The 143,304-nt window shown below is 40.7% G+C and overlaps 1 protein-coding gene across 2 annotated transcripts; it reads left to right on the forward strand.

The window, feature by feature from the left end:
* Positions 1 to 68,736: 68,736 nt before the first annotated feature.
* On the forward strand, positions 68,737 to 108,187 carry AGTR2 (angiotensin II receptor type 2). 2 transcript variants are annotated; one of them, XM_047081978.1, is made up of 3 exons: positions 68,737 to 68,817; positions 73,563 to 73,625; positions 106,351 to 108,187. In XM_047081978.1, exon 3 carries the CDS (start codon positions 106,386 to 106,388, stop codon positions 107,472 to 107,474), a length of 1,089 nt encoding a protein of 362 aa, XP_046937934.1. In that variant the 5' UTR covers positions 68,737 to 68,817; positions 73,563 to 73,625; positions 106,351 to 106,385; the 3' UTR covers positions 107,475 to 108,187. The 2 variants fall into 2 exon arrangements, with proteins under 2 accessions (XP_046937934.1, XP_046937935.1); XM_047081979.1 differs by lacking the exons at positions 68,737 to 68,817; positions 73,563 to 73,625 and adding an exon at positions 105,062 to 105,094.
* Positions 108,188 to 143,304: the final 35,117 nt, after the last annotated feature.

Genomic DNA, 143,304 nt, shown 5'->3' on the forward strand with positions numbered 1-143,304 from the left:
TTGGATCAGCCTTTTTGCTTTTACCTTCTCTCCCTTGTTCCATTTCATCCATGTTCCCATATTGACAGATCCTCTGACTGAAGAACATGTTTCCTCGCTTTCTCTTGGTTCTTCTGTACACCTGTTGTGTGTCCAGCCGTGCACCTTAAAGACTACCATATTCTGTACTCCAAATGGAGTTTCCGTGGAGCTCCTCTGAAGGTAGTATCAGAATTGGTTACTACGTGTCCACCAAAAGAAAGGAAATATGGTAGAATGGCGGTCTCACAACATCATAGGAAAGCACCCTAAGTTGAAGCAAATCAATGCATTATTTTGGGCCCTGGGAAATAATGATACTTGTTATATGCAAAATATAGAGCCCATAAAAATATTTTACCAAAGGGATAAACCACGGCCATGTGTAAAACAATCTCCATTGTCAAGAGCTCAATTAGAAGGAATGAAACTAACTATAAAAGAATTAGAATAAAAGGAGATAATTTTCAAAAGGTGCTTACCATGTAATACCCTCATACTTCCAATAAAGAAGGAAGTGAAATTTGATAAAGATGGTTGCCCACTATATAGATTTGTACAAGATCTTAAAGAACTAAGAAAAATTTGGTGTTCCATCAATCCATGCAACTACTCTGACTTTGGTAACTTTGTATGCCACGTTTTTCTCTGTGATTGATTTATCCTCTGCATATCTGGTAACGATAGAGATTATAGTGAGGATTACAACGGTGATCATGATGGGAAAGACAGTGAAGATATTGATGCTGCTACCGCGGGTGATAATAGTAGTGACTATGATGAATATTAACGAACAATCTGACGAGGCTGGTGAGGATGACGGGAGTGATAATGGTGCTGATGAAAGTGATGATAATAATGAATATGATAATGATGGAGATCATCACAATGATAGCGTTGACAATGATAATGCTAATTGTGATAAAGGTGGTGATGATGGTGGCAATATGAAGCTGCTGCTGATGACAGTGATGATATACGTGAGGATGATGGGTAGGATAGTGATGGTAATGGTAGAGAGAAGGGTAAAAAAAGGATGATGGTGGTGATGAAGATGAGGATGATGGTCACGACGATGGTAATTTTAATTGTAATTATAATGACAAGAATGGTCATGGTGAGGATAATGATAGCATTGATGATGATGCTAGTAATAATTAAGACGATGGTGATAATCACGGTGATGATGATGGTGAAGATGGCGGTAGTGATGATGATGATGTAGGGAATACTAGAATGATGATAAAGAAGAAGACGATGATGGCAATGGCGGTAAGAATGAAGATAGCGGGACGGTGATGATGATGGTGATGATGAATGCAAAGCTGCTGAAGACAATGGTAGTGATGAAAATGAGGAGAATCAACGATGAGAATGAGGATGATGCTGTGAAGAAGATGATGGCGACGATGGTAGCGTTGGAGATACTGTGGACAATAATTGTAACAATGACTATGATCACGATGGCCGTGAGGTGGTGATGAAGGTGATGATTGTGATGATAATGTAGATAATGATAGTGATGAAGATGATACTGGAGATAAGTTTACCAATGAAGAGTGTAAATGATGATGGTGATATATTCATGATAAAGATGATGATGGATAGTGGTTTTGGCGGTGAAGATAATCTAATGAAGATGATGGCTATGATGGAGAAGGTAAAGATGCTGATGATGATGAAACGAGTTGATGTCCATGATGGCGATGATGATCATGATAATGGTAAAGCTGACGGTAATGAGGACTTTGGAAATGATGGTGGTAATGATAAAAATGGCGATTATAATGATGATTGTGAGGTTGATGATGACAATGATGAGAATCATGACAATTGTGATGATAGCAGCAATGATTGGGATAATCATGGTCATGAGGATAGTGCAAATGATAATTAAGATGATGGTGGTGATGATGAAGATATAAAAGAAGCTGATGATGACGGTGGTGAGATAAAGATAATGATTTTGATTCTACTGATGACGGGGATGAGTGCAAAGGTGATGAAAATGATGGCGATGCTGAATAGGAAGATAATGGTGATGCTAATGGGAGGAATATGAAAATGATTAGAGTGATATGATGGTAACGATGACGATGTTCATCATGCTGGTGATGAGGACAATAATGGTGATGATGAAGATTTCGTGGATGATGATGATGATGGCGATGATAATCGTGATGAGTATGGTGATGATGATGATGACAGTGATGGCGGTAATGTTAATGGTGAGGACGATGGTGATGGTCATACTGATGATTAAGGTGATGGTGATGGTGATGAGGAAGATGATAATGGCAATAATGTTGAAGATGATGATGGCGATGGACCTGGTGATAATCACAGTGACGGAGGGGATGCTGTTGTTGATGATGGTGATTTTGTTGGTGATGGTGGTAAGGATGGTGAAGATAAGTGTGAAGATAATGAAGATGACGAGGATGATGGTAAAGATGATGAAATGATGGCAATGTACACATTGCGGGTGATGATAGCCATGACGGTGAGAAATATGGGGAAAATAATGTTGGTGATGATTATAAAGATCATGGTATTGATGACGATGATGATAAGAATCTGATGATGTTGGATCTTATGATCAGTGTGAAGATGGTGACGTGACGACGATGACAATAATGATGATGATGATTTTGATACTATTGGTGGTAATGGTGATAATTATGGAGGTGAAGATAATGCTGATTGTGATAATGATGACTATGCTGGTAATGGTGAGCATGAGGATGGTGGTGGTGATAAATATGAAGATGATGGCAATTGGTAATAATGATGTGGAAAATGGTAATAACACAGATGACGATGATGGTGAAAATGGTATTAACACAGGCGATAAACATGGTCATGATGCCAGTGATGATGACGCTGGTGATAATGAGGATGATACAAAGGGTGATTGACGATGGTGGTGATTATAATTATGGTGAAGGTAAAAATAGTGACGGTGCTGATGAAAGTGACAACCGTGGTGGTTTAGGTGACAAAGATGGTTGTGACAGTGTATTAGTTTGTTTGGGCTGCCATAACAAAATCCCACAGACTGGGTGGCTTAAACAACAGAAATTTATTTTCTAACAGTTCTGGACACTGGTCGTCTAAAATCCAAGTTCCGGCAGGGTTGGTTTCTGGTGAGATCTCTCTCCTCACCTTGCAGATGGACACTATGTCCTCACATGACTTTTTCTTTGTGCATGAACAGAGGACAGTGAGCCCTTTTGTCTCTTTCTCTTCTTATAAGGACACAAGACCCATAGGAATAGAGAGCCCTACCTTTATGACCTCATTTAAGGCCCTGTCTCCAACTACAGTCACATTTGGGTTTAGGGCTTCAACCTATGAATTTCGGGGGCATAAATTAGTCCATAACAGAAGCTGACAATGATAATGAAGATGATGGTGAGGGGTGATGATGAGGAGGATGACCATGGTTATAATGAAGATGACAATGAAGTTGACGATCATGACAGTGATGGTGAGCATTATGATGTGAATAATGACGGTGAGCTGCTGCTGGTGATAGAGAAGAGGGTTTTGATTATTATGAAGTTTCTTTTGATTATGAAGATGATAGTCATAATTGTGTAGGTGATAGTAATAATGATGAAGATGATGTTAAGGGTGATGATGATGGTGAGGAGGATGATATTGATAGTCATGGTGATAGTGATGATGATGGCAATGGGGAGAGAGAAGGAGGGATGAATAGGTGGAGCACAGGGGACTTTTAGCACAGTGAAACTATTCCGTATGGTCCTGTAATGGTGGATAATATATTTAAATCTATAGAATGTTTAAGACAAGAGTGAACCCTAATGTAAACTATGAACTGTAGTTAATAATGATGTATCCATATTGCCTCATCATTTATTACAAATTTACTGTATATTGTAAGATATTAATAGTAGGGGAAACTGTGTGTGTGTGTGTGGGGGGGTGTGTGTGGGTGTGTGGGTGAGTGGAGGTGTTGGGATATATGAGAACTCTGTACATCCTGCTCAAGTTTTAGACAAACTCACAACTGTTCTAAAAAGTAAAGTGCATTGATTTTTTTTTAAAAAGTCAACCAGCCTAAAAATGAGCCAGCAAGAAAGAACAGATCAACAATAGAAGAGTCAAGGTTCGCTTGATATCCAACTTTTCAATAGTATTCTGGACTCAAGAAAGCAATGGAGCTATTAATTTTTAAATATTGAGAAGGGGTGCCTGGGTGGCTCAGTTGGTTAAGCGTCCAACACTTGATTTCAGCTCAGGTCCTGATCTCACAGTTCTTCAGTATGAGCCCCATGTCGGGCTCTGTGCTGACAGTGTGAAGTCTGCTTGGGATTCTCTCTCTCCCTCTCTCTCTGCCTCTACCCTGCTCTCTTTCGCTCTGTCAAAATAAATCAGTAAACATTAAAGATAAATAAATAAATATTAAGGAAAATAACTTTGAGCCTAGACTTCTTATCTAGCTAAATTGTTGTTATTCATATATGAGGGAATAATAAAAATATTCTTTGGGATACTAGGCCTTAGGGGGTTTGTTACACAAGAACCCACATTGAAAACTGGAACAGAAGAAGTACTCAAATGAAAATAGGCAATCCAAATGATAGTTCTAGAAACGTAGCAAGTTAGGATGATCAAATTTCTTAACTAACTTTTTGATGCTTTAAAAATAAAATAAAAATGGGGCGCCTGGGTGGCTCAGTTGGTTAAGCGTCCGACTTCGGCTCAGGTCATGATCTTTCCGTTTGTGAGTTCAAGCCCCGCGTCGGGCTCTGTGCTGACAGCTCAGAGCCTGGAGCCAGGTCATGATCTTGTGGTTTGTGAGTTCAAGCCCCGTGTCAGGCTCTGTGCTGACAGCTCAGAGCCTGGAGCCTGCTTCGGATTCTGTGTCTTCCTCTCTCTTTGCCCCTCCCCTGTTCACGCTCTGTCTCTCAATAATAAATAAACGTAAAACAATTTTTTTTAAATAAAATAAAAATAATTTCGGGACTAAGTAGAAGAAAAAGTGAACACATATTCATAAAAATCCAGACTCATCCCCATTATGTTACTAGGATCTATGATTTTAGTTATGGATTTTTATGATATTAATATCTTGAAGAAATTAAGAAAAGCAAAATATACATGAGTATGATTCTTAAGGGCAAACACCAGAGAACACTAAAAACATCGTAACTTTTAAAACAATAGAGAGAAGATTAAAAAAATTAGAAAAAATCATATAGAGAAGGAAACACTGTCCAATAGAAAGCACTTAGTAGATACAGGAGAAATGAGAAGGAAATCTGTAGTTTAATCTAATTCCGGCATTTAATAAAAGCTTATTCATCAGTGTAAATTCATTTAGTCCAACCTTAAGAAAGTCAGATTTCCTCTACTTTCAGATACCAGTTACCAAACATGAAGTTTTCAAGTCCCTAAGATTTTAATATTTTATGAGGCTGCTTCTGCTTAGCTATAAGAAATTAGTGCAAATGTAGCTAGTATCCAAATTATGGTATCCATAATTTGTGTTCTGATCCTTGCTCCAAGCACAGTCTTATGCTCTGGTCATAAAGAAGTAAAGATATATACATATGCTCTGTGTGTGTGTGTGTGTGTGTGTGTGTTTAGTTGCTAAGGACAAATACAAATATTTTTTACTTAAAAACAGCCTGTTAAAAAGGAAAACAAAGGAACCCAAGATGGTCTGTTGGCTACTCTCCTTTTGGTCACTAGAGGGAGATCATGATTCATTTTTACTCGATTGAAAATGCATAATTGCAACTCTTAAGAGAAGTGAACCTGTTTTTTCCATTCTTCCTACTCTGAGCCAATATTTTCTTTCCAGGGAATCACTGTCCTTCTACTTGGTCCAGAGGCTCTGGAAGTCTAGATATGTTTAAGAGGATTAATCTGTGCCCCAGGACATAATGGAAGCTAACAAAGTTTACATATGTTGTTTAGTCACCAGAGATGCTAAATTACTTTGCCGTAGCTAGAGTCATGCTAAGCTTGTGGCAACGAAAATGCTAGCTGGCTGGCTAGCTGAGCCGTAGGCCCCTTCTGCCCCCTCAAACCCCACTGTTATTTCTGTAGCCTGGATTTAGTGAGGCAGCCAGTGGTGAAGGAAAATTTGGTTTTTCCAGTTACTGCCCAAAAAATGCTATTTCAGTTCAACATCTGTCAGAGTTTAGTAGCCTCCTAAAGGCAACGGAGAAGCAACGGCTGAATCTTTTTTTTTTAAATAAGGATTTTATAATTGTGATATTAGAGGGTGTTATTTGATTATCTGAATGTAGGCATGCCTAGAAAGTAAAGAGCCTAGGAAGGTCCACAAGGAATATTCACGACCTTCAAATTAAGAATATAAATTACAATTCAGTAGGGGGACAGCATTTTTTATCCATAGAACAGGTCTGAGACTCAGAAGTGCAGGGAGCCTTTGATGTTTTTGCCAACAAGACACCTTGGGACACACAAAACAGAAGTTTAGCTACACTTAGGGGAGGCTAGAACCTGAGATACCAGGAATTGGGCAGATGCTGGAGGGAAGACCCAGCTTCAAGTGATAAAAATAAGGCTGCCTTGTTTCTAACCTGAGAGGTAGGAAGCCAAAAGGTGGGCTTGTATGAGAGTGGGTGTGGTATTGGCTGGTAGGAGAGTAAGCAGGTTTGTTGGTTTTTTTTAAGACAACATTTGTTGTTGACTGCTTTCTCTGTACCTCAAGTACTAAAAAAACAATCATGTCAATATAGCACCTTCAAAATATTGTTGAGGAAGCATCACTTTTTGGAGAATGCTTTTCTCTTGTTCTTTCCTTAACTAAGCTTCTAGGAGTATGGTGTAGGCAGGCTCAGGGGCGCCTGGCTGGCTGCTTCAGCATCTGACTCATGATTTCCATTCCGGTCATGATCCCAGGGTCGTAGGATCCTGTGTCAGGCTCCGCGCTGAGCCTGGAGCCTGCTTGAGATTCTCTCTCTCTCTCCCTCTGCCCCTTTCCCTGACTAGCACAAGTGCTCGCTCTCTCTCTCTCTCTCAAAAAGAATAGACAGTGACAGGTTTATAGTCAAGGCAGGCTGTTGACATAGGAAGCGTGGGTTCAGCAAAAGAGGTCCCAAAGGGTGGACCCAAAAAACCCCAACAGGGAATCTAAGAGCAGCTGTTAATAACTGGGGCACAGAGTCAGAGTTAGGATGACTCAATATTTATTTATTGACGAAATCACCTAGCGCTCTTTTTAGCCTTCTTCACAGAATTAGTTCCAAAACCTGTGGGAGAAGCTGCTGGTTAGGGACCGTGGTGATGATCGAGGATGATGAGAGACAGGACCTTATCAACCCCAAATTTCAGACTGGTGTTACTGCCTGTTCGGCCTACTGTGAACCCTCACAGCAGAATGTGGTTGTTCTCAACCCTGGATATACATTAGAATCGCCTCTGGTATTTTTAAAAATATCACCATTCTGGAAAACTTCTTTTTTTTAATTTGAGAGAGAGAGAGAGAGAGAGAGAGAGAGAGAGAGAGAGACAGCACACAAGCAGGGGAGAGAGAAAGAAAGAGAGAGAGAATCTCGAGCAGGCTCTCCATTGTCAGCACAGGGCCTGACACGGGGCTTGATCCTACGGCCCTGGGATCGTGACCTGAGCCAAAATTGATCCCATGACCCTGGGATCATGTCCCGAGTCAACAGCAAGAGTCAGCCGCTCAACCGACCGAGACGCCCAGGTGCCCCTCTGGAAAAACTCTTTAGCAATCTATATAAAGTTGAATATACACATACACTGCAATCTCACCCCCTAGATATAAAGCAGTGTTTCCCATCCTTTTTCCATGATCACCCCCCAGGAGCCTTTTCAGACGTTTTGTTCCTTATCAGGCCCTCCCCGCCATGGAACTTGAATACTTTCAGAATACTATGTTATTCTTCCCTGCCCCCACTCCTTCTCATGCTCCATCTCATTGCCATCCTGTTTTCTAACGTCCACCCCGTGATGAAAGCAGGAAAGGACTAATACCAAGTACGAATATCAAGCTTGTAAGATATAGGTCAGAAGTACTCATCCGTAGTAGCTCATCTTCTCCTGCTCCTTCAAGTTAGACCAAGCAACCTCTGCCCTCTAGACTCTCTCCGCGGACTCAGAGTACGTAGTCTTGTTTCTTGGAACATTTGGCATTGTTTTAGTTTGCATTTAAACTGTTTTGTTAAACAGCACTCCCATGATCTGATAAGTTGGAACTTATCTTAGTATTATTTCTACTTCTGGGAATGGGATTTCTGTCTTTTCCCAGAGCTAGAGACAATATAATCTCAGACTTGAAATTGTCCTCAAGATCACCTACTCTAACTTCCCCATGTGGTGTCTGAAATCCCACTGCAATATTCCTGCTAAGGAGTTATTGAGTTTCTGCTGGAATGCCTTCGGTGATAGGCAGTTTGCTATCTCCCAGAGGCGGTCCACGCCATTTTTTGTCTGGCTCTGACCGTTGGAAATGATTTGATGGTCTCCGAGGGCCTTCCTGCTCGAGGATTCTGCGGTTACGATAGTTCTATTATTCTCTGAGGCAGTGCTACTTAAAGCGTGGCCTGTGGACCCCCTCCACGTGGAAGGTGGGGCAGATGAAGATTCCTAAGCTTCCCCCTCAAGGTCGAGAGGCTACCGGTCATTACTGCCCTTCTCCATATTTCTATAGGGTATGGATGGTGATACCGCCTTTCCTTTGAATTGGTCTTGGTGTTGAACTGTCCAGTCTCACCTGGATGTACGTGAAAGCAGGAATGCAGGGGACACGGTGTGATTTGCTCTAAGCTCAGAGCCTCTAAGGTGGCCATGCCCCTTCCTTTGTTCTAGGAGTGATATACTGCCCTACATCATTTGGTGACTGTGTTCAATGCCAAGCCCCAATTTTCTTTGCTCTGGCCCTACTCATCTCAGAGTGCTTCTAGCCTTCCTCCCCGAGATATTAGGAAGGCAGCATAAGCTCTCAGTGCCTCTGTGGAAATTCTTGATTTAATAACTGACTAGGGAGACATGGCTCTTTTAACTAAGGATTTATATGATTATTCAAGCTCTGCGTGTTTTGTAGCACAAAAATGAACCAAGGGTTAAATTATATAACCATTCGCTTTGGCTCCATTCAAATATATGCTGTTCCAGGTAATCTATGCTGTGAGATACCAGTGACTCTTGGGAGCCAACATTTATTTATTTTTTTTTTAATTTTTTTTTAACGTTTATTTATTTTTGAGACAGAGAGAGACAGAGCATGAACGGGGGAGGGTCAGAGAGAGGGAGACACAGAATCCGAAACAGGCTCCAGGCTCTGAGCTGTCAGCCCAGAGCCCGACGCGGGGCTCGAACTCACAGACCGCGAGATCGTGACCTGAGCCTAAGTCGGCCGCTCAACCAACTGAGCCACCCAGGCGCCCCGGGAGCCAACATTTATAAAGAGTTACTAACTTACTCATAGATAGTTTTCCAATAGTTTAAGTTTCCTTACCCAACAGAGCATCTTATTATCAAAATAAAACACTGGTGAGGACTGGGTATTTTCCCAGGGACTTCTTAAAGGAATATAGAAATGATAAAATATTTGTTCCTCAACTGAAATTGGTCATCTGCATGTAGGAGATAGCTTGTCACGTCGCAGCCCCAATGCCACATGTGCCCGGTGACGGCATTAATAAATAATCTGTCAGCAGCAGCGGGTAGAATAGATGCCATGGCTGTGTGGCCGTCGTCCTATTCATGTTAATTTGCCGGTTGGAAAGGCAGGAAGGTGCTGATAAAGTCCCGAACCAGACCTAGTGGTTGACATGAAACAGCTCAGGACAATCCCTTTCCTATGCCTTTCCTCCACTGACACAGCCCGGCCAGTATACAGACATAGTTACAGGAACTGGGTCTTTGAGAAGCACTTCTCTCTGCTTAGGTAAACTTGGGGGTGAGATGATTTGGGCAGCCACTTTAGTTACTGCAGCCTAAAGGGAGACATGTGATTTTTATTACATGGAAAAACATAAAATGGAAGATTTTCAGAACGGATTTTTCTGTTCAGATTTAAATTTCTCACATCAATCAAATTGTTAAACAGGGAACACATTCTGAGAATTTAGTTAGTATTAAGATTTGAGCTCTCTAGCTTGAGCAAATCACAGAAAATCTAATTAGCAAGCTGGGTGATTTGGTCGTGGCCTAAATTTAATGTGAAAAGCATCGAGCTTTAATAGACAGCATGTTTCAGTTTGAATGATCTAGATCTATATATTTTCAGGAACATCTGAGAGGATATTTACAGATACTTGTAAAAAAAAAAGAGTTTATTTCCCTATGGCTTCGATGTAATTGATTGACTTTGTGAAGAGATGGGCGATACTTGAGAGTTTTGAAGACTTGTGTCATATCTCAGCAGAGATTAATTCAAAAGTTTTGAGAAAGAGATTTGCAAACGCAAAAAGAGATTTCATGATTACTAGAGTAATTAATCTGATCTGTTTAACAAGATCATTTAGGGGCACTTGGCTGACTCAGTTGAGCATCTGGCTATTGATTTCTGCTCAGGGTATGATCCCAGGGTCATGGGATCGAGCCCCTGCTTAAGATTCTCTCTCTCTCTCTCTCTCTGCCCCTCTCTCCTGCTGGAACTCTCATTCTCTCTCTAAGAAAAAAAATAAATAAATAAAATCATTTAAACTATTAATGCAAAGATATGCCAGCCAAGATTTTTTGCTCAGATGCAACCCTTAAAATCTTGAGGGCATTAAGTAATCCGGAGTAAAAGAACATCAATATCGTGTGGTCCTAACCAAAGGTTGTAAAGTGGAGTTAAGTGGAAGAACATACTGGCTCTAAAAAGTACTGGCAAAAGTGTTAATGAGATTTATGGAAATAGTAGATGTGACTATTTGCGCAACAGGATTCCTAACTTCTTGTGTTTGTTGCTGCTGCTGTTGTTGTTGGTGTTGGTGGTGGTGGTGGTGGTGTTTATTTTATTTTATTTTTTTTTTTTACCAGAGAGCAACACCTTCTAAAAATACTTGTGTTGCACTTAAAACCATATACATAAGTGGAGGGAGGGACCACATCCAAGGTGATGCAGAAATGATAGGCCAAAATACTTTGAAGGGTTGGGTCACTAGACTGGTGATGCGTACCTTGCGTCCACCGTGGGCTGACGAGGCTCACTTGTGTTACGAGAGATAGCTCAGAGGAATAGTCCAGGGCCCTTTTATAACGGCCCCGTACTGGCTGCCTGATAGCGCTAAGATCCCTCCCTAGACGGACACCACAGTCTCGTCCTCTGGAGGGCCTGTAGCATAATTGGACGGGACACTCCAGCCTTGGAACAGGAAGGAAGGGAGCAGAGTGTACTGTCTGATCCATTCATTGAGAAAGAACGAGAGGGCTGAATTAGGCTATTCATTGGCAAGAAGGTGTTGATGTTGGAGTTGGTGTCGGGGGTGGGGGGGGCGTGCTTATAGTAAAGGGAGCAAAAGCACAACTCTTTAAATTTGTTCTGGGCGCAAAAGGAGGCTTTGAGTGAGGTTAGAAGCAATTCTGATCCACAAAGCCTGTGATTTAACAATTATTTTGCTCCGCTGGGAAAATGTTCTCCCCTTGCGCATGGGGAGCCTGGTTGGCTCATTCTATTCAAGCAGCGGGTTGTGAACAGCAGTGAATATGAGTGAGATGAGGCCAGGCAGGCAGAGCTGTGGCCAAAGAGTCCCAGAGGCCTAGTGGCTGGGGTACAGTTTGCACAGATGTTCTTTGTAAGACAGTAGAGGTTTGGGAAGTAAACAGAGAACTCCTCCTCAGTGACATAATGTAGCCCTACTCACCCTACAGGACGTACCAGCATCTAACCAGGCAGCATCTCAATTATGCAAAGTACAGTCTAACTTACTCATGAAAAAGTAACACACAGGTGACCGGAGGTATGAGTTCTTTTTTTTTCTTTTTCTCTTTTTTATTAACGTTTATTTATTTTTGAGGCAGACAGAGACAGAGCATGAACGGGGGAGGATCGGAGAGAGAGGGAGACACAGAATCCGAAACAGGCTCCAGCCTCCGAGCTGTCAGCACAAAGCCGGGCACGGGGCTCGAACTCAGGGACCTCGAGATCGTGATCCGAGCCGAAGTCGGACGCTTAACCGACTGAGCCACCCACGCGCCCCTAGAGGTATGAATTCTTACAAATCCTTGATTACTTCCCACAAATACATAACTGAAATAAAAGCCTCTAATTAAAATATAAATTGGGGGATGCCTGGGTGGCTCAGTTGGTTAAGCGTCCAGCTCATGATTTCAGCTCAGGTCGCGATCTCATGGTTTGTGGGTTTGAGGCCCGCATCGGGCTCTGTGCTGACAGTGTGGAGCCTGCTTGGGATTCTTTCTCTCCCACTCTCTCTGACTGTCACCTGCTCATGCTCTCTCTTTCTCAAAAAACAAAACAAAACAAAACAAAACAAAAAACTAGGGGTGCTTGCGTGGCTCAGCCCGTTGAGTATCCAACTTCAGCCCAGGTCAGGATCTAGTGGTTTGTGGGTTTGAGCCCCACATCGAGCTCTGTGCTGACCGCTCAGAGCCTGGAGCCTGCTTCAGATTCTGTGTCTCCCTCTCTCTCTGCCCCTCCCCTGCTTGCGCTCTCTATCAAAAAATAAATAAACATTAAAAAAAACCCACTTAAAAACAGACAAATTGTAAGTTAGTGTAAAAAGGAAATCATAGCAACATGGATTTTTTTAATCTCTCTCTTCTATTCCCTAATTAACTTTCTATTCGTCTGCTCCTTCATGTTTTTAATTTATCAAATATTAATTTAGCATGTACTATGTACTAAATAATATGCCAGGCAATAGAGATACAGAAATAATAAATAAATAAATAAATAAATAAATAAATAAATAAATAAATAGAAATAATCAATCAATCCCTGCTTTGGGGACTTTACTGCCTTATAGAAAAACCATATGAGTAAATAGATATGCATAAGTCAATGGGATGAGGTGCTATGATAACGATACACATTGAATACTGGGGGTGCAGAAAAGGAGTATGCAGGGGAGGAAAAGTAATTTTCCTTTTCCCTTTCTAGGTTCTTGGCTGAGACCCTTCTGTAATAAAAAGATTAACAGGAAAAAACCAAACAAGTTCAATGACATGTGTACCTCTTGTGTACATGGGACATACCCAGGAAAACTGAGTCACTCCCCCAAATGGCCCAAGCCCTCACCTTATACACCATTTCCAGCTAAAGACAATTGAAAGTGATTGGGGGGCGGGGAGCCAGTTATGAGAGGTTTCCAGGAAAAGCACAGTAAACAAGGGTATACTTGTTATGCAGATTTAGATTGTCGTCTTCTCCATTGATGAGTTTCTAGGGATGTAGAGTCATCCTTTCCTTTCTGCTACAGTCAGGAAGACACCCTTACAAATGGAAATCTCCCTTGCAAATGTTAATTTCTCTTACAAAATGGTAACTTCTACTCAGTTTTCAGAGCTTTTGCTGTGTCTGCTGTGGCTTAGAAGTAATCAGCCTCAAATAATCCTCATGCCAAAGAGACATTTTGGGGTGTCAAATTCTCCTGTTCAAGAGTCAGGAAAAGCTTCCCTGGGAAATTTATGTGCGAGTTAAGTCTTGTAGGCAGAGGAAACAGCAGGGATAAAAGTACAGATATGAAACAGTGTAATATGGTCAGGAAAGTGCAAGCAGTTCAGTGAGGCCCATGCCTAGAGGGTACAATGGAGGAGAGGCCGGAAATGAGACTAGCAAGGTTGATAAGGATTGGTTCAGGCAGGGCCTGTGCTCTAAGTTAGTGCTTTCCCTTTATTCTGAAATCTATGGGGAGTCATTGAAGGGAAGTGAGTTGATCAGATTTATATTTCAGCCATTTCGAATAGGAGCTCTGTGGGAGAACGGATTCCCCAGGGCCAAACTATGATCCAGTGTCACAGGGTGATCTTGTTTTTCTTATTGCCAGGGTAGTGTCTTCAGTGTTTCTCTTTTGCACTGCTTACATTCAAAATCTGTAATTTTAGGGGGCGCCTGGGTGGCTTAGTCGGTTAAGCGTCTGGCTCTTGGTTCCGGCTCAGGACACGATCTTATGGTTCATGGGTTCTTGCCCCACGTCGGGCTCTGCGCTGGGAGTGCAGAGCCTGCTTGGGATTTTCTCTCTCTCCCTCTCTCTCTGGCCCTCCCCTGCTTGTGCTCTCTCCCTCTCTCTGTCTCTCTGCCCCTCCCCCGCTCGCATGCTCTGTCTCTCTCTCTCTCTCTCCCAAAATAAATAAACTTAAAAAATATTAAAATCTGTAATTATAGGATTTGGGTGAGGAAGAGAGGGATGGGCCTTCCAAAAGACTCCTAAATCTCTGGCTTGAGAGACTGGGTAGATACTGATGGCACGAATGGAGAGGGAAAGCAGGAGCGAGAGGGTTTCGAGCTTGAGAGAAATGGCTGGACTGGATGCCACAGGTGACAGGTACTAGTTGAGTTGAAGTTTTATGTAAGTGCATGGGATCGCAAGGGAGAGTCTATACTATGGGGAGAACATAGAGCTGAGGTCCGAGTCCTGGGTAAAGACAACATTTAGTTGATAAGCAAAAGCTGTGCTTTCAAAAGCGTTATAGGACACAGCCGTACAGGTAGGAGCAAAACCATGGATGCCAAGGGGAGAGAGTTTGGAGACAGAGGGAATAGTCTATGCTGAGCAAATGCTGCAGACATCAAACAAAATAAGGGCAAAAAAAAAAAATACTGGATTTGGGGGCACTTGGGTGGCTCACTCAGGTAAGCATCTGACTGTTGATTTCGGCTCAGGTCACCGCCTCACGGTTCGTGGTTCGTGCCCCACATCGGGCTCTTGGTGTGGAGCCTCCTTGGGATTCTCTCTCTCTCTCTCTGTCTCCGTCTGCTCCCCTCAAAAGATAGAAATAAATGTAAAAAAATTCTTCCTGGATTTGGAAGTATGGAGGTTATTGGTGACCTTTTAAAAAGTTTCAATGAAGAGGTAATGATATAAGCCCAAATATCAGTAGATGGAGGAGTAAATGAATGGAAGGCAAGGAAGTAGAGACTGCCCTTTAAGAAATTTGGTGGGAAAAGAATGGCAGTAAATAGGATTGCAGCCAGAAAAGTGGTTGAGACGAAGGGAAAATTGTTTTTAGATGGAAAACACGTGAGCACATTCTTATTTTGAGAGAAAAGAATAAGTAGGCACAGAGAATTATCAAAGATAAAAGAGAGGGGTACATGGGTGTCTCAGTCAGTTGAGTGTCCGACTTCAGCTCAGGTCATGATCTCCTGGTTCTGAGTTTGAGCCCCATATTGGGCTCACTGCTGTCAGTGCAGAGCCTGCTTTGGATCCTCTGCCCCCTGGCCCCCCTCCCGGCCTCTCTCCCACTCATGCTCTCTGTCTTAAAAATAAAACATTTAAAAACAGACCAGAGAGAGAAGGGGTACAGCGACGGAATAAAGTCAGGCCTCAGCAATAGGGGAACGGCTAATGTCAAGGAGACGGGCATTCAGGTGGGAAAAACCAGTCTCAAATGGAAGAGGAACATTTGTCCCACTGAGGCATGAGGTCAGAGTGCACAGAAATTCAAGCAATTTTGTAGGTGACGGAGGAGCGAGCTGAGGAACCTCTCATCTGACGGCGTTGATTTTCTCAGAGTGGAAAGCAAAAGTTGCTTCTGAAAGTGAGGCAAGAGGAAGTAGACTTTATGGTTTGAGGATGGATTTGGGGATGTGGCCTGATGAGCAAGGTTGAGGGACTGACAAAGGAACAAAATAACTATGAAAATAAGTTCAAGAGAGGCAGTGGCACCGATGGGCCATGAGAACAAAATAGACCAGAAAGGGACCGATAGATTGGGGATATACGGGAAAAGGAAAGGGACGAAACATTTGGTTGGGAAGTAATGGGAGATTTATGGGAAGTAATGTAGGTTTCTTATGGAAGTAATGGTAGATTTCACATTTTTTTTTAAATATTTATTTATTTTTGAGAGAGACAGAGACAGAATGTGAGTGGGTTAGGGGCAGAGAGAGAGGGAGACACAGAATCCGAAGCAGGCTCCAGGCTCTGAGCCGTCAGCCCAGAGCCTGATGCGGGGCTCGAACTCACGAGCTGTGAGATCATGACCTGAGCCGAAGTCGGCCGCTCAACCGACTGAGCCACCCAGGCGCCCCAGTAATGGTAGATTTCTTGGAAGCAAAGGTAGAAACATCTGTACTAGTATGAGGTTATGGTAAAACAAAACGAAACACAAAAACAAAAAACTAGACTATTGGCATTGAAATCTTACTGTATTTTTTAAAATGTAATCTCTACCCCTAATGCGGGGCTCAAACTCACAACCCCTGGGTCAAGAGTTGCAGTGCTCTCCCTGAGCATGTGGCTGAGCCAGTGAGGCGCCCCCCCCCCCAGTTTCTGAAGGTAGAATATTTCTGTTGCTGAAGAGTGGGTGGCCGAAGTAGAGGTGAGGCGTCTTGCCGCTGAGCAAGTCCAGCAGCTGTGAGGCCAAGGAGTTAAAGTCATTCTGGTTTGATGACAGAATTGAAGTCGAAAAGGAAACCCTGAACCTTAAAGTCCTCATTAACATGGAGGAGCTTGATCAAGCAAAGGTAATACAGAGGAACAGGTAAGGGGTCACAAACACTGATCCTTCGGAGGCCAGATCGGCAACGCCCACCAGTGAAAGAAAGCAAATTTAAGAGAGGGCATCTCATCTGTAAGGAACAGCCCCTCCTCGGCTCCGGTGACAGTTGCCATTTGGAAAGATAGGCCTAAAATTGCTAGAAAGGTCCATTTTGCAAAGACACCTCAAATGCTTCTATGAAAAACGTGAAACCTCTCATTTTCCGATATTGGCAAACTAGTTTTTTAAAAAATACCGTGAGGGGCCAAAGCATATCTTCAGCGTGAACCCAGCCTAAGAAGAGCTGGCAGCACGTACCTCTAGGGTAGAAAATAGTCTGCCCGGAGGACCAGAGACTCAAAGCAGAGCAGACTTGGAAACAATGGTGAATATCTCCTCCCCTCTCCCTAGGCCGGGGTGGGGGATGGGGGGTGGGGTGGGGCGGCTATTACTAATTTGATCGGGTATACGACAGGGTTTCAGGAAGCAGCTCCGAATCTGTTGTATTTGGCCTGCAAGATAAGACCTAATTAGCCATCACATTTGTATCATTTTCAAGAAAGTTTCTGGGTCTTTGAAGTTGCTTTGGTCTTTGTGAACAGAACGGGCATGCTGGAATGTTCCCATCCCGTCCTGCCCTCCCAGGATTTTCAGGTGGACTTTCTTGTTGAATGTACGCTTTGTATGTTTTCAGAAACCTCTTCACACCAGTAACTGTGTTTTCAAAATTTCCAGTAATGCGCTCAGAGGTCCTGAGTGGGAACCAGTGTCATGTTGAAGGTGAACAAACGAAACCTTTCATCTGATCCCAGGTATGTCTGGCTTCTGGGAGCTTTGCCATTAATAGTCGAGAGCCTGTTTGCGGCCTGGAACACTGAAGGGCTGTTAAACAGCCCTCTGCCCTTTAAAAAGAGTAGGGAGATGAGGCATGAATCGAAAATGCCACGCGTGTTTAGCTATACGGTTTATTAACTCATTTACTGAAGTGTGTGCTTGTGTCCGGCGAAATCTTGGTGAGCTTAGGCATTCGTGCCATTGCGTGAGTTTCTTTTGGGCATTTAAATACCCAAATACCTCATTTCATATTCAAATGCCTCCGGTGGCACATTTCTGATTTCCTTTATAAGCAAAACAGACGCTCTCTTTGCAGGAACTGTTTGCGGCCCCTCACCCCGCACTCTTCACTCAGCCAGCAGTTTCCATTGCCTGCGCTGCAAACCCCCAGGCCAGATTCACGTGGCAGGAGGGGAAGGAGAAAGCTGGAGCTGGAACAGCGTGCTGCCTTGGCTGCCAAAGTCCACTCGATTCTGACGCAATGCGACTGCATTCTCCATTTGTAATTTGTTCCTGTTCTGCTTTTGGTTTTCAGCAGTCACCCCGGTCCCCTCCGCCCCTCCCCCAGCGCCCCTCCTTTCTCAGGTTCCTGAAGCGGACTACTTGCTTGACCCCGCAGGGCTCCCGATTTGCCTATTTTGCCGTGACTCACTGCTTGTCCTGATCGTGCTCACACTTGCTCCCAAGAGGCCGCCTGGTCTGCTCGTGACCTGCCCTCCACCCATTCCTGTCTCTGCCTCTGGATCCTGTTGTCTGTCTCTGGCTGCCGGCCCGACACAAACTGCCTTAGTGCCTGGCGTGTCGTGCATTTGCCGATTTTCTGTGGCACCCGAGACAATATAAGCGGAAACATCCTCCCCACTTTTCCCTGTTAGATGTTACGTGTCAAAAATCTCTAACTAAACTCGCCGTGTACGCAGCAAACGGTACTTTCGTTCAATGCCAGGGTCAGGGTTAAGATCGGTGAACGAATACCGCAACACTTGCCTAGACCTGGTGGGCATTCTTGTTTATACGACGATTCGTGGGTGACGAGGGGTCATCTTCTGAGGGGGATGTATGCATGTGCGTGACTTGTTGTAGACGACATTTTGCATCCTAGTCCTCTCGTTGATCAGGCTTTTCTAGTCCTTGGGGATAAGGACGTTCCTTCAAGGAATGAAGGCTCCTTAACCAATCAATCGGCTTTGGTTACACATGCTTAATTCTCATCTGCCACTTTTTTTGTTTGTTTTCAGAAGCAGCACATACTGTCTATGTACTTAAGCATTAAAATAGATTTCCATCCTCATTAGATCATCCTGATTAGTTTGCTTTTTTGTCTTCCTTGAGGTTGAATTAATTTTCATTTGGTCTGAATTTTAGGGTGCGTCAACGTCACGCCAAATCTGATAGGTATCTTGAAATGTCAACATAATTTGCCGTTGCCATTTTCTCGTACAGTTGGGCAATTAGAATATTAATGATAATGACAATAATAACAATATAATAATTGCTAACATGTCTGCGTTCTTGCATTATGGGCTTTATTTGTGTTATCTAATCTTCTCAACTGCCATTTAATGTGGGTTCCAGTGTTACCCACATTTTTACAGTCAGGGAAACAGAAACGCAGAGAGATGTGCCAACTTGCTCAAGGTTGCAAAGCTAATTTAGGACCAGAGCTGGAATTGGAACCCAAGCTTGTAAGGATCCCAAAGCCTGAACCCCTGAACATCATTGAATACCATTTCTCATAGGAATAACTTTAGGTTTAAACATTTTTCTTTGCCTCTCCGTTTCTCCTCAAATGTAAGTACCTCTTTCACCCTATCACGTGGTCATATTTAGATATCCTACCACCTCTTGCTAAAATAATACACTCTTGCAAATAGATTATGCACTAGAAGGGGTTGAACTAGAGAGTAAGAAATGAAGATGTGTAGTCAAAACGCCTGGGATCATAAGCTGGTTCTGCCACTTACCGTCTGTGTGACTTTGAGAAAATGACTCTATCTTTCTGAGCCTCGGTTGCCTTAGCTATGCGACGAGCACCAGCATTGAGTTCATTTGGTAGTTGTAAGGAGTAAATGAGATAATACATATAGAGTACTTATAGTAGCTCCTGCAGATTGTGTGTGCTCAAAAATAACCTGAGATGCAATTTAGAGATAACGGAAACATTTCAGGCTATAGTTGTAGCCTAATTATTTTTCCTTCTTTCCACTCATCTATCCGTCCCTCCATACATGTGTTCGTTCACCCCTTGTAGTCACTGATTCATTTTGCAAACCTATGTTGAGTTCTCTGAGCAAGGTTTTCTCATCTTTGGAGAGTAAAACTCTGTAGAATCTTCAGGGGTTCGCTTCTGTTGTACACGAGTGTTTTGATTAATTCCTGGAAGAAGATTGGGACCCTGGCACACGCCATCTCATTTTACGGAGGCTCCCAAAAGTGCCGTACAGGAGGTAAGAGATCATCTGGAGTGCTAGCATTCTCAAATGATAACTTCATTATAATCTAGATGATACTGGACGAAAATGACCTTCCTATGGCATGGCAACGGTTCTTATGAACAGTTGGTATCTCTGCACTAGTGAAGGACCTTGACCACGAACCTAGTCCTATGGAATAGCCCCATTTGGCAAATGTGTGGGCTCTACTCTCAGAATGATATTGTGGTCATGCATGCGACTTAGGGAAACCGTCCGACCTTCACATGTGAGAACACATCACCAAGATCCCAGGAGCCCTGGCCTAAAGATGGCAAGAATGTCGGTGTCTGCTGTGAGATCTTGTTTGTACTGGAAACAGATTTCCGACATGAATGGAAGGTGTGGGGTTCTCGGGAAGTGATTGTGAGTCTCTGGCCAAAAGAGGCTGGGACTAAGAAGGAGGAGAGGCAATTTGTGATGGATAGCTTCAGCTTCCTTGAAGTCCTACTGAGTCCCGCTCTATTGAAGTGTTCTCAGGGGACGGGACACCACTGGCATTGTTAGTAAGTGTCTAAGACGTTATTTTCTAAGTAATCTCTACATTCAACGTGGGGCTCACACTCATGACCCTGAGATCGAGAGTCCCATGCTCCACCTACTGAGCCAGCCAGGCCCTCCGAGTGTTTAATACTTCTAGCTGGATTGATTCAAGTGTGCTAGATTAGGGCCTGCTTCGCAAAGCTGCCAGATATCACTACGGCTATTATCATCTCGATTTCAAGAAACTCTATTAGGACACATATCATAATTGCCTGTCGCCAAACATTACTTTGCCCTAGTAGACGGCTACGCTGGTGAAGAGTCACCCCGAACTTGTTGCTGCACATTCTGTTTCCCCGGCCTGTAGTGCTCTTCCCCCACCCTTTTCTTGGCCAACTCCCATCCATCTTTCTTTTTTTTTTTTTCCAAATGTATTTAAAATTTATTTATTTATTTATTTATTTATTAAAAAATTTAAATACTTGTTTTGAGAGAGAGAGAGAGAGAGAGAGAGAAAGAGAGAAAGTGCGCACAGGCGTGCACAAGCAGGGGAGGGGCAGAGAGAGAGGGAGAGAGAGAGAATCCCAAGCAGGCTCTGGGCACACAGCCGATGCGGGGCTCAAACTCCACGAACCGTGAGATCGTGACCTGAGCCGACATCAAGAGTCGGGGGCTTAACCAACTGAGCCGCCCAGGCGCCCCGCTCCCACTCATCTTTCAGATCTCAGCTCAAAGAGTTCTTCGGAGAAGTCATCCCTGACACTCATTTAACGCTGACTTAGGAACTAGGAACTATGCTAAACTATTCATACGCATTGCCTAATTATTTTACCTACATTAAATAGGAGAAATTTGAATAACTTGAATAACACCTACACTAAGTAGGAATTAAATAACTTGCCAAAAATCACATAGAAAATAAACAGTAGAGTTTGGTCTCTTTCACAGGTTTGTCCTCTGGTACAGCCTACTTTTTTTTTTTTTTTTTTTTTTTTAACCACAATGCTATAATGCGCCTGAGTTAATTATGCTTCTGAGGTACTACAGCCTGTGGCTGGAATTATTTGGGTCAGTAGCGGAGTGATAGGAATGAGCAAAAGATCCTATGAACCGGGTGATCAGAGAATTGCGGCTACAGGTCTCGCCTTCTTCCAGAGAAGCATAAACCGAGGGGGTTGATTTAGGCTAGCATGCAGCTAGTTTTGAGTTTCTAGGCTGGGTGGTGGTGAGACAGGACTCATCCACGTGCAGTTACAAAAGAAAGCACCTTACGCCTTCCGAGAGTGACTAAAATGGAAAAGCAGGCAGATCAACGAATGTGTGCATCAATGCCTAGAAGTGAGACAGAGGGGATGCAGGTGTTCATTCCTTTCTTCATTCAGCAAGGACTTATCGCACTATTCCAGTTGTGGAGGGTGCAGAGGTATACAATACAGGTGTATTACTTGCCTCGTGGAACTTACATTTTCGTGAGGCAGTGGGACAGTAGCGGTGGAAATCATGAAAAATTCCAAGTATGAGGGTTGCCTGGGCGGCTCAGTCGGTTGAGCCGCCGATTTCGGCCCCCGGTCATGATCTCCCGGGAACCCCACGACAGCTGGCGGCTGTCAGCTCAGAGCCTGCTTCGGATCCTCTGTCCCCCTCTTTCTCTGCCCCCGCCCCCCCGCTCGTGCACACGCGCGCTCCTCTCTCTCACGCTCTGTCTCAAAAATAAATAAAAAACATTAAAAAAAACCCTGAAGTTTGAAAACTGTAGAGGAAGTCAAGGGATGAAGGAATAGAGAGCAAATCCCTGAGCTACAACACCATGACTGTGTCCTGAGAAGGAAAACTGGTAAGGGTTCTGAACCGGTTTCAATAATAGTAATAATCATAATGACCATTTATTAAGATCTACTGTATAAAAGTGCCTGTCCTAGGCACCTCACATACATTATCTACCTGTGCGATAGCATGATCCCCATTTTACAGATAAATTGACCGTGACTCAGACTGGTTGAATAAAGGTCCAAGATCAAAGAATTGCAAGTAGCAGATCTGGAATTCAAACATGGATTTTTTATTCCCAAATCAAATTTTTTCAGGGCTGATGCGCTGCCTCCCCAAACATGTAAAGAAATACATTCCAGTGCAGACGAAAAGATGGTGAACATTGTTAGTCATCAAGGGCAATTAAAACCACAATGAGATAACACCCTTCATACTAACTAGAATAGCAAAAATGAAAAATCTGACCATACCAAGTATTGTCTCCGATATAAAGCCCTCATCCTCCGCTGGTGGAAACGTACAACGAAACACACACTTTGTAAAATAGTTTGGCAGTTCTTATAAAATTAAACACATATTGGGGCGGCTGGGTGGCTCAGTCGGTTGAGCGTCCGACTTCGGCTCAGGTCACGCTCTGCACCGTTGCTGGGTTCGAGCCCCGCGTCGGGCTCTGTGCTGCCAGCTCGGAGCCTGGAGCCTGCTTTGGATTCTGGGTCTCCCTCTCTCTCTGCCCCTCCCCCAAGCATGCTCTGTTTCTCTCTGTCTTAAAAATAAACATAAAAAAATTAAATTAAACATATATCTACCATATGATACAGGAATTCTATTCATAGTTATTTATTCTAGAGAGACGAAAACATGTATCTATACAAAGATTTGTGTGCAAATGTTGATAGTACTTTTTTATGATAGCCCCAAATGGGGAACCGTCCAAATTTCCATCAATAAGTAAATGGATAAATAAAACATGGTATATCCCTGAGGGAATATGAAGGAATGAACCGTCAATTATGCAACAATATGGATATCTTAAAAACATCTTGCTTAACAAAAGAAGCCAACCTCAACTAAAGCACAAACTATGTGATTTCACTTACACTAAGTTCTAGAGCAGTAAAAACTAATTATGTTTATAGAAATAAGATTAGTGTCTGCCCATGTGGGCGGAATTGACTGCAAAGGGACATGAACATGAGAGAATTTTCTTTGCTGATGGAGATGCTTTATGTCTGGATCAAAGTGTCAATTACACAGACATATACGCTTGTTGAAACTCATCAAACTCTATATTTAAAAAGTGTATTTTATTTTCTGTAAATAATACCTCAGTGGGGTTGGTTAAAAAATGCTGATGCCGTGGGGCCCCCAGGTGGCTCAGATGGTTAAGCGTCCAATTTCAGTTTAGCTCTCAATCTCTTGGTTGGTGAGTTCAAGCCCTTTCTGGGTTCTCTACTGTCAGCGCAGAGCCCTCTTCAGATCCTCGGTCTCCCTCGCTCTCAGCTCCTCCCCCACTCAACACTCTCTCTCTCAAAAAAATAAACATTAAAAAATGTGAAAACAATAGGACACACACCATAGAGCACATGGGGATACAAGATAGAGGTACCCAACTCAAGGCTAGGAGGGGAGGAAGAGGGAGTGAGAGAGAGAGAGAGAGAGAGAGATTTCCAAGGAGGCCTTGACCGACTTTTAATAAAACAAGTATAGATTAGGCAGTTGAAGATCTTTTAATAAAACAAGTATAGATTAGGCAGTTGAAGATCTGGGGAAAGAACATTTGTGGTTGAGAAAATAGTTTGTTTAAAGTTGGAGGCATGAGGGGCGCCTGGGTGGCGCAGTCGGTTAAGCGTCCGACTTCAGCCAGGTCACGATCTCGCGGTCCGTGAGTTCGAGCCCCGCGTCGGGCTCTGGGCTGATGGCTCAGAGCCTGGAGCCTGTTTCCGATTCTGTGTCTCCCTCTCTCTCTGCCCCTCCCCCGTTCATGCTCTGTCTCTCTCTGTCCCAAAAATAAATAAAACGTTGAAAAAAAATAAAATAAAGTTGGAGGCATGAGAGATAATATATTTGTGGAGCTTTAAGTAGCTTCCTTTGGCAGGGACATAACATGTAGTACAGGATGAGGAAGGTCAGGACTAGATAGTTATATGAATATGAACATTTTATGTCATGCATAAAAAAAATATTAAAGTCATTAGAGAGTGACCACTTTGGAAAGGATAGATACAGGAAATGTAAAGGACTGAGGGCTAATTTGTATCCTTAATGATATAATCTGTATATAATCGTTTGCAGGGTTGACGCTAAACGTTGTTAACTAAAGATTAAAGAGTTATCCTTTTTTTCATATAAAGAAAGTCTATCGGTCCAAATCTTAGCATTCGATGAGAAATAGTAAAATTAACAGCAGAAGTAGAAAGGCCGTGATAAAAGGAATAAAGTCATCTCTGATGGGACTTTCAATCATTGTAACCCAGAATTTAAGAATGCAGATGAAAGTTATAATTATTATAAGCACATTGATTTTAAGAAACATCTGCATTTATACAAAAGCAACATCTGCTTTACCCCTAAAATGTGTTTATAATTCCTTTGGATGGAAATATGGAGCCCTCTGACAGAGAAGCATCCAGTTGGCTTAAGAGGAAATAAATGACCGTGGGAGAAACATACTCAGGATGACCCTCTCTTCTTTAGAAAGGGGACCCAGGGCTCTGCAAAAGACAACCTTCTGGCTTGCCAAAGTAAAATTCCAGGCAAAGGTTGGCTTACAAGATGGGACAATTCAACCTTGTCAGAGCCTGACTTTTATTTGTTTGACCTCTAGTGAAAAAATGAGACTAAGCATATTTAAAAACACAAATGATTTCAAACCTCTAAAACAGGTTGACAATTGTATTTACTCTTTTGGATAGGCCTTGGGTTCAAAAAGATTGGAAAATCATAAAAACGACACAAAACACATCTTTCTGATTTTAATATCTTGCGAATTCACCGGTTTTGTAGATTTATAGATGTGATACCTTATATTTTAGAGTTCTGAATTTTTATTTTGTATTACCAAATAGTTGTGCTGTCCTTATTTCAGTGGCCCAATTGTAGCCTAAATTCAAGTGAACTTCTGTAGTCAAAGACAAGAGTTGACCACTCTTGCTTTGAAATTCTTCTTCCTTGTCCTTTGTGACACTATCTTTTCTTATACATCTTCCCATGTTCCTATGAGGATCTCACCCGCAGTCTCTTTTTCAAATGTCCCAGTTTCTACAGTTCCACTAGGTCTCAAGTGAGATCTCATATGTGGTAAGGTTGCCATTAAATTCATCATTTCATGAAGCTAGCCATCCCTGCTTGCCGCTTAACCTTGAGGAAAACCCAGAACTTTGCAACATTTCATTTGAGTGCTGTTCATCTAAAAAAAATTTTTTTAATGTTTATTTATTTATTTTGAGAGAGAGAGAGAGTGTGTGAGCAGGGGAGAGAGAGAGAGAGAGAGAGAGAGAGAGAGAGAGAGAGAGAATCCCAAGCAGGCTCCACACTGCCCGCGCAGAGCTGACATGGGGCTCAAACTTTTGAACCAAGAATCAAGATGCTTAACTGAGTGAGCCACCCAGGCACCCCCAACACCCCCATTTGATTGCTGTTCAAAGATGACAATATACCTACCTCATTAGGTTTTTGACTGCTGTCATCCTGTTGAAACTTACAACTTAAATCAGTCAGTCCCACCCTGTGTGAGTTTCATTCCTATCTTCCACCATTGTTCCAAATGCAAATATCCAGCTTTCTTTTCACTATGCTGTACTTTTTATCCTACGCTTTACTTTCTATTGCTGACCTCACTCCAGTCTTCTCTAATTTGCCCTCTGAAATCCTTACTCCATGATAAATGAGTTCCTTACATGTTAAACCTCTTTGCGGAGTGCTGCCCCCAACTCGGCCCTTAAATCCTCTGAAAAAAAAATAGACGAGAAACACCCAACAATGGATATCTGTAAGGAGTAGCATATGGGGATGAGGGGGACAAGAGTGGAAAAGATTCTAATTTGACAAATATTACGGAGTGTTTATTATGTGCCAGGCAGATCTGGAAGTAAGGCTGTATTTTTCCTATATTATCAATCCAGTGTGGTTTTAGCTTGAAAACATTCACATTTATATGTAGTTGGCAACCTAACTTTATTGAATGTGACCTTTTTTTTTTACATTAATGGTTTTGCTCTCTACATATTGTTCAACATTTATTTATTTTTGAGAGGTAGAGCACAAGCAGGAGAGGGGCAGAAAGAGACACACACACACACACACACACACACACACACACACAGAATCCAAAGCAGGCTCCAGGCTCAGGACTGTCAGCACAGAGCCTGACATGAGGCTTGAGCTCACGGAGATGCGAGATCATGACCTGAGCCGAAGTCGGACACTTAACCGACTGAGCCACCCAGGCGCCCCTCTACATATTGTTCAGAACCTAATTTTTCACTTAATAATATGAGGGGAATATTTTTCAATGGCATTAAATATTTTCCACAACATGGCTTGTAAAGATTCCTTGGCATTTATAAAGAAGATAATATAGAATTAATTGAACCAATACTGTATTGTTAGACCTTAAATTTAGAACTTAAGTTGTTAGGCCTTTAACTGTTACACCTAATTTCCATTATAAACTATGCTCTAACAATCAACTTTGTACATAAATCATTGCAGTCATATCTGATTAGATAAACAGATCCTAAATTCTGACTGGGGCATATTCTTCGATGTTGAACTGTTGGGTCAGTTGGGTCAAAGTGTATGAACATTTTCAAGACTTTTTGTTTTTGTTCTTCCAGGTGAACTTGTTTTTTAAAACTAACATGTTTGTTGTCATTGGAAAGTTTATACGTGTTCATTAGAGACAATTTGGAAAGCATAGATGAGCAAACAGAATAAAATACAATTAATATATAATTCTAAAGGTAATCAGTATTAGCACTCCAGTTTCTTTCTCCTCTCTCTTTTGTAAATAGAATTGGGATAATATACATCCTATTTTGTAATCCAAGTTTTCACTAAATACATCATGAATATTTTACATGTCATTAAAAAGTTTTCAGAAACATTATTTTCTTTTTTCACATTGTCAGCACAAAGCCGGATGTGGGGCTTGAACTCCTAGACCTTGAGATCATGACCTGACTTTCTGACTGAGCCACCCAGGCTCCCCAGAAACATTATTTTCTTTCTTTCTTTTTTTTTTTTTCAACGTTTATCCATTTCTGGGACAGAGAGAGACAGAGCATGAACGGGGGAGGGGCAGAGAGAGAGGGAGACACAGAATCGGAAACAGGCTCCAGGCTCTGAGCCGTCAGCCCAGAGCCTGACGCGGGGCTCGAACTCACGGACCGGACCGCGAGATCGTGACCTGGCTGAAGTCGGACGCCCAACCGACTGCGCCACCCAGGCGTCCCAGAAACATTATTTTCTTATCGCTCTATATAGGTACGTTACATTAGTGTACTATATTTTATTTATCTACAGTTTTAGGTATTTGGTGGTTTCTTAATTTATTATTATAAATAAAACTGTGATGAATATCTAAATCTTTACACATGTCTATAATTGTTCCCTTAGGGTAATTCTAAAAATGGAATTGATGGGTCAAACTGTGTGATTATTTTAACTGACATAATTAGAAAAGAAAGATTGTACTGATTTCCATTCCTGCAGCAAGATATTAATGTGCCTGTACATCCCTTACTCCTAAAAACATTGGACTTTGAAATCATGTTAATCTTATCAGCAAAAATATTGGTGTTAATTTGAATTTATTTGACTGTTTTCAGTCTTTCACCTTTAAGTATACCACTAGCTGTGGTTTTTCATAAATGCCCCTTATCAGGTTGAGGAAAGCTCTTCTATTTTTAGTTTTGTGAGCTCTTATCATGAAAGGGTTGGATTTTTGTCAAAATTTTAATTATTTATTGACCATAATCTATAAAAATGGGGGCAAGACTATACAATGGAGAAAAAAAAAAACCAGTCTTTTCAATGAATGGTGTTGGGAAAACTGGACAGCTACAGACAAAACAATGAAACTGGGCACCTTTTTTACACCATACACAAAAATAAACTCAAAATAGATTAAAGACCTAAATGTAAGACCTGAAACCATAAAACCCCTAAAAAAAAAACATAGGCAGTAAACTCTTATACATTGGTCTTAGTAATAGTTTTTTGGATCTGTCTCCTCAGGCAAGGGTAACAAAAACAAAATTAAATGATTGGGACCACACTAAACTAAAAAGCGTCTGCACAGCCACGGAAACCATCGACAAAATGAAAAGGCAACCTACTAAATGAGAGAAGATGTTTGCAAATCATATATCCAACAAGGGGTTAATGTCCAAAATATATAAAGAGGTCATACAACTCAACACACACCAAAAAAACCCAAACAGATTAAAAAATGGTCATTTTTCCATCGAATAGATGCTTTTCCAAAGAAGATACAGATGGCCAACAGACACATGAAAAGATGTTCAACATCACTAATCATCAGAGAAATGCAAACTAACACCACAATGAGATGTCACCTCACACCAGTGAGAATGGCTAGTACCAAACAAACAAGAAGTAAAAAGTGTTCACCGTTGGTGGGAATGTAAATTGGTGCAGCCACTCTGGAAAATGGTATGGAGTATCCTCAAAAATTTAAAAATGGAACTACCATACAATACGGTATTTCTACTTCTGGGTAATTACCCAAAGAAAACAAAACTACGTGTTTGAAAAAACATACGAACCCCTATGTTTACTGCAGCATTATTTACAACAGCAAAGATATGGAAGCAACCTAAGTATCTATCAACAGATGAATGAATAAAGATGTGGACAATGGAATATCACTCAGCCATAAAAAAAAACATCTTGCCATTTGCAACAACGTGGATGGGCCTAGAGGGCATTATGCTAAGGGAAATAAGTTAGAGAAAGAAAAATACCACATGATTTCACATATATGTGAAATGCATAAAACAAAACAAATGCACAAAGAAACAGAAATAGAAATGGACTCTTACGTACAGAGGCAAATTGGTGATTGCCAGAGGGAAGGGGGTGAGGGAAGGGGCAAAATAGGTGAAGGAATTTAACAGGTACAAAATCCCAGTTATAAAACAAATAAGTCATGGTGTGAAAAGTACAGCATAGTGAATATAGTTAATAATACTGTAATAACTTTGTACGGTGGTAGGCGATAATTACACTCTCATGCTGAGCATTTCATAATGTAGACACTTGTTGAAGCACTATGTGGTACGCCTGAAACTAATGTAATATTGGGTGACCACTATACTTCAATTAAAAGTAAAAAGTAAAAATATTTATTGATAATGTATTATTTAACGTTAGAAATTAATTTTAATTATGCAAGCGAGGTAAAACTCAAACATTAAAGGCTAACGTCCTTTTGACGTTGCCCTAAAATCTGAGGCCACTCTCTCTCCCTAGAGGTGACTACATTTGTCAATTTGGTGATTATCCTTACAAATATTTTTATGTATCTCCATAGAAAATCTGCAGTATTGTGTTTATATGTATACACATAAATGGTATCATAATATATATACACACACATATATATATAATAAGGCAAATTACTCTTTTTCTCTTAATTAGGTCATATATATTTTGATGTTAGTACACAAAAATCTACCTTATTCTTCATAAGCCCTATGTTGTATATATGCTGGAGCGTGTTTAGTTTGTCAATATGGAAATGCTGTGGTTTATTTAAGCAGGCGATTTGAATGTAGCATATTTAGCCATTTCCCCTACTCGTGGCACTTAGGTTATTTCCAGCATTTTGCTGTGTAAACAAATGCTTGGGGCGCCGGGGTGGCTCAGCCGGTTAAGTGTCCAACTTCGGCTCGGGTCATGATCTTGCCGTTCATGGGTTCCAGCCCCACGTCGGGCTCTGTGCTGACAGCTCAGAGCCTGGAGCCTGCTTTGGATTCTGTGTCTCCCCCTCTCTCTCTGTCCCTCCCCTGCTCACACTGTCTCTATTTCTCAAGAATAAATGAGCATTACAAAATTATAAAAAAAACAAATGCTGCAGTAACCATATTTATACACATCTTCTTGTACCTATGTGGTTTTGATTACTAACTACATGCTGATGGCCAACAATGTTTCTATTCCTAGCCATCCAGCCCAGATCCACATTGAAGAGAATAAAATAAAATATAAATAAAGAAGTTCTGATTAATATACATAATGTGCCATATTATAATTAATATGCTACATGGACTAAATCTAATTTTTTAATTCTTTAAATTCTTTAAAAAAAACCTTTTTTAACGTTTATTCATTTTTGAGAGACACAGAGAGACAGAGCATGAATGGGGGAGGGGCAGGGAGAGAGGGAGACACAGAATCCGAAACAGGCTCCAGGCTCTGGGCTGTCAGCACAGAGCCCAACATGGGGCTTGAACTCACAAACCGTGAGGTCGGGCCTGAGCTGAAGTTGGACGCTCAACCAACTGAGCCACCCAGGCACTCCGGACTAAATCTAATTTTTAAATGTCTATGGGACATTTACAAAGTTAGATGCTACAGTAGGTTTCATTCTTTCTTCTTTTTAAAAAATTTATGTTATTTTTAATTTTTTTTCTTTTTCAAATTTTTATTTAAATTCTAGTTAGTTAACATATAGTGCAATATTCATTTCAGGAACAGAATTTAGTGATTCATCACTTACAGATGACACCCAGTGCTCATCCCAAGTGTCCTCCTTAATACCTGTCACCCATTAAGCCCATTCCCCCCCTCCCCGCCCCGCCCCGGCCCATCTCCCTCCATCAACACTCAGTTTGTTCTCTATAGACAAGAGTCTCTTATGGTTTATTTCCCTCTTTATTTCCCCTTCCCCTATGTTCATCTGTTTTGTTTCTTAAATTCCACATATGAGTAAAATCATATGGTATTTGTCTTTCTCTGACTTATTTCATTTAGCATTATACTCTCTAGCTCCATCCATGTCATTGCAAATGGTGAGATTTCATCCTTTTTGATAGCTGAGTAATAGAGTAGTATTCCATCATATATATATGTATATATATATATACACACACATATATATGTATATATATATATACACACACATATATATGTATATATATATACACATATATATTTCATATCTTCTTTATCCATTTATCAGTCGATGGACACTTGGGCTCTTTCCATAGTTTGGCTATTGGTGATAATGCTGCCATAAACATCAGGGTGCACGTGTCCCTTCAAATCAGTATTTTTGTATCCTTCGGGTAAATACCTAGTAGTGCAATTGCTAGGTTCCATTTTTAACTTTTTGAGGACCCTCCACACTGTTTTCCAGAGCGGCTGCACCAGTTTGCATTCCCACCAATGGTGTAAGAGGTTCCCCTTTCTCCACATCCCCGCCAACACCAGTGGTTTCCTGTGTTAATTTTAGCCATTCTGACAGGTGTGAGGTGATATCTCATTGTGGTTTTGATTTATATTTCCCTGATGATGAGTGATGTTAGGCATCTTTTTATGTGCGTGTTAGCTGTCAGTACAGTAGGTGTTGAATAAAAACCTCTGCAGAGTCTAAAAAAGCATATTTTACGTACCCCGCCTTCTCTGTTTACTATGCAAAAAATTATATAACCCGCATCTTCCTTTTTACTCTTCCATTGCCCAATAAATTAGACATGAAAACTACCCATTTATATACAAACCTGAAATTGCAGAGAAGATTGTCACTGCAATTACAGATTACAGTGATTAGAAAATATCAGTAATGAGAACTCAGCATATCACAACTTACGCGAAACATGAAAGCCAAACTCAAATTCATAAGCATAAATGATTCTATCAGAGGAGGAAAGAAAGTAAATGAATAAAGCACCCAACTCATGAAGTTAGAAGAACAACAACACAAATGTATGGAATGTAGGAGAAAGAAGGTCAATAAGATAAACTTGGAAGTTACAAATTAGAAAGATTTGATTGATTAGAAAGATTAAGATTGATTAAGAAAAATCCAAAAGTCATTTGCATGGAAACACATGCACATACATTCATAAAAAGTTTCAGCAGATCAAGAAAAAAAGAAAGAAACTTTTAAGATTAGAAATTACCATCGGGACATAAACATAGGTAAGTGTTTCTATACAGCTTTTAAAATGTGAAAATCTTGGTGTAATTAAAAATGTAAGAAAATACAAATGCTCGATGCTGTCTCAATAACTGGGAAAACATGAACAAACCTGTAATCCACAGACAATACTGAAAAGCTGTCAAATTACCATGTTCGTACAAGACGGAGACAGGTTTATAGCTTTCCCCCAACCCTCCTAAACTTCCATGGGACAAATAATTCTTGCCTTAAGCAATTTCAGGGTTAAGAGTAAGATTCAAAGTTTCTTAATTCATGCTTACAAAGTTAGCGTAACCCTGTTAGTGAAATCTGACAGTGAAATCTGACTCATAAATAACTCATGTTATTTATGAGTATATATGGAAAAATCCCAAATGCTTTATCAGCAAATGGTTTCCAGTGTTACTTTAAAAGCATAACACATGTGACTGAGGAGATTGTGTTCATGAAGGGCACTGGCATTTCAGAGTTAGGATATCTATTAATTACATTTATCCCAATTATATCAAAGTGTATGTAATACACTGACATAAGTCAGTCGATGAAAAATTTAAATTTGTTCCTGAATTTAAAGAAGCAAAAAGCCCCTAAGATCTAGGCTAGGAATGCAGGTATATTTACATGATATTGTAAAATTTTCTCTAGCAATGATCTCATGGTTCATGAGTTCGAGCCCCGCATTTGGCTCTCTGCCATCAGCACAGGGCCTGCTTTGGATCCTCTGTCTCCCTTTCTTTGCCTCTCCCCTGATTGCTCTCTCTCTCTCTCTCTCTCTCTCTCTCTCAATAAATAAATAAAGGAAAGAAGAACACAAAGTTATCATTATTTACAATTGTAAAATTGCTCCCTCGTAAAACCGAGAGAATCATCTGAAAAATTATTTGTAAAACAAAGAGACCTCAGTAACATTTCCAGCTGCGAAACACAGGGCAAAATTTAAGTTTGATTATCTACCTACAGTAATAAATTAGCCCCTATAATGGGAAGAATTGTATTCACAAGAGCAAGAACTGTAGCAAAAAAATGTGCAGTTTTATAACGAAAGCTATTAGATTTTATGAACGTACACGAGAAGAAACGTGAGTAAATGTAGATTCTATGTTTTGGGGGGAAGACAATATTGCGCTGAGGCCCATTCGCTCCCAAAAGATATAGATGTGTTTATTTCATACAATTCCAATCAAAATTCCCAAAGCTACCGTGATGGTGTGGTGCTGGTGTTAAAATAAATAGCCATAAAAATGATAAGGAGTGGAAACCCTCCACATAACCCAAACACATTTAATACTTATTATATGACAAAGCTTTCATGTGGCTTGTTTGAATATTTCTTTACTTATTCTCGTGTATGGGTATAATTGTAGATAGATATAGATTTATTTTATTTTTTTTATTTTTTTAATGTTGTTTTATTTTGACAGAGAGAGAGAGAGAGAGAGAGAGAGAGAGAGAGACAGAGCATGAGCGGGACAGGGTCAGAGAGAGAGGGAGACACAGAATCCGAAGCAGGCTCCAGGCTCCGAGCTGTCAGCACAGAGCCCGACGCGGGGCTTGAACTCACAGACCATGAGATCATGACCTGAGCCGAAGTCGGACGCTCAACCGACTGAGCCACCCAGGCGCCCCAAATAGATATAGATTTAGATGCAATTGCCAATAAAGATGTAGATATAGAAACAGGTAACGGTTTTTACCCAATTCCCTTTATTTAATGTGTATCTCTTTTGTGAATCCTTTTATTGGGTTTATGGTTTTGATCCAATCTGTGTTTCTTTGACTTTTTTAAAAAAAATGTTTATGTATTTTGAGAGAGAGAGAGCGGGGGAGGGGCGGAAAGGGGGAGAGAAAGAGAGAGAGAGAGAGAGAGAGAGAGAGAGACAATCCCAATCAGGCTCCGTGCTGATCAGCCTGGAGCCCCATGCAGGGCTCAGTCTCCTGAACTGCAAGATCATGACCTGAACTGAAATCAAGAGTTGGACGCTTAACCAGCTGAGGTAGCCACCCAGGAGCCCCTAGGGATGATTGTGTCTTTTTAAAGTTAGCCTGGGGCTGCCTGGGTGGCTCTGTCAGTTAAGCGTCTGACTCTTGATTTCAGCTCAGGTCGTGGGTTCAAGCCCTGCGTTGGGCTCTGCCTTGGGGTCTGCGCTGGATGTGAAGCCTACTTAAAAAAAAGTCTGAAATATGGTGCAATAAATTGATTTATTTTTGAATATCAAATTAGCTTTACATTGCCAGAACAAACCCCACTATTTGCTAGTATCTTGCTATTTTTTGTGTGCCTGTTCATGAGGACTATTGGTTTCTGGTTTTTTTTCCTCGTGATGTGTTTGTCTGGTTTTGATATCTTAGTTAATCTGTGCTTATACAATGATTTGCTAAGACTTCTTCCCTCTTCTGTTCTATGAAAGAGTTTGTGTAGAATTAGTATTATTTCTTCCTTAAAGGTTTGCTGGAAGTCACATGCGAAGGCATGTTGGCCTGAAATTCTATTTGTTGAAATGTTTTAAAATATAAACTCAATTTTCTTAATAGATACAGAAATGTCCCATTCATCTATTTCTGAATGAGCTTTGGTAGTAGGTCTCTTCCGGGGAATTTGTCAATTTTATCTATGGTGTTCAGTTTATGGCTTTAGTCTTGCTGACAATATTCTTTTGTTACCTTTTTAATGTTCGTCAGACCTAGAGTGACATCCTCTCTCTCATTCCTGTTATTGGCAATTTGTGTTTCATCTCTTTTTGTCTTGGTCAGGAGACACATTTACCAATTTCATTGATCTTTTCAAAGAGCCACTTTCACTTTTATTGATTTTTTATTTGTTTTTCCATTTTTATTTTTTTATATTTATTTTTTTTAACGTTTATTTATTTTTGAGACAGAGAGAGACAGAGCTTGAGTGGGGATGGGGCAGAGAGAGAGGGAGACACAGAATCTGAAACAGGCTCCAGGCTCCGAGCGGTCAGCACAGAGCCCGACGCGGGGCTCGAACTCACCGACCGCGAGATCATGACCTGAGCCGAAGTCGGACGCTTAACTGACCGAGCCACCCAGGTGCCCCTGTTTTTCCATTTTTAACTTCATGTATTTTTGTTTTTAGCTCTACAATTTTCTGACATCTCCTTGCTTTGGGTCGAATTTGCTTTTCTTTTTATAGATTACTGTTTTGAGACTCTTCCTCTTTTCTAATACAAGCTAATATAAGCATTTAATGCTATACATTTCAGTCTAGTCACTGCTTCAGAATTCCAAAAATTTTGGTATCTAATTTCCTGCCCATTCAGCTAAAAATGTTTTATTTTTGAAACTTTTGTTAAAATTATTATTATTTTTTTTAGAGAGAGAGAGCACAAGTGGGGGAGAGGGACGGGGGGAGAGAGAGAGAGAGAGAGAGAGAGAGAATATCTTAAGCAGGCCCCATGCTCAGTGCAGAGCCTGACGTGGGGCTCGATCCCACGACCCTGGGATCATGACCTGAGCCGAAATCAAGAATCGGAGGCTCAACTGACTCAGCTCTCCAAGCACTCCTAAAAACTTTTTCTATTTTTCCTTGAGGTGTTTTTACTGATGCATGATTTATTTAGAAGTGTTTAGAAATGTTTGAAGTTTTTCTGTTAGTACTTCTTAAAATTTATTTCTAATGAAAGAACTTCCTTCATATGCTTTTGATTCCTTTCCATTTTTAAGGATTTGAAAAATCCTTATACTTTTAATACCATTCAATTTTTAAAGCTTTGATGGCCCAGAGTATGGTCTACCTTAGTGAATGATCCATTTGTATTTGAAAATACTGCTTACTCTTAGGTCTGGTTCCAAGTGTTCGATGAACGTCAATTGTGCCAAATTGGTTGACAGCGTTTGTCAGATCTTCTACGTTCTATGATTTTCTTTCCGCATGTTTCATAAATTAATGATATAACAGCATGATGTCTCCAAGTATATTTGTGGATTTTTCTCTTTTCCTTTCCATTTTGTCAGTTTTTGCTTTATGTATTTTGAAGATCGGTTTTGAGATGCTCTATATATTTAGGATAGTTTTTGCAAGGTACATGTGTTTCTTTCCTATTCCTTTTAATTTATCTTTATCATAATATTTAAAGTGAGTCTTATAGATAGTATAGTGTAAAATCTTTTTTCTTTTATTTTTCTTTATTTTTAAAAATTTTTTATGTTTATTTATTTTTGAGAGAGAGAGAGAGAGAGAGCGTGAGCAGGGGAGGGGCAGAGAGAGAGGGACACACAGAATCCCAAGCAGGCTCCAGGCGAGCTGTCAGCACAGAGCCCGACGCGGGGCTCGAACCCATAGACCGCGAGATCGTGACCTGAGCTGAAGGACACTTCACCCACTGAGCCACCAAGGCACCCCAAATCTCTTTTGTTTTAAAACCTAGTGTGACTGGGGCACCTGGGTAGCTCTGTCTGTTGAGAATCTGTCCTCAGCTCAGGTTATAATCTCACGGCTCATGAGTTCGAGGCCAGCGTCGGGCTATTTGCTGGCAGCTTGGAGCCTGGAGCCTGCTTCGGATTCTGTGGCTCCCTCTCTCTCTGCCCCAACCCACTCACACTCTGTCTCTCTCCCTGTCTCAAAAGTAAACATTAAAAAAAAAATTTTAAATCTAGTGTGACTATCTTTGTCTTTCGATTGCTGTCTATAAATCATTTATATTTAATGGTATTATGGGTATATTTGTATTTAGGTCTATCATTTTAGTATTTGTTTTCTGTTTATCTCTTTTGTTTTTTGTTCCTTTGTTAAATTTTTCCCGATTTCTTTTGGATTATTAGAATATTTATTGGTCTTCTACATTAATTTATTAATTGGCTTTTGGCCATATTTTTGTACTTTTTTTAGTCATTGCTCACAGTGTACTTAGAATATTTTATCTCTTCATGTGAAATGTAGAAATCGTACTATCTAGGGTCACTCACCCATTCCCATTTGTTATAATTTTAAGATGGTATATTCAAATACATTGAAAACCAAAGTGCACAATTTTATATATTTCCTTTTAACTCTCATACATATTGTAAAGAACTCAAGAAGAAAATATAGGCTACAGTATTAAACAAGATATTAACCATATTTCTTGTTCTTTCTTCATTCCTGAAGTTACAAATTTCCTTCTGGTATCATTTTCTTTCGGCCTTAAAATTCTGTTAGCTTTTCTTTCAGAGTGTCTTCTGGAAATAAATTCTTAGTTTTCCATTATTTGAGAATGTTTTCATTTTACATTCACTTCTGAATGTTATTTTACTGGATATAGAATCCTGGGTTGACATTTTGGCACTTTACAAGTGTTTTTCTTTTTTTTTTTTTTTAATTTAATTTTAAATTTTTGTTTATTTTTAAAATTGAAGTATAATTGACATACAATGTTGTATTTCAGTTTTTTGTTTGTTTGTTTTTTTACTGTCCTCCTGTCTCTGTGGTCGCTGGTGAGAATTCCATAGTAATTTGAATCCTTTTTCCATATACACAATGCTTAATTTTTATCTGGCTGCTTTCGGTGATTTTTTTTAATAAATATTTTAATGTTTTATTTATTTTTGAGAGAGAGAGAGAGAGAGAGAATGAGCAGGGGAGGGGCAGAGAGAGAGGAAGACACAGAATCTGAAGAAGTCTCCAGGCTCTTAGCTGTCAGCCCAGAGTCTGATGTGGGGCTCGAATTTGTGAACTGGGAGACCATGACCTGAGCTGAAGTTGGACGCTTAACCGACTGAGCCACCCAGGCGCCCCACTGGTGATTTTTTTAAAAATAATTTTTAGTTTCTAGCAATTTATGATATGTAAGGAAATTCTTTCTTTGGAGCTTATCATCTTTGTGTTTCACTGAGCTTCTCACATCTGTAATTTATGTCTTCAACCAAATGTGAGAAGTTTTCAAGCCATGATGTTTTTGAAATATTTACTCTATAGCATTCTTTTTCTCCTCTGTTTCTGGGAATCCAATGACATGAATGTTGGACATTTTGATATCTCCCATAGGTCTGAAGCTTTCTCCATTTTTTCAATTGCCTTTCACTGTGTTTTTCAGATAAGATACATTTTATTGCTATACGTTCGTCTACTTTTTCCTTTGTCATCTCCATTATGTTATCAAACTCAAGCAGCAAACTTTATTTCAGACTGTATTTTACTATTCCAAAATTCCAATTTATTTTCATAGTTTTTTTATTTCTCTGCCGAGAAGTCCTGTGATTTTTTTTTTACTCAAGAATGTTCACATTTATATCATAGAGAATGGGCATAATAGCTATTTGAAGTCTTTGTCAACCCCATCATGAGTAATTCAGTGTTGGCTTTTTTACATACTTTTTTCTCTTGAGAATTGATTGCATCCTTGACTACCCTTTCATTGTCTACCACACGATTTTGGATTGCATTCTGGAAATTTTTAACATTATGTTTTGAGATTATATTGACCTATTAAAATTATTATACGTACTATGTATAATATGTGTATGTATACACATGCCTATTAAAGAATATTGGTTTTGTTCGTTTTGGCAGGCATGTTAAGACCAAAAGCTTTGCCTTGCATTCTATGGATGGTGGTTTCAATGTCAACTCAAAAAAAAAAATGTCTTTTTTTTTAGTTTGTTTACTACTTTATTCATTAAACATTTATTTATTTATTTATTTATTTATGTATTTATTTTTAATTTATATCCAAGTTAGTTAGCCTATAGTGCAACAATGATTTCAGTAGATTCCTTAATGCCCTTTACCCATTTAGCCCATCCCCCCCCCACAACCCCTCCAGCAACACTCAGTTTGTTCTCTGTGTTTAAGAATTTCTAATGTTTTGTCCCCCTCCCTGTTTTTATATTATTTTTCCTTCCCTTTCCTTATGTTCATCTGTTTTGTATCTTAAATTCCTCATATGAGTGAAATCATATGATATGTGTCTTTCTCTGACTGACAAATTTCGCTTAGCATAATCCCCTCTAGTTCCATCCATGTAGTTGCAAATGGCAAGATTTCATTCTTTTTGATTGCTGAGTAATACTCCTTTGTATCTATATACCACATCTTCTTTATCCATTCATCCATTGATGGACATTTGGGCTCTTTCCATACTTTGGTTATTGTCGATAGTGCTGCTACCAACATTGGGGTGCATGTGCCCCTTCAAAACAGCACACCTGTATCCCTTGGATAAATACCTAGTAGTGCAATTGCTGGGTTGTAGGGTAGTTCTATTTTTAATTTTTTGAGGAGCCTCCATACTGTTTTCCAGAGTGGCCGCACCAGTCTGCATTCCCACCAGCAGTGCGAAAGAGTATTTCCCTGATGTTGAGCATTTTTTCATGTGTCAGTTGGCCATCTGGATGTCTTCTTTGGAGAAGTGTCTATTCATGTCTTTTGCCCATTTCTTCACTGGATTATTTGTTTTTTTGGGTGTTGAGTTTGATAAGTCCTGTATAGATTTTGGATACTAACCCTTTATCTGATATGTTGTTTGCAAATATCTTCTCCCATTCTGTTTGTTGCCTTTTAGTTTTTCTGATTGTTTCCTTCAATGTGCAGAAGCTTTTTATTTTGATGAGGTCCCAATCCTTCATTTTTGCTTTTGTTTCCCTTGTCTCCAGAGATGTGTTGAGTACGAAGCTGCTGTGGCCAAGGTCAAAGAGGTTTTTGCCTGCTTTCCCCTCTAGGATTTTGATGGCTTCCTGTCTTACATTGAGGTCTTTCATCCATTTTGAGTTTATTTTTGTGTCTGGAGTAAGAAAGTGGTCCAGGTTCATTCTTCTCCAAGTCGCTGTCCAGTTTTCCCAACACCATTTGCTGAAGAGACTGTCTTTATTCCATTGGATATTCTTTCCTGCTTTGTCAAAGATTAGTTGGCCATACGTTTGTGAGTCCATTTCTGGGTTCTCTATTCTGTTCCATTGATCTCTGTGTCTGTTTTTGTGCCAGTACCGTACTGTCTTGATGATTGCAGCTTTGTAATACAGCTTGAAGTCAGGGATTGTGATGCCTCCAGCTTTGGTTTTCTGTTTTCAAGATTCTTTGGTTATTTGGGGTCTTTTCTGTTACCATAAAAATTTTAGGATTGTTTGTTCTAACTCTGTGAAGAATGTTGGTATTATTTTGATAGGGATTGCAAAAAAAAAATTTTTTTTAGAAAGGGTTCAAAATAGCAACATGGGAAGACCCTGAATTCACACTCTTTCATAGACACACCAAATCCACAGCTACATATGGATTATTTCTGAAAAAGATCTAAAAACCAGATGAACTGCACTCTACAACAACAGAGAAGGGGACTGTATTGAGGTGAGTAGGAAAGTCAGAGACATGGTCTCATTAAAAACCCCACCCTCAATGTAGAGACACACAAAAGGGAAGAAACTCAACAGACAGGCACTTCTCCCAGAGGAGTGAGGGCTTTATGCCCCACCTCAGGCACCCTGATGCCTGGGATCTGTAACACAGAGATGAGCCTTGGAACATCTTCTTGGAAAACCATCAGGACTGACATCTTGGGATCCCAAAGTGTTATAGGAAACTGAGATTCCCCTCTTGTAGGGCTTGCACTCGGTCTTTACCTGCCTGAGACCCAGGGGGGACAAAACCCCAGCAGCTCGAGAAGTGCCTATTAGTGACCCAAAGGTAGGAGGAATATCACAGGTGCAAAGGTCATCCCTGAAGAACAAGAGGTCCAAACTCCATGCTGGGCACCACCATCCTGGGAATGTATGACTTAGAAATCCACTGGGGCTTAACTCCTGGAGATCTAGAGGGCTACAGGAAACTGAGACTCTACTCTTAAAGGGCCAGCAGCAAACAATACCACTCACTGTGAGCTCCAGCCCAGAGGCAGCAGTTTTAAAAGCACCTGGGCTGGGGCGCCTGGGTGGCTCAGTCAGTTGAGCGTCTGACTGCGGCTCAGGTCATGATCTCACTGTTCGTGGGTTCGAGCCCCGCATCGGGCTCTGTGCTGACAGCTCAGAGCCTGGAGCCTGTTTCGGATTCTGTGTCTCCCTCTCTCTCTGCCCCGCCCTCCCTCGCTTGCGTTATCTCTCTCTGTCTCAAAAATAAATAAACATTAAAAAAAAATAAAATAAAATAAAAGCACCTGGGCTATATGTGAAAAAGATTTATTGACTAATTTTATGGCATGTGTTGCAAGGGCAGGGATCTGTAGAAACTGTTTCTAGGAATGGAGATGTTGGTAGGCACCATTTGTCTTGCCTGCCTTCAATATAGCTGGCCTGATGTTGGTGGGCCGTAGTTCTGACATTCTCCGTTCACCTTGCTAGCACTGCTCCCCCAAGCCACAGCATTCCCCTGCAGACCAGCTCCACCAAAGCAGTCCACCCTCCAGGTGTCCCTCCAAAGTGGTGGCTGCCTTGCCACACCTGGCGGGTAGCCTTGGTTAGGATTGGCATCCCCCCCTAAGGTGACGATTGCCTCACCACACTCAGTGGGCTGTCCTGGCTGGGATAGACACCCTTCTAAAGTGACTACTGCTCCGGAGAAGAGGAGGAGCCAGCCCTAGTCAGCAGTGCACCCGCACCAACCACAGTGGGGCCTCTCAGGCAGCCACGCGGTGGTGGGGGTCTATACTGTAGCAGCTGTCGCCAGGCCTCTTAGCCAGCTGCATTGGGGGCCAGCCCCCCCAGCTGGCATGCCTGTAGTAGTTGTGGCTCAGTCACAACAGAAGAGTGCCTTCATCCCGTTCGGGGGACATACCTGGAGCACCTGATTCTGGTGACCATTGGGGATTGTGCTGCTGAGCCCCACAGAATTCCTTCGACATAAGGCCACTAGCTTCAAGACCAGGAGATGTAGCTGACCTACCTAACACATAGAAACAAACACAGAGAGTCAGACAAAGGGCAGGCACAGAGGAATATTTTCCAAACAAAACAACAAGAGAAAACCTAAGAAGTAAATGAAACAACAAGCAATTTACTTAATAAAGAGTTGAAAGTAGGGGCGCCTGGGTGGCTCAGTCAGTTGAGCGACCGACTTCGGCTCAGGTCATGATCTCACGGTTTGTGGGTTCGAGCCCCGCGTCGGGCTCTGTGCTGACAGCTGGGAGCCTGGAGCCTGCTTCTGATTCTGTGTCTCCCTCTCTCTCTGCCTCTCCCCCACTCATGCTCTGTCTCTCTCTCTCTCAGAAATAAATAAACGTTAAAAAAAAAAGATTTAAGAGTTGAAAGTAATGGTCATAAAGATGCTCACCAGACATGAGAGAAGAGTGGATGAACTTGTGAGAACTTCAACAAAGAGAAAATATTAAAAAAGAAACAACCTGAGCCAAAAGATACAATAACTGAATTGAAAAAACACTTAGAAATTAAAAATAGAACTACCCCATGATCCAGCAATTGCACTACTAGGCATTTATCCAAGGGATACAGATGTGCTGTTTCGAAGGGGCACATGCACCCCCATGTTTATAGCAGCACTATCAACAATAGCCAAAGTATGGAAAGAGCCCAAATGTCCATCGATGGATGAATGGATAAAGAAGATGTGGTACATATATACAATGGACTATTACTCGGCAATCAAAAAGAACGAAATCTTGCCATTTTGCAACTACGTGGATGGAACTAGAGGGGATTATGCTAAGCGAAATTAGTCAGAGAAAGACAAATATCACATAACTTCACTCATATGAGGACTTTAAGACACAGAACAGATGAACACAAGGGAAGGGAAGCAAAAATAATATAAAAACAGGGAGGGGGACAAAACAGAAGAGACTCTTAAATATGAAGAACAAACAGGTTTACTGGAGGGGTTGTGGGAGGGGAGATGGGCTAAATGGGTAAGGGGCATTAAGGAATCTACTCCTGAAATCATTGTTGCACTATATGCTAACTAACTTGGATGCAAATTAAAAAAAACACTTAGAAGGACTCAACAATAGATTAGAGGATGCAGTAGAGGAGATCAGTGACTTGGAAGACAGGGTAGTATAAATCATCCAAGCTGAACAGCAAAAAGAAAAAATGAATTTAAAAAATGAGGATAAGGCCACCCGGCTAGCTCAGTCGGTAGAGCATGAGACTCTTAAAAAATGAGGATAGGCTAAAGGGACCTCTGGGGCAACAACAAGCATATTGACCTTCACATTATAGAGGTACTAGAAAGAGGAGAGAGAAAAAAGGGCAGAAAACTTATTTGAAGTGATCATAGTTGTAAGCTTCTCTAACCTGGAGAAGGAAACAGATAGCCAGGTCCAGGAAATAAAGACAGCTCCAAACAGAATGAATCCAAAGAGGCCCACATCAAGACACATAATAATGAAAATGTCAAAAATTAAAGATAAAGAGGGAATCTTAAAAGTGGCAGAAAGAAAAAAAAAAACAGTTACATACAAGAGAAACCCCATAAGACTATCAGCTGATTTTTCAGCAGAAACTTTACAGGTCAAGGGAGTGGCATAATATATTCAAAGTGCTGAAAAGAGAAAACCTATAACCCAAAGATACTGTACATGGGGAAATTATCTTTCAGAATTGAAGTAGAGGGAATGTATTTTCCAGACAAACAAAAATGAAGAGTTCATTACCACTAAACCAGCTTTAGAAGAAATGTTGAGGGGACTTTTTTAAGCAGAAAAGGCCATACATCGAAGCAAGAATATTGTGAAAAAAATTTGCTAGTAAAGGCATACCTATAGTAAAGTTAGAACATCAATCACTTATAAACTTGGTGTGAAGGTTAAAAGACAAAAGTAGTCAAATCAATTATACCTACAATGATTAGTTAAGGGATGCGCAAAATGAAAAGATGTAAACCATTTCATCAAATATATAACATGTGGAGAGGGGAGTAAAGGTGTAGTCTTTTACGATGTATTTAAACATAAGCAACCACTGACTTAACATAGACTGCTATATACATAAGGTGTTATTTGTGAACCCTATGGTGCCCACAGACCAAAAATCTATGCTAGAAAAAGAAAAAAATAAAGAGAAAGGAATCCAAGCATAACACCTAAAGCAAGTCATCAAATCACAAGGGAAGAGAACAAGAGAAGAAGAAAGGAACAGAGAAGAACTACACAAACATCCAGAAAACAGTGAAAAAAATGGTAATAAGTACATACTTATCAATAATTACTTTAATTCTTTTCCATGTTTATTTATCTTTGAGAGAGAGACAGAGCGTGAGTGGGGTGGGGCAGAGAGAGGGGGAGACACAGAATCTGAAGCAGGCTCCAGGCTCTGAGCTATCTGCACAGAGCCTGATGTGGGGCTCAAACCCACGAACCATGAAATCATAGCCTGAGCTGAAGTCAGATGCTTAACTGACTGAGCCACCCAGGCACCCCTGTCAATAATTACCTTAAATGTAAATGGACTAAATGCCCCTATCAAAAGACAGAGGATAACCGAACGTATTTTTAAAAAGACCCATTCATATGCTGCCTTCAAGAGACTCAATTCAGACCTAAAAACACATACACTGAAAGTCAAGGAATCAATGAAGATATTGCATACAAATCGAAGTACAAAATAACTGGGGTAACAATACTTATATCAGACAAAATGGGCTTTAAAACAAAGACTATAGCAAAAGACAAAGAAGGATATTACATAATGATAAAGGGATCAATCCAACAAGAGGATATAACAACTATAAATATCTATGCACACAACATAGGGCACCCAAATGTACAAAGCAAATAGTAACAGACATAAAGGGAGAAGTTGACAGTAATGTTATAATAATAGGGAACTTTACACCCTACTTATATCAATGAATAGATCATCCAGATAGAAAATCAATAAGGAAACAGTGGCTTTGAATAACATATTAGACCAGATGGTCTTAACAGATATATAACAGAACATTCCATCTAAAAACAGCAGAATACACATTTTTCTCAAGTGCACATGGAAAATTCTCCAGGATAGATCATGTTAGGCCACAAAACAAGTCTCAGTAAATTTAAGAAGATTGAAATCATATCAAGCATCTTTTCTGACCACAACACTATGAAACTAGAAATCAATTGCAAGGAAAAAAGCAAGCTGGAAAAAATACAAACACATTGAGGCTTAAACAACATTCTACTCCACAACCAATGGGTCAACAAAGAAATCAAATGGAAATTAAAAAACACCTTGAGACAAATGAAAATAGAAACACAGCATTCCAAAACCTTTGGGATGCAGAAAAAGCAGTTCTAAGTGAGAAGTTTAATAAATTACTAAAAATACACTTTTCCAAGACTGAGTCAGGATGAAACAGAAAATTTGAACCGATCGATTACTAGCAATGAAATTGAATCAGTAATAAAAAAAATTCCCAACAAGGTCCAGAACCAAATGGCTTCACAGATTAACTCCATCAAACATTTAAAGAGAAGTTAATACCTATCTTTCTCAAACTATTCTAAAATTTGAAGACAAAGGAACACTTCCAAATTCATTCTACAAGGCCAGTGTTACCGTGGTACTAAGACCAGAAAAAGACAGTACTAAATAATAAAATTACAGGCCAATATCCCTGATGAATATAGATGAAAAAAATCCTCAACAAAATATTAGCAAACTGCACCCAACAATGCATTAAACGGATAATTCATCATAATCATGTGAGATTTATTTCAAGGATTCAAGAATGATTCAATATCCACAAATCAATCAAGGTAATACACCGCAATAACAAAATGTGGTATAAAATCATATAATCATCTCAATAGATGCTGAAAAAGCATTTCATAAAATTCAACATTCATTCCTGATAAGAACTCTTAGCAAAGTGAGCATAGCAGGAACATACCTCAACATAATAAAGGCCATTTATGACAAACCCACAGCTAACATCATGTTCAGTGACGAAAAGCTAAAAGAACATCATATTCAGTGATGAAAAGTTAAAGTTCCTCCTCTAAGATCAGGAACAAGACAACGATGGCCACTCTTTCCACTTTTATTGAACATATTATTAGCCACAGCAATCTGACAAGAAAAAGAAGTAGAAAGACATCCAAATTGGTAAGGAAGAAGTAAAACTGTCACTATTTGTAGATGATATGATACTATATACAGAAAACCCTAAAGGCTGCACAAAAAAACTATTCAAACTAAGAAATGAATTAAGTAAAAGTGTAAGATACAAAATTAATATACAGAAATCTGCTGTTTCTATATACCAATGGTATACTAGAAGGAAGATAAATTAAGGAAACCATCTTACAATTGCATCAAACAGAATAAGATACCCAGGAATAAATATAACTAAGGAGGTAAAAGGCCTGTGTTCTGAAAACTAAGACATTGATGAAAGAAATGGAAGATGACACAAATAAATGGGAAGATGTACCATTAGACCCGTGGTTTGGAAGAATTAATGTCATTAAAATGTCCATACTACGCAAAACGATCTATGGATTGAATGCAATCTGTATCAAAATACCAGTAGCATTTTTCACAGAACTTGAACAAATAATCCTCAAACTTACATGGAACCACAAAAGACCCTGACCAGTCAAAGCAATCTTGAAAAAGAAGAACAAAGCTTGGAGGTATCACAACCCTAGATGTCAAACTCTACTACAAAGCTATAGTAATCAAAAGCATACGCTGCTGGCACAAAAATAGACAAGTAGATCAGAGAATAGCATGTAGAACCCAGAAATAAACCCGTGCTTACATGGCCAATTGATCTGTGACAGAGGAGGCAAGGATATACCATGGGGAACAGATAGTCGCTTCGGTATATGGTCTTGGGAAATTTGGACAGCTACATGCAAAAGAATGAAACTGGACCGTTTTTTTTTTTACACCATATAAAAAATAAACTCAAAACGGTAATGCTTGACAAAGAGCATATGAAATTGTGTGATAATGAACTTATTTTCATTGTGAGGGGTGCATTAGAATCATTGGAGTTTTCAAAAATATTATTGCTACTAACTTAGAATCCCTGGGCGTGTACATTCTAAAAAGTTATCACGGTTAATTGTGACATGTATATCATATTAAGAAATATTGCTGCAAATCATATCCAGAGAAAGCAGAATTGGACACTATTCAGGGAAACCTGAGGATCTAAGCCTTTATCAGAGCATTATTAATAATGACTGTGACCTACAATTTGCAAAGCCTTATGGCACAGAACTAGTGACTTCCATTTGGGCTAATATCCAATAATCCACTCTCTTCAGTATGGCTATATAATCAACAATGAGTCAATGGATTGGACCATCCACGTGTGTAGTTTCAAAAGCACTCCGGGTGATCTGGGCATGCATTTGGTTAGTAACTTCTGTTGAATGGACAAGCCCCTTTGGATCATAATATTAAGGCTTATTCCACCATTTTGGAAGCATTTTTGACTCACAGTATTGTGTATGTCATCTGAAGGCTTCCTTTCTTCTAGATTTGCTATGTTTCCTGCACAAGAGAGAGCCTCATCCATAGGCCTTGCAGTCTGGTGCCTAAGGAGTGTGATTTGAGGGGTCCATTACGGTATCTTTATCTGTGCTCCAAAGATTCATTCCTTTAAGCTAAGCATTGCCCCTTCCCCATCCTTGGCCTTCTTTGAAAATGGTAAAAAAAAAAAAAAAAAAGTCCATCACTAAATCTTAGCCTGAATAAACACATCAGGCATATTTTAACATGTAGACCTTGGATTCTTAGAGGAGATGTTTCAAGGCACTGACTGGAGAGATGAACATTCTATAAATAAATCATCCTTCCTCAGGACCTCTACCTTTGCAGATAAAAAAGGAGAACCTCCTAAAAATCTTTCTGAGCTTTTCAGTTCCCCCTTGACATCTCTCACTGATCATTGCTGCCGCCATCATGTGGGCAGTGAGATCCTACTCCCCTTTCAAAGATCTGATTCAACCTGGTTTGGCAGAACAAAGCACACCTTCACTTATGGCCCTGAAGTTACAAAGGAGAAATAAAAATAGAGTGTCCTGAAGCCAGAAAACCTGAGTGTCATGGAATAGCTTGCTTTACTCAAATAAGTACAGCGTCATGGTGGACCATCACAATGTCTAAGGTCCATCTGTCTGGATTCTATTCCCAACTCTAATCTTTATGAGCTTTGTGAGTTGGGACAGTTAATTTAATCTCCTCATGAATCCTTTCTACTAGGCGTATGAAGGTAATGGTAGTTCTTATCTCATAGGTTTGTTGCAACCTACATTACTTGGATCGGCACATAGCAAGTACATCGGTTTCAATACACGTTATTGCCATCATTATTCATTTCAACTGTATATCCTTTCTTCCAGGGAGCCCTGAAAAGAAGAGATCTGAGTTACTTCTTACCTAGCTCCAGAACTTTTTCCAAATGTCAGGTAGTATCTTGGATACTTCTTGCCTGAAAATACAATAAAAATTCAGATGAGGAGAAGAAAAGTTATTTTCTTTACTCGCCCAGAGCCTATACTAGCCTTTACTCTAAGGAATATTTTCTTTTCATTGCAGGCCAGAACAGGATAACGGTTCCAAGGGAGTACCAGCATTCATATTCCCAAATGTCATCCCCAATTTTGCCAAGGCCGGGTTATTCTTTCCGATAATAGTTTGGCTCTCAATAATTGCTCATTTGACACTGAATGATGCCATAACAATCATGCTAGGCTATGATGAGTTTTCCACTTCTATGGAGTGGCCCTTGCTCAATGATGCAGAGGACTGTTCTGATTTATATGTTCGGCTAGGTACACAATGTGTACCTTTCAAATTAACTGTTTCTTGTCGACCGATTAGAGTGAGGAAGAAGTACATTCCAGAACTGATGACAGTTTGCCGTCTTAATCAGTTTGGGCCGCTATAACCAAAACACCATACGCTGGGTGGCTTAAACAACATTTATTTTTCACAGTTCTACAGTCCAAAATCCAGGTGTTGGCAGATCCAGTGTTTGGTGAGGGCCCACTTCCTGGTTTGTAGATGGCTGTCTTCTGATATCTTCACATGGCAAGGAGCAGGAGAGGAAGCAAGCTCTCTTCTGTCTCTTCTTACAAGCACTAATTCCATTCATGAGGACTCCACCCTCACGACCTAGTTACTTCCCAAATGGCTCCATCTCCAAACCTTTATTCTGGGGATTAGGCCTCACCATATGAATTTTTGAGGGACACAAACATTCAGTCCATAGCACTGTATCTTATTGGGAATTACCCTTTCAGGCCAAGGTCACCTACGGGTGCCAGGCTAGAATGGACCTAAGCTGCCAACAGGGATAATCTGTTATGGAGACTGAATTTTGGCTTGGTGATACGGATTTTAATGAAGTCTGCCTTATGTATGTCTTTTCTTCCCATTTTACAGAATTCCTTTATTTGTCCAGCTTTGGTGAAGTATGATTAACAAATAAAAATTGTATATATTGAAGGTGCACAATGTGATATTTTGGTATGTGCGTCCCTGTGAAATAATCACCACAATCAAGCTCATGAATATGTCCATCATCTCACCTCACATAGCTATCATTATTTTTGTGCTAAGGGCACTTCAGATCTACTCCTTAGCAAATTTCAAGTGTATTATCACTCGGCTTACTGTATTACTATTGGCTGTATTCACCATAACGTACATTAGATCCCCAGAACCTATTCATCGTCTCCTACAACCACTATTCTACTCTCTCTTACTATGAATTCAACTTTTTAAAAAGTTTAAGAGAGACAGAAAGAGAGAAGAGAGAGAGAGAGAGAGCACACAAGCAGGGGAGAGGGGCAGAGAGAGAGAGAGAGAGAGACAGAATCTTAAGCAGGTTCCACACTCAGCGCAGAGCATGATGCGGGGCTCGATCCCAAGACTCTGGGATCATGACCTGAGCTGAAATCAAGAGTCGGATGCTCAACTAACTGAGGTATCCCACTGTGAGTTCAACTCTTAAAAAATATTTCATATGTAAGCGAGATCATGTGATATTTGTTTTTCTGTCTCTAGCTTATCCTTGAGGTTAATCCACGTTGCTGCAAATAGCAGAATTTCCTTCTGATTTAAGGCTGAATTATATATATGTATATACATATATGCATGAGTTTATTTCTGGGCTCTCTGTTTTGTTCCACTGGTCCATATGTCTATTGCTATGCCAGTATCATACTGTCTGATTACTGTAGCTTTGTAATATAATTTGAAATCCACAAGTGTGTTACCTCCCGTTTTGTTCTTTCTCAGGATTGCTTTGGTGACTTGGGGTCTTTGTGGTTCCATATGAATTCTAGGATTGCATTTTCTATCTCTGTGAAAAATACCATTGGCATTTTGACAGGGATTGTATTAAATCTACAGATCAGTTGGGAGTAGAATGGACATTTTAACAATATTAATTCTTCCGATCCATGAACATAGAATGCCTTTTCTCTTTATTTGTGCTTTCTTCAATTTCGTTCATTAATGTTTTGTAGTTTCAGTGTACAAATCTTTCTACTTGGTTAAATGTATTCCTAAGTATTTTATTCTTTTTGGCATTATTATAAATGGAATTTTCTTAATTTATTTTTCAGATAGTTTGTTGTTAGTGTATAGAACTGCTATTAATTTTTGTGTTTTGATTTTGTAACCTGAAACTTTACTGAATTCATATATTAGTTTTAAAATTTTTGGAGTGCCTGGGAGGCTCAGTCGGTTACGAGCCCGACTTCGGCTCAGGTCATGATCTCACGTTTCGTGGGTTCGAGCCCCGCGTGGGGCTCTGTGCCGACAGCTCGGAGCCCGGAGCCTGCTTCGGATTCTGTGTCTCCCTCTCTCTCTGCCCCTCCCCTACTCATGCTCTGTCTCTGTCTCAGAAATAAATAAACATTAAAAAAAAAATAAAGTCTTTTAGGGGACTATTAAAGTTTCTGTATAGACGATCATGTCATCTGCAGATAGAGATAATTTTACTTCTTCCTTTCTGATTTGGATGTGTATTTTTCCTTGTCTAATTGCTCTGGCTAGGACTTCCAGTACTATGCTGGGTAGAAGTGGTGAAAAAGGGCACTCTAATCTTGTTCTTGACCTTATAGGACACGCTTTCAGCTCTTGAGTGTGATGTTGTCTGTGAGCTTGTCATATGTGGCCTTTATTTTGTTGAGGTACGTTCCTTCTATACCTAATCTGTGGGTTTTTCTTTTTTTTATCATGAATAGATGTTGAATTTTGTCAAACAATTTTTCTGTGTCTTTTGAGACGATCATATAACTTTTGTCCTTCATTCTGTTACTATGATACATCACATTTACTGATTTGTATATGTCGAACCATTCCTGCGTCCCTGGGATAAATTTCACTTGATCATGGTGTATGATCCTTTTAATGTGCTAATGAATTCAGTTTGCTAGTATTTGTTTGTGGAGAAGTTTTGCATCAATGTTCATCGGGTATATTGGTCTATGATTTCCTCTCCTTGTGGCGTACTTGTCTGGCTTCCGGCATGAGGGGAATTCTGGCCTTTAAAATAAGTTTGGAAGTGTTCCTTAATCCTCAGAGTTTGAGAAGGACTGACATACATTCTTTTTTAAATCTGAGGTAGAAATCATCACAAGGAATCTAGTCTTGTATTTTTCTTTGCTGGGAAATTTTGATTAATGATTCAATCTCTTTACTCATTATTGTTCCGTTTAGGTTTTTTTATGCCTTCGTAATTCAGTCTTGATGCATTGTATTTTTCCAGAAGTTTATCCATTTCTTCTAGGTTGCCCAATTTGTTGGTGTATGATTATTCACAGTAGTGTCTTATGATCCTTTTTATTTCTGTGGTATCAGTTGTAATTATTTGACCTGTCTGGAAGATCTCTGAAAACACCCAGTCACGGAGTTTATTTTTATTTGACCTGACTCAGAACTTGGTCACTGAGAGCAGCTCTGATGCCAGGGATATTTATTAAAGCAACCAAAGATAAATTTTTAATATTGAAAGCTAGCCAGATGTCCATCAACTGATAAGTAGATCAATAAAATGTGGCACATCCATAAATCAAATATTGGTCGGTAATAAGAAGGAATGAAGCAAAGATACATGCTACAGTATGTATTAGCATTGAATACATTTTGCTATGTGAAAAAGTCAGATACAGAAGGCTACTTAATGTGTAATTATATTTACATGAAATGTCCAGAATAGGCAAATTCATACAGATAGAAAGAGTTTGGTGATTGCCATGGACCGAGGGGGCAGCAAGATATGGAGCGACTACTAACGGGTGTGGGATTTCTTTTGGGGGGGGGGCTAAAATAGTCTTTTAAAAAACTTTTTTTAGTACCTATTTAGTTTAGACAGAGAGAGAGACAGACAGACAGAGCATGAGCAGGGGAGGGACAGAGAGAGAGACGGAGACACAGAATCCAAAGCAGGCTCCAGGCTCCGAGCCGTCAGCACGGAGCCCGACACACAGAGCCCGACGTGGGGCTCGAACCCACGGACGGTGAGATCATGACCTGAGCCGAAGTCAGACACTCAACCGACTGAGCCACCCAGGCGCCCCGGGGTGCTAAAATATTCTGAAATTAGATAGTGATGAAATTAGATAGTGATGATAGGCATGTTTCATGAACTATGTTGTATTTCCCCGGTAGTGAGTTTGAACATCTTTTCATGTGTTTGTTTTATTTTTTTTTAAAAACCAACTTTTTATTTATTTATTTAATTTTTAAGTAGGCTTCACACCCAGCGTGGAGCCTAATGCGGGGCTTGAACTCATGACCCTGAGGTTGAGACCTGAGCTTAGATCACGAATCAGATGATTAACTGACTGAGCCACCCAGGCACCCTATTTTATTTTTAATATTTTTCCTCATTTGAATTGCCTGCCTGTAATTGTTGACTGCCTTTCCTTTGGTTGTTTGACTTTTTCTGATTCATTTGTACCTGCTCTTCATATATTCTGTATATGAATTTTTTAGGCACATATATTGCAAATACCCTTTCTCAGTCTATTGATTGTTTTTCTGCATTTCTAGGGGTTTTTTTTTTTTTTGAAGTACATTCCTTTAAATGTCACATTTGATCAATCTTCTGGTTTGTGCTTTAAGAAACTCTTCCTTACCCTTAGGTCATGTTGGTATCTGTCCTGTATTCTTTATTTGTTTTTCAAGGTCCACATATATATTGAAATTAGTTTTTTTCTGTAATTAAAAATCCCTCTGTGACAGGGTGTCCCTATAAACAGAGCCCTTGAGGAGTGCCTGGGTGGCTCAGTATGTTAAGCATCTGACTTTGGCTCAGGTCATGATCGCACAGTTTGTGAGTTCGAGTCCCCCATTGGGTGAGTTCAAGCCCTGCTTTGAGTGATCACGAGCCTGGGTGAGCCCTGCTTCTCTCTGCCCCTCACTCGCTTGTGCCACCTCTCTCTCTTTCAAAAAAAAAAGAAAAGAAAAGAGAAAAGAAAAGAAAAGAAAAGAAAAGAAAAGAAAAGAAAAGAAAAGAAAACAGAGCACTTGAGGCACCACCTTCTTCTCTCTGCCAAGTTAGATCATTGATCCTAAATTGGAAAGTCCACATTAACACTTTTAGGTCGAAAACCATACACAGAGGGCAGTTGTAAAATATGAGAAGACTTTTCTAGGCAGAAAGAATGGATGCACTTGGGTCCTTCTTCCTCTTTAGCTCCTCTTAAGGTAATCCTTCAGGCCGACTCACTTAGAACTTGAAAATGTAATGATATCAAGTCCTGCAGCTTTGTTCTTCTTTTTCAAGATATTTTTGGCTACTCTGAGGCCTATAATTCCCATGTGAATTTTAGGATCAGCTTTTTAATTTCTGCAAGGAAGGCAGGTAGGATTTTGATAGGGATTTTAGCAACACTGGGGATGAATTTCGGTAGTATTGCCATCTTAACCATATTACGGCTTTCCAGTCTGTTAATATAGAATATCTTTTTACTCATCTAGGTCTTTTAAAATTCCTTTCAAAAGTGTTTGTATTTTCAAGGTTCATCCATATTAATTTTTTTAACGTGTTTATTTTATTTTTGTGAGAGACAGAGCGCGAGTGGGGGAGGGGCAGAGAGAGAGGGAGACACAGGATCCGAAGTAGGCTCCAGGCTCTGAGCTGTCGGCCTGATGTGGGGCTTGAACTCACAGACCGTGAGATCATGACCTGAGCTGAAGTCAGACGCTTAACCGACTGAGGCACCCAGGTGCTCCAAGGCTCATCCATATTAAAACATCTATCAGAACCTTATTCTTTCTGGGGCGCCTGGGTGGCTCAGTCAGTTAAGCATCTGACTTCAGCTCAGGTCATGATCTCGCGGTCCGTGAGTTCAGGCCCTGCATCGGGTTCTGTGTCGACAGCTCAGAGCCCGGAGCCTGCTTTAGATCCTGTGTCTCCCTCTCTCTGTGCCCCTCCCCCACTCATACTCTGTCTTTCAAATTGAATAAATGTTAAAAAAATTTTAAAAAACAACTTTATTCTTCCTTTTACGGGTGAGTAATATTTTATTGTTGGACTAGAATACCACATTTTGTTTATCTATTCATCTGTTGATGGACACTCAGGTTGTTTCCATCTTTTGGTTATCGTGAATATGACTGCTATGAACACTGACGTACAATTGTTTGTTTGAGTCCCTGATTTCAGTTCTCTTGGGTATATACCTAGTAGTGGCATTGCTAAGTCATATAAAAATTCTTTGTTTAGATTTTGAGGAACCACCAAACTGCTTTCCACAGTGGCTATACCATTTTACATTCCTACCAGAAATGTATAAAGTTTCCTATTTCCCCATATCCATGCCATTACTCGTTATTTTCTGTATTTTTCACGGTACCCATCCTAATAGGTGTGAAATGGGAATCTCAGTGTGATTTTGGTTTGCATTTCTCTAATGACTAAAGCTACTGAGCATCTTTTCTTAGCCGTTTGAATATCTTCTCTGGAGAAATATCTATTTAAGTTGTTTTTTTTTTTTTCCATTTTTTATTTGGGTTTGGGTTTTTGTTGTTGAGTTGAAGTTTGTTATGGATTCTGATAATCCTTTGTCAGGTATATGATTTGCATATATTTTCCCATTGTGTACATTTGTCTTCTCACTTTTTTTATAATATCATTTGATGATAGAAGAGTTTTAAATTTTGATGAAGCCCACTCTATTTCTCTTCTTTTGTTGCTTGTGTTTTTGGGGTCATATGTAAACATTCCTTGCCCAATCCAAGGTCACAGAGTTTTACCCCCATGTTTGCTTCTAAGACTTTTATGGTTTCAGTTTTGCATTTACATTTGAGTTAACGTTTGTATATGGTGTGTGGTAGGGGTCTAACATCATTCTTTTGCATGTGGACATCCAGTTGTAAAACCTTTTCTTTTTTTTTTAATTTTTTTTTAACGTTTATTTATTTTTGAGACAGGGAGAAACAGCATGAACGGGAGAGGGTCAGAGAGAGAGGGAGACACAGAATCTGAAACAGGCTCCAGGCTCCGAGCTGTCAGCACAGAGCCCGATGCAGGGCTCGAACCGTCAAACTGTGAGATCATGACCTGAGCCGAAATCGGACACCCAAGCGACTGAGCCACCCAGGTGCCCCATTGAAGTGAGTTTTTAATTTGAGAAGTGTAAGTTCTGTGACTTTATTCTTTTTTTAATTTCAACATTTATGATAAAGCTATAGTAATCAAGAGAATGTGGTATTAGTGCAGGAATAAATAGGTTAATGGAAGAGAATACAATCCAGTAATAGGCCCACATATATAAAGACAACTGATTTTCAACCAAGGCGCCAAGGCAATTCAATGGGGGAAAAGAAAGTTTTTCGATAAACGGAGCTGAAACAGCCGGAAAAACATGCAGAAAAAAAAAAGAATCTTGGCCTCTGTTGCACACCACGCACAAAAATTAATTTGCAATGGATTGGTTCTTTTTCAACATTGTTTTGGCTTTTCAGAGCCCCTTGGAATCCCATATGAATTTGAGGATCATCTTTTCCATTTTCACAAAAAGGCTATCGGGGTTTCGATAGGGACCGTGTTGAACCCGCGGTTAGTTCCCTTTGGGCAGTATGGATATGTCAACAATATTATGTCTTCCTACCCTAATCCTGTATTATTGGCCTGCTGTGCCTGGGTTAGAGTTTCTGCCCAGGAGTGGGAGCTGCTTGGAGTGTGGGAGCCCGCAACCCCTCAGTTACACTTACCAGATTTAGCCACTTCAACTTAGAGTTGGAGACGGTGAGAAATGCTGGTGGCCTGGGGGTGCGCTGTAACCCCTTGACTGGGAACTGTGAGGAGAAGAGCCCCATCTTCTTGGCCTCACCTTTTCTGCGTGAGGCAGGTCGGGGAGGGGAGTGAGTCGTGGCTTGAGACTCTCACTGTTCTCATGGATATCTGATAGCTTCTCTTGAACATCCATGCTTCTGGATGGATGGATACCTGTTGAACAATTTCCAGAGACTAAATGATTGGTTTTCAAAAGAATATATATATATATATATATATATATATATATATATATATATATATATATATTTTTTTTTTTTTTACCAGTTATGTGTTTTTCCCCCACATGTTGGAATTCTGGAAGTACAAGTGTCCTCTTAGACTTTTAATGTTTGATTGCTGTGTTAGTTTCTCCCATTCTTTTCCTGACATTGGTAACTTGTTGTTTCTGTCTTCCCCACACCCCTTGGGTCAGTCTTAGTAACGTATATAAATGTATTATTCCTTTAAAGATTGAACTTCAGATTTTGTTGATTTCCTCTATCACATATACTTTTTCTATTTTATTCACCCCTCTTCTTATCTTTATTATTTATTTCCTTCTTTTTTTCTTTTATGGTTGATTTAGTGCTTTTTCTACTATCTTTAGATGGTTACTTAGATTACTGAAGTTCAATCTTTCTTCTTTTCTAATGTACACATTTAAAGCTATATATTTCTTTCTATTTTTGAGTAATCTCTACTCCCATCATGGGGCTTGAACTCACAACCCCGAGATCAAGAGTCACACGCTCTCCTGACTGAGTCAGCCAGGTGCCCCTAAAGCTATATATTTCTTTCTAAACACTGCTTTAGCTGCATACCTCAAACTTTTTTCTCATATTTTTTATCCTTCCGCTTTAAATATTTTCTAATTTCCATTCTGATTCTTTTTTGACCCATGAGATATTTAGAAGTAGATTTCTTAATTTCCAAACACTTGGTAGTAAACTAGAATATTAGAAATTATTGTTTTTACTTTAATTCCACTGTGTTCGAAGAATATATTCAGAATGATTTCAAACAGTTCCTATCTGCTGAGGTTCATTTTACAATCACATCTGTTCGACTTTGGAAAATAGTCCGTCTGTACTTAAGAACAATGTACATTTGACCCTTAGCAGTCTGCCAACCCCCTACGCAATCAGAAATCTACGTACAACTTTTGACTTTCCAGTTAACTACTGATAAACTACTGTTGACTGGAAGCCTTACCAATAACATAAACAGTTGATGAACACATATTTTATATGTCATATGTATTATATACTGTATTCTTACAATAAAGAAAGCTAGAGAAAAAAGATGTTATTAAGGCAATTATAAGGAAGAGAAAATACATTTACAGTACTGGGCTGTAGAAAAATCCATGTATCAGTGGGCCCGTGCATTTCAAACCCATGTTGCTCAAGGGTCAACTGTATATTCTATTGTACTTTGCATGTAGTGTAAATTAAATTAATTTCTTTTTCACATAAAATCTATATACTAGGTCAAATTTGTTACTTGTGTTTTTTAGGTTTTCTCTATCTTTATAGATTTTTTCCTCCTGCTTGTTCCATTCAGCTATTTTGAGAGATCTATTATAGTATTCAAGATATCCAACAATGATGTTTGTGAATTTGTCAGCTTTTCTTCTTTATTTTGTCAATGTTTGCTTCTTGCATTTTGAAACTATTACAGGGTGTGTGAAGAGTAAGCAGGTCTGCACCGTCTGAGGGAACAGTGCCCACGGATTGCCCTGACTTCAGACACTAGCCACAAGTTTAAGAATCCTGAGGCCTACAAATTTTGGGGTTCCCATGATCGTTCTCAGCTTTAATAATTCACTAGAATAACCCACAGGAGTCATTATGATTACAGTTTTCTTAAAGCAAAAGGATACAAGTTAGAACCAGTCAAAGGGAGAGAGGGATACGGCAAAGCCCGGAAGGGTTCCAGTCGGGAAGTTTCCATCTTCCTCAGGAGCATGTTACCCTCCTGGCACCAGTGTGTGACAATATTGAAAGAATACTGCCCGCCAGGGAAGCTGACTTGAACTTTTGGTGTCCGGGGTTCTCACTGGGGCTTGATCCCATCCTACCTGCCAAGAGTATTGTATCCTAGGAAATCTTTTGTTCATGGGTGAACTGGGAGGGCTGGTTATCCTCCTCAGACTTGAACCCAGTATATCTGTAGCTTGAACTCAGGTTCTTTTTTTTTTTTAAGTTTATTTATTTTGAGAGAGAGAGTACAAGTGGAGGAGGGGAAGAGAGAGAGAGAGAGAGAGAGGGAGAGAGAGAATCCTGAGCAGGCTCCATACTGTCAGTGCAGAGCCCGATGCGGGGCCCGATCCCATGAACCGTATGATCATGACCTGAGCCGAGATCAAGAGTCAGACGCTTAACCCACTGAGCCACCCATACTTACTGCATTATATTGCTTCCCTGAGATAATATACTCAGATATTTGATGTCACTCAGTCTGATTTGCCGAGTCTTGCCAAGTCATTTGGTGTTTTCCTGTGTGCTTGGGTAGAAAACGCCAAGACCATGAGATAAAAGTTACAAGATGTGGTGTCATTTCGATACAAGGAGGAACTTTCTAACAGCCAGTTCTGTCCAAACATAGGGCGAGTTGACTCAAAGTGTTATACTCTGCCTTGTGCTCTGGTTAAAGCCGAGTGCAAGGTACTCGGTTAAATTTTTATCTTATTGGCTTCAGCATATTGCTGAAATCTTTAAATGTTGTTTTCAGTTCAGATTCTGTGATACAGCATTTTAGATACACCTTCTAAATTCATGTGATTCATAATAATCCTTGTATGCCTTCCACCCAAGCCATTGACATATGAGCCGTGTGTCTGGTTATTGATTTAGAACTCTGCCTCAAACATTTTGAAGCATCTTGCAATGAAAAAAACATGAAACAGTTTGTTAGTACAGAAATATGGAATCTTTAAATACTACAGTGAAGATAATTCTGCAAAGGACTCAAATAACAGGCTAAATAGTAAGCCTTCATCTGGATTCACTTAATTGAAGGCTATAACAATATCCAGAAGAATGGATCTTGCTTCAATCTTCTAAAATGTAACTTTTCTGTGGTGTTTTAAAAATAGGAACTCTATAGCGCTTGGCTTGAGACTCTATTAAAGAGTGAGGGCCGGATGCTGCTTTAGACACTACATATGTAGACACGACATAACTCGGTTGTATTATCATGTTGACAAATAGGAATTTTTCTCAGCAGACGTTATTTTCTGTACATTTCACTTCCAACCAAACAAATCGATATTATGTAGGGGCTACTAAAGCAACATTTATGATTGGCACTTCAAAGGTTGAAAAAAATTGTGTGAATCTGTGGTTTTTCATTTGGGTGGCAATAATATGATAATAGCATAATAGAGTCCCACTGCCTGGATTCAAATCCCAGTTCTGACACTTAGAAGCTCTTGAACTTCATATTAAATGAACTTCATATTAAATTTTTTTTAATATCATTTTTTTTTAACGTTTTTATTTTTGAGACAGAGAGAGACAGAGCATGAAGGGGGGAGGGGCAGGGAGAGAAGGAGACACAGAATCGGAAGCAGGCTCCAGGCTCTGAGCTATGAGCCCAGAGCCCGACGCGGGGCTCGAACTCACGGACCGCGAGATCGTGACCTGAGCTGAAGTCGGACGCTTAACCGACTGCACGACCCAGGCGCCCTTAAATTTTTTTTAAATGTTTATTTTATTTTTTGAGAGAGAGAGAGTGAGCGAGGGAATGAGTGGGGGAGGGGCAGAGAGAGAGGGGGGGCAGAGGATCCAAAGCGGGCTCTGTGCTGACAGCAGAGAGCCCTGTGCGGGGCTCGAACTCATGAACCGTGAGATCATGACCTGAGCTGAAGCTGGACACTTAACCGACTGACCCAGCCAAGTACCCCCACATTTTTCTGTCAAGTTTTCTCACATGTCGCTGACATGGTGATGGTGACAGTGACGATAAGAAAAAGCACCCCACATCAAGGGGCTGTTGTAGAGATTAAATGACTTGATGTATCCGAAACAATAGCTCTCAGCCTCAGTTGCCTACTGCGGTCACCTGGTGACTACGAAATGCTTGGACTGACATCACTCCCAAATATTCTAATTCAATTGGCTTCCATCGAGGCCTGGTCATCTGGAATTTTCTAGCTCGCCAGATGATTCTAATTTGTAGTCAAGGTTAAAAACCCCAGATCTAAAGTAACTGTAAGAGCACCTGGAAAATATTAAGTCTTTGGTAGGTGTTATTACCAGTCTTCAGAAGTTGGGGTGATAGTTTTCTTAAAGTTTTATAAGCAATATCGGGAAGTTGTCTGTGAAGGAAAACTACCTTTCACTTATTCTTGTTAACATAACTTCCCTTTCTCAATAGCATAATAGATTTAAGATTTTGTTTTGTTTGGTTTTGTTTACACAATTTATTCCCACTGTGGTCTATTTTTCTTTACCCTGGCAGGGAAAAGCAAGCTGTAATCCAATAATACTGACCTGATGCATACAGATAAGTGTGCAATTTGTTCCAGATTTATTCCATAAACTGCCTTTTAAAAAGTATTAAATTGAGAAGTTCTTCTTTTTTCTTGTCCCGTTCTGATTTACACAGCTAGCCCTAGACGATGGGTTTATAGGGAAATCAACCTTCGGGTCCATAGAGAGTCCATGTGCAAGGTCTTGATAACCTCCCGCCCACCACAACATTGAAGTCATCTGACTATTTTAAAATTTGCAAAGAGTTCATAGAGATTAAAGGACTTTAAAACTGTAGTCACATTCTCTTTAAAGAGTATGTAGTCACATACTCTTTAAAAACAGTATGGTCCTTACGAGAAGACAAGAACCCTAAATTATATTTCTTATTGACGAGACAAATCATGACACAGAAGGAAAAGATTCTTCCTACATGAGTCCGTGATGTTCCTCCTTGGTGTTCTCCAGACATTAAGTGTCTGTACCTCAATTAATATATTTTCATCTCTTATGTAGAAAGTAAATTGCCCAAAAGCCTTGAAAATGGGGATTCTTGTTATAAAATATAGGTCTCTTTCAAACATCTGAAACTAAAACTCAGAGGAAGAGCTTACACATTGTAAGTTTTATGTTTTGAGTCTTGATTTAGCCACATTCCAGGAGTAAAATCTTAGCCATTAAAAGATATTTTTAAAAAAGGGCCTCTACCCTGTCTAGAAGGTACAACTATGAATTTGAGCCTTAAAATTTTTTTTAATGTTCATTTTTGAGAGAGAGACAGAGACAGAGAAAGACAGAGAGAGAGAGAGAGAGAGAGAGAAAGATAGAGCTTGACTGGGGGGAGAGGCAAAGAGAGAGGGAGGCACAGAATCCGAAGCAGGCTCCAGGCTCTGAGCTGTCAGCACAGAGCCCGATGTGGGGCTTGAACTCAGGGACCGTGAGATCATGACCTGAGCCAAAGCAGGACGCTTAACCGACAGAGCCACCCAGGTGCCCCTGAATTTTTTTAAGTCTTAATTGAAACCGTAAATGCAGGTTGAATAGCACCTGAAATTGGCAAATCTGTTTCATTCAGGTTTGGAAGTACTCTAGGCTCAGGCAATTTTTTTTTTTTTTGTAGCGGAAATGTCTGAAGGTTTTTAGATCTAAATGATCTGCGGTGAGGTAGGGGCAGATAGAGATTTAATTAAGTCAGGATCTCTGGGGGTGGACAAGAATAAATATATTTAAAAAAAAATCTTAACTGTGACTTGTATAAACTACAGCTGGAAAGAGCTGAACTAGACATTATCCAGGGATAAACTCGCACAAGGAGATAAAATATTTACTTCAACTGCAGTCAGTGGAGAGCCTTCTAGTACCGCACTAGCGCACTAGCGACCTGCCTCCAGGGTGAAACTGATCCATTAATCAACACGCTTTAGTATGTTGATTTAACTAACTGTGAACTCGCTTGGTCACATCATTAGACTCATACCCTTCCATTTAATTCATGAAGCTATTAAGGAGCATTTTGCAAAAGCAGAAACAACAACGACAACAACAAAAAACACCTTCAAAACAATAAAAGAGGAAACATTTTGCCAATGCTTTCGAAAGCCCAGATACGTTATATTTGTTAAGACCAGTTTAGCAACCTTATTTTGGGAGGAAGTGATGATATCGGAAACTTTCACATGGTTCTGAAAAAAGGAGAAAACTGTACACATACATAAAGTATATTTGTATATATATACATTTGTGTATGCACAGTAGTCTCCCCCTTATCTGTGGGGGATACATTCCAAGACCCCAGTGGATGCCTGAAACCGCAACTGGTACCGAACCATTTTTCTGCTATGTGGGTTTTTTAAAATATGTTTTATACTATGTTTATTACGTTACTGTGGTTTATATACCTATGATAAAGTTTAATTTATAACTTGGGCACAGTGATAGATAAACAACAGTAACTGAGAGTAAAATAGAACAACGATAACAATAAAGTGTAGCAAAGGTTATGTGAATGTGATCTCTTTCTCAAAATATCTTATTGTACTGTACTCACTTTTCTCCTTCCGGTGGTGATGTGAGATGATAAAATGCCTACGTGATGAGAAGGGAGGGGAATGACGTAGACCTTGTTATGGAGCCTTAGGGTAGTCATTCCCCTCCCTTCTCATCACGTAGGCATTTTATCATCTCATATCATCGCAGGAAGGAGAAAAGTGAGTACAGTACAATAAGAGAGAGCGAGGGGGAGGGGGAAGGACGAACTGGGGGGAGGGGGGAGAGAGAGGGCTAGTGTAAATATGGCAGAATATTAACATTTGGAGAATCTAAGTGCAGTATGAAATGTGTTCACTGAATTATTCTTTCCGCTTTTCTATAGTTGTAATTTTTCAAAATAAAAAAGCTGGGAAATAAAAGAAGTGAGGTGGGCGCTTGGGTGGCTCAGTTGGTGAAGAGTCCAGTCCGACTTTGGCTCAGGGCATGAACTCACGGTTTGTGGGTTCGAGCCCCGCGTCGGGCTCTGTGCTGACAGCTCGGAGCCTGGAGCCTGCTTCGGATTCTGTGTCTCCCTCTCTCTCTCGGCCCCTCCCCTAGTCGCGCGCTCTCTCTCACAAAAATAAAATAAACATTAAAAAAAAAAAAAGAAGTGAGGAAACTCTAGTGGGCTTAGCTACTGATAAATCCATGCCGGTTCCTCAGGAATACTACTTTTAAGTGTTTGCAAATCAGTCTGTTACAACTGTCCTGTGATCCAACTTTTCTCCAGTGTTGAAAATTAAGGCAACATTTGTCTATATTCAAATTCACATTTCTCTTCCTTTGTTTTATGTAGTGGGTACTAATCTTTATCAGGCACCATGCTGGATACGCAGTGCTAAATAACAGACCGATCCCTATTTAACTATCTTAGTGACCCGTATAAATCTCTGTCACGTATCTCAATTTCTCCCAAACTGCACCCTTTACAGTCCCAAAATAAACCCCGCACTCCTGCACCCCAATACTCCGACGATGTGACTGGCACACTCTTATCGGCTTATGGTATCCTTCCATCCCGTTTCTCCCCGTGGAAGTCTTATTCATTTTGAAAGTGCGTATTAAATAAGACATTCATTATAAGCCCTCTTGAGATTTTACAGGAGGAATTAATTTCTCTCTCCCCTAACTCAAAACTAGCAATTTTTCCCTGCTATAGGTTACAAATTGCTTTGTAGTTTTGAAAATATCTCAATCAGGTAATGAGCCTTGGAGGGAAGAGACTCTGTTTTATTCAGCGTGTGTACTGCCAGACTTCAGTAGAGAAGCCCAAGCAGGCTCCTGGCTGTCAGTGCAGAGCCTGACGTGGGGCTTGATCCCACCAACTGAACCATGAGATCATGACCTGACCTGAAATTAAGAGTCAGACGCTCAGTCCACTGAGCCACCCAGGTGCCCCAGAGATGGAATTGTTTGGGATCCGTAAGTCTTACCTCACTTAAAGTAGCACGGAGTTCTATTACTATTTCTCTGTCTTAGAATGCCCTTTCAACCACATTTCTGTCTTTCAAGTTGAAGGTTGTTCTCTTGGCTGGAAAAGGAAGAAGAAAAGTTGAGTCACGTTGCTTACGTTTTGTCATTTGGTAATATTATAGCATTTGATCCACGTAGTTACCTCATCGGCTTTTGTTCTTTTCATCTCAAAGGTAGCTAAACAGATTAAAGAGATTCTTTTTTGGTCTTTACCGTGGTCTTTAGCTTTAGCTCACACCGTGGTTTTTAGCTTTGTGGATACTGCTTGTGTATGTTTGGGCCATGCTTTTGTTTTTTTGTCGTTGGCTGTGTGATGTTCTTTGTCTCTTTTGTGCAGATCCTTTGAAAGACAGGCAAGCAACAAAGTGATTTTATCCCCTTCCCCTCCCCTTGCTAACAGCCATAAACACATGTCGAAAGATGAAGTACAGTGGTTAGGAACAAGTACTTAGAGGTCATGCACATTTGGCTTTAATTTTGATCTTGTCTTCCACTAGAATTTCTTTCTCTGTGACATTGGGATAAGAAAGTTTATCTCCTCAAGAAATAGGATTATAAGATAGAATGGATGTAGGGATGCCCTGGGTGGCTCAGTTGGTTAAGCCTCTGACTTCAGCTCAGGTCATGATCTCATGGTTCATGAGTTCGAGCCCTGCATCAGGCTCTGTGCTGACAGTGCTAAGCCTGCTTCGGATTCTCTGTTTCCCTCTCTCTGCCTCTCCTCTGCTCATGCTCTCTCTCTCTCTCTCTCTCTCTCTCTCAAAAATAAATAAACAAACATTAAAAAAAGATAGAATGAATGTAAAGTATTTAAAATAATGACGATAAAGGACGCCTGGATGGCTCAGTCGGTTGAGCATCCGACTTCAGCTCAGGTCACGATCTCCTGGTTTGTGAGTTTGAGCCTTGTGTCGGGCTTTGTGCTGACAGCTCAGAGCCTGGAGCCTGCTTTGGATTCTGTGTCTCCCTCTCTCTCTGCCCCTCCCCTGCTCACACTCTGTCTTTCTCCCTGTCAAAAATAAATAAACGTTAAAAAAATAATAAAAAAATAAAATAATGACTGGCATGTAATAAACTTGTATTATTAGAAATAGTCACAAGTATTGGGATGAGATTTTCAAGACTAGAGATCCTGCAAAGGTGAGTGGTAATGTGTCAGAATATTATAGTCAAATATTGGCTATTATTATTTTTGTTGTTAAAAAGGAAACATTCATGAAAGAGACTTGCACTTTTGAGGCTTTGGAGATTCAAATGCTAAAACCTTAAAGCAGTAATTTATTTTAGACAAGAAATTAAAGCAGGATTGTTGCGTCTCTTCCACAATTAACGCCACTCAGTTATGTAATCACAGAATCGTTCCTTCCTTCTTGGATGTTGTTTTAATAAATAGTCTCCTGATTCACACGTAAAATCTCTGTGATTATATCACTTCCTTTTTAGAATATTTCAGGGTCCCAAATATTCACATTCAGTGATGAAAGTAGACAAATCATCTGAACTGACGCATATTGAAAAATACATTTGCACTTCAGTAGTACGTTAACATAAGAGTTGTATTCTGAGCTGATTGCCCAAAGGATAAAGGAGGGGACGTATCCCCTTTGTGTTTCTATTATGTGTCAGAAACGGTATTAGGCGCTTTATGTACATTATGTTGCTTTATTCTCACAAGATTGGTATTTTTTTTTTAATTTTTTTTAACGTTTATTTATTTTTTGGGGGACAGAGAGAGACAGAGCATGAACGGGGGAGGGGCAGAGAGAGAGGGAGACACAGAATCGGAAACAGGCTCCAGGCTCCGAGCCATCAGCCCAGAGCCCGACACGGGGCTCGAACTCACGGACCGCGAGATCGTGACCTGGCTGAAGTCGGACGCTTAACCGACTGCGCCACCCAGGCGCCCCAAGATTGGTATTTTTTAATGGAGGAGGTAACTAAGGCTCAAGAAGATTTGGCAAGTGGTCTAAATTTGCATAGCTGGAGAGTGACAGAGTATGGATTTGAACACCCTTCACTCTGACACAGGAACTCCAAGTCTACCGTTCTCCCTGCCCCAACATCCAGCTGTTGCCTTTGCTGCACTGGTACTTTCTATAAGGTATTTCGATGTTCACGCTTCCAAAGAAGATGCTACTTCGGAACAATAGTCAGGAGACTGTTGAATGTGATCCCAGATAGATCTGCCTGTTACTACCTAGAAGACAGCATTAAAGCGAAGTTACACAGTCTATTACCTATGGCTACATAACTGTATTGTATTTGGGGTATGTGTTGGGTGGCGAGACACAAAATATCATCATGATGCAAATATGAGTGTCGAATAAGCGATCACATGCCTGGCATCTGTTTCATTTCATTAGGAATAAAGAGTAAGTGACAACTACAGCATCACAGTTGACTCCCCAAAACAAAATGTCACACTTCATAGATGACACCCATTCAAAGAGACAGTTTGTGAAAACACGACTGGTGCCTAAAAAGAGACTCATTTCAGGGGTCTAATTTTGTCTCAGTACCTTGGATTTCAGCACCGATTAGAAACAGAGCAAAAATCCATTCTATTTTGGTTTCCCAAAGACAGCTTCTATTTTTCTACCTGTAGGTTTTAATGTTCCCAGGTCGCGGATGTGGAGCCCACCCTGGATGATCACGAACACCCCATCTGTTCACCTTCAATAATCGGGACATGTGCTGTTGGCCTGTCATTCAGCCAGCCAGCAACGGCCCTCAAAGATTTTGTCTTCTCCTCCCATTTCGGCTATAGGAGGCAGATAGAAGACAAAACAAAGCCATGAAACATTCTAGTTGTGCTCAGAGAGGCAATTATTTATATGGAAACAAACAATTCCCCCTAGTTCTTTCTGTCTTTTATCCACATTTGATTACTATACCCTTCAAAGCTGAGTGTGGGGGCTAGAGGAGCTCTCTTTGAAACATACATTGTTTATTTCAGAGAAGACGAGAAATAGATGTCATGTGTGGAATGCTTGAGAATCTGAGTCATTGTAAACTGAAGCTAAAAGGCCATGGCCCTTCCAGGCTAGGGCTCTGGTTGGGGAGTTCTCTCCTGGCTTGCTCTCCTCTCCATCGCAAATAGTGTCTCGAGACTGACAAACATTTCAAGTGTTGCATTATGTGCTGAGATTAATAATAATAGCAGTAGTGGTGATGATAACGATACTCCACTAGGAAGCAAATGGAAATTCACCTTGGTATAGTTGAGAGGATGGCATTACTCTGTGTTAGCTGAACATTCAGGGATTACCTTAGCAGAGGAAGGCAGAGCTGAATGGGAAATAATTTTGTTTTATTTTTTATTTTGTTTTATTTTTTTTTAATTTTTTTTCAACGTTTATTTATTTTTTTGGGGACAGAGAGAGACAGGGCATGAACGGGGGAGGGGCAGAGAGAGAGGGAGACACAGAATCGGAAACAGGCTCCAGGCTCTGAGCCGTCAGCCCAGAGCCCGACGCGGGGCTCGAACTCACGGACCGCGACATCGTGACCTGGCTGAAGTCGGACGCTTAACCGACTGCGCCACCCAGGCGCCCCTTGTTTTATTTTTTTAATTAAATATAATTTCTTGTCAAATCGGTTTCCATGCAACACCCAGTGCTCATCCCAACAGGTGCCCCCCTCAGTGCCCATCGCCCACTTTCCCCTCTCCTCCACCCCCTCATCAACCCTCAGTTTGTTCTCAGGACCCAAGAGTCTTTTATGGTTTGCCTCCCTCCCTCTCTGTTTGTAACTATTTTTTCCCCTTCCCCTCCCCCATGGTCTTCTGTTAAGTTTCTCAAGATCCACGCATGAGTGAAAACATATGGTATCTGTCTTTCTCTGCCTGACTTATTTCACTTAGCATAATACCCTCCAGTTCCATCCACGTTGCTGCAAATGGCCAGATTTCATTCTTTCTCGTTGCCAAGTAGTATTCCATTGTGTATATAAACCACATCTTCTTTATCCATTCGTCAGTTGATGGACATTTAGGCTCTTTCCATGATTTGGCTATTGTTGAGAGCGCTGCTATAAACATTGGGGTACAAGTGCCCCTATGCATCAGCACTCCTGTATCCCTTGGGTAACTTCCTAGCAGTGCTATTGCTGGGTCGTAGGGTAGTTCTATTTTTAATTTTTTGAGGAACCTCCGCACTGTTTACAGGAAATAATTTTAAAAAGACAAGACGTCTCCTGAATAGCTACCAAAAATGATGCGTGCCTTCTCAAAACAAAGGTTTTATTCTAGGTTCGAGTCTAAGAGGGCCAGAACGAGGCATAAGGCAAAGCACAAGTTTTCTTAGCGAGCAACAGGAAAAGACAACGTGCTCTTCTATACGTGACACATGTAACAAGGTAGGTCATGATTCTGATTCCTATAATATCTCAAAAAGGAAACCAAATCTCAAGCCTTTGGAATAATGTAGTATGTGAACAAGAAACTTATTAAAGAAAATTGAGGGTGTTTTCAGTAGGATGTGTTTCTGGGAGACATGAGCCTCCAAGAGGGCACGACAAAGCCACTGAGAATTACACGTAACCTTTTGGAAATTCTGATTTCCCATAATCGATGCATGTGTCGATCCATGAATCCCGATCACAAATGTATACACTGCTGCAGTAATAAATTCACTACAGAAGCATATCGTGTTTGGAAGTATTTTAGGGTAGAAAAAATGGTGAGAATCACCAGTGCGAGAGAGTAAACTATCAAAAGTAACAGGGAAATGGAAGAAGTTTATAAACTGTTAATCATTCAACAAGTATTTATTGAGCACTGCACTAGTAAGCGGGGAAGTCCTCAATTTCAGAGCAATCAGAGGACATTGTGATACCATGCTTACCTAATACCAATTAAAAACAATTTTTTTTAAGTTTACTTATTTATTTTGAGAGAGAGCACAAGCAGGGGAGGGGCAGAGAGAGAGAGAGGGAGAGACGAAATCCCAAGCAGGCTCCACGCTGTCAGTACAGAGCCTGATGTGGGGCTCGAGCTCACGAACCGTGAGACCATGCCCTGAGCCGAGATCGTGAGTTGGACGCTTAACTGACTATGCCACCCAGGGGCCCCACCCAACACCGATTTTAGATGAAAAGGATCTAAAGACAAAAGAAAAGTAGTGCCTTGAAATAGTATTCTGGAGAGTTGGTTCTGATTTCTATTGAAGAAAATATTGACGCGCTGTTAACTGAAAGGAAAATTTGGGATCTTTGTAATACGGCTCCTGTACCTCATACTCAGGAACAAGCAAAATCTGTAATCTCTAAGCTAAGATTTATCAAGTTTTATTTTGAAAGTATTTTAGTTTCATACAAAGGTGTGGTATTTCAGCTACCTAGCTTTCATAAATATAAGTCTTTTTTTCTATGTTTATTTATTTATTTTGAGAGAGACAGAGACAGTGCGAGCTGGGGAGGGGCAGAGAGAGGGAGAGAAAAAGAATCCCAAGCAGGGGCGCCTGGGTGGCTCAGTCGGTTAAGCGTCCGACTTCGGCTCAGGTCATGATCTCGCGGTCTGTGGGTTCGAGCCCTGCGTCGGGCTCTGTGCTGATGGCTCAGAGCCTGGAGCCTGTTTCAGATTCTGTGTCTCCCTCTTTCTCTGACCCTCCCCTGTTCATGCTCTCTCTCTCTCTCTGTCTCAAAAATAAATAAACGTTAAAAATTTTTTTTAAGAATCCCAAGCAGGCTCTGCACAGTCAGGGCAGAGCCTGATATGGGGCTTAATCCCATGGACCATGAGATCATGACCTGAGCCGCAACCAAGAGTCAGATACTTACTGACTGAGCCACCCAGGTGCCCCATAAATATCAGTCTTACAAGCTTCATGGTTTCTCATGAGAATTTGATGAAAACTATGGACTTTCTTCTGAGAAAACTATACACTATCTACACATATTTTAATTTTTTAAGTTATTCCAGGAATTCCAAGACTCTTTCAATTTACTCATGGAACTTCTAAAGGTACCTGAGCTTCCTAAGAGAGGATCCACTTTATCAGAGGATATTCCAGAGCTCATGGTGTACAGATATTAGTTCTGGGGTTCGGGGAACTGCCTACTTGGAAGTCCTTGCCTGGGTAGAGAGATCTTTTAATCTTGTTGGGAGGGTATAACTTGCTGATTTCCAAGCAGTCTTAGGCTCAGAAGGGTAGAATAACTTTGACTAGTGAGTCATGTTTTCCAAGATGGCGAGCACAGGCTCACAACTGGCTCCAACTAGATTTCAACTCATGTTTAAGAGTTTTGATGTACTGAGAGATCGTTTTTTTTAGTCTTTTTTTTTTTTTTGGAAGATAGAGAGACCGAGAGAGCAGCAGGGGCAGGGGGAGAGGGAAAGCGAATCTTAAGCAGGCTCCGCGCACAGAGTGGAGCCCAATGCGGGGCTTGATCTCATGACCGTGAGATCATGACCTGGGCCAAAATCGAGAGTCAGATGCTCAACCGACTGAGCCACCCCCAGGCACCCCCTGAGAATGTTTTTTTGTAGGAAGTTCTGTGATGACTATAAGGTAACATGGATCTGTGTTGGACAGTCACCAGGAGAGGGAGACTTCTTCCAAGAGGTATCTAGGACCTAGGACTTCCTAGAACAATCAGAACCTGTAGCCTCTTATTCCAGGAAAGAATGGCCCCCAGAGACTTAAGACACTAGAGTATACACAGGACCCTTGAAGGAATAGAATATTCCCTATTTGGATGAAGTCGGTTGGTTACGTAAGTAGGATGAAGATAATGCCTTTAATATGTAGGACCCCTGAAGGAATTGACTATTCCCCTGTGTGGATGAGGTTGGCTTCTAACATGCTACACTGCTTGTAGGTTATCAGAAGGACAGTTGAAAATATGACTCTGGACTTGGAATACAGGTTGGGGTTGCCCACATAGTTTTGGGAGTCGCTCATTATTTACTTATCTTTTCCCACTTAGTCATTTCTCCTTTATTTCCTTTTCTTGTTAATGATATCACTATCTGGCTATTGGTTCAAACTGAAGACCTGGAAATATTTTAACACTTTCTCTTCCATCATCTTTTACTTTTACCACATGTGAAGAATCGCCCAGTTGCTCTATCCTTGTGTCATTACTTAAGTTCAGGCCATGATTGGTCCAGGCGGTTATGATCACCCCCTCACTGATCTACAAATCAAACTCTCTGTGCTACCAGTCACCCTCACCATGATAGAGCTATCTTCTTAAAATTAACCTCTGTCATTCCCTTACATAAAAGGTCTGTTGTTCTGATGAGGGACAGTACTGCATAATATACCTAAAGCAAAGAATCTCGAGGTCAAGTAACTTTAGAAATTCTGCATGTTATGTTTTCTTCTTCTTTTTAAAAATTTTTTTTATTAAAAATATTTTTTTAATGTTTATTTATTTTTGAGACAGAGAGAGACAGAGCATGAATGGGGGAGGGTCAGAGAGAGAGGGAGACACAGAATCCGAAACAGCCTCGGCTCGAAAACGCGGGGCTTGAACTCACGGACCGCGAGATCATGACCTGAGCTGAAGTCGGACGCTTAACCGACTGAGCCACGCAGGCGCCCCTGTTATGTTTTCTTCTAAGAGATTCATAAATATTATATTCAAGGCTCTGATAAGTCCCTCTCTTGCCATATGATCCAGCATTTTCCCTCATGTATCTGCTCATGGAATTTTTTTTTGCAGAATGTTTATTAAAACCCTCTCAAGTTAGTGTTAGCCGAAACACATTTGGGGGGAATGTGCTGCTATTGGCTAAAACGCAAAATAGCTTGGAATAGCAAACCACTTGAAATTTCATTCCTTATATTGCTATAGACATTTTATTTTTTTTCAATATATGAAATTTATTGTCAAATTGGTTTCCATACAACACCCAGTGCTCATCCCAAAAGGTGCCCTCAATACCCATCACCCACCCTCCCTTCCCTCCCACCCCCCATCAACCCTCAGTTTGTTCTCAGTTTTTAAGAGTCTATTATGCTTTGGCTCTCTCCCACTCTAACCTCTTTTTTTTTTTTTTTTTTTGCTATAGACATTTTAAAGCCACTTATGGCTTTTGTTTATTTTCATCTCACTGAATACATTACAAGTAGCAATTGTGAAAATAAACGAAATCATGAGTGCCGATTTAGTTTACTCATCCCTTATTCACCTACTTAAAGTTGAAGGTGCAAAGAAAGGAAGATGAGGCACCGAAAAAGTCGAAATCGTGGGGAAAAAAGAATGAGGACCACACAGTGGAATTTATGTTTACTTGTTCTTAAAGAAAGATGGAAAAAAAGATACAAGAAAAATGGACTTTTTGGAGGTTCTTCGGTGCTCAGTTGGTTGAGTGTCAGACTCTTGATTTCTGCTCAGGTCATGATCTCGGGGCTCGTGAGTTCCAGCCCTATGATGGGCTGTGTGCCAATGGTGCAGAGCTTGCTTGAGGTTCTCTCTCTCTCCCTCTCTATCCCTCCTCCAGTTGTGCTGTCTCTCTCTCTCAAAAACATAAACAAATAAACACAAAAAAAGGAAAAAGAAAAATTGACTTTTTTGGGGAGGAAATTTACGTATAAAATGAATGCCTACTATGTCATGAGCCTCGTGCAAACATCTTATAATGCATGTTTTAATCCCATTTTGAAGCTCAGTGAGAGAAAGCAAATACCAAATCCAACTTCAAATGCAGATCTGTTTGACTTTTTCCATAGCATGGCACAAAAGTGAATTGGAAATAAAAATAAAGAATAAGGGAAACATTATGGATTAGCATACTACTAGTCATAATAAAAAAAAAACCAGTTTGAAAAAAAAAAACAACAGTTTGAGGGGCCCCTGGGTGGCTCAGTCGGTTAAGTGTCTAACTCTTGATTTCAGCTCAGGTCATGATCTCATGGTTCATGAGATCGAGCCCTGCATTAGGCTCTGTGCTGACAGGACAGAGCCTGTGTGGGATCCTCTCTCTTCCTCTCTCTCTGCCCCTTCCTGTTCTCTCTCTCTCTCTCAAAATAAGTAAACTTAAAAAATGCAGTTTGATAACATTTATTGAGTCCTTACTATGAACTAAGCCATGTTCTAAGGAATGAAGCTAAGTTATTTCCTTTCTATTTGTTATTTCTGGTTTCCACCCGCAGAGTGCATATTATTATCAATGCCACCATTTATTAAGGACTCCATTGAGACTTTATAAGCAGAAGGTAAGTGAAGTACTTACCCATTGGAAAAGGGGGCTTAGAAACGATAAACACATACTTTTTTTTACTTTACTTGGTGAACAAGTCGAAAATGAGTGTCTCAGAATAAGAGACATCAGCAAGTGATGTGGGATTTCAGATGAGAAAACATTCTGTAAAAGAAGATGTCTTGACAAAAAGCAGTCGACAACCTATGCGTCAAGAAATATTTCATGCGAAGATTAGGAATAACTGAAAGTTCACAATTATAAACTATGATGAAATGTATAGCAAATTATCCGTTGAAACCAAAATAGAAGTTATGAGAGTTGAATCGCTCACTGCAGATAAAAAGTAAGGCAAAGGGGAAAAGAAGAGACACCTGATGTCTAATCGTACAGCCGCAGAAAACTCTTACACCATACATATGAATGCATTGGGAAACTGTATTTATGTACAAAAGTGGGAAAATAACTCTAAGGGGGATCGGGTGAGGAAGGAGGAGGCAAGGGGATACCAGTGAAATTACTTGGTTATCATACAAAGACCCCATGGACTAATGGAAATTCTGGAACGTACAGAAGATTAAAGTTGTAGCTGACCCTCTTTACCTCGCAGATGAGGTGGTGATAGAGAAAAGGGATAAAAAACAAACATATACTTCGGGCGATGATACAGACTCTGGTACTGCTCTGACTAATTAGCAAGGCAGAGTGCTGGAGAAGAGGGAACCATACGGAAAACAAACTCTCCAGACCTTCATTGGTGGTCTCCTGGAGTCTTTGGCTGAATACTTGTATTCAGAATATACAAAGAACTTTCAAAATTCACTAATAAGAAAATGAGCAATCTTATTAGAAAAAATTTTTTTAATGTTTATTTTTGAGAGAGAGAGAGAGAAAGAGTGTGAGTGGGGAAGGGGCAGACAGAGTGAGAAGCACAGAATCGGGAGCAGGCGCCGGGCTCCGAGCTGTCAGCACAGAGTCCGATGCGGGGCTCGAACTCACCAACTGGGAGATCATGACCTGAGCCGAAGTTGGAGGCTTAACCGCCCGAGGCACCCACGTGCGCCATGAGCGATATAATTTTAAAAAAGAATCAAATATTTGAATAGACACATCACTAAGGAAGAGAAACAGATGGCAAGCACATGAAAAGCACTCAATATCATTATTCACTGGGGAAATGCAAATTAAAACCCAAATGCGTGATCACTGCACGTGCCTTAGCGTGGTGGACCAACCATACCAAGTGGTGGAAGAGGTAGAGAAACTGACATTCTCGAATACTGCCTGTGGAAATGTAAAATGAGGCAACCACTTTGGAGAATTGTTTGGCAGTTTGTTTAAAAGTAATCGTACACATACCTATTATCTAGCTATTCCAACCCAAGAGAAACAAACATGTATCCACACAAAAACACGTACACTGATGTTCAAGACATTGTTATTTTTAACAGTCAGAAGCTGGAAACAGTGCAATTGTCCGTGAACATGGAATGGACATACAGCTTGTGCTGTATCAATACAATTGAATATTATTTGGCTCTAAAAAGAAATATATTATCAATGCCTGCAATAATAGGGAGGAAGAAATACGCATATTGAGTAAAAGCAGCCACACAAAAAGTACACATTTTACGAATTTATGTGACATTATGAAGGATATATTTTATGAATTCATATGACATTATAAAAAATGCAAACAAGGGGCGCCTGGGTGGCGCAGTCGGTTAAGCGTCCGACTTCAGCCAGGTCACGATCTCGCGGTCCGTGAGTTCGAGCCCCGCGTCGGGCTCTGGGCTGATGGCTCAGAGCCTGGAGCCTGTTTCCGATTCTGTGTCTCCCTCTCTCTGCCCCTCCCCCGTTCATGCTCTGTCTCTCTCTGTCCCAAAAATAAATAAACGTTGAAAAAAAAAATTTAAAAAAATGCAAACTAATCTACAGTAAGAGAAAACAGATCAGTTGTAGCTTGAGGATGAGAGGGACCAGGGAAAGGCAAAAGGTGGGACCACAGAAGTAAACATGGACGCATTTGCAGGTAATAGACATAGTCATGGCCATGATTGTGGTGATGGTTTCACAAATATATACATATATCAAAATGTACCATTTTTAAGAATTCAGATATGTACACTTATTGTATGTCAATTATACCTCGATTGAAAAAAACAATCGGCTTGGTCGGTTAAGTGTCCAACTTCAGCTCAGGTCATGACCTCACGGTCCGTGAGTTTGAGCCCCACGTTGGGCTCTGTGCTGACAGCTAGGAGCCTGGAGCCTGCTTCAGATTCTGTGTCTCCCTCTCTCTTTGTATTTCCCCCACTCACGCTCTGTGTCTCTCTCTCTCTCTCAAAAATAATTAAACATTAAAAAAATTTAAAAAAGGAAACAAAACCATAGAAGTAACAAAGAAAAAACCCCCGAGAAACATTATAATAAGGGAAGCCCCATAACAATATAGGTACAAAAATTCTTGTAAGATATTATCAAATAGAATCTAGCTATATATAAAGATAATGTATCATAGCCAACTGGAATTTACCCCAGGAATTCTAGGTTAGTTTTTCATTGGAAAAAGAATCAATTTAACTTTTAAACTACCAATGGGTCCAAGAAGAAATCACAAGTTAAATTAGAAAATATATTGAGAACAATGAAAGTGAGAACACAACATACCCAAACTCATGAGATGTAGTGAAAACAGTTTCCAGAAAAAAAAAATTATAACTGTAAATGCTAACGTTACAAAGAAGAAAGTTCTCAAATCAGTAGCCTAACTTCGTACTTCAAGGAACTAGGAAAAGGACAACTAAGGAAGGAAATAATGAAATTTAGAGCAGCGATACAGAAAATAGTAAATAGAGAAACAACAAAAATAAAACCAATAGTTCGTTCTTTGAAAAGACCAACAATATTGACAAACTTCTAGCTAAAATGACACAGAACAAAGGAGAGAAGACTCAAATTAACTAAAATCAGAGAGTGAGAAAATTACTATTGATTTTACAGAAATAAAAAGGATTATAAGAGAGTATTATAAGCAAATGTATGCCGACAAATTGGATGACGTAGATGAAATGGACACATTTCTAGAAGCATGCAACCCACTGAGACCAAGTCATAAAGAAATAAAAAATATGAATTGGTCTATAACTAGTAAAGACATGAATCAGTGCATTCTACCAAATATTTAAAGAAGAATTAACACCAAAATCCTCTCAAAAGTTTCCAAAAATTTCAATATCAGCCTTATGCTGATATTAAACCCAGATAAGTACACCATAAAAAAAAAAAACCAGAGACCAATATCCCTTCTGAATATTGATGCAAAAATCCTTAACGAAATACTAGCAAACCAAATTCAACAGCACATTTAAAGGATTATACAACATGACCAAGTGGTATTTATTTCTGGAATGTGAGTATGGTTCAGCATATAAAAATCAATCAATGTGATACGCCACATTAACAGAATGAAGGGGGGAAACCCCCCCCCCAAGGTGATCATCGCAATCAATGCAGAAAAAGCATTTGACAAAATTCAACATCCTTTTATAATGAAAAAACTCAACAAGCTAGGAATAGATGAAAAAAAAAACCCTCAACATAATAAAGGCCATATATAAAAAACACTAAAAGCTTCTCCTCTAAGATCAGGAACGACCCCGGGATGCTTGCTCCCACAACTTCTTGTCAACACTGCGTTAGAAGTTCTACCCAGAGGGGCGCCTGGGTGGCGCAGTCGGTTAAGCGTCTGACTTCAGCCAGGTCACGATCTCGCGGTCCGGGAGTTCGAGCCCCGCGTCGGGCTCTGGGCTGATGGCTCGGAGCCTGGAGCCTGTTTCCGATTCTGTGTCTCTCTCTCTCTCTGCCCCTCCCCCGTTCATGCTCTGTCTCTCTCTGTCCCAAAAATAAATAAACGTTGAAAAAAAAAATTAAAAAAAAAAAAAGAAGTTCTAGCCAGAGCAAAAGAAAGAAATAAAAGGTATCTAAATTGGAAATGAAGAAGTCAAATGATCTCTGTTCACAGGTGACACTATCTTCTATGAAGAAAACCCTAATGATTCCACATAGAAAAACCCTTAGAACTAATAAACAATTTCAGAAAAACCGAGGATAAAATGTAGAAAACAAACAACAACCAAAAAACTCCTAAACCGGTGGCATTTCTATGTGCTATCAACGAGTAACCTGAAAAGGAAATTGAAAAGCAGTTTCACTTAAAATAGCATCAAAAAAATATACTACACGGTCACAATAGTCAAAACAATGTATACAGGCCACGGGTATAAAAGGAAGAGCCCAGAAATATTCTGACAAAAATTTCAAGACCACTCAGTGGGGAAAGGACAATTGTTTCAACAAATCCTGATGGGGAAATTGGTTATCCATATGAAAAAGGTGAATTTGGACCCTTACTTTAAATCATATACAAAAATTAACTCACAACGGACTGAAGAACTAAATTTTTAACAGCTAAAACTATAGAACTCTTTGAAGGGGCGCCTGGGTGGCTCAGTCGGCTGAGCGCCTGGCTTGGGCTCAGGTCATGATCTCACAGTCCGTGGGTTCGAGCCCCGCGTCGGGCTCTGTGCTGACAGCTCGGAGCCTGGAGCCTGTTTCGGATTCTGTGTCTCTCTCTCTGCTCCTCCCCTGCTCATGCTCTGTCTCTCTCTCTCAAAATAAATAAATAAACATTAAAAAAAATTTAAAAAAAAAGAACTCTTTGAAGAAAATATAAGGAAATGCTTTATGACATTGGATTTGGCAATGATTTCTTGGATAGGACACCAAAAGGATAGGTAACAGAACAAAACATAGATAAATTGGACTTCATCAAAATGAAAACGTTTGTGAAACCAAGGACATTATCAACAGAGTGAAAAGACAACTTGTGGAATAAAAGAAAGTATTCACAAATCGTATGTCCGATAAGGGATTAAGGTCAATATAAAGAAGTCTTACAATTAAACAGCAAAAAGCCAAAGAACCCAATTTATAAGTGGGCAAAGGACTTGAGCAGTCATTTCTCCAAAGAAAATATGCAGATGGCCAAAAAGTCCATGAAGAAATGCTAATCACCAGGGAAATGCAAATCAAAGCTATGAGATACCACTTCTCACCCATTAGGATGGCTATTATCATACAAATAGGAAGGAAACCAAGTGTTGGTGGGGATGTGGTGACATTAGAATCCTTGTGCACTGTTGATGGTATTGAAAATACCAATACCAATGTTGATGGTATTAAAAATGGAATTACCATATGATCAAGCAATTTCCCTTCTGGGTATACACCCAAAAGATCTGAAAGCAAGGATGTGAACAGATATGTGTGCACGCATGTTCAGAGTAACGTTATTCACAACAGCCAGAGGTGTAAACAATGCAAATGTTTATCAGTGGATGAATGGATAAACAAAATATGGCATTTACATACAATGGAATATTAGTTGGCTTTAAAAAGGGAAGGGAGTTTTGACACATGCCACAAAATGGATTGAACTTTGAAGACCTTATGCTACGTGAAACGAGCCAGGCACAAAGGATAATTGTTTTATGAATCTACGTATGAGGTGCCTACAACAGTTGAAGTCATAGAGACAGGAAGTAGAATAGTGGTTGCTAGGGATTAGGTAGAGGAAGAGTGGGGAGTTAATGCTTAATGGGCACAGAATTCTGGCTCGTGAAGATGAAAAAGCTCGGAATGTGAATGATTGTGATGGTTGAACAGCAATGTGAATATACTCAATGTCACTAAATTGTACATTAAAAATATTCAAACTGGGGGGCGCCGGGGTGGCTCTTGATTTCAGCTCAGGTCTTGATCTCAGGGTTGTGAGTTTGGGCCCCATGTTGGGCTCCGCCCTGGGTGAGAAGCCTATTTTTAAAAAATGTTCAAAATGGTAAATTCTATGTTACATGTATTTTACCAGAATAAAAAAATCAATGCAGTCTACCATATGAAACTAATCAAAGAGTAAAAACTCATTATGTTCAGAAAAGGCGCAGAAAAAGCATTTCACAAAGTTCAGCACACATTCATGATAAATACTCTCAGTTATGTAGGAAGAGAAAGAATGTTCCTCAACAAGATAAAAAGCATATAAAACAAAATAAGATAAAACACAAAACGCCCCACCCCAACTCCTTTATTTTTAAAAATAATTTTTTAAATATTTATTTTTGGAGAGAGAGAGAGAGACAGAGTGTGAGCAGGGGAGGGGCAGAGGCAGAGGGAGACACAGAATCTGAAGCAGGCTCCAGGCTCTGAGCTGTCAGCACAGAGCCCGATGCGGGGATTGAACTCATGAACTGTGGGATCCTGACCTGAGCTGAAGTCAGATGCTTAACCAACTGAACCACCCAGGTGCCCCTAACCCTGACCCTTTAGCTAACATCTTGCCTAATCTTGAAAGACTGAATGCTTTCCCTCATTCTATGGGAATATGTGTACCCTCACTATTTCTACCGGATATTGCACTTATGTCCTAAGCAGTGCAATAAGGCAAGAAAAACAAAAGACATGAAGTTAAAAACAAAAAGTATACTAATTATTTACAGAAAACAGGATAGTATACATAGAAACTCTGATAGACTATATATATATATTTAAAAAAATTTTTTTTATGTTTATTCATTTTTGAAAGGCAGAGAGACAGCACAAGCAGGGGTGGGGCGGAGAGAGAGGGGGACACAGAATCCGAAGCAGGCTCCAAGCTCCGAGCTGTCAGCACAGAGCCCAATGCAACTCACGAACCATGAGATCATGACCTGAGCCGAAGTCGGATGCTCGACTGACTGAGCCACCCAGGGGCCCCATAGAATATATATATTTTAAAACCCTACTGCAAATCCTAAGTAAATGTAACAAGAATGTTGGATACAAGGCCAACACACAAAAATGAATTGTATTTCTATATACTAGAAAAAGACAATTGAAAAATGAAATTTCAAATAACCATTTACGATAGCACAAAAACCCATGATATATGGAGGATGAATTCAGTAGAATGTGTTCCAGATCTGTACACTGAAAACTACAAAACATGAGAAATTATTTGTAAAAACCCTAAATGGGAATATATACTGTATTTGTATACAGCAGAGTCAATTTTGTTGAGGTGCCAACTCTCCTAAAATTGACCTATAGATTCAACACAAACAAAAATCACAGGAGACATTTTTTGTAGGAATTAAGAAGATGATTATAAATCTTATATAGAAATGCCAAGGCCCCATGATACCCGAAACAATTTTGAGTCTACGGCCATACCACCCTGAACGCGCCCAATCTCATCTGATCTCGGAAGCTAAGCAGGGTCGGGCCTGGTTAGTACTTGGATGGGAGACCGAAACAATTTTGAAAAAGAGGAGCACGGGAGAACTTTCATCTCCAAGCTACAACACTTACTGTAAAAATACCTTGTAGAGACTTTAGAAATAGAACAATAGGTATAGTCCAATTGATTGTATACAAATGTGCTAAGTAATCGATGAGAAATGGACAGATTTCGTAACAAATTGTGTTGTACTAACTGGCTATCTGCTAGGAAGAAATTCACCGCTATCTTCATCACTCAACACACATCAGAACTAACATAAAATGGAACATCGACCTAAACATAAAAGATGAAATTATAACATTGTTATAAGAAAACATCTTTGTTATAAGAAAAGATCTTTGTAACCATGGATTAGACAAATGTATCTTAAAATATAAAAACCTTTAGTCAGCACAGGGGGAGCGAGGTGAGTTGCACTCCCACTGTAGTTTCAACACAATAACAAGAATGCGTAAGGAAAAGTGCTATATAAATACAGTGGAATATTACGCAGCCATGAAAAAGATGATACTGTGACATTTGAGATGACGTGGATGGACCTAGAGGGTATTCTGCTAAGTGACATTAGTCAGACTGAGAAAGAGGAATATCATATGATTCCACTCATAAGTGGAATCTAAAAAACAAAATCAAATAAAACAAATAGATCAACGAACAAAAAGTGGGATCAGACCTATAAATACAGAGCACAAACTGATGGTTGCCAGAGGGGAGGGTGTTGGGGATTTGGGCAATATGGGTGAAGGGGAATGGGGGAAACAGGCTTCCAGTTATGGAACGACTGAATCATGGGACTAGTCGGCCCAGGATAAGGAATGGAAACCAATGATACTGTCATAGCCATGTAATGGAAACATTGTAGCTACATTTGTGGTGAACAAAGCATAAAGTATAAACTTGTCAAGTCACTGTGTTGTCCACCTGAAACTAATGTAACATTGTGTGTCAACTATACTCAAATTAAAAAAAAAAAAAAGCTGCTGTAAACATTAAAAAAAAAAAAAAGACGTAGTCTGTCAACAGTCAGTTACAGACCAGGAACAGAATATTTGCAACATACATATCCTAAAATGCAATTTACTCAGGACATATTTAAACATTTTCTAGCTACGGATTATCCGACTTACTTGGAGGGTTTTTTTTTTTTTAACATTTATTTATTTTGGGGAGAGCGCAAGCAGGGGAGGGGCAGAGAGAGAAGGGGACAGAGGATCCAGAAGCGGGCTCTGTGCTGATAGGCTGACAGCAGTGAGCCTGATGTGGGGCTCACAGTCCTGAACTGTGAAATCATGACCTGAGCCGATGTCAGACGCTCAACCAACCGAGCCACCCAGGCGCCCCGGGCTTACTTGGAGTTTTAAGTATGGCTGATGTTATCTGTCACCCTGAGAACTAGAATAGAATCTCCCCACCAGCTTTCCAGCGTTCTCTTTATAAAGCAATGGCAGAGTCACAAAGAGAGAAGTGTAGTTGTCAGGTAGTTTCTGCATCATGTTCCTTTTTTAAATCGTGTCATTTTTATGCTTACTTCTAAAAATAGGGTTCTGCTGAACTCAACTGATTTCTACGATGTGTACAGAGATTCCTTGAAGAGGGCAAGATTTAAAAATTTTTTTTTTTCAACGTTTATTTATTTTTGGGACAGAGAGAGACAGAGCATGAACGGGGGAGGGGCAGAGAGAGAGGGAGACACAGAATCGGAAACAGGCTCCAGGCTCTGAGCCATCAGCCCAGAGCCCGACGCGGGGCTCGAACTCACGGACCGCGAGATCGTGACCTGGCTGAAGTCGGACGCTTAACCGACTGCGCCACCCAGGCGCCCCAAAGAGGGCAAGATTTTAGAGGAGGGTAGTTTTCTCCTCTGGGTGAAACTTGCACTTGGGAAGCTCACCACTTATTACATCCTTCCAACTTTCCAAAACCGAAGTCTGCAATTCCAAATAAAACTGTAGAATTCAGGTTTATAAATACCTCTTTTGCCACAAAAGATTTGATGCTGGAGGAAAGGCAGATGTTTTCTCACACACACTTTGTAAGTTTTAATCTTTGTTCTAGGCATCAGATCTGACTGAGTCATTAGGATACATGCCCTCTCCATTCGTAGGTTTCTTCTATAAATGTTTGTGTTCTGATAAATTTTTACATTGCTTAGGGACCGGCGATCATAATAGTGATTGAAAAGAAAATAACAAACTACACTGGAATTAAAATTAAAAAATAAGATAACAGGGGCGCCCGGGTGGCTCAGTCGGTTATGCGTCCGACTTCGGCTAGGGTCATGATCTCGCGGTCCGTGGGTTCGAGCCCCGCGTTGGGCTCTGTGCTGACAGCTCCGAGCCTGTTTCAGATTCTGTGTCTCCTTCTCTCTCTGACCCTCCCCCGTTCATGCTCTCTCTCTGTCTCAAAAATAAATAAACAGGACGGGGCGGGGGAAGTGAGAGGGGGATTGAGAGGGAAGGAGGGAAGGAGGGAGGAAGGGAGGGGGAGAGGGATGGAGGGCAGGGAGAGAAAGAGAGAGAGAGAAGAGAGTCTTGAGTGGAATTCAAGACTTCATAAGGTAGGGCAAAATATGTGATCTAGAGTCTAGAAGGAGACATTGATTGTTATAATAGCTACTACTTCCTGAGTGCCTATTGTGTTGCAAGAACATTAATCTTAAGAATGAGGTATTATTGGGGCACCTGGGTGGCTCAGTCGGTCGAGCATCCGACTCTTGGTTTCGGCTCAGGTCATGATCTTGAGGTTCGTGAGTTTGAGCCCCGAGTTGGGCTCCATGCTGATAGTGCGGAGCCTGCTTGAGATTGTCTCTCTCTCTCTGCCCTTCCCATGTTCTCTCTCTCTCGCTCAAAATAAATGAATAAACTGAAAAAATTCTTTAACAAAAGAATGAGTTATTATTATCCCCAGTGAATTAATAAGGAAATTGAAACATAGAGAGGTTAGATACCTTACCCAGGACGATACACCTCATAAGTAGTAGATCAGGACGCTGAACTTCATCTTTCTTCCTTTAAAGCTATTTTATTGCTTCCCTTAATCAAAAAGATTTGTGAATTTTGATCCCATTAGACAAACTATTTATTCTCTGTATTATTTTATATTACTTTCTGGGTGTAGGTGGTCCTGGGATGGCTGGTATTGATCGGACTCTCAAGGGTGCCAAAGGTTTCTGGGTCATTCCTGATCTGGATGAGGCAGGATAGAAATTTTCCGATGGTCTTATGGCCAAGCTCTGCTTTTACTAGGAACGTGTGGACACATTACTGTCAGCAGACGGCTTCCGTGTTTACCACCGGTTAATATAAATACCTTACATTTCTTTTCACGTTTTGTTGAATAGGGCAAGGGCTGAAGTGTTTAGTTCCAATGAGTTGTTCGTTTTCAGTGTTCTAAAAAAATGCAGATATATTCGTTTACACAGCGGACACCTGAGGTACCAATAAAATCTTGGAGTTGAAAGAGACCCCAGGAAATGAACGTTAATTGTTAATGGGGGTTGAATCTTGCTCGCCTATTTTGTGAAAAAGTTATTTATGTTTGAACAATTTTTAGTAGTTAGGAATGTCTGAACTAGATAGGATCAAAAGAGATTGCCCAATGAAATGATTTCATTTTACAGACGAGGAAACTAAGGCCACACCTGTTGTCGAATTATGCTATGGGCCTTTTGCTTCTGGGTATAATACTGGCAGTTTAGATTAAAATCACACCCAGAAAATGTTAACTCTAGCCCACGAAGTCTGAGAAGAGTGTCCCTGTCTGCTTCTCCTAAAGGGAAGACGGGGTTAGAACAAAACGGGGTGCGCGTGGGTGTGCCCCGGACATAGGCACGTGCACGCCGGAGATTGCAAAACTGTAACTTGCTACTGGCCTCGATAAAGAAATGCCACGGACTTGGCTAGTGGCAAATGTAAGAATCATTCTCGCTCCAGAGTCACCAACAAAGCATCTGGATCCCACACCGTGAGATGTTGCAGCATTGTTAGATAACCTGCCAGGATATGTTGAAATGGTACATAGTTTGGAATATTCCACATATGGGGAAGTATATAAGTCCTTAAGTGCTGTTTTTCTGGTCTTTAATCTGGCCAAGAAGCGTAAACATACAATCAGAAACTGTAGCAACATGGCTCATATTTAGCATATTTATTCATCTTTGTTTTAATTACATTTTTTCTGGGAAAGGACTATTTAAAAGATACATTGTTTAATGTAATAGCCAAGTTGCCTGGAAAATCTTGTAGAGAGAGAGATCTCGAATGCAACATGTTTTCAGTGTGTACATCTCTTTATATAATTGCCATATTTTTCATTGGGGCTTGCTCTGGTTCAGTAGTAGTGAAGTCCTGAAACACTGTTGAGAAGGATTCCGAAGTTTCATCAGGGTTCTCAGTGGGAAAAAATACCTTTAGTGATAAGTGATTAGGGCCTTAGGGTAAAAAGCGAAAACAGTGGGGAAAACATGCCAATTATGTAACACACTGGACACGTTTATGCTTTTCTAACCTTTTGTTTTTGTGAAGAGGTAATATATGAACACGATAAACCATGAAAACAGCACAGGAAAACACATACAAAATTATTTTCCCTTCCATTCTTCTCACTCTATCCCCCAGTGCCACTTCTTATAGGCAACTGTTGCAATTTCTTTCTGAAACATTCTTTTTATTTTTGTTGCTTATTTACTTATTCTGAGAGAGAGCACAAGCAGGGAAAGGTCAGAGAGAGAGAGAGAGAGAGAGAGAGAGAGAGGATCCCAAGCAGGCCCTATGCTGTCAGCACAGATCCCAATGCAGGGCTCGAACTCAGAAACCATGAGATCGTGACCTCAGCCGAAAACAAGAGTTGGACGCTTAACAGACTGAGCCACCCAGGTGCCCCTCTTTCTGAGACATTCTACACTTACAAAGCATTTTTGTATAAATATCTACCTTTTGTTTAATTTTTAATGTTTAAAATATCTACCTTTTATGCTAATTGCAGCATGATACATGTATTTGTTAAATGTCAATATTTATTACATCTATTTTACCAAAATAAAAAAAAATATACCCCAAAGCATTGAATTGTGCACTTAAATGCATAAAATACATGGTGTGTAATCTATTAATATGGTTGGATTAATATCTGCCATATTCGTTATTGTTTCTATTAGTTGCCTTTGTTCCTTGTTTCTATTTCTGCCTCTACTCTTTTTCTCCCTGTGTGGCTCTAATTAAGCATTTTGTATGACTCCATTTTCTCTCCTTTCTTAGCGTATCAGCTATAATTCTTTCTTTCTTTTTTTTTTTTTTACTTTTTTTTAGTGGTTATCCTAGAGTTTGTCACACACACTTACACCTAATCCGAGTCAACTTTCAAATAATATTATGCCACTTCCTATGTAGTGCATGCACCTTGTAATAACAAAATACTTCCAATTCCTCCCTCCTGTCCCTTAATGTCACTTCTGTCATTTATTTTACATGTACAGAAGCATATATAATCTAATACACTGTTGCTATTATTATCTTGAACAAGCTATTATCTGTTAGATCAATTAAGAATAAAAAATTTATTTTACCAGCAATTATTCCTTCTTCAATGCTTTTATTTTTTTTAAAAAAAATTATTTTGAGAGAGAGAAAGAGAGAGAGAGTATGTGTGTGAACAGGGGAGGTGGAGAGAGAGAGAGAGAATCCCAAACAAGCTCTGTGCTGACAGTGCAGAATGTGGGGTTCGTCTCATGAGTTTGAACTCACAAACTGTGAGATCATGACCAGAGCTGAAATCAAGAGTCATAGGCTTAACTGATTGAGCCACCGAGGGGGTCCCTGCTTTTCCTTTTTTATGTAGATTTGAATTTCTGACATATCATTTTCCTTCTCAATGAAGAACTTTTGACGTTTTTGGCAAGGCAAGACTTCTGGCAAGACATTCCTTCAGTTTTGTCTGAGAAAGTCCTTCTTTCTCCTTCATTTTTGAAGGATAATTTTGCAGGGTACAGAATTCTAGGTTGGTGGGCCTTTTCTCTCAACACTTTATTTTTTATTTTTATTTTTATTTTACAAAGAGAGAGCGAGCAAGTGGGGGGAGGGGCAGAGGAAGAGAGAGAGGGAATCTCAAGCAGGCTCCACGCTGAGATGAAATCAAGAATTGGACACTCTTGACCCACCTAGACATCCCTCTCTCAACATTTTAAATATTTCACTACACTCTCTTTGTTTGTATGGCTCTGAGAAATCAGATATAATACTTATCTTTGTTTTTCTATGGTGAAAGGGTTTTCCCTCTAATTTCTTTCAAGATTTTGTCTTTATCTTTGATTTTCTTAAATTTGAATAAGATATGACCCACTATAGTGTTTTCTTTGGTGTTTGTTTGTTTTTGCATTTATCCTGCGTGGTGTTTTCTGAGCTTCCTGGATCTGTGATTTGGTGTGAAGCATCAACTTGGGGGAAATTCTCAGTCATATTTCTTCAAATATTTCTTTTGTTCCTTTCTCCTCCTTCTGATATTTCCAGTATGCATAAATTATATTTTTTATTTGTTCCACTCTTCTTGGATATTATGTTCTGGTTTTTTTTTTCCAGTCTTTTTTCTCTTTGCTTTTCAGTTTTGGACGGTTTCTATTGATATAGCCTCGAGGTCAGAAAGTATTTCCTCAGCTGTATCCACTCTACTAATGAGCCCATCAGAAGCATTCTTCATTTTTGTTACAGTGTTTTTGATCTCTTGCACTTCTTTTTTTTTTTTTTTTTTTTTTTTAGAATTTCCATCTTTCTGCTTACATTGCCCATCTATTCTTACATGTTGCCTACATTTTGAATTTGAGCTGTTAGCATATTAATCATAGTTATTTTAAATTTTCAGTCTGATAATTCCAACATTCCTGCCATATCTGAGTCTAGTTCTGGTACTTGCTCTGTTTCTTCAAACTGTGTGTTTTGCTTTTTAGTATGCCTTGTAATTTTTTGTTGAAAGCTGGACATAATATACCGTGCAAAAGAAACTCTGATAAATAGATCTTTAGTGATGTGGTGGTAAGGTGTGGGGGGGAAGAGGAAGCATTCTTTAGTTCTATGATTAGGTTCCAGCCAGTGCTCCTGGGCTGTGAACATTGTAAGCGTTTCTCAGTTTTATCCTTCTCAGATGGCACAGGAGGGCTAGAGGGGACTGGAGTTGACTATTTCCTTTCTTCCAGGTCAGTTATGTTCTGATAAAATAGTTTCTTTGGAGGCCAGGCCTTGTTGTATTTCATTTTCCTTCCCACTGAGGGAAGCACAAGGGGTTCTTTCTTTGATATTCACTGTGAGAACCTGGTAGAACTCCTAGTGGTAAAGCTCACAAAAATGTGGAGACCTCCCTACCACTTGGTTCTCCCTGGAGAACCATACCAGCCTCCAGCAATTTGTCAATTACAGTTCAAATTTTTGTGTCCTGGGTACTGGTTCCCTTGGGGATTTCTGCTTGTGGGTATTTGCTCCAGCGAGTTGTGATTCTCTGTATCTGCCTGTCTGCTGCTGCAAATTTGGGGCACAGTGTTTTGCCCTCACTTCTCTGACAGAACTAAGAAAAGTTGTTAATTTTTCAGTTTATTCAGCTTTTATCTTGTTAGGATAAAGCAAAAATTTCTAAGCTCCTTGCATGCCAGACCAGAGACCAGAAGTATCTGTACCATGTATTTTTCTATTAGTAATTTATCTTGGAAATTGTTTCATATTATAACATAACACCTCTTCTTCTTTTTTTTTTAAGTTTATTTATTTCGAGAGGGAAAGAGAGAGAGAGAGAGAGAGCCAGGGAGAGGCAGAGAGAGAGGGAGAGAGAATCTGAAGCAGGCTTCGTGCTGTCAGTGCAGAGTTTGATGTGGGGCTCAATCCCATGAACCGTGAGATCATGACCTGAGCCAAGAAACCAAGAGCTGACACTTAACCAACTGAGCCACCCAGGAGCCCCTCTTTGCTTTTTTTTTTAACAGGTGCATAACATTTCATTATAAGAATATCTTATTATTTAACATTCCCCTACAGATGAGTATTTAGGTTCTTTCAATGTTTTTGTTATAAATAATGCTGTAATAAATAGCGTTGCACTTCTTTGCACATATGTGCAAATGAATTCATAGGATAAGTTTTTGGAGCAAAGGATGTAGACATCATTGTTATGTCTTTCTTTGTAGAAATTGGACCAATTTAGACTGTCACTAATAATGTATGTGAGTGCCCAGTTAGGTATAGTCTCACTAATGTAGTATATTATCAATGATTTTAAAAACCTCAAACAGTATTTATGAGAAATGGTATCTCACTGTAGTTTTGATTTGGGATTCTTTAATAATGACTGAATTTGACCATTTTTTCATTTGCCATTTATTTTTCTCTTTTCTGTGAACTCTTGGGCCATGTCTTTGCCTCATGTTTCTAAGGGTTTGTTTATATTTTTTATTGATTTGTAGGAACTCTTTGTATATTAAGGAAATTAGCCATTTGTCATGTGTATTGCATATATACATTTTCACAGTGTGTAATTTTCTTTTGACTTCTTAACTATTTTCTTCCTATGCAGAATTTAATTTAATTTATTTATTTTAAAAATTCTTTCAAAAATTAATTAATTTATTTTTTACAGTATTATATTAGTTTCAGGTGCACAATATAGTGATTCAGCAACTCCCTACAACACCCAGTGCTTTGCAGAACTTTAAAACCATTTAGGTGGTTAAATTTATTGCTTTTTCATTTGGTGGCTTCTGGGTTTTGCATTATGCTTAGAAATGCCTTTCCTTACTGTTTTTATATTTTTGCTTCTTGTGTTTAAATTTTTGATTCATCTGGAATTTATTTTGGTATAAATTGAGAATTAGAGATCCAACTTGATTTAGTATTATTTTTTCAGGTGGCTACCCAGTAGACCCAATTTCGGGTTATGCTATTTTAACTAAATACTTAAACATTTTTCTATTTCCTACATAGCTTCTCAGTAATCACATTTCAGTATATCGATACTGCTGTAGTAATACCATATTGAAAAACTGTTAGCAGTTTCCAATTTTTGTTATTGCATATTATGCTATAATGGCCTTCTCCATGTATCTTCTTGTTTCTGATGAATTGTTTTTCCGGGATACATGATTAAGAGTGGACTAATTGAGTTTTGCTAAGTATATCATATTGCTTTCCAAAAGTGTGGCGGGTTATTAATCCCACCATTGATTAGTAAAAATCTCATCAGTTTGAAGTTATTTTCTTTGACTATTTTATTAAAGTGAGAAAAATGGAAATCCAAGGTTGCTTTAATTGGAATTTATTTGATTTTGGAGGTATGAATGCTTTTTTGGTGTTCGTTTACTCTTTTCACCTAGCTTTGGTACTGCAGCTGGAAAATGAGTACAATAATACCTGCTGTGTAAGGTTTTTTTGACAGTCATATGTGCGGCATGTAAAAAGCCTAACCATCTATTATTATTATTTCCTTTTGTGTGACTTGTCTGTCATATTCTTTGTGAAAAATTACAGTGTGCAGAAACACTAAAGAGGCTGCATGAAAACTGGAATAAGGGCAGGAGCCTTACCAGCCGTGTAAGACCTTGACTGAATCACTTAACTGCTCTTGGGTATTAATTTCCATGTAACAATCGAGATAATAACCCACTTTGTTTTTGTGAGAGTTGAATAGGATAACAGATGTGACAGAACTTGGAAAACATTAGTGTGAAGTATTATTGGCTATTACTGTTATGATGAGGAGAAGTGGGTGCTCAAAACCCCTATCGCTAAGACTGTCTTCCAGAATGTACTATCCTTTTCCCTAATGTTCTGAATCTGAGATGCTGTCAGTGTGGACTATGGTTCCCTTAGAGAACTCTCCATGTTATCAGCAATTTAAAGGGAGGAGAGGAGCAGACTTTCACTTTTGACACATGGTATCCCTAGAAAAAGAACACATACATGAAACAATTTCAGGCACTTATAGGAAATTGACATTTGCATAGATTTATGGAGAATAACTCATAATAAGCTAAAACAGTCTCCAGGAAAACCCCTAATCGCTGAACCTTTGTAAGTCAGGATCACAGGACCTTTTGACGTCTTAGAACAACGGAACAGAGTTGAACAGAGTTTGATGTCTTAGAACAACGGAACATAGCAGCAGTAATAAATCCTAAAGAAAACTAGATATAGTTATCCTGAGCCAACAGGGTACAGCAAGGGAGTGAAGAAATATCATTTTTTTTTGAGGCAAGCAGACACGAATGCCAATCTTGAGTTTGTCACACATCAGCGCCGTTGACCAAATTGTCCCAGCTTCCTGTAAAGTGGGACTTATAACAGTTCCTACCTCCAAGTGTGGTTATGAGAGATAATGGTGCTTGTAAAGGCTTACTTAGTACAGTTTCTACCACACGGTAAGTACTGAGGTAGCTCTTATTAACACAGTTATTCGCAGTGGTGTTAATGTCTCGATTAATTATCATAATAAAATATGTGCACGTTTGTGTGAATAGAAGTAACCACTAAGGTTACCTCTTGTATTGAGTGACGTTGCCCTGAACACCACACAGAGGTACCTTCCTGCCGATAGAAAATGTGAAGCTTCAGAAATTCAGGAGGAATGAAAATTAGTTACAAATGGACATTTGGTTAGAAATATGGTAAGCTTGGGAATGCAAGCTGGTGCAGCCACTCTGGAAAACAGTATGGAGGTTCCTCAAAAAACTAAAAATAGAACTACCCTATGACCCAGCAATGGCCCTACTAGGCATTTACCCAAGGGGTACAGGTATGCTGTTTCGAAGGGACACATGCACTATCGACAACAGCCAAAGTATGGAAAGAGCCCAAATGTCCATCGATGGATGAACGGATAAAGAAGATGTGATACACACACACACACACACACACACACACACAATGGAGTATTAGTCGGCAATCAAAAAGAATGAAATCTTGCCATCTGCAACTACGTGGATGGGTGTGGGAGGGGGGATGGGCTAAATGGGTAAGGGGTACTAAGTAATCTACTCCTGAAATCATTGTTGCACTATATGCCAACTAATTTGGATGTAAATTTAAAAAAACAAAAAATAAAACAAGTTAAAATTAAAAACAGAAAGAAATGTGGTAAGCTTGAGGTAATTCGGAAAAATTACCAAGAGATTTGAAAGTTAAAAGGATTACTCTTAAAGAGTAATCCATAGAAAATATAAATCAGGGGCGCCTGGGTGGCTCAGTCAATTAAGCATCCAACTTTTGATATCGGCTCAAGTCATGGTCTCATGTCATGGGATCGAGTCCCTCATTGAGCTCCAAGCTCCCTCACTCCGTGCCCCCCCCCCACCGCTTGCTCGCGCACACCCGTGCTCTCTTTCTCTCAAAATAAATAAATAAACTTAAAAAAGAGAAAAGAAAAAAAAAAGAAAATATAAATCAGAAGTTACTTCTGATCAACTGTGCTTGCAGAACAATTTCAGATGCAAATGAAAAGCAGTTTATTTGCACATATCAACACTGCTTTTCTACAGATTGCATCATAATAGGGGAAAATGTCAGACGTTTTTAGGAAATGGTAGCCTTTCCTTCAAACCAAACAACAAACACTTCTTTTATGATGAATTTCGAGTCATATTTAAGGTTGGTGAGGAACGTAGAGTGTGGACTTCGACACAAACATCCTAATAGGTCTGATAGCCTTAACGTCTTTCCCTCCTCCTACAAATGTTTGTTGTCCAAACATTTCTTTTTGAAAAGGACCTAATTATGCTAGTTTTCTGCCTAAAACTTCCTCATTATAAGCAGATTAGATCTAAACTCCAAAGCTCTGTACCCTTACTTTCCATTCTCTCCTCTAAGTACCACCCCTGCCATACACCTGGTTCTGCTATTTAAATTTATTTTTTCATGTTTATGTTTGAGAGAGACAGAGTGTGAGCGGGGGAGGGGCAGGGAGAGAGGGAGACACAGAATCCGAAGCCGGCGCCGGGCTCCAAGCGGTCAGCACCGAGCCCGATGCGGGGCTCGAACTCACGAAACCGGGAGATCAGGACCGGAGCCGAAGTTGGATGCTTAACCGACTGAGCCACCCAGGCGCCCCTGGTTCTTCTATTTAGGGTGCATCACAATCAGGCCAGAAGCTCATTAAAGACTACAGGTGCTCGGGCCATATCTTGAAGTCTGGCAGTGGCCTCTAGGAATTGGAGTTTTGAACAGGCCATGCACTTGATAATCAGATCTCAGTTTGACAAGCAAAGTCCCTCAGTTGGTGAGGTTTCCTCACAAAGTCCACCTCGGTTGGCACCTCCCCGCCGTTGCGTCCTTCTGTTTCAATTCTTTTCTTCCCTTTTTTTCTGCCCGATTGACCTACCAACCCTTCATGACCTGCCTCATTGTTACCCCCCTCTTTGAATCTTTGGCCTAAACAGACTTAGTGTTCCTTCCACATTTTGTATGCATGGTGAATGCTCATATTTGTATTAATCTCCCTCAATCAATTCAATTCAGACTTTCTTCTAAGGGCTACAATCTTATTGGCCGTATTTGTATCACACTCTAGGGCTTGGCATAGAGTCTAACATGTAACAATAGATGTCTGAGAAATGCTTTTTTTGTTTCTTTTGTTTTTTTGAGAGAGATAGAAACAGACAGATGGAGAGAGAGAATGCACGTGAGGGAAGGGCAGAGCGAGAGGGTGGAACAGAACCGCAAGAAAGCTCCATGGCTCAGCGTGGAGCCCACACAGGCTCGATCTCACAACTGTGAGATCATGACCTGAGTCGAAATCAAGAGTCTGATGCTTAACTGACTGAGACACCCAGGTGCCCCAAGACATGGTGTTTTTAAATAAATGAATAAGTGAGTTGATGGAGGAACTTGGGTTTATATTCATGATCAGATGAAATATATATTGTAGGCTAGAAATGGTTTGGTTGAATTTTGCCCTGGGGCATAAATAGTGATTTTCCTTAGTCAGTAAGAACAATTCGGAATTTTGCTAAACAGTTCATAGTATTAGGTTTCATTTCTTTTACTGGTAGTTAAATAGTAAAAATCCAGTTCGAATATTGTACTCCGTATGAAATTTTCTAAAATTTGAAGAGCCCAAATAAAGCTCTGTGCCCTATAGCTGATGATTGCATTTCAATTACATGACTTTAAACAGACTTTGAAATGTTAATGTATCAAATCCCAGTGACGACAAATGTTTCTCATAACAGGTGGTATTGTTTTGAACCTAGGAACAACCACAACGATAACAAAAAGGAAAGAACCCTTTACATCCGTACCAGTTTCGGAAAATCCATAGTCGGGTTACATTTTTGAATCGAGAGCTGTCAGAAATCTAGGTGTAAATAACATGAGGACCAGATGGAAAATCCAATCCGGTGATAAGGGCTATGATGCAAGATAAAGCAGGACATGGGGGGTATTTTCGGTACAAGGGGATGGGAAAAGCGTCTTTACTAAGATGCCATTTGAGCAGAGATCTAATAAGAAGCGAGAGAGTAAGTCACGTGGCTATCTGGGGAAAGAGAATTCCTCAGTCGGGGATAGTGTTTGTGAAGGCCTTGAGGGCCCGAGGTGCTTGGGGAGTCGGAAGCACACCAAGGAGGCCAGTGTGATGGGAGTGGTGTATGTGGGTCAGGGGAGGGATGTTGTTTATACCACGCAAGGCCTTGTGAGCCTTGTTCAGAGAGGAGAAGACACTGGGGGCTTTAAAAAAAGTCTTTTTTTTTTTTTAAGTGTCTATTTATTTTTGAGATGCAGAGAGACAGAGCACAAGGGGGCGAGGGGCAGAGAGAGAGGGAGACACAGAATCCGAAGCAGGCTCTGGGCTCTGAGCCGTCAGCACAGAGCCCGACGCGGGGCTCGAACCCACGAACCGTGAGATCGTGATCTGAGCTGGAGTCGGACGCTTCACTGACTGAGCTACCCAGGCGTCCTGACACTGGGGACTCTTGAACAGGCTAATGATATTCTGTGACATTTATATATTGTCTACGTAAGCTGTGTCTTTTATTCTGAAATCTTTAGTCATTGCTAAGCCACGCTTTCACTCACTACTTTGTTTAGAGGTCAAATAGTGGGATTAAAACAGTTTAATTATCGATAATAATGATTATGCTTAATTAACAATACTTATTATTATTAACTTAGGCATATATACATTATTTCCTGCAATCCTTGCAATTACCCGCGAGGAGGTACTGCTATTATTCCGATTTCCCATTTGGAGAAATGTGAACACGAATCACTTAATCTCCAGAAAATATTTTATTTGTGCTGGCATGTATCTTGTGTGAAACCACATTTATCTTGCTTTGGTATAAAGCAACAACAGAATAATCTAGATTTATGTGGCTGACTTGCTTTTGACAAGTCATAGCAGTGGTTTAATCCAAAAGCAAGTAAGCCACGTAAATCTAGATTATTCTATATATATATATATATATATATATATGCTATATTCCAGGTACCATACTAAATGCTTTATATGCCTTGTCTCGTTTAATCCTTGCAATAACCCGGACAAAGACACTGGAACTCACACATGTGAAGTAACTTATTCAAGGCCTACCATTTGAATAGGGACCAAACGTAGGTGCATCTGACTCTAGGGCTTGCATTAAAATAATTTTTTTAAATGTTCATTTATTTTGAGAGAGAGAGAGAGAGAGCAGGGGACGGGCAGAGAGATGGGGAGAGAATCCCAAGCAGGACCCACACTGTCAGTGCAGAGCCAGATGTGGGGCTCCAACCAATGAACTGTGAGATCATGACCTGAGGCGAAGTCGAGAGTTGGACGCTCGACCAACTGAGCCACCCAGGCGCCCCGGCTTGTATTTTTAGCAACTGTGCTCTATGATTAAATACGGGCGAAACCAGACTGATGCATTCAAGATCTTGAAAAGTATATTTGGTGTGGCATGTTTCGAAACCTTCTTTATTTTATTTTTCATCTGTGAACACAGAGCCATCAGCGGTTGGATGCTTAAGACCACTGGCGTGGTAGTATGACCTAAGTCCCTATAAACCCGCACCACAACTGTATTGTTCCTTTTAGGCCAGTCTCTGTGACAGCCAGTCACATTATTACCTTGATCTGTCCACATGATCCCTGTGTTGTTTATCTAATCATCTGAACTGTCTGGTCCTTGAGACCAATGATGGCCATGGCATGCCCGTTACTTTGAATATGTAACGTGGAAAAATATATTTTTCATTTCAGTCTGTCCAACGCCAAGTTACAAAAACAGTAACAAGGACACAATGCAAAGACGAGTTGCTGAAAGAGAAGTGAGAGAGAGGGGAGAGGAAGGGCAGTGAGAGAGAGAGAGAAAGAGAGAGAGAGAGAGAGAACTCTGTTTGACAAATAAGCAATAGATTACCAGTATGAGTCTTCCAATAGTCACCAGTCTACAGTGGATTCTGAAAGATTCTGTTTTCACTTCCCTGTCCTAGTAGAAAACATTCCAGTGGATGAGTGAACCTCACTTTTCATGTGTCCTCATTCATTTCCTTATCCTAAGAACTCCCCCTAAGGCTTGCTCATAGTCACAAAGTCAAAAAAATAAAGAAATTGTTATAAAAAATTTACTCTTTAGGGGCACCTGAGTGACTCAGTCCGTTGGGCGTCAGACTGGTGATTTCAGCTCAAGTCATGATCTCAGGGTTCGTGAGATCAAGCCCCTCTAACCCCGCCGTGTCAGGCTCTGTGCTGACATCATGGAACCTGCTTGGGATTCTCTCTCCCTTCCCCTCTCTGCTCCTCCCCAGCTCGTGCACGCGCATACTCTGAATCTAAAAATAAATAAAATAATCTTTAAAAAAGTTTATTCTTTGAAATAAATTAGACTGGAAGTTCCTGGAAAGGAAACTGGCAGGCAAATTTTATTTATCTCTGTATTTCCAGCACGTGGCCCGAGGCATGGTTCATGGTAGGCCTTGAGAAAATGTTGATTGAGAAAATGAGTGCCTCAACGAAGCTCAGGCCATAAGGATAGTTTGGATAATGTCAACAGTATCCTACATAGCACCCAGAGGGCTAGCGTTAAAAAACGTTGAATCCAACTTTGCTAGTAGTGACCATATTTGACCCAAATGGCTGGTAAAGGGGATAATCCTTCCATTCTTCCATTTTCCACGTCCTTCTTTCCCAGAGACAGGAGGACCATTCTCCTCTCTAGCTTCCATGCTTGAACCTCCAAATAAGCACAACACTGCCATAATTAACCTATTGGCCCAAATCAATTAATTTTTCTCCAAGATTCACTTTTTTTTTTTTTTTTAACAACCGAAACACTGAAGTTTGCCGTCTTGCACGGTGGGAAGGTATGTCTGGAGCTTCTCCAGAGTTTTTGGCAAAATTTCAAGGGGAAAAACAGAAATTTGCAATCTGCTGGAAAAAATAAGTTTCTTTTGAAAGTATAGGACGGGTTATGTATTCGTTATTATTTTATTTTATGCAGGCGTACAGGTCTCGATTTCTTTGAAACGCTTTCCCAGGACTCCAAAAAGATTTTTACAGTTAATTTAATTATATAAACAAAGATCTAAACTGTTGCCCTTCGAGTTCTTTTCACCTTATTGAGTCTTAGCTACAGGCATTTACTTTTGAGTCAAGAGTCAGTAAAGAAAAATCTTCTCTTTACAACATTTTACCTGCGAGATTTGCTCTGAGTATATTCTATTTATCAATTATCCTCATTTCCTGAGTTATCCTGCGAGTTTTTTAAAAGTTTATTCATTTTGAAAGAGAGAGCATGCGCACTCACGCACACGCATGCACAAGCAGGGGAGGGGCCGAGAGAGGGAGAGCGAGAATTCCAAGCAGGCTCCGTGCCTCATAGCATAGAACCCCACACGGGGCTTGATCTCACAAACTGTGAGATCATGACCTGGATCGAAATCAAGAGTCGGACCCTTAACCGACTGAGCCACCCAGGTGCCCCTCTCCTCCTAAATTTTAAGTATTTTTCTGATTGACTCTAACCCGGGAATTCCCAGGATGCTTAGAAGTCCCTCCCGAACTGGGGAAATGAATTCATCTTGTCCCCCATATTTACCAGAATGACGTAGTGAAAATAATGGCCGGGGTTTGAGCCTTAGTTCCATAGTTTACTAGGCGGTTTGATCTTGGGCAAGTTCTGTAACCTCTCTGTGCTTCAGTCTCCTAATTTCTCCTTACTTCTAAACTGAGGATGACAACTGTCTCTCAGGATCGTTGAGAGGTTTATATGAAATGTTCGTTGAGTGCCCAGCATGGTGCCCGATATCCCCTCCCTACTGTATTCACAGTCTTTGATGTTAGCACCTCCCTAACAAACCCTGGGGACTTCATGTCTGGGGAAATAAAAAGTGGCTTCTCTTCACAAAGAGGTTGGGGACCTTTAGATAGAATCAACCCTAGAGGCTATTTACATGACATTTATTTTTTGCATTAATGCCAAAGAAACCTGACTGGGAGTTCAGGACAAATAACCCAACAAGAATGTATACAGTTAGGGGGAAGTAGACTTACACTAACAGTACTCAGTGTTCACTGAAGGAGTGTTTGGTTTACTGCAATCTGTGGGGCGACCAATTCATGCCATCGAAAATAACTAACGCACAATGAAAACAGCATGCAATGTTGTTCTTAAAGTTCATTCATTTACGTTTTGATTTGCTATCTTTTTCTCTAGACAATGTCTTTTGGAATTTCTAGGCTGCAGTTCATCTTTTAAGCTTCAAATAAAAGGAGAAGAGAGGCTGGGAGAAGGGGGAAAGAAGAGTGACTGCCGATGGGTATTAGGTTTCTTTTAGAGGTAATGAAAATGTTCTGGACTTACATAGTGGTGATAGTTGCACAACTTTGGGAATGTACTGAGGACCACTGAATGGTACATTTTATTCGTGAGAGAGAGTCAGAGACAGAGTGCAAGCGGGGGAGGGGCAGACAGAGAGACAGGGAGAGACAGGGAGAGACAGAATCTGAAGCAGGCTTCAGGCTCTGAGCCGTTAGCACAGAGCCCAACGCGGGGCTCGAACTCACGAACTGTGAGATCATGACCCGAACCGAAGCCAGACGCTTAACCGACTGAGCCATCCAGGCGCCCCTGAATGGTACATTTCAAATGGAGAGGTTTTATGGTATGTGAATTACATCTTAATTTAAAAAAAAAGATGAATAATTTTAATTATGTGACCGATATAAAATAGGACCAGTATGAAACAGGAGTGTTCCTAGTGAAATCATGTGCAACATAATTGTATGGAATTGTATCAACTTCTCGATATCTGAACATGAACTATTTTCTTTGGGGATACATTGTAAATTATTTACAGTAAAACTTCTCCTTTTGGTTGCAGATCTTACAAATCTGTATTGAACACCACGAATCCAAATATTCGTAGGGTAAATACTTAAAATCTCAAGCAGTCTCAGAATTCCCAGGGACAAGTGTCCTGTTTTTTATTTCCTTGGAGTAAAGACCCCATAATCCTCCAAGAATCCCACCACCAAACTTCCTGTCATTTTGCTCTATCTTTTCATCTTAAATTGTTTTATACCTCCAAAGCAAAATATATTCAAAGCTGTGCAACGTGTTATTTTTCTGTCTTTTTTAGGGGCTGCAGGAAGAGGTTGAACAGATGAATCCCTCAAACAAAGCCAAATAACCATTTGTTTTTATTATTTTCTCTGAACTTACGGCTAGTTTTGGAGAGATGTTTATTTGCCCCCTTTCCTCTCTCTTTGTTGTAGACACACATAATGAGGCATTGCTTTTCCCCAACCCCATTCTCCAACTTGGAGATTTTGAGAGTCTTGTTTGAATTAACCGAACAAAAACTTCCAGGCTTCCTGGAGCACGGATTTGACTATCGCTTCATCAGTAAAATACAGTATCAATAGAATTTGGTGGCAACTAAAAATTAGGATTCAGGGAGGCAAAACTAGTGGAGAGAACAGTTGGGGGGATTCATCAATCTGGCTTCTAGAATGATTATCTCTGCTATAGAATTTCTCAGAGCGGAAGTAAAATATGCTCCAGTTAGTAATTTTTCCTGGTCCAATTGCATAGTCACCAAGCCAGGTTTCCTCTCTTTATTGATATTGGGAAGGAGATACCGTGGATGCTGTAAACAAGGAACAGAGACTTTATGGTCATTGAAAAGTAGCATATCCCTATTGTAAAATAATACAGTACCAATCACAATGGTATATTAGATTTGTGAGAATTTTGTTGGCGTGAGTCCATTGCTGAAAGCCTGGGCTATGTGAGAAAGTTCAGGTTTGGGACCTCAAGCCTAAGGACCAAACCCTAAACTTAATAATTCATTGGCCCACTGCCTCATGAGAGATTCAATCTGACAACATTTCTCCCCAAACATCCTCGTCACCTAACAGTGGTGTTCAAATATTGCTAAGACAACTGGTTGGTTTGGTGTATTTAATTAATTGCCTATTTTGGATAATTTAGTCAAGCTAATTGTAAGAGAGGAGAAAATTCCTCAACCCTCTTAGGTTCAGGGTCTGGCGGTGTGAAATTAACTGACAAAAGACATTTTAAATAGAGCCAGAATTTATTAACATGTATATTATGCATACACATGGGAAAACTCAGTGATGCGTAACTCAAAGCGGTGGTCAGAACTTGGGCTTATATAACATCTTAACAAAAGAACAGTAAAATTATAAAGAAGTGACAAAACAAAAGAGCTTCAGGCTTTTAGAGGGGCAAACTGTAAGAAGGTAAATATGTGGAGAAAACTAATAGAAAACAGGAATTATTTAGTAAGGTTTGTTATGTAGATTCCTCTTGGTCCCCATCTCTGGGCTGATAAGAGTTTAGAGCTGTCTCCTGTTCATTAAGAGCCGGTTGGGCATCCGACTTCGGCTCAGGTCATGATCTCACACTCCGTGAGTTCGAGCCCTGTGTTGGGCTCGGTGCTGACAGCTTGGAGCCTGGAGCCAGCTTCGGATTCTGTGTCTCCCCCTCTCTCTGCCCCTCCCCAGATCATGCTCTGTCTCTCTCTGTCTCAAAAATAAATAAAAACATTAAAAAAAAAAAAGAGCTCTGTCCTTCCTGGTAAAGGAAAGAAAGATACAGTTAACAACTTACATCCTGCTTTCAGGCAAATGGGGGGGGCAGAGAGTTTTTCTTATATCTATTCTCAATTGTCTCTAGCTCAAAATAATCCTATGCCGAAGTGGCATATAATACCCTACCTAATCAATTGAGTCAGATAAGTAGGGGGGAAAACCCATCAGATCAGTTAAATGAATGCAAACCAAAAATAAAGACAATTTTCAAATTTTTTTTATTTTTCCACCAGTTGGGTCACAAAGCACTGAGATGCTATTTGGTAGAAGTCGGGTGCTTTCTGTGAGATCCTAGTCTGAACATGATGCTCAGGCCTGCAGATGCCTTTAGGGCAAAGGAACTTGGAACTCTTCCTTCTCCTTATATTCTTGGGACCAGATTCAGCTGGAAACAACAGGTCTCAGGAATGTACTGAGTCAGACATCTACTCATTTCACCACATGGATTCCACCTTGTTAACTGATTTCATATCCCTCTCAGTTACTCTCTATTTGATGCCTAAGCAGACAGTCAATTTGATGCAAATAATGGCTCATGTTGGCCATTTTACTGAATTTTTAGGCTGGTTTCTGCAAAATGATGAATCTGTTAGCTCTTTTTCCCTTGCTTTCATCTAGATGTTCTTGTTCTCATTATATTGGAAACTACAGAGATGCACAAAGGAATCTGAAAAGATGTATCAATAATAAGTAATCTTAATTATCCTCCTTTCAGGGATACCCACGTTGGGAAAAATACAGTGGCAATTAAATTAAGGCTTCCCTATATGTAAGTGAATTGAAAAAGATTGGTGTTAAGTGTGTGTGTGTGTGTGTGTTTATGTTTATTGAACTTGGGAGAAGTGAAAATGCCGTTGGTCTGGATAGGGACTCAGGTGGCCTGGGTGGGGGAAAATGAAAATGACCCGGAAAATTTTAAACTAAAAAAGATGGCCCATATACATTTAATTATTCCTTGATCTGTGCCTCTAATCCTCACCTTCATCACTAGGGCATGCATATCCAGACTTCTGCATTTCATAATTCCTGTTCTCCTTCAAAGCCTCATCTGTGTGTGTGAGTGGGGGTGAGAGGGACAAAGATGATTTTCTTTTTCTGAACCCTGTATCCTTCTAGCAGAGGAGAAAATCCTCTGCAGAACATGGGTTTTTTTTTTTTTGTTTGTTTTTGTTTTTCAAAGTGGTCATTTAAATTTACTGTTAAGTAATCTCATGATAAATAATAGGTGTTCACTAGAAAAAAATTAAAGTGATTTACCATTGTTTAATTCTGCTAGCCAAGCTGCACTTGCCCTGAAGAGCTGCATAATTTATTCAAATGACCCGAGGCTTTTAAAGTCAATCTTCCAACAGAAAAATTATCCCCTCTCCCCGGGAGAGTGAATTTTTTAGTGTACCGCTTCCTATGGCTGACATGTATTTGACTCCCAAGTGTATTTACACTGTTGGCTTGACTTGGAGTTCCTTGCTAAATTAATAATATGCTGTATTTCTTGCTTTAAGTGGTGTCAATATTGTTGTTCCTTAATTTTTTTTTTAATATTTAGTCATTTTTGAGACAGAGAGAGAGAGAGAAAGAGAGACAGAGCTCGAGCTGGGGAGGTTCAGAGACAGGAGGAGACAGAATCTGAAGCAGGCTCCAGGCTCCCAGCTGTCAGCACAGGGCCCGATGCAGGACTTGAACTCACGAACTGTGAGATCACGACCAGAGCCGAAGTTGGATGCCTAACCGACTGAGCCACCCAGGCACCCTGATTGCTATTCCTTAAAAAAAAAAAAAAAAACAAAAACAAAAACAAAAAGCAAAACAAAACAAAACCCAAAAAACCTTTTTCCTTAATTTCCTGCAGTTACAGAGTTTTTCTTTGAGTTGTGAAAATTTTTGCTTCTAAAATTATGAAGAGGCAGAGTAAACGTTCTTTTAATCTTCTGGGAAATGTGTGCCGCTTTAAACCTTATTTACGTCAGAACTTACTGTAACGAAGGACAAAAGCTCTAGACAAGGTCCCCTGCTCCTCGGGGGTGTTCAAGGCTAAGGTCTCCCAGAGGCGAGCCTGCAGTCTGTTCTCAAAAGTTTATAGCTTACCTCCCGGCTGTTCCTTTGCACCCGGTACGAGAGGGGGGCTAGAAATAGAGCAGGGTGGGAATCTGACCCATCGTGACCACTCAGGAGGCTCTGGTTTGGAAAATTCCCCTGTATGCGGCAAAAGCAAACATTTGAAATGGCCGGAGAAGCTAGGCTGAGACGAAGAGTAAAACCGGTTCCTATTTCACCTCTCCGGCTGATAACCATTTGTGCCTGCTCATTCGTTTCCCAGACATCGGTTCTCCATCATGTGCACGGAGCCTCCACCTGAATCTGCCCAGAGCATAGGAAACAAATATTGTGACATAGAATACAGTGGTGTGTATGTGTATCAGGCGCATTTTCTCAGTGTTCGAACTCAGTCTACCCAAAAGTATCACCAAACCGTGGTGTGCACACCTTTGATTCCTGCTATGTTTTTCAGGCAACGGTGCCCTCTTGTTTCTGGTCCCGTCTGCTACAGGATTGACTGCAATACGGGGAATAAAATTGAGAAAAATATCTTCTCCCACGTAACAATCCTCCAAACCCCTTTCCCCTTCTTTACTGTTTCTGTAACAGCTTTTGAATGGTCAGCAGCGACTTTTTGTAAATGTCACGTTTCTTTCCGCCAGGACAAAGAATGAGCTTCAAGGGCCAGTTCGCGCTCCCTCCCGGGACGTGGAGGTTAAGAGCACAGACTCAGTCATTAGATCGCCTCGGTTAAAATTCAGATGGCCTCATTTAGTAGCTATGTGACCTCAGAAAAGTTACTTAAACTCTGTGAGCCCCAGCTTCCCGATTTGTCAACTGGAGGCGATGGTAATATTTATAATTGCATCCACCATATGCAAAATGTGGTTTTAAGCACTTTAAAAATACTAGCTCATTTAATTTTCGTTAACTCTGTGATGTAGGTGATTAACATCATCCCCATTTCTCAGCTGAGAAAACTGAGACAGGAAGAAGGAAAGTAACTTGGCCAAGGTCAAAACCAAAGTAAGTGGCCCAGCTGGGCTTGTGGAGTTGGTCATTGTGTCTTAGAGGCCATGTACATACCAGAACATTCTATCGCTTCTCTATTAAGTTATTGGGCACTCAGCCGTGTTTGGCACTTAGAGTTTACTGTCGGTGTTGTCACTGTCGTCATCTGTTCTTATCTTTTTTCTTTTGTCACTCTTGCTGCTGTGGGACTGATTGTAAGGCTGGTCAACCCCCCCACTCCCAACAAAAAGAAAAAACATGCTATCCCTCCTATCAGCACCTCTCCAGCAAACAGCCAACAAAAATTGCTTAAAGCAAGGGAGAAATGTTCTCAAGTTTAGGCTCGAGTAAAGGTGTTACCGTTCTTTACTGAACAGAGGTAAAAATCTTTTACAACCTTCACTGCTTTCCCTCTTCTCCACTCCTCAACTCGTCCTAGAATGCCAGTATCAGGGAGAAAGAAAGAGAAAATTCTGCAAATCATTATATTCTTCTTTTCAAGTGAGCCCCTGATTTCAAAATTCTCTAACACATTTGTGGAAACTTCATTTTTTTTATTTGAGATTTATTTGAATGAGCTGTTATGATTGGAGACAGTGAGAATTTCAGATTAATGTTTTGCAGCCAAAAAAAAAAAAAAACCCTCTCTGGAAAGCTGGCAAGTGTTCATAAGTCAGCCCTAGAATTATGTAGGTTGAAGGCTCCCAGTGGACAGACCGAACATATAAGAAGGAAACCAGAGATCTGGTGCTATTACGTCCCCGAGTCTAAGGGAACGAAAAAGCACAGAATTCAAAGCATTCTTCAGCCTGAATTTTTAAGGTAGGTCTGCACAATTTCTATATACTGTACTTGGAAAGTAGAACATACATTAAACGAAAATATTTTTTTGTGGATGAACTTTCCCTTTTTCCTGTATTTTAACACTGTATTTTGCAAAACTCTTAAGTTATTAAACTACTGTTTCTCTTACAGGGGTGCACTTAGGAACTAGGCAAGCTGATTTATGATAACTAAATTTTAAACTCCAACAACCAGTAAGTCTTCAAGTGGGCTTATTTTAGATTCTTTCACGTTACTTTGTTAGGTCCAGATGATGAGAGAATGAGCTTTAGACAAAAATGAGAACTTTTGCTGTTTACTAGGAGATTCTTTGGTGATTACGTTTTTCTTTGAGTAGTTTATATGTATTTTGGAACTATCAAAAGTAATAGTCTTTCCTTTACTGTGTTTATCTTCAGCTAATTTTCTTTTGTTTTAAAGCAACGTTGCTCCTAAAAAAAAAAATAAACCAACCCGGTACCACAGAGCGTTGATTATAACATTTGAGAGCCATGTAGCATTGTCATTATTTTGTTGTGTTAAAACTGAATGGTAGCAAAGGAAAAATGATACAATTATCTCATGATTCATCATTGATATTCAATTCCTATTTCATTGAGCAATCAAAAGTGTTTCTACTTGACCCTAAATCAGGTTTGGCTATTTTTTTTTTTTCTCGTTCTTTTCCTGATTGAAAAAGAAAATGGATTTCCTTTCAAACAGATGAAATATCTATATGAAAAATGAATAGTCTCTATTAAAATGTGAATGGGGGCTGTTAGAAATAGGGGCACATTCCATAAGTTCCTCTTAATGATACTATTATTGTGAAAACAATGGAAAAGTGGGAGCAAAGGAATTATTTTTCATTAGGAAAAACCAACCACAACCCCCCATCTCAGTATGTTCCTTTTGCATACTCTCGTTTTCAGTCTTTTGTACACTTACTTATTTTTTCCATAGCTTATGTTACTTACATTTTCCATAGCTGTAATGATTTGTACATAATTAGTTACTTGAATAAGGCATTTCTCTATGCAATAGCGGGCAGCTGTGTGGTTTCTAGAAAGTATACAGACTGAGATATGTGCTCAAGTGTTTTTGAAATATTAACTTTTCTTATTTCTTGAGGCCTTCTTTATTCGCTTCCCATATTTCATATTGATTTCCCTTAAGCCTCTTAAAAATATGATAGAAAGGATGGGCAAAATAGAGTTTTGTTCAGAATTTTCGGTCCCTGATGCTGAAATGTCTTAACTGCTTGGTACTGTTGAGGAAATTCTCTTTTCTTCTTCAAGAAGCAAAATCCATTCTTATTTCCCAAGGTGTGGTTGTGGTTCCCAATGTTTTCTGTAATCGCCCACCTTCTTTTTTGCTTTCAAGAAACTTTCAAAACGCTAAAGATTTAAGGACGTCCTAAACTCTGTATGTGTTCTGAGAGTTCCATTTTTTTTTTTTTTTATCTTCACAGGAGGCATAAGAATTAGGAGCTGCTGACCTTTCAGTATGAAGGGCAACTTCACCCTCGCCGCCATCAGCAAAAACATCACCAACAGTCTTCACTTCGGACTCGTGAACATCGTTGGCAACCAGTCTACCTTCAACTGCTCGCATAAACCGTCAGATAAGCATTTAGACGCAATCCCTGTTCTCTACTATATCATTTTTGCGATTGGATTTCTTGTCAATACTATTGTGGTTACACTGTTTTGTTGTCAAAAGGGCCCTAAAAAGGTGTCCAGCATTTACATCTTCAACCTGGCTGTGGCTGACTTAATGCTCTTGGCTACTCTGCCTCTCTGGGCAACCTATTACTCTTACAGATATGACTGGCTCTTTGGCCCTGTCATGTGCAAAGTTTTTGGCTCCTTCCTGACCCTGAACATGTTTGCGAGCATTTTTTTCATCACCTGCATGAGTGTCGATAGGTACCAATCTGTTATCTATCCCTTTCTGTCTCAAAGAAGGAATCCCTGGCAAGCGTCTTACATAGTTCCCTTGGTCTGGTGTATGGCCTGTGTGTCCTCGCTGCCAACATTTTATTTCCGAGACGTCCGAACCATTGAGTATTTAGGAGTGAATGCTTGCATTATGGCTTTCCCACCCGAGAAATATGCCCAATGGTCAGCTGGCATTGCCTTAATGAAAAATATCCTCGGTTTTATTATCCCTTTGATATTCATAGCAACGTGCTATTTCGGAATCCGAAAACACTTACTGAAGGCCAACAGCTATGGGAAGAACAGAATAACGCGTGACCAAGTCCTAAAGATGGCGGCTGCTGTGGTTCTGGCATTCATCATCTGTTGGCTTCCCTTCCATGTTCTGACCTTCCTGGACGCTCTGGCCTGGATGGGTGTCATTAATAGCTGTGAAGTGATAGCCGTCATTGACCTGGTACTTCCTTTTGCCATCCTCCTGGGATTCACCAACAGCTGCATTAATCCCTTTTTGTATTGTTTTGTTGGTAACCGGTTCCAGCAGAAGCTCCGCCGGGTGTTTAGGGTTCCAATTACTTGCCTCCAAGGCAAGCGAGAGAGCGTGTCGTGCCGAAAAAGCAGTTCCCTTAGAGAAATGGAGACCTTTGTGTCCTAAGCGTGCGAGTGGAACGCAGGGTAACAGCACGGCCACTTGCTTTGAGGTTCCCTGGAATTCTCTTTTGGATGGCTTGAGTGACATGATAAGTTTTGCCCTTGATGGAATCTGGTCTCACTGTTCCAGAACAGGAAACCAAACGTAGCTGGAAGTTTGATCCAGCGACTTTCAGGAATTGCCCCTTTCCTGCAGTCTATCGGCACAAGGCTGTCATTGGGAAGACAGATCCGTAACCTAGCAGTAACTGAGGATTTATCTCAAGTTATCATTAATAACAAATTGTGAATGGTGATTTGGGGTTTCAGATTTCTCCTGGACGAATGATGAAGTTTTTTTTTTTTTTTATTGGTTTTTTTATGTCCACTTTTCATCAGGCTTCCCTCTTGAACCAAGGGCAGTTTTTTAACTCCTTGCATTATTTACATTTCTAAGTGAAGTATACTGCAGTAGATTGGTACTGAATTATTCAGGCTCTAGGCAAATGCCTTCAACTTTAAAATATATTATAAGTAATCACCTTTTACATTTTACTTGAGCGTAGGTTTATATTTAAGATATAGCTACATATTGAGTAGGGCTAGGAATATAGATTAGATCACCTGTACTACATTTATCTTATTTTTACAGTTATAGGAAACAAAATGTATAATAACATAGAAATAATCTAGATTTGAGATTAGATTGAGATCTAATATTTGAGTGTGCACTAACCTCTGAATAAACACTTTTTAAAAAACTTTCTATCCATTTTAACTATTGTTTGAAGATTTCTATGTTCTCTGATAATTTTTTGAAAACAATAACTAAACACCGTGTAGTGTTGTAAAATGTAAAGGTCACTTTTTACATCCTTGACCTTTTGGTGCTTTGATATATAGGAAGTTGACTTGACTTTTATTATTGATGCTCTCGTTCTGGGTTGCTTCCCAAAATATCTGCGTGGCTTCTTTAACTCTTTAATTTGTAATAAACCTTTAACTGGCTAGGAAAAATTTACGCCAGGATGGAGTTTTGATACCCAAGGAGACAAAGAGGTCCAGCAAATGACAACTTTGGTGTCACATAAAAACCCCTACCTGTCAGGGCAGTGTAACATGTCTTTGAAAGTAGAGACCACGGGCAGTCTTAACTTGTACGGGTGGATTCTGTTTCTTCCAGATTTTATAGGATTCTGCGGCACTCTCTTAAATCAATCGCTGGTCCATAGACCTCTTTTTCCACACTATTAGCACTCCTGTCAGGAGTACCTAGAGTTTACGTAGAGTATGAGTCCTAATTTTAGAAGTTAGACATTTCATTCTGCACCAGCCCCATATTATACCAGGTTACCTAGGACCTTCCTAGACCAATGCTGACCTCTGAGGTAGAAATAAAAGTTTCAAGGACTTAGTGTTTCTGCCTCATTCCAGGGCTATAGATTAAAGAATTCTCTCACCCCACTTTCTGGGAAATTCCTAATTTCATGTACTCTATTATTATCAATGAAACAAATAGCTAAATGTGTAACCAACTCTGACTTCATATCCTAAATAATTTTGTAAAACATTGCATATAAATAAAATCTTGAATTGGGAGATCATGTGTACCTACTTTTTTTTTTAATTTTTAATTTTTTAATTTATTTACTTTTTAAAGTTTATTTCTTTGGGGGGGGGGCGGGGCAGAGAGAGGGAAGGAGGGAGAGAAAAATCCCAAGCAGGCTCCCATGCTGTCAGCGTGGAGCCCAACATGGGGCTCGAACTCACGAACTGTGAGATGGTGACCTGAGCCAAAATCAAGAGTCAGACGCTTAACCAACTGAGCCACCCAGGTGTCCCACTTTTTTTATTTTGACTACTTCCAAGTGTGGAATCTTAACCTTCTGTTGTACCCGTATCCTCCTTGCAATCCCTACTGATACTTTATAGTTTCAGTCCTCACCAGTCCTTCTTCATGCACTCTTCTAAGTCTTTCTCTCTCTCTCTTGACTCTTCAACCATAATTTCTTATTAATTAGGAAAAGAAAGTCCAGATTGTCTGTAGTCAAGACCATAAGGGATCTGGTCCTTCCCAGCCTCTCTTGGCTTTTTCTGTCTCTGCCCTCTCTCTCTCACATTCTATGTTCAAGCATCACAAAGGGACTTCCTGCTCTTTTAAAGCCTAATGTTGTTTCCTGCCTCTCTGCTTTTGTTCACACAACTCTGTGGTCCTGAACACCCCTCCAATCATTCCCACCCCCAGGGTCTCTCATTCAATTGATGAACACCCACTCAGCTTTGATCATTCAGCTCATGTCAATTCCTTTACCACAATAACATTTATTACACTAATGACAATGCACTCCCCCACCCCCGAGAGCTCCGTTAATGAAGAGAATTGTTTCTCTTGTTCTTGGGATTTTAATTCTGGCTTCCACTGCCATAGGAGGCCAGTATTGAGCTGTAAGTAGTTCTCTGAGGCTTGGACTACAGTGCTCTTTCCTGAGACTAAGAACAAATGTCAGCTGAAAAGGTGGTGCATGAACATGCGATCTCTGACTGCAGCAATGTACAAAGCTGTAAATATCCTCTTTTCCCTTTGAAAATGTAAATTTCAGGTAAGCTTCTCAGCGAATGAAGCTATTCCTCTCATTTTGGCCATATTTCCAGGCATTACCTAATCTCCTTCCTTTTTCTACGGCCCCTCCTTGATTCACATCACCCACGCAATGTCCAACAGCCACGTAATTATATCAACAATAGCTACTATTAGGTGAATATTATATGCGGTATACTATTACACGTATTTTATATGAATTATCCCATTTTATTTCCACAATGACTTACTTATTCTCATTTTACAAATGAGGACACTGAGGGGCGCCTGGGTGGCTGAGGTGGTTAAGCATCCGACTCTTGATTTCATCTCAGGTCATGATCTCATGGTCGTGGGATCAAGCTCCGCATTGGGTTCTGGGCTGAGCATGGAACCTGCTTGGGACTCTGTCTGTGCCTCTCCCTCGACCCCTCTCCTGCTCCCATATTTGTTTTCTCTCTTCCTCCTCCCAAAAAAAAAATACGCACACACGCACAGGGGCATCTGGGTGGCTCTGTCGGTTGAGCATCCGTCTTTGGCTCAGGTCATGATCTCAAGGTTCGTGGGTTCGGGCCCCGCATCGGGCTCTGTGTCGACAGTGCGGTGCCTGCTTGGGATTCTCTCTCTCTGCCACACCCCCACCCCCCTCAAGGTGAATAAATAAACTTTAAACACATACACACAAACCTCCCCCAAACCCCAAATGAGGACACTGAGGCACAAATCTTTAAATTTGGCCCTGACAGATGATCTGAGACATCCTGACAGCAGTATTTAGTAGTTTAAATATGCATCCTAAGCTATTGAGCTGATATTCCAGAGATGGTCTTGCACCGTCCTTGAACCTTCCCTCCATACCTCATTGCTTGCACATCTCTGACCATAGCAATACAAGGTGCATATTTGCGCCTATGGAGAAAAGGAGAGCAGGCAGATGAATGAGGCTTTCTCCTTTTTTCTCCACTGCCCTTTTCTTGGGCTCCATGCTGTACAGAATTACCCTGAAGTAACCACTACCCTTGCTGTCCCCTCTACCCCATACACAAAACAAGACAGACACCGCAAAAGTTTGTTTTGAGCAGCAAAACAACTTTAGCTCGGTGAAATGTGATTATATGGGGTTACCAGGGAAATTTCTAGAAGGAATATGCATTTTTATCATTGAAAGGGCAGTATTAATTATTTCTGCATCTTATATTGCCAAATTAGATCTCCCAAATCAAATGTCTTGGAAAAAAATCCCCTTTTTTTCTGATCGTTTGAGGTGTGTATCTAAATGAGAGACATTCTGAAGGAAAGCACATTCTATTTTGATTTGTCTTCTTCCCCCTCCCGCCCCGGGACCTGAGAGCAGGAAACTGTTTGGTGGCCTCACACATCAACAAGGGAAAAATCCAAACTTGACAAGCTGAATTAACCACATGTGTTAACTGAAGTCAGAAAAGGCTGAGATAATGAAGGAAATGTGGCACTTAATTATTTGTTAATTCCTAGATAAACTATATCAGCAATAATGACTCACATAAAATAACAGAAATTCGTATGCTGTCACTAAAACTAATCGCTTGCCCGGACAAAGACCAGGCATATACCTGAGTTGACTAGCCTTCTGGACATTCAGGTTCTCTTGCATAAACATACTTATAAAGAGTTAACATCCTCAGAAAGAGCATTCTTCTGGGATGAGAGAATTCTTTAAAAAAATTTTTTTTAAATTTTTTTATTATTTTAATTTTTGAGAGAGAGACAGAGTGCAAGCAGGGGAGGGGCAGAGAGAAGGAGACCCAGAATCTGAAGCAGGCTCCAGGCTCTGAGCTGTCAGCACAGAGCCCGACACGGGGCTTGAACCCACGAGCTGTGAGATCCTGACCTGAGCCGAAGTCGGATGTTTAACCGACGTAGCCACCCAGGTGCCCCAAGAAAATGCTTTTTAAAATTAGAAATAATTTTGTGTTTCTTACTAATATGTTTCTTCTAATTATGTGTTTCTTATTAGTAATTAATATTTTTCCATTGTTGAACATTTTAACTATATAGATAAAAATTAGCTATGGAGATAGTCACTGTTAGTAGCATGGGGTAAGATTATAGATAGAGATAGAGATATAGACATGTAAATATCTCTATATATACTATATATATGTATACAATTTTTTAATCTCTTTATCCTCATCCATATTTATTTCTCTTTTCATCTATTATCTATTGGATATAGGCTTCACCACCCTGTGATACTTTCTTTTATTTATTTATTTATTTATTTATTATTGGAATATATTTTATTAATTATAAAACTTTACATTTTTTTCAAAGACTTGCATATAGAAAATACATGTTCACTAATGGGTGGATTTTTATAAAGTAAGTGGAACTTTATGTAAAATAAAATTCACTTTAGTTTTTTTTTAATATCAAATTTATTGTCAAATTGGTTTCCATACAACACCCAGTGCTCATCTCAAAAGGTGCCCTCCTCGATGCCCATCACCCACCCTCCCCTCCCTCCCATCCCCCATGTGATACTTTCTTTTAATATTTAAAACACTCTGATCCCAAATCCCCATTTGCTTTACTAGAAAGTATCCTTTCTCCTCTTGTTAGATCCTCTTTTCCTTATGATAAGTCCCAACTCCTCAGAGCTTTAAGCAATCCAAGAGATTACACCTGGTTACTATTGCTTCGTGGGGGAGAATACTGGAAACTGACGAGACCGCTGGTCCAATTTCTGCCGTTGTTGCTACTGAATTGTTCTCATGGTGAGGTAGTCTGGTACAGATTTCCATCCACTTCAAGGAGTTTCTAAGTGATCTATGCACAAGCCATCTGAGAGAGTGTAAAAGTAAAAGGAAGCCCGTTTTCCCAGTGGTACGCCCACCTATACCCAGTGCAAGGTAGACAAGGTCTCGAATACATCTTTATTAGTTTTGGCATCACGGAGGAGGGATCAGCAGAAATCTAGTAGAAGGGACATGGAACCAGTCCCAGGTTCCAGTCTTCTCCTTTCTTAGATGAAGCATTTCTGGGCAACGGGATCACAGTTCAAATTCCTTCTCAGTGAAAACAAACCTTGGATTGCGAGTAACTTGTTCTGAGAGTGTCCTGCAAGATGAACAAAGGTTTCTAATAAATTTTAACTTGATGAACGAGCGAGGTCTTACAGTGTGAGTGGGACGGGACGCTGAACATCACATGATCACAACTGAGCTAATGGTTCTTGAAATTCTCTTTGATATACAAGTGCTTTGAATTACAATCATGTTTCTGGAATGAATTAGGCTCACAAACCAAGGTTTTACTTGGAGAGGGAACGGGTAGTAAGGCTGATGTTGCTTCTTGATTGATGACACTAGTAAGTGACATCTCAGTGCATAACTTTGAACTTAGAAAAAAGAGTCTCGTACTTAATTTCCTTTTTTTCAAAAGGCCTTTTGGCCAGTTGCTTCTTCCCCCAAATCCCCAAGCCAAATGTATGAGATGCAGTTGATATAGATCCGTTTGCCTGAAAAGTTGGAACCACCAGGCCATTGCCGAATTCCCAAATTTCCAGTTCTAGCCTTCTGTTTGAATAATGGGTCCCTGCTCACTCTACATTTGTTACCAGTGAGGCGATCATTCTCATAACAAAAAAATCAGCAGTGTTTCTTGAGGTCTGAACAACTTGAAATATCTGTGGGTAATGATTTGAAATGGTCTCACTGGGTATGTTAACATCTCTTGTATGTACTGATTTGTGTCTCCCCAAATTCATACGTTGAAATGAAATGTGATTGTATTTGGAGATGGAGCTTTTAGAAAACAATTAAGGTTAAATGAAGTCATAAGGATGAAAAAGTTATGTGAATACACAGTGGAAAGACAGCTGTCTACAAGCCAGGAAGAGAGCTCTCATCAGAATTAGGGATGCCTCAGTGGCTCAGTTGGTTACACGTCTGACTTCAGCTCAGGTCATGATCGTGCGGTTTATGGGTTCAAGGCCCGCATCAGGCTCCTCGCCGGTGGTGTGGAGCCTTCTTGGGATTCTCACTCTCTGCCTCTCTCTCTCTGCCCTGTCCCCACTTGCGCACACACTCTCTGTCAAAATAAACTTAAAAAAAAAAAAAAGAACTCAACCATACCGGTACCCTAACCTTGGCCTTACAGCCTCCGGAACAAAGAGGAAATAAATGTCTGTCGTTAAAGCCACCAAGTGTATAATATTTCATTATGGCAGGCCCAGCAGACTAATAGAGATTTTGGTACTGAGAGTGGTTCTAGAGGAGCAGAATGTTAAGGATGAGTTTTCTGGATTGGTCCCGGGGTTTCTGGAATTGGCTCTCCAATCGGATTAGTTTTAAATGACTCTATTTCTAGCAGTAAAGAGATTGACTGGTTGCTCCTAACGTTGCTGGACCAAGTGGGGAAAGAAACGGATGAGCTCAGGGATTTGAATTTCCGAGTTCAAGTGCTGCAATCACTTGCCAGCTTGTGTGCATCCCTTGAAGGGAATTATTACCTCCTGCAGTCTCAGGGTTGAGATCGTGGAAAATCGGATGCAGAATCTCTTTCTACAACTGGCTGAATTACAATGCAAGTTGAACTCCCAGCCTCACCTGGTGTCTGTGGTTAAAGCGAGGGCATTAAGAAAGAACAAGAGCCTAGGGGCTTGATCATGACCTGAGCCGAAGTCAGACGCTTAACACACCGAGCCACCCAGGCGCCCTGAGCCCCCAAATTCTGATGTACTCCTTGCCAATGGAAGAGGCCTCTCCACCCTCAGTGATAGCAGCCTTTCTACTCCCATTTGAGGGGATTAATCCTGAGTTGCCTGAGGAAATGGTATGGCCTCCCCTTAAGTAGTTGCCATGCGACTACTTAGGACCCACACCATCACTCATCTTTGCCTTTAGGTCTATGTTAGATTCAAGTTCCAGCAGGCCCTGAAAGGGGAGGCACAAAGTTTGACCCGTGAAGAGGTACACTGCACTCCAAAAGTACTACTTGAGTTTTCTCACTTACACAGACAGAAACCTGGGGAAAATGTGTGCGAATAGGTACGAAAGGTGTGGGATAGTGGTGGAAGAAGCATGAAGTTGGATCAGGTCAAATGTATTGATATTTGCTCACTAATCAGATTCTGGATTTGATGTTGCAGCTCGGGGAGTTAGTTAGAAGAGGCTCTAACCGTTTGGTTGGTTGGTTGGTTGAAACATGGGCCAAAAGGTAGACAAAAGTGAGTGCATTAGAAATGCTGGAGTTGCCTTGGTTTAATGTAGAGGAAAGGATTCCAAGGCTTAGGGAAATTGGAATTTTAAAATAGATTTGTTATTTTATTTTATTAAAAACAACTCTTAATGGACATTTACTCATTTTATTTTATTTATTTATTTTTTTTTATTTTTTTTTTTTTTTTTTTTTTTTTTTCAACGTTTATTTATTTTTGGGACAGAGAGAGACAGAGCATGAACGGGGGAGGGGCAGAGAAAGAGGGAGACACAGAATTGGAAACAGGCTCCATGCTCTGAGCCATCAGCCCAGAGCCCGACGCGGGGCTCGAACTCACGGACCGCGAGATCGTGACCTGGCTGAAGTCGGACGCTTAACCGACTGCGCCACCCAGGCGCCCCTATTTATTTTTTTTTAAATTTTTTTTTTCAACGTTTATTTATTTTTTTTTGGGACAGAGAGAGACAGAGCATGAACGGGGGAGGGGCAGAGAGAGAGGGAGACACAGAATCGGAAACAGGCTCCAGGCTCCGAGCCATCAGCCCAGAGCCCGACGCGGGGCTCGAACTCACGGACCGCGAGATCGTGACCTGGCTGAAGTCGGACGCTTAACCGACTGCGCCACCCAGGCGCCCCACATTTACTCATTTTAGAGAGAGCTTGGTCAGGGGAGGAGCAGAGAGAGAGGGAGACACAGAATCCGAAGCAGGCTCCAGGCTCTGAGCTATCAGCACAGAGCACGACACGGGGCTCAAACTCATGGGCGTGAAATCACGACCTGAGCTGAAGTAGGACACTTAACCAATTGAGCCACGCAGGCACCCCTGTCATTTTATTTTTAAAGTTTATTTATTTTGAGAGAGAGAGAGAGAGAAAGAGACAGAGTGAGTGAGAGCAGGGGAGGGTCAGAGACAGAGAGAGAGAGAGAGAGAGAGAGAATCCCAAGCAGACTCCACGCAGTCAGTGCAGAGCCCGACATGAGGCTCAAACTCACGAACTGCGAGATCATGACCTGAGCTGAAATCAAGAGTTGGACGCTTAACTCACTGAGCCACCCAGGCACACCAAAGTGGATTTGCCATTTTAGACCTACTCGCCCACCCTGGGAGGGTCCAGAAGGCACACCTTTTCCCAATACAGTAAGAAATAGATCTGTAAGGGCAGCCTTGGAAGTCTTGAAGAACTCTGTTCATTCTTCTCATTGGGCCAGAATTTACAGTGGGAATTGCATTTTTAAACTGGGAAACCTAAGTGCAAAGGTCGTATGCAGGTTCTGGGGTTGCAGGGGGCAAGCGGCAGTACTGAACCACCCAAGACAAGGTGGGTATAGTTGCCATACATGGATGGCAGAGTCAAAGCAGCAAAATGGTCTGACTGGCACAGACCTATGGCATTGGCTAGTTGATCACGATGTTACTGGAAGTGTTAACAGGTAAGCAGCTTACGAAATTCTTAACGCTCATAAGCAGGAAAGTTCGAATTCAAGTGAACCAATGTCTAACCTGAATCATAAAAACAAAGGGTCATGGCCCCCCATTAATTCCTAGTTTTGAGTCAGTTTACAGACTCAGAATGAAGGTGAGGCCATGTCCCTTGAGGGAGGATCTCAGCCTAGTACTAAAAATTTATACGGTTAATCTCTCTCCCAGCCTTCCCTAACAGTACCCGTGGTCTTTTACCAGGGTGACTGGGCACTGGGGAAAGTGAAATAATCAAACTACTAGACTTTGGCTCTGAACTGAAATTAGTTTCACAGGACCCCAAAAGTGACTGGGGTCCATCAGAGAGTGTAGGGCCTCATGGAAGTCAGGTGATCAATGGAGTTTTAGCTCCGGTCTATCTTACAGTGGGCCCAGTGGGTCACCAGATCCGTCCTGTGGTTAGACCTCCAGCCCCAGAATGCATAGTTTGAATAGATAAGCTCAGCAGCTGACCGATACCTCACATTGGTTCCTTGACCTATGGAGTGAGGGCTATTATGGTGGCAGAGGCCAAGTGGAAGGCACTAGAACCACCGCTGCTTGGGAAAATAGTAAACTAAAAGCAATACTGCGTTCTTGGAGGGATTGCACAATCAAGGGCTTGAAAGAAGCAGGGACGGTAACCCCAGCATGTCCCCATTCAACTCACATGTTTGCTCTGCACAGAAGACGTATGGATTTCAACATGTTTGGTCTGCACAGAAGACAGATGGGTTTCACAGAATAACTGTAGATTATCCAAGCAATTGCCCAAGCCAGACGTGGTTTTATTCCTTGAGCAAATTCACACATCCCCTAGTATCTGGTATGCAACCATTAATCTGGAAAGTACTTTTTTGTCTATCTTTTAGTAAAGGGCACCAGAAACAGTTTGCTTTCAGCAGGTAGGGCCGTCCTGCCTCAGGGGTAGATCAACTCTCCACCCTCTCGTAATTAATTCATGAGAATCCTAATTGCCTTCTCATCCCACAAGGTATAACATCGATCCATCACACTGGCGACATTATGCTGATGGGACCTAGTCATTTAGAAGTAGCAACTTCTCGAGACTTACTTACAAAACTTGTGCACGTCAGAGCATGATACAGAAACCCAACCAAAGCTCAGGGGCCTTGTCCTCCGGTGACGTTTCTAGGTAAGTTGTTGCATGTGACCCCCTCCTACAATCAAAAAAGAGGCCCAATTTCTAGTAAGCCTCATTGGATTTTGGAGGCAACGTATTTCTTAGATGGGTATGCTGCTCTGGCCCGCTTACTGAGTGACCCGAAGAGCTGCTAGTTTTGAGCAAGGCCTTAGAAGAAGAGAAGGCTCTACAGTCACTCCAGGCTGCTATACAAGCCGCTCTGCCGCATCAGTCGTATGATCTGGAAGAATCTATAGGGCAGCACAGGCCATTAGGATCTGGGAGCAAAGCCCTGCCAGTCTCTACATGTACCTTTGCCCCTTTTGAGGAACAGCCCCAGGCCTGCTATTTGGGCCTCAGTAGGGATCAAACATACGACCTGAGCTGCCCACCATGAACTCAGTGCTAGCTGACTCACTAAGCCATCAAGTTGGATGTCCGTAGCAGTATTCCATCACCAGATAGGATTGTTATATCCGTGATTGGACCCGAGCAGGGCCTGAAGGTGCAGGTCGGTTACATGAACAAGTGCTCCAAATGTCATTGGCCCACATTCCTTTTGCACAACTTTCTCTCTTCCAGCCTGCACCTGTGGCATCATGGGGAGTTCCCTTTGAGCAGTTGACAGAGGAACAGAAGATTTGGGCCTGATTTACAGATGGTTCTGCACAAGTTGCAGGCGCCTGCCCAATAGTGGACAGCGGTAGCACTGCAACCCCTCTCTGGAACATTCCTGAAGGATAGTGGTGAAGGGAAATCCTCCCACGGGGAAGAACTTCAAGCAGTACACTTGGCTGTTCACTTTGCTTAGAAGGAGAAATGACCAGATGTGTCATTGTCTACCAATTGATTGCCTGTGGCCAATGGTTTAGTTGAATGGTCAGGAACTTGGAAGGAACATGACTGGCAAATTGGTGACAAGGAAATTTGGGAAAGCGATATGTGGATAGAACGCTCTGAATACACAGAAAATGTGAAAATATTTGTGTCCCGTATAGAATGTTCACCAAAGGATGAACTGAGCAGAGGAGAATTTTAATAATCGAAGGGTAACCCTTTCTATGGATATCAGTCAACCTCTTTCCTTCGCCACTTCCGACATTGCCCAGTGAGCTCATAGACAAAGTAGCCATGGTGGCAGGGATGAAGGTTATTCACAGGCTTGGCAACATGGACTTTCACTCACCAAAGACAACATGGCTAAGGTCATTGCTGAGTACTTAATCTGCCACCAGCAGAAACCAATGAGGAATCTTGGTATGGCATCATTCCCTGGTACTGGCCAGTTATCTGGTGGCAGATTGATTATATGGGACTGCTTCCATGATGGAATTGGTGGTGTTTTGTTCTTACTGGTGTAGACACTGTGGACATGGACTTTCCTTCTCTGCACAAAATGCTTCTGCCCAAACTACCATCCATGGACTTATAGAATATCTTGCCTATCTTCGTGGCATTCTAAACAGCATTGTTTCTAATCCAGGAACTCTCTGTATGTTCTGCTTTAATTTTGCTGTGAATATAAAACTACTACAAAAATAGAAGTTTATTAAAGATAAAGGAAAAAACAAAATGAATAGCTAATCATTAAATCCGTATTCTTTCTAATATCTTTAATAAATAATACTATGGTTGACATACTTGTAGTTAAATGTCTACATATTCCTTTGTTTAGTTTTTTATCATACATTTTTAAGAACGAAATTGCTATGCCAAAGGAATCAGTTCTTCAGCTGCTTCTTCTTTTTCTTCTTCTTGGAATAATTTGCCACAATGACCACCACAAACTATATATGAATTTATATTTAGACCAGAAGTTCAGGAAAGTGCATGTTCAAAGCATAAAAATTTAAAGCTTTTCTCCAATTTATCTGCTCCTAACTTTGGCTTACCCTATCCTATAAGTTTATGTGTTTTTCTTCAACCAACATGAGTGGCCACCGCTTTTAACAAATATTCCTTAACCACCTTTTGGTGATCCCCACCATGGGGAAAAAAAACCAAACTATTTTTTACCTCATTCTTGACTAAAATACATTTAATTGATTTGTGGAAGATATCAAAATCTGTTTCTGTTGAGATCCACATTGGCCATAAGTCTGTTTTCCAAAGTCTTCTGATGATGAGCACATGGCGAGGTACGTGAAAAGATTTCCAGTTCCAGAGTATTCCTTGAACCCATCCATTTGTAGACTATTTATTCCAATATCTCAGTGCAATGACAAGTGGAATACAAAAATAAAATCTATTGCCCCTGCAAACCCAGGAGATGCGCTACCAATAGAGAGGGGGTATTTGGAAGGTATAAATTGACTGGAAATAGGGAAGTGATGTAGTGCATTGTAGGTCCACATCCAGCCACCCCAAAGCAGTAGGTAAGTCGACAGACAAAAGTTGATCTTCAGAACTCCAACTATCCCCAAGATCAAAGGAAGTTCAGGCTGGAGAAAGAGGTCATGGATAATGGGCCAATGAAGTTAATTTTAGAGTAGAACACCTGTGCCAGTCTTGGCTGTTAGAAGGAATGATTCAGATATTCGCTTAGAGGCTAACGCCCTGAGTACAGTTCTTTAAAAAGGACATTGAGACGCGAAAAACTCTCAGAATAAGCGTTGATTTCAGAGAAGAAAGGTTACTGTAGGTACTGTTTAAGTTCCAAGTGGATGGGAAACCCTCACGTAGAAAATAAACTACTTTTACACTCCTTGGGAAAGGCTGCCAGGTACATATAAACCTTTGCTTCTCTATATCACAACTATCAGAATTCAGGCTCCTACAATTGAAATTTGTATTAATAGAACAAGGGGACAAGGGTTCTCAGTTAGCCTCAGGAAATGCACTCTCGCAATTACTTTAATTTAATTTAGAGTTGCATCTATGAATACAAACAGACAATTAAGAAGTGACTAAACATTTGAGGGGAAAAAATGGCATGAAAAGGAGGAACTAAATTCAACAAAAACTGAGAACCAACATCCTAAGGAAACGATAGAGAACATAGAAAAAAATAAATGGGAATACTCAATAGCTTTGGTGTGTTTTCTTCTCCCTGCTTTTTCATAACTGAAGATAAAATTGTGTATACTTAACATGCATAACATGATGATTTGATATATGTATACGTTTGTGAAATGGTTTCCACAATCAAATTAATTAGCACTCGTAATGTTAAGTGAAATAAGCCAGACAGAGAAAGACAAATACTGTATGATCTACTTAAATGTGGAATCTAAAAAAAGTCAGACTCATAGAAACAGAGAAGAATGGTGATTGCCAAGGGCAGGGGAGTGGGAGAAAGGGGCATATATTGGTCAAAGGGTACAAACTTTCAAATAAAAGATGAGTAAGTTCTAGGGATCCAATCTATAGCATGGTGACTATAGTTAATAATACTATATTAAAGACCTTGATGTGAGGCCTGAAACCATAAAATTCCTAGAAGAGAACATAGGTAGTCCCCTCTTTGACATCGGCTATAGCAATGTTCTAGATATATCTCCCGAGGCAAGGGAAACAAAAGCAAAAATAAAATAGTGGGACAACATCAAAATAAAAAGCTTCTGTACACTTAAGGAAAACAATCAGCAAAACTAAAAGACAACCCGTGGAATGGGAGAAGATATTTGCAGATGACATATTAGATGCTAAAGAGTTAACATCCAAAATATATAAAGAACTTCTAAAACCCAATACTCCAAAAATGAAAGAGCCAGTTAAAAAGAGGGCAGAAGGCATGAGAAAACATTTTTCCAAAGAAGACATATGGGTGGCCAGTAGTCCCATGAAAAGAGGCTCATAATTACTTATCACCGAGGACATGCAAATCAAAACTAGAATGAAACATCATCTCACACCTGTGGGAATGGCTAAAATCAACAACACAAGAAACAAGAGGTGTTGGCGAGGACGTGGAGGAAAAGGAACCTTCCTGCACTGCTTGTGGGAATGCAAACTGGTGCAGCCGCTCTGGAAAACAGTATGGAGGTTCCTCAAAAAGCTAAGAACAGAACTACCTCCGGGCGCCTGGGTGGCCCAGTCAGTTGAATGTCTGACTTCAGCTCAGGTCGTGATCTCGCCATTTGTGAGTCTGAGCCCCACATCGGGCCCGCTGCTGTCAGCCTGTCAGCAAAGGGCCCGCTTGGGATCCTCTGCCCCACTCTCGCTGCCCCTCCCCTGATTACGCTCTCTCAAAAATGAATAAATATTTAAAAAGAAAAAGAAGAGAACTACCTTATGACCCAGCAATCACACCACTGGGTATTTGCCCAAAGCATACAAGAACAGAACACTAATTCAAAGGGATACATGCACCCCTATGTTTGTAGCAGCATTATTTACAATAGCCGAGATATGGAAGCAGGCCAAGTGTCTATCAACTGATGAATGGATAAAAAAATGTAATCTATATACACAATGGAACATTATTCAGCCATAAAAAGAATGAAATCTTGCCATTTGCAATGACATGGATGGAGCTAGAAAGTATAATGCTAAGTAGAATAAGTCAGTCAGAGAAAGACAAATATCACATCATTTCACGCCTATGTGGAATTTAAGAAAGGAAAGAACAAGCAAAGGCAAAAAAAAAAAAATAAGAGAGAGGAAGCAAGAAATAGATGCTCTCTTTTTTAAGTTTTTATGTATCTAGTTTGAGAGAGAGAGAGAGCACGGGGAGGTGCAGAGAGAGGGAGAGAGAGAGAATCCCAAGCAGGCTCCACACGGCCAGCACAGAGCCTTGACAATGAGGGGCTCAATCCTGCGAACCGTGAGATCGTGACCTGAGCCAAAATCAAGAGCCAGAGGCCCAACCAACTCTGGTGTCCAGTCACCCCAACAGATTCTTAATTATAGAGAACAAACTGATGGTTTACCAGAGGGCATAGGGTGATGTATGAAAGTGATGAATTACTATAGTGTGCCCCTGAAACTGATATTACACTGTACATTAACTGGAATGAAAATAAACACTTAAAATTTAGAAATACTATATTATATCCTTGAAATTTGCTGAAAGAATAGATGTTAAATATTCTTATTAAAAAACTTAATAATTTTAGGAAAGCTTGAGTTCCAATGTTCATAACGCTGCTCAGATTTCTCTGAAAAAAAAAAAAAAGGAAAAAAACCGAGTGCTTGGAAATTGCCAAAATTTAATAACTCAAGATTAAAGAACTGAGTAAGGTGGCTGAACAATGAATCAATATGCAAAAGTCAATAAACTTCTGATAAAGTAAAACAGACAACCGGCTAAGACATAATGGAAAACAAATATTATTTATAATAAAGACGATGATAACAAAAATTGAATGCCTAAGAATGAATTTAACAAGAATGCATGAACTTTATAAGATAACTGTAAAGTATTGGCGATGACCACAAAAGAATAATTATTGAGTAAATTGAAAGGCATTCTCTAATTTTAGAATATAAAAAACACTCAAAATGATGTTATTTCTCCCTAAATTAATCATGCCTTTAATATAGACTAATAAAAACACCGACATGATGGTGACACCAGCAAGATGGGGAAATAAGACATTTTTTCACCTGTTTCCTTATAGAGACCTCAACTTAACAACGACACATGAACCAAAATACCGTTATGAAAAGGTCAGAAAGCAGTTAAGAAATTGTATTACCCTAGAGAATGCAAACTGGTGCAGCCACTCTGGAAAACAGTATGGAGTTTCCAGAAAAAATTAAAAATAGAACCACCCTATGACCCAGCAATTGCACTACTAGGTATTTATCCAAGGGATACAGGTGTGCTGTTTTGAAGGGACACATGCACCCCATGTTTACAGCAGCACTATTGACAAAAGCCAAAGTATGGAAAGAGCCCAAATGTCCATCGATGGATGAATGGATAAAGAAGATGTGGGATATAGATACAATGGAATAGTACTCATGATCAAAAAAGAATGAAATCTTGACATTTGCAATAATGTGGATGGAACAGGGGCGTGTTATGCTAAGTGAAATAAGTCAGTCAAAGAAAGACAAATGTATGATTTCACTCTTCCGTGGAATTTGAGAAACACAACAGATTAACATAGAGGAAGGGAAAGAAAAATAAGATAAAAAACAGAGGAAGGCAAACATTAAGAGGCTCTTAAATACAGAGAACTGAGGGTTTGCTGGAGAGGGGGTGGGGATGGGCTAAATGGGTGATGGGCTTTAAGGACGCCACTTGTCATGAGCACTGGGTGTATATTTAGGAATCACTAAATTCTACTCCTCCAACCAATATGACACTATGTGTTAACTTGAATATAAATAGGAAGAAAGAAAGAAAGAAAAAAAGAAAGAAAGAAAGAAAGAAAGAAAGAAAGAAAGAAAAAGAAAGGAAGGAAGGAAGGAAGGAAGGAAGGAAGGAATTGTATTATGCTGGGTAAAACAACGTTGAAACAGTTGTTCTGAAATGGACAAGAGCCACTTTGTGTTGCCACAATCACCCCTCCCTTTGGCAGGTGTATCTCAGCATAGTTCCAGCCTTCTCCCTCAAAGGATGGTCGACACAACCAATTATTGTATATTAATTTAGAATCTTGTAGCTTCACTGAATTTTTTTGGTAGCTATAACAATTTTTTGGTGGAGTCTTTAGGGTTGTCTATATACAGTATCATATCATCTGCAAATAGTGAGTTTTACTTCTTTCTTTTCAATCGGGAGGCCTTTTATTTCCTTTTCTCACCTAATTGCTGTGGCTAGAACTTCCGGTACTATGTTGAATAAAAGAGGGGATTCTTGTCTTGTTCCTGATCTTAGAAGAAAAGCTTTCACCTTTTCACTTTAATATACTGAGTATATTAGGTGTGGGCTTGTCATAGAAGGTATGTTCCCTTCTACGCCCACTTTGTTGAGTTTTTAATCAATAAATGGATGTTGAATTTTGTCAAAGGCTTTTTCTGTATCTATTGAGAGGATCTGAGGATTTGTATATTTCCTTTTGTGAACATTGAGCCATTCTCGCATCCCTGGAATCAATCCCACTTGATGGTATATAATCCTTTGCATGTATTGTTGAATGCAGTTTGCTAATGTTTTGTTGAGGATTTTTGCACCTGTGTGCATCAGGAAATGTCTTTTAAAAATACTCAAAATTTTCCATCTTTCAACAGATTTACTAGACCAACTGGATGTCCATATGGAAATGATGTATTTTGATTTCTACCTTACATCATACATAAGTATCAAATGTCAATTGCAGATAGGTTTCAGATTTGATAGTGAGAAGTTACAACATAATTTTCTGTAGAAGAATGCATGAGTCTTCTTGTGACCTTGGAGTTTTCAAAGATTTCTTATGGACTGTAAATGAAAAAAAAAAAAAAGACAACAGATTGGGTTTTATGTTAACTGGGAAGGTTTTTTCATCAAAAAAACATAATTGAAAGGGCGAGAAAAGAAGCCGATGGGAGAGACAATTTTTGCAATATTTTACAATTTTTTAAAATCAGTTTTGTAAGTTTATTTTGAGAGAGAGACACAGAGAACACGTGTGAGCAGGGGAGGGGCAGAGAGAAAGAGAAGCCCAAGCAGGTTCTGCACTATCAGCACAGAGCTTTGACCCGGGCTTGGTCTCAGGAACCAACCATGAGATCATGACCTGAGTCAAAATCAAAGAGTCTGATGCTTATCTGACAGCCACCCAGGTGCCCCATGTAAGATGTATATGCTAACCAATTGGAATTTAAGTGCTTTGTAAAGTTATTTTTGAGAGAGAGTGCAGGAGCAGGGGAGGGGCAGAGGGAGAGGGGGGGACAGAGGATCCAAAGCAGGCTCTGCACTGAGAGCAGATGTGGGGCTCGAACTCAGGAACTGTGAGATCGTGACCTGAACCGAAGTCTGACGCTCAACCGACTGAGCCACCCAGGCGCCCCAGCAACTGGAATTTAAGTAAATACCTTGAAAAGAAAAAAATGTACATAACACTTTAAACAAGCATTTCACAATACAATGTAGCTAACCGGTCAAAAATGAATGAAAGTTTCCTCAAGTTTATAAGCCATTGGAAAATGCAAATGAAATGATATTGTGATATCATTACACACCCCGCAGAATGGGTAAGATGAAAAAAGTTTTGTCAGGAATTTGGAGCAAGTGGAACTCTCCTATCTTTCTCCCGAGGGTATACATTTGTGCAACGGTTTTTGGGAAAGTTTGGCAATAGGTACATACAGCAATAGGTGTGAACTTAACGAACAGAATGTTGGGTGAAAGAAACAAGATACGGAAAAGTATATAGTGTATGATTCTACTAATACGAAGCACAATCAACTATGGTGTTAGGTGTCAGAATGGTAGTTAACACTGGTAGGGGGACAGTGACCCAGAGGGAACAGGAATGTAATGGGCCACATGTAAAATTGCTATGATTCTTGATCTGGGGGCTAGTTCCACGGGAATGTTCCGTTTGTGAAAATTATTGGGGTGTACACTTAATGATATGTGCACGTTCTGGGAATGCATTACACTTGAATATCCTGTTCCTATGGCATATTAAAATGCCCTATTCTTTTTTAACGTTTATTTATTTTTGGGACAGAGAGAGACAGAGCATGAACGGGGGAGGGGGCAGAGAGAGAGGGAGACACAGAATCGGAAACAGGCTCCAGGCTCTGAGCCATCAGCCCAGAGCCTGACGCGGGGCTTGAACTCACGGACCGCGAGATCGTGACCTGGCTGAAGTCGGATGCTTACCCGGCTGCGCCACCCAGGCGCCCCGCCCTATTCTTTTTTAAAAAATTTTTCTTAACACTTATTTATCGTGGAGAGACAGAGAGAGACAGACCGTGAGCAGGGGAGGGGTAGAGAGAGAGGGAGACACAGAATCCGAAGCAGGCTCCAAGCTCTGAGCTGTCAGCACAGATCTTGACGTGGGGCTCGAACTCACGAACCTCGAGACCGTGACCTGAGCCGATGTCGGGACGCCCAACCGACTGAGCCCCCCAGGCGCCCCCACATGCCCTATTCTTATGCCCCTCGCCCAATCTTCATCATCAGCTTTGAAATCCCAAAGCCCATATCCTGGTGAAAACCAACAGCCTGACAGCCATTGAGGAGTCAGAATGGGGTTGGAACTCTTCAAAACCCCCCTTTCGGCAAATTGCTCTTCTGTGACTTGTCTGACATTTCCATGGATAACCCCAGTTGTAAGAACTATCTTTACTTGACCTGATCCGCTGCTAACCCTTGTGTGAGAAGCCTTTTCCTCAGGGTAATTGCTGAAACCAATTACAGGGAAGTAATTAACTTTGCAGCTGCCTGAGGTTGTGGATAACAGTGGAGGCAAACAATAGACTAACCATAAGGTTTAAAAAGGAAAGCTGGGGAACCAGATTGATAGGGGCTTTGAAAAGCTTTGACACAATCCTGGAAATGTAGAAGGCTGCGCGCATGCCCAAGGCTGCCTGCAGCTGTGCACATGCTCAGGAAAGACTCGAGAAGGCTGATCTTGAGGTTCTGCCTAAGCAGGAAGGAAAAGCTGAAGCAGAATTCAAAACTGCCTGATTGAGAGTTTGCTCTTGGTTTTCAACGTGGGCACGGAGTCCCTGGCAAATACTAGGAGGCTTAGTGCTTTAAATGCTTAATGAAACCACCGTCCAATGATGAGTTGCCCCAGCTAACCAGAGACGTCAGTGGTTGCACACGATAAAGAATACGGATTTTACAGAATCAGTTTAGAAATGCCAGTAAGTAACACACCGCCACCAACAAAGAGCAGCAAACCCGTAGAAGGGTCCGTAAAACAAAGCACAACAAATGTCGATTTTTGGTATCATAACAATGTTCTCTAATCACCGTGGAGTGAGATTACAAATCCACAACAAAAGGAAATTTGACATGTTGATGGGCATGGAAAAATTAAACGAGGTACTTCGAAGTAACCAGTGGGTCTTGGTAGAAAGCACAAGGGGAATTAGAAATTACTTTGAGGTAAATTAAAAGTTAAAAACAACATACTGGGGCGCTAGGGTGGCTCAGTCGGTTAAGCGTCTGGCTCTTGATTTCGGCTCAGGTCCTGATCTCGTGGTTCATGGGGTCAAGCCCTGTTTTAGGCACTGTGCTGACAGTGCAGAGCCTGCTTGGGATTCTCTCTCTCCCTGCTGTCTCTCAAAATAAATAAATACACATTAAAAGAAATTAAAAACAATATACCCAAACCTATGGGATTAGCTAAGGCAGTGCTTAGAGGGAACTTACCTCAATCAATAATCCAACCTCAGCATTCACCTTTGGAAACTAGAAAAAGAAGAACCAATGAAATCCAACATAAGCAGAAGGAAGGTTGTGAATAGAAATAAAGGAAATGGGGAATAAAAAAACAAGAGAGAAAATCAAAGAAACCAAAACGTGATTGAAAGATCAACAAAACTGACAGAACTTTAGATAGGCTGACCAAGAAAAATAAAAGTACTCGAATTACTCAAACCCAGACTGAAAGAGGGGAAATTCCCATTGACCTTTCAGACATAAAAAAGATTGTAAGGGAATACTACACAATTTTAAGCCAACAAATTAGGCCACTTCAATGAAATGGACATTTTCTTAGACACAAACTGTTGAAACGAACTCGAGAAGAAATAGAAAATGTGTATAAACCTATAGCAAGTAAAGTAACTGAATTAGTAATCAAAAACTTCCACAAAGAAAAACGTAGAACAAGATGGTTTCACTGGTGATTTCTACCAAATGTTTGAGGAAGAATGAACACCAATTCTTCCCAAACTCTTTCAAAAACAGAAGAATGGAGAATATGTGTCAACTCATTCTCTAAATCTGCTATTACCCAGTTAACAAAATTACATGAAAAGAAAACTACAGACTAATATCCCTTATGAATATAGACACAAAAATCCTCAACGGTATACTAGCAAACTAGATCTAGAAACATATAAGGATCATATATACTGTATATTACATATAGTTATATGTTTTGTGGTTATACATAATATAATATGATGTAATATAATAATTATATTATATGAGGCTTGTACACCAATCCAATGAGGATCTATCTAAGACAGGATTGATTCATTGGATAATTGGTTTAATATTCCCAAATTAATGGAATATACCACATTAATAGAATAAAAGACGAAAAATTTCACGAGTATCTCAATAGACACAGAAAAAGCATTTGACAAAACTGACATCCTTTCATGATAAAAACTAGAAATACAAGGGGACTCCCTGAACCTGATAATGGGCAACTAACAAAATTCCCATGGCTGACATTGTACTTAATGATAGGCAACTGAGAGCATTCCCCCCAGTATCAGGAACCAGACAAGGATGTCCACTCTTACCACCTTTATTTTACTGGTGGTTCTAGCAAGAAACATTGGGCAAGAAAAAGAAAGCAAAGGCATCTAGTTTGTAAAGAAAGGAGTAAAACTATCTCTACTTACAGAAAACATGACCTTATGAAATCTTGAGGCATTCACTCAGTCTCTCATAAAACAACAACGACAACAACAAACTTTGGCAAGATTGCAGGACCCAACTTCAATACAAAAATCAGTTATATTTCTCTATGATAGCAATCGACAACCTGAAAATGAAATGAAGAAAACTCCATTTACAATAGCATCAAAAAGAATAAAGTACTTAGGAATAAATTAACCAAGGAGGTGTAAGACTTGTAACTGACAAAAACAAAGCATCACTGAAAGAAATTAAAGAGGACTTAAATAAATAGAAAGGTATAACCCATGCTCATTGATTGGAGGACTTAATATTGTTAAGATGTCAGAACTCTACAAATTGATTTAATGATTCAGTACAACCTTCCCCAAATCATGCCTACTGCTTTTGCAGAAATTGATAAACTGATTCTAAAATTTGTATGGAAATGTTAGGAACCCAGAAGAGCCAAAATTATGTTGAAAAGAAGAATGAAGTGGGAGAACTCACAGTTCCCCATTTTGAAATTTAATACACAGCCTTCATAATCAAGGTAGTGTAAGACTAGATGATAATAGACATATAAAACATTGGAATAGAATCGAGAGTCCGGAAACAGGCCCTCGCATTCATACTGATTTTCTAGCAGGGTGCCAAGACAATTTAATGGGCAAAGGATAGTTGTCTCAACAAATGGCGCCGAAACAACCGTATATCTACATGCAAAACAATTAAATTGGACCCCTACCTCACACCATACACAAAAAGTAACTCAAAATGGAACAAACACTTAAATGTAAAGGCCCAAACTATAAAACTGTTAGAAGAAACCTTAGACCTAAAACTTCATGACCTTCGATATGGCCATGAATTCTCAGATATGACATCACGAACACAGGCAACATCAACAACAAATTGATAAGCTGGACTTCACAGACATTTAAAAAAGAACATTTTTGTGATTCAGAGGACAGGATCAAGAAAGTGAAAAGACGATCCACAGGACAGGAGAACATATTTCCAAGTTATATATGTGATCAGGGACATGTATCTGGAGTATGTAAAGAATACGTAAAACTGAACAACAAAAAGACGACTCAATTCAAAAATGCAAAAAAAAATTAATCAACATTTCTCCAAAGATGATACATTCTTGGTCATGAAGCACACCAAATGTTGCTCAAGATCATTCATTAGTAGGGAAATACAAATAAAAACCAAAATGAGACACCAGTTCATACCCACAAGTATGTCTGTGGTGAAAAAGACAGTAACAGATGCTGGCCACGATGTGGAGACACTGGAATGCTCCTGCTTTGCTGAATAGCTCATGAATTTGCGAACGCTTACTCCTGTAAAATGGTATAGCTGCTATGGAAAACAATTTGCCACGTCCTCAACAAGTGAAATATAGAGTTCATATACGACCCAGCAATTCCGTTCCTAAGTATAAACCCGAAAGAATTGAAAGCACGTAGTCATACAAAAACTTGCACATGAATGTTGACACAAACATCGCTCGTCATCACCAACAAGTGGAAACACCCCAAATATCCATCAAGGATGAGTAAATAAAATTGGTAAAACCATACGGTGGGCTATGACTCAGCAGTAAAAAGATACGCGGTGCTGATGCTTTCTACAATACTGATGAACCTTGTAAGCATGCCATGCGAAAGAAGGTGGAAACAAAAAGCCTCCTATTGTATGATTTCATTTATACAAAATGTCCAGAATAGGAAAATCCATAGATACCAAAAGTGGATCAATGGTTGTCGGGATGGAGTGAGAGGGGGTTGGGAGAGACTGACAATGAGTATAGGATTTCTTATAAGGGTGATGAAAATATTCTGGATTTGGTGTTGGTTATTGCATGGCTTTGTGAATATACTAAAGACAATGGACTTGTTCACTTAAAATGTGAATTTTATGGTGTGTATTATACGTGCCAAGAAAACAGTTATTGCCTGAGATGCATACACACTATATTGCTGTCCTTTGTTAACAGACTGGAGGGCTTATGATGAAAATGTGTTGGTGAGGGAATAGTGAATGATGAAGCCAGAATACTTTATTGCAATGATCCTGAAGGCAAAATGCTAAAGTCCTTGATGTCAAATAATATAAGAACACCTCTGGGGCACCCGGGGGGTCTCAGCTGGTTAAGCGTCTGACTCTTGATTTCAGCTTGGGTCATGATCTCACCGTGTGTGAGTTAGAGCCATGATCTCATGGTTCGTGTGAGTTCGAGCCCTGCGTTGGGGACAGTATGGAGCCTGCTTGGGATTCTTTCCCTCTCCTCCCCTCTTCTCTCTCTCTCTCTCCCAAAATAAAGAAACTTTTAAAAAAATGTGAGAATGCCTCCTATCTCTGCTGCTGCCGTTGTTATTACCATTTCTTTTTAATATTGTTATTATTATTATCATATTATGGAAGATCTAGTAAGAACAATACTTCATGAAATGGAAATGGCAACTATCGCTCTTGAAAAATAAGGAGACAGTGTTTTCATTATTTGCAGATTGCACGGTTGTTCCCTGAAAACTCCCACGAAGTTTAATTTAAAAATTGTTAGATAAGAATGAATACGAGTAAGGTGGGCATATGTACATACAAAACCAACAGCTTGCATTTAAACTACAAAACCGCATTAGACAATATCATCGGGAAAGTTCGTTTTCCCACATCCGGAAAGAGAACCCTAGAAATAAACTCACCGCACAAGACTTGGGATTTATGTAAAGAAAAGAAAAAGAAAAGAGAGAGAGAGAGAGCGAGCGAGCCAAGGAAGAAGACAGATGCAGCAAAGGCAGATCTTAATTCTGGACAGCAGCCCTGAATAGTTTCGAAATGCTAAATTATTTTCTAAATGATTTACGAATCCAATGAAACTTTTCTCTCAACCTCCTGAAGAATTTATATTGGAATATTGTGGGAAGATTCTAAGGATTGGCTGGAGGAATAACCAGTCAGGCTAGCCAAGCAAATGTGGAAAAGGAAGGATAATGAGAGAAGCCTTGTCACATCACGTATTCTCACTTCATCCCCGGCCCTCACTCCAAACTCCGATGGCCAAGAAAATGTGGAACTGGTTCAACAATCAGTGTCTGGATCAATGGAAAGAAATCGTCCAGCAGAAAAATGCCCACCACCATAACTACTGCAATCACCACGGCAACAAAAACCCCGACTTGGTGCAGAATTTAGAATATGACCAACATGACCTTACAAATTAGTGGGGGGAATAGATTACTCAGTAAGTTTAAATATTTGGAAAATAAATTTATTCCCCAGTTATATTTCTCACATCAAATTCATGAAATATTTATTTATTTTATTCTTTTTTAAAATGTTTATTTTTGAGAGAGAGAGGGAGAGAGAGCGTGAGCGGGGGTGGGGAAGAGAGAGAGAGAGAGAGGGAGACACAGAATCTGAAGCAGGCTCCAGGCCTGTTGTCAGCCTGGAGCCCCATGTGGGGCTCGAACCCTCGAACCGTGAGATCATGACCTGAACCAAAGTCTGACACGTAACCAGCTGAGCCACACAAGCGCCCCTATTTTATTCTTTCTTAAAGTTTATTTGTTTTGAGGGGCGCCTGGGTGGCGCAGTCGGTTAAGCGTCCGACTTCAGCCAGGTCACGATCTCGCGGTGCGTGAGTTCGAGCCCCGCGTCAGGCTCTGGGCTGATGGCTCAGAGCCTGGAGCCTGTTTCCGATTCTGTGTCTCCCTCTCTCTCTGCCCCTCCCCCGTTCATGCTCTGTCTCTCTCTGTCCCAAAAATAAATAAACGTTGAAAAAAAAAATTAAAAAAAAAGTTTATTTGTTTTGAGAGAGACAGAGACAGTGCAAGTGGAAGAGGGGCAGAGAGAGAGAAAGAGAGAGAGAGAGAGAGAGAGAATCCCCAGCAGGCTCCAAGCTGTCAGTGCAGAACCTGATGCAGGGCTCAAACTCATGAAGGTGAGATCATGACCTGAGCTGAAACCAAGAGTCAGATGCTTAACTGACTGAGCCACCCCGGTGCCTCAAATTCATGAAATACGAGAAACAGAAAGTTTTAAAGGCCAGAAAAATATAAAGGCAAATATTTATTTAACTCTAGCTGAGAAGGAACCTCTTGAACATAGATTAATGACCAACACCACAAAGGAAAAGATTGATAAATGAGGGTACAGACCAATTAAAACCCTGTGTACCCACAAAGCACCCCACAGATGGTTTCTGCCACGGGTTCGGAGTGGAAGAAAGATAGGGCTTCTCTTGTGGTTTGAAAGATCACTGTGACTGATCGGTGGAGAATGCATTCTAGAAGGGCAAATGTTGGAAGCAGGTGGACTATTTAGGGGGATAATAGGGGGGTTTAAAGAAGGTCGGGTTTGGGGTAGAGTCGGAAGACAGATTACTATTTCTAGAGCCTTGGGGGTGTAGATAATCAAGGAAGTTAGAGACCTCCTCAGGGTCAGCAGAGGGTTTTTAAAATGTGGTAAAGGGTTGAGCATACTTACAACCTTCAGGAAAGAGCCAACGAAGAGGAAGATGTTGAAGATCTGGAGAAAGAGAATCCACTTGATGGCAGGAAGTCTCAGAGGAAACAATAAGGGGGCCTCGGATACCGAGCACACCTGGATGAATTCGCTTTGACAAAGTAGGAAGCATACGTCCCTTGATGAAATAATGAAAACAAGAAAGGAATGGCTACGGGATATGGTGCCACGGTTATAGATGGCACATTAGGAAGATGAAGACATCCGTGCCTATGTAGCTCCTTCTTCTTTGTAGTGGGGCAGGGGTGCATTAGGGACAGGACCTGTGACCCTACGCACAGGGAGAGAGACCTATGCAGTCACTCAGAAGGGGGCTCCACCCATGGGGTTTAATATTCTGTGATTGCTGTCTTGAAGTTCTTTTTTTTTTAAATATCTATTTAGTGTTTATTCATTTTTGAGAAAGAGAGAGCGAGCGAGAGAGGGGCAGACAGAGAAGGAGACACAGAATCCGAAGCAGGCTCCAGGCTCTGAGCCATCGGCACAGAGCCCGACGCGGGGCTCGAACCCACGAACCGTGAGACCATGACCTGAGCTGAACTGAAGTCAGACGCCTAACTGACTGAGCCACCCAGGCGCCCCTAAATATCTATTTATTTTTGAGAGAGAGACAGAGACAGAGAACGAGGGGGAGAGGGGCAGGGAGAGGCGGACACACAGAATCCGAAGCTGACTCCAGGCTCCAAGCTGTCAGCACAGAGCCCCCCGAAGGGGGGCTCGAACTCACGAGCTGTGAGATCATGACCCGAGCCGAAGTCGGATGCTCAACCACCTGAGCCACCCAGGCGCCCTTATCTTGAAGTTGTTCACCATTTTACCTTTGAATTTGTTCTGTGAAGTGAAGTCTGATGGGAAAATGGAGCATCTGCTCTTGTCTCAGCCCGCTGGGTCAGGTCGGCCTGTGTGGTTTTACCTTCTGCCGCTTCCTCACCTCCCCAGGGCTGATTCCAGGTTGTCCACTCCCCTCCCCCTGCCCCCGCCCGGCGGCTGCCACCACCCTCTGGGCAGAGGCCTGGGTACGATGAGCATGTTGAGGGTGGGGGGGCAGGTGTGAACATCTCATTCCTGAAGCGGTACAGTGGGTTACCTGGGTACAAGCTTCTGCATTTGTCCCGGGAGTATCCCCACACATAAGGAAGCATAGCATTCTATAGTAATTCAAAGAACGCCGTGATGAACTGAGACAGAGACTCCAGAAGAAAGAATGCTTTACTTTCCTTTTTGGACAAGGGGCCCTGCATTTTCGTTCTGCGCGGGGCCCTGCAAATCATGCAGCTGGCCCTGCTTGGCGACCCCAAAGAGGGCAGGTGAGGTTTGGAATGGGGAGGTGTAGTACGTAACAGGATCTCCGAGCAACGTTCATGAACTTGGATTGGCACTCACTTACGCTGCTCTGTGGCATCTCTCCTTATCCATTGCTGGCGATTTCAGAATGAGTGTGATAGAAATGAGTGAATTCAAGGAAGCAGCCTGATGCAATTAACAAGGCTTTTTAATGGAAGAACCAGCGAGGTGACGATGCTCGGAAAGGGTTGACCCCAGAGCAAAAGATGAGAGTCCTCGCACCTTCTGCGGTAGTCATGCAGGAAGCATTTCGCATTTAGCTTGCATGGTTTAGATAGTTCATTGTCTGGGGCGCCTGGGTGGCTCAGTCGGTTAAGCGTCCGACTTCAGCCAGGTCACGATCTCGAGGTCCATGAGTTAGAGCCCCGCGTCGGGCTCTGGGCTGATGGCTCAGAGCCCGGAGCCTGCTTCCGATTCTGTGTCTCCCTCTCTCTCTCTGCCCCTCCCCTGTTCATGCTCTGTCTCTCTCTGTCCCAAAAATAAATAAATGTTAAAAAAAAAAATTTAGATAGTTCATCGTCTCTGACTTTTTCCAGTCAGAGGGTAACGGAGGGTATAGATTCTGTTCTGACGTTTGGGATATTTGTTTAGGCACGATCAAACAATTTTGCATGAGGCGTAATTGAAAATAAAAACAGCATTTCATAGCAAATGTCAATCCCTTTCTCAACGACTCAGGGATTGAAGTCTGACCGTCTTAAGCTCAGAAAAATTTGCTCTGGTCCAGAAAACCAATGACTTCATTCGAAACGTGCATCTTTCTTTTCATCTGAAGCTGGAAGGCTCCACAACGTTTCCCTGCTTGACTGAAGCAGCAGCATTTTGAGAGCAGGTAAGCATAAACATTAATTTGGGCCTCACAAGCCTACATCAGCTTTTGCTTTTTCTTTGAGGCCATGCATTTGTTTCACTTCACCCGTGGTCTCCTTAGATCGGGAAGATAGGGGTGGAAAAATGCAATTTCTCAGGGAGGTTACTCGGAGCTACTTTATTATGCGCGTAGCTGTTTGGCCAGCAATGTGTTCAGTGACCTGCCTGATTCCCTGTGCACACACGCCTTCTTTCTTGCTCGTCTATAGAGGCATTCGTTTCCATGACTCGAGACCAAAAACATTATCAGGTAGGAAGTGCTCAGCGCCTCTGAGAAGCTATTTTTTTTGGTCTCACTTGAGTTGGTAGAGAATAGGCCCGCGTCTCAAACATCTGACCTTTCCCAAGGAGAACGGTAGTTGAAGGGACAGATACGTTGAGCACTCGCTACTTTAAGCTCCTCTCTGCCTCAGTGGGTAATTCATAAGTGAAGGCAATATAACGCGTCCTACTGTTGGGCTCTTTGATTTCAGGCCCCTGCCGATCGTGGAAGCTGCAACCGAAGACACGAAGAGTTTAGGATCAAGGCAAGCTTGATTGTAGTTCGTCTCCACCTTTTTTTATCCCAGTTCAAGTGGCCGGGTCTCGCCCTGGTGCCTCAGACTTCTTCTGTGCTGATAATTACCAAGTGTTGAGGGCCGGGGACCCTGCCTTATTCTTGCCACTTTCTAACCCCAAGCTACGTTCCTGTGACTGATGCCCAATTACCAGCTACCCAGAGTTGCCTCGGTGGTGCCTGCAAACTTAGATCTTCGAATGCCGTACTCCTAAACCCTTCATGGTTGTACTCTGTACGCTTGTTGGGAGATTCTCTCACCCGCTGTCATCACTGCGGCAACGGCTTGTCCACGCCATACGACTGTTACCGTACTTCCTCGGAGACCATGTTTCTTTTGTCTGGAAGGGTCTGTTCCCGTTACCTGACATTTCAGTAGGTTCTCACGATCTGCAGCACCCCAACGTGTCCTGCGTTTGTTAATTCTTTTGGCTCCTAGTGCTGTCACGGTAAAAGACACGATGATACACAGCAGCGTGGTCAAGACCGTAGATTCAGATGCCGGGAATTGGGATACCGGAAGACCGTGAGTTTTTTCGCCGTGAAGATGATGATCAGGGAAATACAGGTTTAATCAGTAGCATGAGAAAGGCGGAGAGAAGGAATCTGGCAAGTTTAGACGTAGAAGATGAAGCAGGTACAAGGCATTTGGTGGGTTAGAAATCAACGGAGAACAGTCAGAAGTATCGTAACGAAAAAAAGGGGGAATGTGTTCTAAAGAGCGATCTCCTGGAGCCTACAGGTGTAAATGCAGCCCATCTTCCGGAAGGGACTGTCTTGTCACGGCCCACATTTGTTTCTCTTCACACAGCTGCTTCACTCTCTGAAGTCAACTCTTCCCAACGTTTCAGTTGATGGAACAGAAAATACGTCTTTTCAAAAAGCAAACATATTTTTGATCTTGTATTCCCTGCTTTAAACCCTCCGACGGATTCTCATTGCCCTTAGGATAACATCTAAAGTCCTCCCCATGCTCTACCTATGCCTATTCTTGGACTCCTGCCCACTTCTGTAACCCCATTGCTTGTCACTAAGTTTTTATCTCTCTGACCTTGCAGACAATTCATTAATTTTTTAAAGTTTATTTATTTTTTTGGAAAGGAGAGAGAGAGAGAGAGACTGTGTGGACGCGCCCGCGTGAGCGCACATGAGTGGGGGAGGGGCAGGGAGAGAAGGAGAAAGAGAATCCCAAGCAGGCTCCAAGCTGTCAGCACAGAGGCCCACACGGGGCTCGAACTCACAAACCGTGAGATCATGGCCTGAGCCGAAATCCAGAGTCGAGCGCCTAACCGACTGAGCCACCCAGGCGCTCCAACCTTACAGACGATTTAGACGGCGACTTTTGGGGCTTTACGTTTTCTCTTTCTCTTAGCCTGTCTTCCATTGCTCTGGCCTATTTTTCTGGGATCTATTACTTTCTAAAATCAGGCCGTTCATGAATCTGTTTACCGTCCAGTACCTTCGCAGTTGTGAGATGCATGCGAGACGTTGCTCGTCTATGCAAAAGGCGGCTCTCACAGCTTCGGTACCTGGAATTAGGCATAGCACATAGTAAGGGCTCAAGAAACATTTGCTAAGCCAATTAAAAGAACAAGGTGACTGAACCTTGGGAATCAGACATCCTACCCCCGAAGCCTCTACCACACTCTAGGTTAACTAACTTGGATTTAAATAAAACTAAAAAAAAGAAAAAAAAAAGAATCAGACATTAGCAGAGTGACCTCGCATTAGGGAGAGAAAAGGTATAAACGGTAATAATGTTGTTTAATATACAACGTAGAACAATACCCAAATAAACAGTTAAGTCACGTGAGTTCATTTTTATTGAATATTTACTCTCTGCTTGGCATCACCTGATGTGTGTTAACTCATTTCATCCTCTCAACCAGTCTAAGAGGAAGATACCATTGAGCTCCCCTTTGCAGATTCCTGGAAGCTAAGGTGTAAAAATGTGAAACGACTTACCCAAGGTCAAACAGCTATTAAAAGGCAAAGCCAGGATTCAGGATATAAACCCAGATCAGGCTGAGGCCCCACACGGTGCACGCAATCACCTGCTTATTGCCTTCCTTGGTTGCACAGCAACAAAGTTGATTCTGAAGCAAATTCCTCTTTATACATTCTCTAGCCAAAGTTATACATAAGGCCGAAATATGTGAAGTCCTAACTGAAAGGCCGGAATAAGTAAGCAGACCCACGGGCAACTCAAAGTGTGTCAGAGGTGGGAGCCAAGCTGTTCCCAGCACAAATAAGGCTCGGAAGTTGAACTGGCCAACTGTAGGAAGAGTGAGTGAGCCAAGTGGAAATCAAATGTAACGTCAAAAAAAAAAAAATTGGTTTTAAAACAAGGGGTGCCTGGGTGGCTCAGTCGGTTGAGTGGCCGACTGGGGCTCGGGTCATGATCTCGCGGTTCGTGAGTTCGAGCCCCGCGTCGGGCTCTGGGCTGACAGCTCGGAGCCTGGAGCCTGTTTCAGATTCTGTGTCTCTCTCTCTCTGCCCCTCCCCCGCTCATGCTCTGTCTCTCTCTCTCAAAAATGAATAAACGTTAAAAAAAAATTTAAAAAAATGTAAAGGTAGATTTCATTTCACTGTCTCTAGCAGGTGGTCTTTCCGAATGAGGTACAGTGCTGAGACTGAAGAAAACCTCTGTGTGTGTGTGTGTGTGTGTATGTGTCACATTCAGCTACTTCTTTATAATTTGTCTCAAAATAGGGCAATATTAAATTCTTGTGCATTTATAGACGTTCATCCAACCCGTGGAACATCTTTTTTTTTTTCATGTAAAGCATAATCGGTATCATAAAAGAACTACTGAAGTATGAATGTTGAAATGACTCTGGCATCCAAGACATGTCAGACTGGAAAAAAATAGAAGAGTTGCTTTCCTTAAAAGCAGGTGACAGGGATACAAAACCATCCATAAAGAGGACAGTAAAATGGAGACACCTGGGTGACTCAGTCGGCTAAGCGTCCGGCTTCGGTTCGGGTCATGATCTTACAGTTCGTGGGTTCGAGCCCCATATGGGGCTCCGTGCTGACAGCTCGGAGCCTGGAGCCTGCTTCGGATTCTGTGTCTCCCTCTTTCTGCCCCTCCCCCACTCACGCTCTGTCTCGCTCTCTCGAAAACAAATAAACATTAAAAAAAGAGGACATTAAAATGGAAATTTGGACTCTTAATATGAAATGTTGAGTCCTTTTTTTTTTTTTTTTTTTTTACAGTGTGTGTGGTTTGCCACAAGATGGCAGCTGAACAATTGTCATTCCTTCGGATATGGCATAGGGAGGCAGACAGTGACGTGCCGAAGTCCTTTCTTTCTTCAACAAAGTACAAATTGGCTTACAAATTCGGTTTCTAACAACATACAAATTCAGAAAACGTACGGTACGTAAAAGGTTGTCATTAAGTATACAGACTGCTGAGATTAATCCGGGTATATAGATCTTCAAAGTTAGTGAGAGGGTGATATTGACTGTCAGTCAAGAAAAGTCTCGGATCAAGCTCATTAAAGTAAAATCAAACAATAGAAAGCCCGAGCTTTACAGCGATGTGCCAGGATCTTGGAGAAGAATGGAAATGCATCGTTCGGGTGAGAAATTCAGACTTTATTACGGCAAATTGATCATTCCAGCGATGATGTTCATCTTGGTTGTCGAACCAATAGTTCAGTAAATGGCACCAATCATTAAGAGAGCCAAGCCGTGAGAGGAAAGCCATTTTAGAAATGTCTATCCAGCCCAAAACATTGTCCCTTTAAGTTTAGCCTCGTCCACCAAGTTCTTTCTCCTTTCCTCTGAATTCCTCCACACCTGCTGCCCAAACCACTCAGGGATTTAACCATGCCTGGATCTGTGGTGTAGTCTGTACCTCTTGGGTATTTTTTTGAAAAATTCAATTTGAAAGCCTTTATGAGCGAGGAAGTATATTTTACTTTTTTCACGCTCAACCTGTGGCTCGATGGTCATGGTAGCCTGGGCGGTAAAGCACAGAAGTTGAGTGTGGACCCCGGAGCCATACGGCCTAGATTTATACCCCATCTCTTTGTAAACCCATGTAAGTTATTTAATCTCTCTGAGCCTTCATTTTCCTCAAATGTAAAATGATTAGCAGTTTATCTAAGCAAAACACTTAAACGTGTGCCTAGTGGGAAGTAAGTTCTTTGTTAGCCTTTGCTATCAATGTCTTGGAGTGGCCCCTCGCATGAGAAGCCTGGGTCGCCTCTTGAGCTGTCTCCTGGTAGAGTGATTAACCGGGTACTGGGAAGTCAACCGGTCTACTGGTAAGCCCTCCAGTCACAATTACGCTAAATGGTGCTTCCTTAAGGGACTGGACAAGTTTAGTCATAAGTACTTGAGAGTCCCACAACCAGTTCTATAAGGAGTAGTTTCTCCTGTCTTACTTTCAAGAAGGAAGTGTTCTCCATGTTGGAATTTATAAAGTTGGTACACCTCCCTCTGTTGATATGGAGAGTCCTGCTCTCGAAGGGTGAGGTCTGTTATTTCGTAATGCGGTCAGCTCTGCTGAAGTGCTGTTCCGGTATTGTCTCCGGGACAGCGTCTTGTCCCAGCCATGTGAAAATCAATAGTCATTGAAATTTACTAGATGGGAAGACTTGTGGTAGGAGCTTTCCTATACGTATCACATGCCGTTGTCATGATTGCTGGTCATATTATTTTTAATTTTTTTTTTTACTAGTCATATTTGACAGCTGAGGAACCTGAGATCCAGAGAGGTGTGTGAGTTTCTCAAGATCATATGACTAATGTTTTCTAACACAAAAGCACACAATTGTGGGTATTGTATGCTGGTGGAATCAGGGTTTTAATCCAGATCTTCAGCTAGGGCACCTGTAATTCTTCTTAAATTCCTTACATAGGGGCACTTGGGTGGTTCCTTCCGTTAAGAGTCCGATTCCGGCTCAGGTCATCGTCTCACGGTTTGTGGGTTCGAGCCCCGTGTCGGGCTCTGTGCTGACAGCACGGAGCCCACTTCAGATCCACTGTCTCCTTCTCTCTCTGCCCCTCTCTCTCTTTCTCTCTCTCTCTCTCTCAAAAATAAATACACATTAAACAAATCCCTTATATATTACCATGGGAAAGATCAGGCCTCCCACTCTATTCTAGTCCGTTCAGGCAATGACTCTTTGAGGCTCATCTTGTCGGTTCACTCTGCAATGAATTTTTACGTGCCCCCCCGCCACCCACCGTACACAAACTACGAATATATACACGAAAGCAAGATTTTTGCCTCCGTTTTCATGTGTCGAAATCCCTTCTTGATCTCTTATTTTTGGAGGTGTTTCATGGGCGTCTGTTGGCACAATACTATTCGTTCTGGAACTCTTGTCTGACTGATTCTAGGCTGGCGGCTGCTTTGACACGTGGGCTCGCCTTTAGTCCTCTCAATGCGTTTCCTGCATCCTTGTGGTCCTTTTACTTCTGCTTGCAAGAGAGCAGACGACTCTTTCTCGATGGACAACACACTGGAGAGCATGATGTTCCTTTCTCAGGGCTCCCACTGTATTTTTTCATGCTTCTGTTGAAGGGCTTAGATACATGAACATATTTTAGGGTTGCCAGATTTGGTAAGTAAAAATACATACATGGCCCAAATATTGCACGGGACATACGCTAAAATACTATTCATTGTTCACCTGAAATTTAAGCTTCAATGGGCGTCTTGTATTTTTTTCTGGCAGTCCTGAAGGTTGGAATTCTGGTAATATACGTTCCTCCTTCTCCTCTTCTCTCCCTTCTTCCCAATGTAGTTTCACTCTCACTCATTTGGAGGAAGAGGGTATCTCCAGGGCCTGCCATAGTGCCCACATGTGATAGGTGCTCAAATGTTAAACGGAAAGAAGTAGTTTCTAGGGGATGTCAAATTAGTTCAATTGGTTGCATGCCCTGAGGTATTGATGTCCCTTATCTAAAGAACTGGTGGCCGGAAAAACAATCTCCATCGATCCCGGTGAGTTACCCTTGAAAAAAAAGGAAATAATTGTTATCTGGGAGATTTAGTCAATATCAGATAAATGATTCTTCCAGGCTGGTTTGGGGGAAATGTATATCCTGTGGAGTTGTTTAGTTTCCATTTTCACCTCTGAAGAGCTGGGTCTCATAGAAGTAGGTCTATCCAAGCCTCTCCCCCCAGACTCCCAAATCAGGTAAGCCGTCCGTGACAGTTTAACCTCTGTTATCAACTCATATTGGTGTCTGTTTTGATTGAAATTCTCCTGTTAATGTCACCAATCTTTGCTCTAAACCACCCCTTCTTTCCATCTCTGCCCTTAGTGTCTCAAGATGGCTACAGACTAGCTGAAATGTGATGGCGGGGTGGAGGGGTTGGGGGGGGGTGGATTTTCCAAGAGAGTTTCTTTTTTGTTTGGTTTTGCCCACGGTCTCCAGCTGTGGCAGACAATTGGTGTTAAATTAACGCCAAGCATTTACGTTGTTGCATGTATCTAACTGCTTTTAAAAAATCCTTTCTTTCTGAAACATGATGGCTAGCGGGAGACTTATTTCCTAAGTGGCAAAGGACAGCAGTTTTAGAAATAGAGGGTATTTTTTGAACCTTCGGGGTTGTAACTACCCCCAAGGGGAACTTAAGCTGCTAATTATGAAATCAATTTATGCTTTCATTGCTGGAAAATATCTTAAATAGGCATTATCTTAAATGGGCATCCTGCTGAGGACCTAGAGATAAGCTCATCTGTGGAGCCGCACTAGGTTTCCCTAAAAAGAAAACGAGCGAATTT

This window comes from Lynx rufus, unplaced genomic scaffold (assembly GCF_022079265.1).
Source record: "Lynx rufus isolate CCGP_SWC_20201006 ecotype Redwood Valley unplaced genomic scaffold, mLynRuf1.p SCAF_19, whole genome shotgun sequence".
NCBI lineage: Eukaryota > Metazoa > Chordata > Mammalia > Carnivora > Felidae > Lynx > Lynx rufus.

Coding starts and splice junctions, on each gene's coding strand:
- AGTR2 (XM_047081978.1), top strand. CDS start 106,386: ATGAAGGGCAACTTCACCCTCGCCGCCATCAGCAAAAACATCACCAAC.